The sequence below is a fragment of the Tachypleus tridentatus genome, chromosome 10 (genome assembly GCF_004210375.1).
Source record: "Tachypleus tridentatus isolate NWPU-2018 chromosome 10, ASM421037v1, whole genome shotgun sequence".
Taxonomy (NCBI): Eukaryota; Metazoa; Arthropoda; class Merostomata; order Xiphosura; family Limulidae; genus Tachypleus; species Tachypleus tridentatus.
The window spans coordinates 74,762,695-74,906,873 of record NC_134834.1 but is presented as its reverse complement, the minus strand read 5'-3'; the positions used below and the strand labels follow the sequence as shown (position 1 = coordinate 74,906,873).

The following is a 144,179-nucleotide window of genomic DNA, read 5'->3' as shown; positions in this document are numbered from 1 at the left end:
GTAAAGTGTGATTGTTATAATTATATAAACATTTAGTAAAGTGTGATTGTTATAATTATATAAACATTTAGTAAAGTGTGATTGTTATAATTATATAAACATTTAGTAAAGTGTGATTGTTATAATTATATAAACATTTAGTGTGATTGTTATAATTATATAAACATTTAGTAAAGTGTGATTGTTATAATTATATAAACATTTAGTAAAGTGTGATTGTTATAATTATATAAACATTTAGTAAAGTGTGATTGTTATAATTATATAAACATTTAGTAAAGTGTGATTGTTATAATTATATAAACATTTAGTAAAGTGTGATTGTTATAATTATATAAACATTTAGTAAAGTGTGATTGTTATAATTATATAAACATTTAGTAAAGTGTGATTGTTATAATTATATAAACATTTAGTAAAGTGTGATTGTTATAATTATATAAACATTTAGTAAAGTTGATTGTTATAATTATATAAACATTTAGTAAACTGTGATTGTTATAATTATATAAACATTTAGTAAAGTGTGATTGTTATAATTATATAAACATTTAGTAAACTGTGATTGTTATAATTATATAAACATTTAGTAAAGTGTGATTGTTATAATTATATAAACATTTAGTAAACTGTGATTGTTATAATTATATAAACATTTAGTGTGATTGTTATAATTATATAAACATTTAGTAAAGTGTGATTGTTATAATTATATAAACATTTAGTAAAGTGTGATTGTTATAATTATATAAACATTTAGTAAAGTGTGATTGTTATAATTATATAAACATTTAGTAAAGTGTGATTGTTATAATTATATAAACATTTAGTAAAGTGTGATTGTTATAATTATATAAACATTTAGTAAAGTGTGATTGTTATAATTATATAAACATTTAGTAAAGTGTGATTGTTATAATTATATAAACATTTAGTAAAGTGTGATTGTTATAATTATATAAACATTTAGTAAAGTGTGATTGTTATAATTATATAAACATTTAGTAAAGTGTGATTGTTATAATTATATAAACATTTAGTAAAGTGTGATTGTTATAATTATATAAACATTTAGTAAAGTGTGATTGTTATAATTATATAAACATTTAGTAAAGTGTGATTGTTATAATTATATAAACATTTAGTAAAGTGTGATTGTTATAATTATATAAACATTTAGTAAAGTGTGATTGTTATAATTATATAAACATTTAGTAAAGTGTGATTGTTATAATTATATAAACATTTAGTAAAGTGTGATTGTTATAATTATATAAACATTTAGTAAAGTGTGATTGTTATAATTATATAAACATTTAGTAAAGTGTGATTGTTATAATTATATAAACATTTAGTAAAGTGTGATTGTTATAATTATATAAACATTTAGTAAAGTGTGATTGTTATAATTATATAAACATTTAGTAAAGTGTGATTGTTATAATTATATAAACATTTAGTAAAGTGTGATTGTTATAATTATATAAACATTTAGTAAAGTGTGATTGTTATAATTATATAAACATTTAGTAAAGTGTGATTGTTATAATTATATAAACATTTAGTAAAGTGTGATTGTTATAATTATATAAACATTTAGTAAAGTGTGATTGTTATAATTATATAAACATTTAGTAAAGTGTGATTGTTATAATTATATAAACATTTAGTAAAAAGTGTGATTTTAAAGTTATAATTATATAAACATTTAGTAAAAAAGTGTGATTGTTATAATTATATAAACATTTAGTAAAGTGTGATTGTTATAATTATATAAACATTTAGTAAACTGTGATTGTTATAATTATATAAACATTTAGTAAACTGTGATTGTTATAATTATATAAACATTTAGTAAAGTGTGTGTGATTGTTATAATTATATAAACATTTAGTAAACAGTGTGATTGTTATAATTATATAAACATTTAGTAAAGTGTGATTGTTATAATTATATAAACATTTAGTAAAGTGTGATTGTTATAATTATATAAACATTTAGTAAAGTGTGATTGTTATAATTATATAAACATTTAGTAAAGTGTGATTGTTATAATTATATAAACATTTAGTAAAGTGTGATTGTTATAATTATATAAACATTTAGTAAAAGTGTGATTGTTATAATTATATAAACATTAGTAAACTGTAGTTATAATTATATAAACATTTAGTGTGATTGTTATAATTATATAAACATTTAGTAAAGTGTGATTGTTATAATTATATAAACATTTAGTAAACTGTGATTGTTATAATTATATAAACATTTAGTAAAGTGTGATTGTTATAATTATATAAACATTTAGTAAACTGTGATTGTTATAATTATATAAACATTTAGTAAAGTGTGATTGTTATAATTATATAAACATTTAGTAAACTGTGATTGTTATAATTATATAAACATTTAGTAAAGTGTGATTGTTATAATTATATAAACATTTAGTAAAGTGTGATTGTTATAATTATATAAACATTTAGTAAAGTGTGATTGTTATAATTATATAAACATTTAGTAAAGTGTGATTGTTATAATTATATAAACATTTAGTAAAAGTGTGATTGTTATAATTATATAAACATTTAGTAAAGTGTGATTGTTATAATTATATAAACATTTAGTAAAGTGTGATTGTTATAATTATATAAACATTTAGTAAAGTGTGATTGTTATAATTATATAAACATTTAGTAAAAAGTGTGATTGTTATAATTATATAAACATTTAGTAAAGTGTGATTGTTATAATTATATAAACATTTAGTAAAGTGTGATTGTTATAATTATATAAACATTTAGTAAAGTGTGATTGTTATAATTATATAAACATTTAGTAAAGTGTGATTGTTATAATTATATAAACATTTAGTAAACTGTGATTGTTATAATTATATAAACATTTAGTAAACTGTGATTGTTATAATTATATAAACATTTAGTAAACTGTGATTGTTATAATTATATAAACATTTAGTAAACTGTGATTGTTATAATTATATAAACATTTAGTAAACTGTGATTGTTATAATTATATAAACATTTAGTAAAGTGTGATTGTTATAATTATATAAACATTTAGTAAAGTGTGATTGTTATAATTATATAAACATTTAGTAAAGTGTGATTGTTATAATTATATAAACATTTAGTAAAGTGTGATTGTTATAATTATATAAACATTTAGTAAAGTGTGATTGTTATAATTATATAAACATTTAGTAAAGTGTGATTGTTATAATTATATAAACATTTAGTAAAGTGTGATTGTTATAATTATATAAACATTTAGTAAAGTGTGATTGTTATAATTATATAAACATTTAGTAAAGTGTGATTGTTATAATTATATAAACATTTAGTAAAGTGTGATTGTTATAATTATATAAACATTTAGTAAAGTGTGATTGTTATAATTATATAAACATTTAGTAAACTGTGATTGTTATAATTATATAAACATTTAGTAAAGTGTGATTGTTATAATTATATAAACATTTAGTAAACTGTGATTGTTATAATTATATAAACATTTAGTAAACTGTGATTGTTATAATTATATAAACATTTAGTAAACTGTGATTGTTATAATTATATAAACATTTAGTAAAGTGTGATTGTTATAATTATATAAACATTTAGTAAAGTGTGATTGTTATAATTATATAAACATTTAGTAAAGTGTGATTGTTATAATTATATAAACATTTAGTAAAGTGTGATTGTTATAATTATATAAACATTTAGTAAAGTGTGATTGTTATAATTATATAAACATTTAGTAAAGTGTGATTGTTATAATTATATAAACATTTAGTAAAGTGTGATTGTTATAATTATATAAACATTTAGTAAAGTGTGATTGTTATAATTATATAAACATTTAGTAAACTGTGATTGTTATAATTATATAAACATTTAGTAAAGTGTGATTGTTATAATTATATAAACATTTAGTAAAGTGTGATTGTTATAATTATATAAACATTTAGTAAAGTGTGATTGTTATAATTATATAAACATTTAGTAAAGTGTGATTGTTATAATTATATAAACATTTAGTAAAGTGTGATTGTTATAATTATATAAACATTTAGTAAAGTGTGATTGTTATAATTATATAAACATTTAGTAAAGTGTGATTGTTATAATTATATAAACATTTAGTAAAGTGTGATTGTTATAATTATATAAACATTTAGTAAAGTGTGATTGTTATAATTATATAAACATTTAGTAAACTGTGATTGTTATAATTATATAAACATTTAGTAAACTGTGATTGTTATAATTAATTATATAAACATTTAGTAAAGTGTGATTGTTATAATTATATAAACATTTAGTAAAGTGTGATTGTTATAATTATATAAACATTTAGTAAACTGTGATTGTTATAATTATATAAACATTTAGTAAACTGTGATTGTTATAATTATATAAACATTTAGTAAAGTGTGATTGTTATAATTATATAAACATTTAGTAAAGTGTGATTGTTATAATTATATAAACATTTAGTAAAGTGTGATTGTTATAATTATATAAACATTTAGTAAAGTGTGATTGTTATAATTATATAAACATTTAGTAAAAGTGTGATTGTTATAATTATATAAACATTTAGTAAAGTGTGATTGTTATAATTATATAAACATTTAGTAAAGTGTGATTGTTATAATTATATAAACATTTAGTAAAGTGTGATTGTTATAATTATATAAACATTTAGTAAAAGTGTGATTGTTATAATTATATAAACATTTAGTAAAGTGTGATTGTTATAATTATATAAACATTTAGTAAAGTGTGATTGTTATAATTATATAAACATTTAGTAAAGTGTGATTGTTATAATTATATAAACATTTAGTAAAGTGTGATTGTTATAATTATATAAACATTTAGTAAAGTGTGATTGTTATAATTATATAAACATTTAGTAAAGTGTGATTGTTATAATTATATAAACATTTAGTAAAGTGTGATTGTTATAATTATATAAACATTTAGTAAAGTGTGATTGTTATAATTATATAAACATTTAGTAAAGTGTGATTGTTATAATTATATAAACATTTAGTAAAGTGTGATTGTTAGTAAAATTAATTATATAAACATTTAGTAAAGTGTGATTGTTATAATTATATAAACATTTAGTAAAGTGTGATTGTTATAATTATATAAACATTTAGTAAAGTGTGATTGTTATAATTATATAAACATTTAGTAAAGTGTGATTGTTATAATTATATAAACATTTAGTAAAGTGTGATTGTTATAATTATATAAACATTTAGTAAAGTGTGATTGTTATAATTATATAAACATTTAGTAAACTGTGATTGTTATAATTATATAAACATTTAGTAAAGTGTGATTGTTATAATTATATAAACATTTAGTAAAGTGTGATTGTTATAATTATATAAACATTTAGTAAAGTGTGATTGTTATAATTATATAAACATTTAGTAAAGTGTGATTGTTATAATTATATAAACATTTAGTAAAGTGTGATTGTTATAATTATATAAACATTTAGTAAAGTGTGATTGTTATAATTATATAAACATTTAGTAAAGTGTGATTGTTATAATTATATAAACATTTAGTAAAAGTGTGATTGTTATAATTATATAAACATTTAGTAAAGTGTGATTGTTATAATTATATAAACATTTAGTAAAGTGTGATTGTTATAATTATATAAACATTTAGTAAAGTGTGATTGTTATAATTATATAAACATTTAGTAAACTGTGATTGTTATAATTATATAAACATTTAGTAAACTGTGATTGTTATAATTATATAAACATTTAGTAAAGTGTGATTGTTATAATTATATAAACATTTAGTAAAGTTAGTTATAATTATATAAACATTTAAAGTGTGATTGTTATAATTATATAAACATTTAGTAAAGTGTGATTGTTATAATTATATAAACATTTAGTAAAGTGTGATTGTTATAATTATATAAACATTTAGTAAAGTGTGATTGTTATAATTATATAAACATTTAGTAAAGTGTGATTGTTATAATTATATAAACATTTAGTAAAGTGTGATTGTTATAATTATATAAACATTTAGTAAAGTGTGATTGTTATAATTATATAAACATTTTAGTAAAGTGTGATTGTTATAGTGTGATTGTTATTATATAAACATTTAGTAAAGTGTGATTGTTATAATTATATAAACATTTAGTAAAGTGTGATTGTTATAATTATATAAACATTTAGTAAAGTGTGATTGTTATAATTATATAAACATTTAGTAAAGTGTGATTGTTATAATTATATAAACATTTAGTAAAGTGTGATTGTTATAATTATATAAACATTTAGTAAAGTGTGATTGTTATAATTATATAAACATTTAGTAAACTGTGATTGTTATAATTATATAAACATTTAGTAAACTGTGATTGTTATAATTATATAAACATTTAGTAAAGTGTGATTGTTATAATTATATAAACATTTAGTAAAGTGTGATTGTTATAATTATATAAACATTTAGTAAAGTGTGATTGTTATAATTATATAAACATTTAGTAAAGTGTGATTGTTATAATTATATAAACATTTAGTAAAGTGTGATTGTTATAATTATATAAACATTTAGTAAAGTGTGATTGTTATAATTATATAAACATTTAGTAAAGTGTGATTGTTATAATTATATAAACATTTAGTAAAGTGTGATTGTTATAATTATATAAACATTTAGTAAAGTGTGATTGTTATAATTATATAAACATTTAGTAAACTGTGATTGTTATAATTATATAAACATTTAGTAAAATGTGATTGTTATAATTATATAAACATTTAGTAAACTGTGATTGTTATAATTATATAAACATTTAGTAAATGTGATTGTTATAATTATATAAACATTTAGTAAACTGTGATTGTTATAATTATATAAACATTTAGTAAAGTGTGATTGTTATAATTATATAAACATTTAGTAAAGTGTGATTGTTATAATTATATAAACATTTAGTAAAGTGTGATTGTTATAATTATATAAACATTTAGTAAAGTGTGATTGTTATAATTATATAAACATTTAGTAAAGTGTGATTGTTATAATTATATAAACATTTAGTAAAGTGTGATTGTTATAATTATATAAACATTTAGTAAAGTGTGATTGTTATAATTATATAAACATTTAGTAAAGTGTGATTGTTATAATTATATAAACATTTAGTAAACTGTGATTGTTATAATTATATAAACATTTAGTAAAGTGTGATTGTTATAATTATATAAACATTTAGTAAAGTGTGATTGTTATAATTATATAAACATTTAGTAAAGTGTGTGATTGTTATAATGATTGTTATATATAAACATTTAGTAAAGTGTGATTGTTATAATTATATAAACATTTAGTAAAGTGTGATTGTTATAATTATATAAACATTTAGTAAAGTGTGATTGTTATAATTATATAAACATTTAGTAAAGTGTGATTGTTATAATTATATAAACATTTAGTAAAGTGTGATTGTTATAATTATATAAACATTTAGTAAAGTGTGATTGTTATAATTATATAAACATTTAGTAAACTGTGATTGTTATAATTATATAAACATTTAGTAAAGTGTGATTGTTATAATTATATAAACATTTAGTAAAGTGTGATTGTTATAATTATATAAACATTTAGTAAAGTGTGATTGTTATAATTATATAAACATTTAGTAAAGTGTGATTGTTATAATTATATAAACATTTAGTAAAGTGTGATTGTTATAATTATATAAACATTTTATAATTGTTATAATTATATAAACATTTAGTAAAGTGTGATTGTTATAATTATATAAACATTTAGTAAAGTGTGATTGTTATAATTATATAAACATTTAGTAAAGTGTGATTGTTATAATTATATAAACATTTAGTAAAGTGTGATTGTTATAATTATATAAACATTTAGTAAAGTGTGATTGTTATAATTATATAAACATTTAGTAAAGTGTGATTGTTATAAAATTGTTATAATTATAAACATTTAGTAAAGTGTGATTGTTATAATTATATAAACATTTAGTAAAGTGTGATTGTTATAATTATATAAACATTTAGTAAAGTGTGATTGTTATAATTATATAAACATTTAGTAAAGTGTGATTGTTATAATTATATAAACATTTAGTAAAGTGTGATTGTTATAATTATATAAACATTTAGTAAAGTGTGATTGTTATAATTATATAAACATTTAGTAAAGTGTGATTGTTATAATTATATAAACATTTAGTAAAGTGTGATTGTTATAATTATATAAACATTTAGTAAAGTGTGATTGTTATAATTATATAAACATTTAGTAAAGTGTGATTGTTATAATTATATAAACATTTAGTAAAGTGTGATTGTTATAATTATATAAACATTTAGTAAAGTGTGATTGTTATAATTATATAAACATTTAGTAAAGTGTGATTGTTATAATTATATAAACATTTAGTAAAGTGTGATTGTTATAATTATATAAACATTTAGTAAAGTGTGATTGTTATAATTATATAAACATTTAGTAAAGTGTGATTGTTATAATTATATAAACATTTAGTAAAGTGTGATTGTTATAATTATATAAACATTTAGTAAAGTGTGATTGTTATAATTATATAAACATTTAGTAAAGTGTGATTGTTATAATTATATAAACATTTAGTAAAGTGTGATTGTTATAATTATATAAACATTTAGTAAAGTGTGATTGTTATAATTATATAAACATTTAGTAAAGTGTGATTGTTATAATTATATAAACATTTAGTAAAGTGTGATTGTTATAATTATATAAACATTTAGTAAAGTGTGATTGTTATAATTATATAAACATTTAGTAAACTGTGATTGTTATAATTATATAAACATTTAGTAAACTGTGATTGTTATAATTATATAAACATTTAGTAAAGTGTGATTGTTATAATTATATAAACATTTAGTAAAGTGTGATTGTTATAATTATATAAACATTTAGTAAAGTGTGATTGTTATAATTATATAAACATTTAGTAAAGTGTGATTGTTATAATTATATAAACATTTAGTAAAGTGTGATTGTTATAATTATATAAACATTTAGTAAAGTGTGATTGTTATAATTATATAAACATTATAGTAAAGTGTGATTGTTATAATTATATAAACATTTAGTAAAGTGTGATTGTTATAATTATATAAACATTTAGTAAAGTGTCATTGTTATAATTATATAAACATTTAGTAAACTGTGATTGTTATAATTATATAAACATTTAGTAAAGTGTGATTGTTATAATTATGTAAACATTTAGTAAAGTGTGATTGTTATAATTATATAAACATTTAGTAAAGTGTGATTGTTATAATTATATAAACATTTAGTAAACTGTGATTGTTATAATTATATAAACATTTAGTAAAGTGTGATTGTTATAATTATATAAACATTTAGTAAAGTGTGATTGTTATAATTATATAAACATTTAGTAAAGTGTGATTGTTATAATTATATAAACATTTAGTAAAGTGTGATTGTTATAATTATATAAACATTTAGTAAAGTGTGATTGTTATAATTATATAAACATTTAGTAAAGTGTGATTGTTATAATTATATAAACATTTAGTAAAGTGTGATTGTTATAACTATATAAACATTTAGTAAAGTGTGATTGTTATAATTATATCTTGGACCCGAGAGAAAGATGTGAATCATATTTCACAAGAATACTAATGTGTTTTCCTTATTACGATAACAATGTCGTGAAAATATCTCTATTCAAATTCTCAACTGATTATCCCAATGCAAATTGGTAATTAACTGCACTTTCTTCTTATATTATGGTGTATATTTTGACTCAGATTGAGTTCTTTGATAAACTGTAGTCGTGTAAAGTTTTATGTTTCTCCGAATTTTTGTGATTATAATATTGCTTGTCATCATAAGCGAGTACTATTGAAAATCGCACGACTATTGGTTTATTAGTTTATTCACTTGTTTGTTTGCCTTGAATATCGCGAAAAGTTACATGAAGTGTATCCGCGCTAGTCATCCCTCAATTAGTAGTGTAGGACAAGAGCGAAGGCAGCTAGCTAGTCGTCACCACCCACTGCAGCTCTTTTCATACTTTTTTACCAAAGAATAGAGGAATGGACAGCACATTATAACACAACCAAGGCTGAAAGGGAGAGCATGTTTGACATGAGGAGATTCAAACCTGCGTTCCTGAAATTACCAGTCGAGCGTCATAATTATCTGGCCAACTTTTCTTTGCAATATATAATTTTCGGAATAATAAACTAAATATATTTCATTAAACCTTTGATGATATATTTTGATAAGTCATAAAGAATGGAAGCAAATTATTTGTAAATGATGAATAAATACAATTTGTATTTCGTTCGTTGTGATGAAGCTCTTAAGATGAACTACCAGCATCTCCAATGTTGAACTACTGATTAATGAGACGACCAATCACCAACATCCTATTACTCTTTATTCACAATAAGGTATGTAATGTTGCTATTATAACGCACTTATAGCTTAAAGTGCGGAAAATATATTGTTTTGTTTTTGTAGTTAAGCACACAGTTACACAATGAGTTACCTATACTCTGTCCACCAAGCGTATCGAAACTCGGTGTGGGATGTATAAGTCTTTAGACTTACAGCTGAGCCAATGGGGATATATATTGTGTTATCACTAGTATTCGAGTCTAGCTCTAAATCCACAGCTTTACCAGATAAGTATAAGTTATCATAACTATGTAATCTTGTTTGTTAAACTTAACAGTTGAGTTCTACAATTTAGCTAAAGTAACCTGTATATTGTGAGTATAACTAAAATTGATATACAATAAATAGTTGAGACCAATAAATATAAAAATATACACACAAAAACTTAATTAATTAACATATATCATATGAAAGCTCTGAGATCTTCATGTTTAATAAAATTTCAGATGGAAGATGGGAAAAACTTCCACCTTAAGCAAATATCAATCATTAATATTTTAAAATTTAAAAGATTTTTATCGCACATGTTATGAATTTTTACAAGTATTGAATGAAACCTAAAACAGTGTTGAGGTGGGAAGTGGTTTAGATATGAAAACAAAATCCTTTCTTCTAGTCATTTCGTTGTCACGCAATTATCGGATTTGCTCTATTAGAAACGTTTTCAATGTATAATTTAGTAAAATTTATAGCCTGAAAACTGCTGATTACGTCCGGTCATACATTAGTCATGAAAGATGTCTTTATATAACTCCAGGCAAATTTTAGTATTAGATTCACAAACTAACCCTTTTTTTTATATTTTATATTATTCAACGATTTTAATAAACTCACCCTGAGAGATTCGTTGTTCATTATGATTCACCATACAATTCCAAGCAACAAAGAAGTGTTAATATGCTCTATCCAAAAATATAGTTTAAATTCTATTATTTTTCAGAAATGTTCCCCGCTGGTACAGCGATAGGTCTACGGATTTACAACGTTAAAATCAGCGGTTCAATTCCCCTCGGTGGACTCAGCAGATAGCCCGATGTGGCTTTGCTATAAGAAAACACACACGCTTTACACAAATTACAAAGCGTTGTTTTTTTGTGGGGGGCATATACAGTTATAAGCCAATTAAATGTTGAAAGTACAGTTTTGTCATTATTACTCGTTTACATGTTTTGTACAAAGCTCCACGAATAATTTTCTGCACGTTACCGTTCCTATGGACTTGTTGGAAGAGAACAGCACCGACCGCCAACTCTTGAGTGTGTCTTATCGTATTTTCTTCTGAAGAACGACAAGCTTATACAGACAAGTTAACCTGTTCATCTGTAAACCAGTAGAGAATGTCATTGTATACTCTTATACAATTAATATACAATAATCTTTGTTATTGTTAATACACACAGTCTGACTCCATAGACTTTAAAGACAAACCTTTGATAAAAATACTGAATTAGTGTGAAAAAGATATGTAATGTTTACTGAAAGCTTGTGATATTTGTGAAGATACATCTTTTACACTAAATTTGTTGGATGTATAGTTTCGTGGTTACATGGTGGTTGCCAAGTCGGTCAGAATGACTAAGCCAGTATGGAGAATACCATAAATTTACGTTGATATACATAATAAATATGTACTGTTCTTTTCAAACTTTTAGTATATTTATACGAGATACCACAGGCTCTTGAACTTCGTTTAGGCTGAATTAAAGTAAATTAATCGAAGATACTTTTCCCCCTTTGTAGTAGTTAAATTTTTATGCATCAACAATACCAAACGTGGAGCGCACGTTTACCTCATTCGATTTCATTTCTCATCAGGATCTCCAGCAGCCTTCCTTTAAACTATAATGGGCTCGGCATGGCCAAGTGGGCTAAGGCGTTCGACTTCGAAGGTCGTGGGTTTGAATCCCTGTTGCAACAAACATGCTCGCCCTTTCAGCCGTGGGGGTGTTATAATGTCATGGTCAATCCCACTATTCGTTGGTAAAATAGCAGCCCAAGAGTTGGCGGTGGGTGGTGATGACTAGCTGTCTTCCCTCTAGTTTTACACTGTAAAATTATGGACGGCTAGCGCAGATAGCCCTCGTGTAGCTTTGCACGAAATTCAAAACTAACAAACAATAAACTGAAATTATTTTACGCATAATTAGAATAAATTAACCTATAAAATCTGGGGATGGTCAAATACATCAATGAAAAGGTCTGACCTTCTGAGTTTATAACTGTAATTAGATATCAAATCGGTCAAGAAATGACGAAGCTATGAGGTAAAGGTTTGTACTTGAAAGTAAAAACAAATGAACTCACAGCCATTTTATGAACCGCGTACATGGAAAAGGTGTGGGCGAATAAACTGAGAAGCTCAGTTGTAAAGTGTACAGGGTGTTTGTTATTGAATTTGTCTTAAAGCTACACGAGGGCTATCTGCGCTAGCCGTCCCTAATTTAGCAGTGTAAGACTAAAGGGAAGACAGTTAGTCATTAACCACCCACCGCCAACTCTTGGGCTACTCTTTTACCAAAGAATAGTGGGATTGACCGTCACATTATAACGCCCCCACGGCTGGGAGGGCGAGCATGTTTGGTGTGACGGGGATTTGAATATGTGACCTTCAGATTACGAGTCGAGTGCCTAAACCACCTGGCCATACCGGGCCTCAGTATACAGGCCTAAGAGAACACGCTTTATGATTTGCTAGTAAAAATCTAGACAAAGAGCATAATAATAATTATAGTGAATAAATAACTGTTGAACACTAATTATAATGAAAAAATATGAAACTGTCTTGAAAGTTTCAGATGGAAAATTACTTTACTCTAACAAAAAAAGTAAACTTAAAGTCGATTGCTAACACTTCAAAACAATTACTGTTTTATATGTAACTGTGTTTAATATGCTAAGAAACAGGAACAAATCTATGTGTGTCTGTACAACTTCGGGGCACATCTCAACTCCTTCGCTAGTTACCAAAACTAATCCAGTAACAGTTAGGCTTGCCATCAGATTTGACTGTCAAAAAATAGCAAGAACGCTAAGTAAACCATTAAATGAACGTGATAATGATTTCTTAATAAAATTAAGTTTCTTGAACTACACATTAGGGTTACTTTTCAAAGGAAGATATTATAATTAAACATAATAAGCAATACACTGTTTTGTTTGTTACATATAGCTCGAATTTTCAGTAGTTAATTTAATAAAAGAATATTGTTTATTTGATTAACTTAACATCAAGTCATGTTGGAAGCAGCTAGGGACATTATTTTCAAAGCTTGGATAAGGTAAATAATGAAAACTACTAAGTTGTATGTCAGAGTTTGTTTGCTTTTTGTTTTTTGGAATTTCACACAAAGCTACTCGTGGGCTATCTGCGCTAGCCGTCCCTAATTTAGCAGTGTAAGACTAGACGGAAGGCAGCTAGTCATCACCATCCACCGCCAACTCTTGGGCTACTCTTTTACCAACGAATAGTGGGATTGACCGTCACATTATAACGCCCCCACGGCTGGGAGGGCAAGCATGTTTGGCGCGACTCTCAGATTACGAGTCGAGCGCCTTAACCCATCTGGCCATGACAAGCCTTGTAAATTGTTTTAGTTATTCTTTTCCTTCCTCCAAAGGGTTGTATAGATAGTTGTATAAATAATAATATCGGGAAATGTCTTTATCTAGAATATTAACAGAATTTTGACAGAATGTTTTACTGATACTCATGAGTTCTAAGGAGATGATTTTAAGAATCTGTTGTGAGTTCTAAGGAGGTGTTTTCAAGGATGTGTTGTGAGTTCTAAGGAGGTGTTTTCAGGGATCGGTTGTGAGTTCTAAGGAGACATTTTCAAGGATCTGTTTGTTTCTGAAGAAAAGTCCACCTTTTAAAAGAGCTCAGGTTATAGAGTTTCTAATTTATTTTTAAACAAGAAGACTATATATGATTTATTGAATTTCTACTATATTCTACTTACTGTTCACTCAAGTATTTGTATAATGTCAAGAGATCCAGAAATAAGACTGTTGTTAAATTTATTGAATTTCAAAGTTGGACGCTTACAATTTTTTTCAAATTATTCACTTTTGAGTTACCAGGATAACAATAATTTTTTGACAATTAAACAAATATTATCTCGCGTTTCAGAATGTTGTACAATAAAACCCAGGGGCGGATTTAGGGGTGGTGGTGGTTAGCCATCCCTTTTTGTATTGTTTATAAAATTTATATCTCGTTTTTGAAGATGTGTTATTTAATATGACACAATAGTTACGTATTAAATGTGACACAATTTCTTTAAACAATATAAAAAGGGGGTGGCTAGCAGCCATAACCACCACCACCCCTGAATCCAATCCTGAATACAGTTTGTACAGGAAGATCATAAATCAACAGATTAAAACATATAAAATATCTGTATTTTGGGAATTCAATTTGGGTAGGGGCACACTGAGAATTCAACATTTTATTCATAAAGGCTTAGATATAGTACATTGTGTTTTATAAATTATCACAGAAGCAAGATCCGTTGTAGTCTGTGTTTATTGATCCTTGCTCAATCCTGTCCATTGACTCACGTTCTGTTTACGTCACAAATCTCATGTTGTTGATTCAGAAAGAAATAAAAGCTGTATTAGTTAACGACTGAAGCATCTCCCTCGTGCATAGCAATGTGATTTTGAAAAACCCTGTAACATATCCAAACTTCCATAAATATAACCTGTTATTTTCTGCGTGTTTTTAGTGAAATCTAGTTCCCTTAGTACGTATGGATTTTAAAACATTACAATTTTGAAGAAAAGCTTTATTTCACATTTCGAGTTTTCGTTCGAGTGTTTACGTAAAATAGCGTTAAGGTTTTTAAATACGGGTAAAACATTCTAAAATTTGCCTACAATAAATGTTTGAACGTTTATTTATGCCTAAATTGGAAAAAAGAAACTTACACGCATTCTTTCTATGGATTTAAATAAACTTTATTCAGATAAATATATTTGCAAATCATATTTTAAATAACGTTATTACATGAATTCTAATATATATACATATATATTTAAATAAAGTAGTTACCAAAACAAAGAAATGTCATTTTAAATATACAGTTGAATACAATACATTATTCAGAATATTTACGACGTGATTAATATTCCGCAAACTATTTCAGAGGAACGTTGCTTAATGATATTTCAAAGGAAAAAGGCCAGGTGGTTAAGGAATTCGACTCGTAATATGAGGGTCGCGGGTTCGAATCTTCGTCACACCAAACTTGCTCGCTCTTTCAGCCGTGAGGGCTTTAATGTGACGCTCAATCCCAATATTCGTTGGTAAAAGAGTAACTAGCCCAAGAGTTGGCGGTGGGTGGTGATGTCTAGCTGCCTTCCCTCGCCCTCTATCTAGTCTTACACTGCTAAATTAGGGACCGCTAGCACAGATAGCCCTTGAGTAGCTTTGCGCGACATTCAAAGCAAACCAAATCGAAAGGAAAGTATGTAGTTTAAGCTGTATAATTAGTTCAATTTCGGACTAAACAATGGTTGAAAACCTATATGCTGTGGAAAACGTTAATGCTTACGTATTAGAAAAATCTAAGCTAATAATTTGATATATTACAGTATGTTTACCGATTCTCACATTTTCTTTTTTTCTCCAGTGAATAAGTCTTTAAATGTTTAAAATACAATTTGTTGTGTTTGTAAAATCAAACTTAAAAGACTAATGTTTATTTTTGGGTTTGTTCTGAGCTTTAAGCGCCAAACTACATTTTAGGGTACAGTACCCAGAAATATTTTCGAGCTACGTCAAAGTGCTTCCTAAAAAAGATCAAAATGCTAAGATAACAGTGAAAGAGGTCATGCTAAAAGAGAAAAAAAAGTATTGTAACCACAACACAATGAAAGTGTTCTCGGAGTGAAAGACAATAGTGAAATATGGCATCATAAAGAACAAAACTATATTATAACAACGTCACAGTAAAGTTGTTATTGATAAATAGCTACATATAGTAAAAGACAACAATGAAGTTTAATTGCCCGTTTATCAATTATGTGACAAACTGTTTATAACTAGCGTACCGCTGGACTGATTGTCACCAAACCTGTCATATATTCTTAATGCCTCCCGAAGAGTGACAGTAAGGTGGCCGAAATCATATACTATACTGCATTTAAGAATGTTATATATATTCGCGCTTGCGTTACAGTTAAGGTGTCATTTACAAATGCTACACGTTTTGGTGACATCTGCGGATTTACGTGTTCACCAGAAGCAGGAAAGGAAAAACTGCATTGTTTCTAAGCGTTTTACTAGTTCTTTTTTTAACGTAGTAATAGATTTTGTTGTAAGGCTCTCTGAAAGAGTAAGACGCTTCGAGGCTTACGTTAACTATAACAGTCCACCTGCACAGCTCCATCCGTCACTTCAGCAGGGAATACTTAGGTATTATCCTTTCGACATCAAGTATAAGGTGGGGGACGACAACGAACATAACAAATCGACTTTTGAAGATAGTCTCTACACGTTTAAACCTTCTGGATTTGGAAGAAAAAATATCCTGAGGGAAATTTCCGAGCATACCCTATCAGATACCTGATTGCCTTTTAATTTCACAGTACTTGACTTGTCTCTAGTTACATGACCATTTAAATATCTGTGGAGAAATCCGTGGTTATTTTTCCACAATCACTGCGAAATGTCTGAAGTAGTGAGTACTGTTAAGACCTTTTGCAATAAGCCTACACGATATGTGTATTCTTTAAACACGAACATCTGCAGGATTATTTCTCCTTGATGGAGAATTAATTCTTAAGATTTTTTTCCCTATGATAATGAATTATAATATGCGATGTTAAGTATAGATCGGAACATAATATCTTATATAGAATGTTTAATGAATAATTATTAAACCTTTTAACTGCAGAATGTTTTTCAGAAACATTGCAAAGGTGGCTTGTTTAATTATTTTTTCAGTGTGAAAGTTTGTAAATTAGATAAAATAACTAGTAGTAACGTCATATACTATCTTCAGAAGTCTCGCCGTTATAACTATTTTAAGACGTAATTGTAGTGGAGTTGAAGAATGTTATTGGTAACCTATGCTGTTAGCGTTATTTTTAACTGTAGTAATGAGGTTGAGCTATTTTAAATTCAGCCTTATGTGTTCTAAACGCTGAATGATTGGACCAATAATTTGTAGCTAGAGCATTTCGAAAAAATTAATTATCGTCTGTTGTGTTACAATTATTTGAAAAAAAATCTTGAGTGTGTCCGTTTTTGTTTGTGTGTTTGTTTGTTGGTTTTTTGAATTTTGCACAAAGCTATTCGAGGGCTATCTGTGCTAGCCGTCTCTAATTTAGTAGTGTAAGACTAGACTCACTAGATGGAAGGCAGCTAGTCATCACTACCCACCGCCAACTCTTGGGCTACTCTTTTACCAATGAATAGTGCGATTGACCGTCACATTATAACGCCCCCACGGCTGAAAGGGCGAGCATGTTTGGCGCGACGGAGTCCGTTTATGATAAATATAATTGCAATAGAATAATAGTGGTATAATAAGTAGAAAACCACTCTAACTTTCAGAAAGGATATTTATTAATCCAGTAAATCATGCTGTAAAAATATTTGTTATTTAATAACGAATTAGTTAAAAAAAATCATGAATAAGATAAACACAAAATGTCATAAGAGAAAAACAACTTGGCCTGGCATGGCCAAGCGCGTAAGGCGTGTGACTGGTAATCCAGGGGTCGCGGGTTCGCGCCCGCGTCGCGTCAAACAACCTCACCCTCCCAGCCGTGGGGGCGTTATAACGTGACGGTCAATCCCACTATTCGTTGGTAAAAGAGTAGCCCAAGAGTTGGCGGTGGGTGGTGATGACTAGCTACCTTCCCTCTAGTCTTACACTGCTAAATTAGGGTCGGCTAGCACAGATAGCCCTCGAGTAGCTTTGTGTGAAATTCCAAAAACAACAACAAAATCTTGCCAATTGATTTTTAAATTTGAGCGAGAATTAAATATTTGGTTTGTAGAAAAAGAGCAAATACTGTTTTATGTAAGATTTAAATGTTTATAAAATAATTTATTAAGTAACACTCTGTTAATTCTAGTTGATATTTTATTATAAAATTGTTGTTAGTGTGGTTGTAAGCTAGGTTATTAACCCGATCACAGTTCACCTAGTTACCAACCTTGTTTTTATATTACTTCTTGCTATTAACCTGATAAGAGATCACCTAGTTACCAACCTTGTTTTGATGTTACTTCTTGCTATTAACCTGATAAGAGATCACCTAGTTACCAACCTTGTTTTTATGTTACTTCTTGGTATTAACCTGATCAAGTTGTTTGTTTGGAATTAATCACAAAGCTACACAGTGGGCTATCTATGCTCTGCCCACCACGGATTTCTAGCGGTAAACCTGATCATAAATCACCTAATTACCTTATTTTTATGTTACTTGTTGAAACACAACCACCATCATAAAATTCTGCTGTATTTTTATGTAATATTTCGCTGACTTTTGTTATTAATTCATTTCTCTATCATTTGAGATACTAACAAAGAAAACACCACCTTTCAAAAAAGTTAAACTCTTCAAACTTAAGTACAAGCGAAAAATATTCAAAATATATTTTTATCTCCCTAGTTCTTCCTGGGGTTTTGTTCTTATATTAAATTATTTAAGCAAAAAGTTTGAAATGAAATAATACATTATTATGTGTGTTTTTAAATTTCTTCATGTGGTCATCACATGCACGATGTTATTATTGTTATTAAACTCCTATAGCCCCCCGCTAGTACAGCGGTATGTCTCCGGATTTACAACGCTAAAATCAGGGGTTCGATTCCCTTCGGTGGGCTGAGCAGATAGCCCTTTGTGGTTTTGCTATACGAAAAACACACACAAGCTCCTATATATTTTTTCATATAAATCATTTCATGTGTAACTTCTAAGAAAAAGTGTAATGTAACAAAGTATAATCTAAATGATAATTCAAAAATGATACACATAAATTTATGAACAAATATACACTAAAATCATTCAGAATTAAAAAAATCTAAGTTTTTTATCTCTTAAAATGAATCTTAAAGCATAAATAAATTCAATATACTAATGCACTGAGTAATAGATTTTGTTTTGATGACTTATGTCGCTAAGTGAAAAGTAGAGAACAAAATTACCTTAATTCAGAGAAATGCTTGCACGTGATAAATTCTTAGGCCTCTGCTTCAATATAACTTAAGCCTTTTTGACAATAAACGTTCGCCACCTACCTTAAATTCTCTGTACTAAAAGTGATTTTCTTTAAAAAATGTTTTAATTAGTAAATCTAAAGGTATATGCACGAGATTTGCTTTGTGATTTTGATTCATTGATATATTACTAGCATTATAACTCACTGGTGCTAAAAGAAATGGCATAACAATGAACGCACGCAAAATAGGGTTAAAACTTTATGGCTTTTAGTAAATCGATCAGACGTTCTTTCATTTCGTTTAGATGGCTAGATATGATTAAAATCTTAGCGAAGCTTCATTAAAACTTGTGCGGAAACATACTGAAGTAGTATAATGAAAAATATAATCGTTCTATTTAGATTAAATGAATTAAAATATTGAACAATGGTAGTGACAGATAATAAACGAGCCTTGTGGGTAAAAAAAATTCATTCTCTAAAGGAGATATTAGTGATGAAGTATTACACACAATATTGCATGTCATTTTAAAGGAAAAATCTTTTATAATTTCAGAGATCATGAATCAACCCCTTTTCGTTTTATACTGCTTCTCATCAGACGATACTTTACTAGTAATTTCTTCATCTTTATTCTTTAAATCAATCTTGTCATCAATTATTAATTGTGAGAGAGTTAAACTAGTATTATTCCCCCTTCCCTAGTTAATCTGTCAATAATATTAACTTTATTTTTTTAATTTGAAGTTGTATTTGTATATATATAGTCACCCTCTGGCACAGCGGTAAGTCTACGGATTTACAATACTAAAATTATGGGTTCGATTCCCCTCGGTAGACTCTACAGTTAGCTCGATGTGGCTTTTCTATAAGAAAACACTCACTATATATATTTTGAAGTTGTATTTCTATCTATATATTTTTTTTTATTTTTGCATTTTATTTATATAGTATTGCGACAAATGCGTTGAATGTTTAGTAAACTTCAATTTACCATCCTTTGGTCCAGTATACTAAGCAAGCAATGAATGATAAGTAACGCAGTACCTTGTTCATATGCTTTACTAAAATTAGCTTTGACGATATGTTTTTCACCATTTACTGAATAAATATAAGTGTTTATAAGGAATCAGTACAGCATTTAAGACTAACTGTTGTGAAGTAGCTAACCTATTTACCATTTACTTATTGTTGTTTGAAGGTAAGCGCAAAGCCAAGCAACGGGTTATCGAAACACGGATTCTAGCGTTGTAAGTTCGCAAACATATCGCTGTGCCACTAGGAGGTTATCATTTACTGAATAAGAATAAGCGCTTAGCACAAAACCTAAGCCTAATCGTTGAGTGTTTAAGTATATCTATAAATAGCAAAGCTACATCGAACTATATGCTGTATCCATCAAGGGGAATCGAATTCTCGATTTTATCATTGTACATCCGAAGACTTATCGCTATCCCCAAGGAGGGCAACCGTTGAGTAGTACTTATTAAAATTACAATTAAAACTTAAAATTTTGTATCTTTCTTTCAATTAAGGTCCTGCATGGCCAGGCGGTCAAGGCACTCGACTTGTAATAAGAGGGTCGCAGGTTTGAATACCCGTCACACCAAACATACTAGCTCTTTCAACCCTAGGGGTGTTAAAATGCGCGGTAAATCCCATTATTCGTTGGTAAAAGAGTAGCCCAAGAGTTGGCCTTCTCTCTAGCCTTACAGTGCTAAATTAGGGACGGCTAGCGCAGATAGCCCTAGTGTAGCTTTACGCGTAGTTTTATCCAAACCTTTCTATTAAAAAAAGTAATTTTTCTTCCAGATTATTTTGGACTATTTTACTTCGAAGTTAATTATCCACGTCTGTTGGTTTATTGCTGACACATAAAGTATTCATAAATACTTGGCTAGTTTGTTGGAGGATCAGTGTTAATTTGCGGACTCACAGCGCTAAAATCTATTCCATTCGCCTCCGAGGACAAATAGCCCATTGTGTAGCTTTGGGAATAAAACAATATTTTGCTTAAACTTAATAATACATGCCCTATTTATCAAGACGTTTTGCAATGGCATTTTTGCGAGTGCAATATATTGATTTATGTGTTAGTGACAGGATACAGAGATATTTTCTTATGTAGCTTTACAAACATCTAAAGCATTAGTAACTTTGTATGTCTGCGAACTTCTATGCTCAACCAAAACCCGTGTAAAAAAAAAAAGATATTTATATATTTAGACACAAAATGTTGCATTTAGTTAAATCGCTGTTTAGATTATTGGTGCAAGAAACTCGTGATGCCGAGAAATTCACTTGAAATAAAAATGTATCTCAGGACGTCTGGTATGGGTATTAACACATTTACTAATAAAGCAGAGAAGAACGTTTCGACTTTCTTAGATCATTTTCAGGTTAAAAAAAAGAAAGTTTATAACTGACCGTTGCCGAGCACATGTTTTAGGGACAAGAGTGTAAACGGGAACAGGATTATAGGGGGCGTTGCAGCTAGATGTTAAGTTACTAATTAATATAGGTATAAAGGTGTTCCTTTATATTGGTTTAATATTTGTCTTTGTTGTTGTACAAGTAGGGCTTTTTTGATTTTGCATCTGTTTATATTTGTTTCCCTACCTAGTATTTGCTGCTTTACTTAAAGTTACAATGATAATATAGACTTAAATCCCTTTGCTCGCACACAAAATCCAGGTAATAAATGTAAGCCGGTGAGTGCAACAAATCAATACTCAGCCATTTTTCTCGAAACTGAGAAACAGCGTAGAAAAGGAAAGTAGCGTAGTAGGTTGTTCAAACTCGAGGGAAATGTTCCTGAAAACATTCCAAAATCAATCGTGAGTTGGCACTGGAGATGAAATCAAATTCAAGGGAAAACTCAGTAGGTTTATCGCTCTCGTAAAGGACCTTAAAAGAGCCTTACTGAAGAAAGACGATTCTTAGAAATCTCATAAAATGTTGCTTTTTTCCTCGTGTGTTTACCAATAAACTGCTTAAAACAGAATATATAAAAAGGTAAATAAAGACGTTTTTGTCTGTTTATAAGGACAAATCTTGATATTTTATGTACAGTTATTAAAAATTTCCAAATAATGCGTTTTAAATAACTGTTTAATGAAGAAAGTTGAGAATAAATTTAATATTTACTAAAAAATGCCTAAAAATTGAATAAACAAATTTAATAATAAATGCTTTCGTATTATTTGTTCTGGTATTTAATAATTGTTATAAAAGTGTTACGTGCTGTATTTTGGTTATGAGTGGCCTAAATTTTAAGTTTGAATTCAAATTCACAGTTTATTTGAATTTTAAATAATCTCGGAAGTTTAGGCTTGACCACCTCATTGCACTTAGTTATTTAACCTTTAAACTTTGCTCTCTGGACACCAAAATGTGCTAGTAATATGAAGTTTTAACGTGCTAAACTTCCAAAATTTTACTTCATTTACTATGTTGTTGCACACTGTGCATAAGATTGAACTAATTAAAAGTTTTAGGTCGATTATTATTATATTAGCATAGTAGTACCTGAAATCATTCTTAAAATTCTTTCAAAATGAGACAACACGTGACTTAAATGTATAATCAATAATTACGCTAGAATTTGATATAATACAGCTTAAAGCATCATTGTATATTGTTCTTCTACACAATTCAATAATAAATACCACAAGCACATTAATTACCCACACAATTGTCTTTCAACGTCAAAATAATGGTTCTCTGCAATTTTTAATTTAAATATTCTGTTTACACCAGGTCAAAATTTCTTGCCATTGTTTTGGAATTTATGTAAAATACACATTGATTCTGTAGAAAGTGTATAATTTAACGAATGTATACGTGCAACAGAATTCACAAAGAATGGTAACAGGCATTTAAATATGCTGGCTTTCAAGATATTTTCCGATTTCTAAATGTATGGATGAGATAATAATTAAGGTAACAACTCACAGGGAGGAAGTTCTGATTTACACTTATATGAAAAGTGTGTTCATGAATAATGTCTAGAATCATGGTCGAGTCAGTATACGTTTCAGTACTTGGTTGCTTACATTCGCTACATAAGTTAAACATTATCTGATTTGAAATAGGTGACATCTGATGGTTACTAAATTAAAAATAAAGAATATTGCAATTAAACATGAGGTTTAGTCAGCTGATTACGTAGAAAACTTCCCCTTTTGGAAAAAATAAAAATGAATGTGATGTTACTATATTTATCGTTTATAGCAGGGTTAAGCACCTAATAAACAACTGATTCACGCTTTACGTTATGAAAATTATGTGTTGGGTTTAAACACCTGATTAGAACCTTTCCATAGTTTGATATAATTAAAGACTGGCTAGGGAACATATAAACATCGGTGAACATGGTGGTTACGAAGTAAGTGTAAGTAGCTGATTAAGAATTTCATGCTGACAACTAATGTATTTAGAGTCCTTGCTCTGATTCAGCTAACAACTAATGTATGTAGGGTCTTTGTTCTGATCCAACTAACAACTAATGTATGTAGGATCCTTGCTCTGATCCAACTAACAACTAGTGTATGTACAGTTTTGTTGGGCCCGGCATGGCCAAGCGCGTAAGGCGTGCGACTCGTGATCCGAGGGTCGCGGCTTCGCGCCCGCGTCGCGCTAAACATGCTCGCCCGCCCAATCGTGGGGGCGTTATAACGTTACAGTCAATCTCACTATTCGTTGGTAAAAGAGAAGCCCAAGAGTTGGCGGTGGGTGGTGATCACTAGCTGCCTTCCCTCTAGTCTTACACTGCTAAATTAGGGACGGCTAGCACAGTTAGCCCTCGAGTAGCTTTGTGCGAAATTCCACAAAACAAACAAAGAGTTCTTGTTCTCATTCAAATAAAATATGATGTACGTAAAATCAGTTATTAGTGCAATAATATTTATATTAATGTAGAGCCTTATTAACATTAAATATGCATAATTATTGTTACAATATTTCGTTGTCAAGAAGTAACCAACCGTTCCGTCAGACCTCCAAGAATTTGGTGATTTTAAAGAATATCCTTAAGATAATGTTTTAATAAATATTCTAAGATTTTCATTACTTACAAGAATATAATAGAAAGAGATAATCTGGTCGAATATTTTCTCCCTTTCAGTGTGTTACACCCACATCTTTCTTTTTTGAGATGTTAACATCACATTCACGCCATATCGATAAACTTACGAAAAAACTTCAGGAAAAAATAGAAAATATCCTAGTTTGATAAAGTTAGTTTAGAAATATTAACTATTAATAATAAAAACGTCATAGAGGCATAAACAAGATAAAGCTTGCACTACACAAAAAAGAAATACTTTAAGTTGATACTTCAGAAACATTTAAGTTGTACGCAAACTTTACGTTATACATAGATCGTTTTCCTTTACAATAATCTTTATATTTTAACATTAACATAAGTGCTTGTGATCACAGAAGTGCTTTAAAACGCTACAAGATGTAAATAAATTAGGGTTTATATTAAAGAAATTGGCTTCCTTAACAATTGTAAAATTCGTATGAACCCAAACACAAAGAAAAACGATTAAAGTTGAATTCAATAGTAATAAATTTGAGGGAACACGAGTTATTTGAAAATGACAAGTGTCACAATTACTGAATTGGTACACTGTAGCACTATCTCTGGTCTAAATAGTTGCTGTTAGTTTGTAAGACAAGCTTTCAGGTAACAAGACGGTCTGATGCAGTTTGTGTTCTTTATTGTTTACAAAGATTCGTAAGATAATGAATACCAGAGGGCCATGATTTAACCTTTCGAATTAATTTTTCCATATGTTCTCTGATAGGTTCCTATACAATTAATTCTTGACGAGCTATTTCAAAGCTCTGATGTTTTCCCCCTGATAACATCAGTGAGTGTTTCACACTTTGTCTCAGGGATCATTATCCTGCACGAAAACAAATATTGACCTATCGCAATGGCCTGAAAAACATGTTTATTATAATCTTCTGATATCCCTGATCATTTAGACATGCAAAAACTTTATACTTACTGCTATAATGATACATTTCTTATTGATGAAAGAGGATTCATAGTGGTGTATCATATGCGTTTCCTGGTCTACAAAATATTATTATTTAGTAATCTAATAAAAGAATACACAGTGACAACGGTTGTCAATTGTGTGGAAGCATTTAATAAGAAAGTCATGCCTCACTATGGCATGACTTTAGTTTTCACAAGCTGTTTCATAAACATCAGTTGATTTTAAGGCTTATGAGAAACTTTCATTTAATCAGAATTTGAGTTTGGACAAGAATGTATTATTAATACCTAGACTTCCAGTACAGAGGTTTGTTTTAGATTTACACACATGGAATAGTGTGCGTGACTTCTGACAGAGGAAGCATCATCAATCACACAGACCTGGTCTGTTTTCTGGTGTCACACGAAATCCAGCTGAGGGATCTCTAGCTGACTCGTTGAGCGTATATATTTGTGACGTCAGCTTTTGTAGTAGAGAAAGATAGCATTTTACGACATTCCATGAGCGGCTGCTTATCTTTGCTTCAGGTTTTGTTATTTGAGCTATGAATTACTGAACGATACCAGTATAATAACTTAAGCCCTATAGTTACAAATTTTGTATTTTAATGAAACTTTAAAGTCTAATAACTGTACTGAACATCTTGTTTTGTAGCAGGTGTGCTAATAATCATTATTATTAGGAACATATATCTTAGCTATACGTTTTACTTTATTAAATTAAAACTTCCATTCCAAAGAAAGTCTATCAAAATATAAATTCCTCTTTTATGAAATTTCCGTGAATTATATTATAATCATCCATTATTTACTTTATGTTATTAATTAGATCATTAGTAAGATAGTTATATACTATATAGATGTCACAGATGTACTATATATCTTATTTGTGTTGTATTAGTTGTATTTCAAGAAAGGGACTTATTTGTTCTTATTTGTTTTTGACACGATGTTAACTTTGATTCTTAATATGTGTTTGTTTTTGTTCTTAACAACAAAGCTTTTTAATGGACTATGTGTGCTATGTCCACTGTCAGTATCAAAACCTGGTATTTTGGTGTTATAAACTCTCAAACTTGTCGCTGAACCACTGGAAGGCAACCCTATGCATTTCCTTTCTGTAATTCGAGGTCTATATGTGATTGTTTTGACTCAAGATGATATTGATGGTAAATTTGCTATCAAAGGGAATTTTGTTCCACTATTCTTTATTAACTTTTCAAAGTGTGCATTCACTTATACAACAACAAAGTGCTCTATATAAATAAAGGTGAGATTAACAACACAATATCAAAGTGAAGTATATCAACAAATGTGTTCTTAGAAATAAGACAAAATGCTGTTTATAAACAAGCATCGGATTAAAATTTCAACGATAAAGAAAAGTATATCAACAAACGTGATTGGAAATACAATAACAAAGTGGAATACATCAACAAACATGCGATTAGAAATAAAACAGCAGATGGAGTATATCAACAAAAGTGTAATTCCAAATACAACAACAAAGTGGAGTATATCAACAAATATGATTAAAAATAAAACACCAGATGGAGTATGTCAACAAACGTGTTATTAAAAACACAACAATGTAGAGTATACTGTAACGGATTTACTGTTATACATTTATTCTAATAACTACGTTTGTTTCAGTTTAATGCATGTAACGTATATTGATAAATGTGCATTGCGCAAGTCCCGCCTATTCTCTAAATTTGTTGACGATTATCGAGTGTAAAAATCAAATATATATATATTTTATGAAAGCACTAGCATATCTTCGGATATTGTTGCCAAGTGAATGCTCGAAAATTTATAAATTTTTAAATCGATTATAAATCGATGCATCAAGAGACAGTAACAGTATATTATTGGTTAGTTATAGTCAGTATGCTATAAGCCTTTAAAGCTATAATTGTGATTAATGCTTATTAATTGGAAAACTACATAATTTTGGCAGGAATGTTTACAGTTTTCAAACATTACAAAATTCAGTGAATTAGGTTTGGATGTTAGTATCTGACGAGGACATTAGATATTGTCGTAGGGAACAAAGAAACTCGTGTGTAAGTAATAAAGCTAGCTAGCATTCCTGTCAAGAAAAGTGTATCTGTGTATCAATATAAAATTAATTCGCTCCTCGTGGACCAACACCGTCGATAAAATATTTAGTTCTAGACCAAGTAAAACACCCAGTATAGTTTGTAAGACTTTTGTCTATAAATCATTATTTGTAATAATCGTTATTATGAATCGTATTGTTGTTTGTATATTAAAATATATTTGTGTTAAGAAAGAAAACAGTATGTATCAATCTCGTTGGCAAATATTATAAATTCGATACACATCAACATTTAATTAATTTCTAAATCCAAAGTAATATTTCCGGCTATTTGAAATCGTAATACGTAACGTGCGTAACATAATAAATCTGAGATTCGAACTGGAAAAATCACAAGACATAACATAATAAATTAGGATCCAAGATCTGAATCACAGATAAAATTCGAAATAAACTAAAATTCAAATCATAACTGAATTTATAAATATATCAGTGCCAACAAGATTGGTTCATGTCTGATTATCAAGGTTTTCTTGGACTACCCTACCTTGTTTGTTTGTTTCTTTTTTGAATTTCGCACATAGCTACTGGAGGGCTATCTGTGCTAGCCGTCCCTAATTCAGCAGTGTAAGACTAGAGGAAAGGCAGTTAGTCATTGCCACCCACCGCCGTCAACTCTTGGGCTACTCTTTTACCAACGAATAGTGGGACGACCGTCACATTATAACGCCCTCACAGCTGAAAGGGCGAGCATGTTTGGCGCGATGGGGATGCGAACTCGCATCCTCAGATTACGAGTCGTACGCCTCAACACGCTTGGCCATGCCGGGTCCACCCTACCTCAAAGGACTAGAAGGTTATAACAAAAATGAATTGCTTGAAATTGCCAGAATTTGCAAAATGTGCAAACACATATTAAGCCAAAAAAGAAATTAGGCTGAAGGAAATGGAAAGTAGACAAAACTCCAATCAACTAATGCAAAATTATAACTTTGAACTCAATCAATTTATTAAAGTTTCACCATTTGATGAAAATGAAGTTGATAAATATTTTAACATTTTAAGGAAGTTGCCCAAACCATGGAATAGTCCACTAAAAATGGTTGTTATTATTACAAAGTGTGTTAACTGTAAAGCATAAGAAACTTATGCTACTCTAGAAGATTGTATGGATTATGATAAGGTTAAAGTCGCTATTCTCAGAAAATACAGATTGGTTGATTACCACAAAAATTTTCGAGTTTACTGTAAACAAAGTAATCAAACTTATGTGGAATTTGCCCACAAATAAGAGGTTTATTTTGATCAATGGTGTTATCCTATGCACATTGACAACAGTTTCGACAAATTAAGACAATATGTATAATTGAGAAATTTAAACGCTATAGAAAGACGACCTCAAAACGTACTTGAATGAAAACAAAATTGAAACAATGAAGCAGCTGCTATTTCCGCTGATTACATAAAACCACTGTTGATAAAAAGAAATCCCTGCCATTTCGATAAAAACTTGTATCAGTTTATTACAATAAAGTTCAGGATTCCTTTGAAAACCAACTTCTCTAGTTCGAAATCATATTACAGACGAAATAAAACTTCATCAAAGCGATCAAGGCCTGTCTGCTGATTTTGTAGAAAACCTCGTCATGTTATTTCCAGTTTTTGGTGTTTAGAAAAAGGAAAAGAGGCAACACTCAGTGCGCTTGTGCCAACATAAGAACTTAGTTGCACCAAATCACCCGATGTTATTGATTTGGTTACTGATAAAAAAGCTGATGCTCTTAGGGATGGATGTAGACCTTTTGTGTCTGTTGGATCTTTGTTTTCGACAAATGGCACTGCTAATCCCAAACTCATACGTATTTTACGTGATACTGGAGTGACTAAATCATTGTTTAGAGGGTGTGTTATTGATGAGTCTGTTATTGCTCGGGGTATTGATGATGGCTTTGTTAATGTTCCTCTTCATAACATTTACTTAACATCAAACCTAGTTTCAGGACCAGTTATGGTTGGAGTAAAACCTACTCTGCAATTAAGGGAGTATCATCATTGTTTGGAAACGATTTGGCTGAAGAAAAAAGTTGTTATCAAACCTACGATGTTTAGCGAACCAATCATTGTTTCTTCTAAGAACGATTTTGTTGTCGAGGGGAGTCCAGACGTGATTCCATCTTGTGCTGTGACTAAAGCTCAGGAGAAAATATTAAGCAAAAAACAAACGATAGACATGTGTTCAGAGAACAACATTACAGATTTGTTTCAAACAATATTTGAATCTGACAGGAATCTTGTGAATAATTGTCCTACTGACAATTCATTTGTGGATGACAATGATGAACGTGACAGATCTGGTCCACCTGGTAAAGTTCCGTTTGCAAGAAGTAAACTGACCAATGAGCGAGAGAATGATCCAAATATCCCACCACTATTTAAATATGCACTTTCAGAGAATGAAGTGAAGAAAATTTCAAATGGTTACTTTTTCAAAAATTGTGTGCTCATGAGAAAACAGAGGCCACCAAATATACCAGGTCTAGAGGACTGAGCTGTAGTTTACCAGATCGTTGTTGAAAAACCATATCATTCTGAAATATTGAGAGCTAGCCATGATATTCCCATGGAAGGTCATTTAAGTGTCAACAAGACATATGACAAAATTATGAGGCAATTCGTTTGGCCAAAAATTAGACAAGTAGGTTTGTAAATCTTGTCATACTTGTTAACTGGTTGGAAAACCTAACCAGAAAATTCTCATTGCTCCTTTGAAACCTATACCAGCTTTCGAACAACAGCTTTCATATATAAATCATTATTTGTAATGATCTTTATTGTAAATTGTATTGTTGTTTGTATATTAAAATAGAGAAAGAAAATTACGTGTATCGACCTTGTTGGCAAATATAATAAATTTGACAAATATCGACGTTCATTTAGCTTTTACATTCAAAGTAAAATTGCGTGCTATTCGAAATCGTAATATGTAATGTACGTAACATAATAAATTGGAGACTCGTCCAGGATAAATTGTAATAGGTAGCTGTATCAACAAACATCTCATTAGAATAAAGTAAAAACGTTGAGTATATTAAGAAACGTGTAATTAGAAATACCACAACAAACTAATATCAAACCTTTGCATTTAACACTAAGTACATCAACAAACTTGTCATATAACAACTTTGTGTATCTGTATAAAATACTGCTACATATATATCAACAAACATGGCATGCTTTAAAATAATGAACATTACTTAGGTACTCCTATTGTCATACTTTCTTAGAACTTCCATCAATGAGCATATTATATTTAACAACTCAGTATATCAAAGAATTACTGACATATAAGTACATCATTAAACATAAACTATTTTACTGTAATGAGTATCCACAAACATTCCATATTTTATTGCTATGTACGTCACACATGTGTGATATTGTCATACGATACTGGAACTAACATCTAATTTCCCCAAAAGGGGGCCATAGACCTCTTGGAAGTGTCACCTGTTTTAACCACTCAAATTACTATACTGTAGTATGTTATCAACTTCTCAATAGACATTGAAAATGATATCACATAAGTGACGTTTAAAGTTCCAGTTTTACAGTTGTGACATCAGTAAAACATGTGCATGCCGTGAATCACGAACAGAATTATGCCCTGCGTCGGCTGCAGTGAAACATGAGATATGAGATTTAACATGTTTGTTTCATATTTTACTGGGATGTATATAAACAAATACTTTTTACACAAGTACATCTAGTATTTGACTGGGATTTATCATATTTGTTTCATATTTTACTGGAATGTATATAAACAAATAATTTTTACGCAAGTAAATCTAGTATTTGACTGGGATTTAACATGTTTGTTTCATATTTTGCTGGGATGTATATAAACAAATACTTTTTACACAAGTACATCTAGTATTTGACTGGGATTTATCATATTTGTTTCATATTTTGCTGGGATGTATATAAACAAATACTTTTTACACAAGTACATCTAGTATTTGACTGGGATTTAACATATTTGTTTCATATTTTACTGGAATGTATATAAACAAATAATTTTTACGCAAGTAAATCTAGTATTTGACTGGGATTTAACATGTTTGTTTCATATTTTGCTGGGATGTATATAAACAAATACTTTTTACACAAGTACATCTAGTATTTGACTGGGATTTAACATGTTTGTTTCATATTTTACTGGAATGTATATAAACAAATAATTTTTACGCAAGTACATCTGGTATTTTACTGGGATTTATCATGTTTGTTTCATATTTTACTGGAGTGTATATAAATAAATACTTTGCGTGATATTTACTAAAATATATGTGTCACGAAACACTGTCCACCATCTTTTCCTATGATGTGAATTTCCAAACACAATACAATGTCTCAGACTGAACGTCATGTATGGACACATACACGACTTAATAAACATGGTAGGCTACTATCAGACTGTTGCATATAAAATGTCGGAGTTTTATATGCAAATTTGAAACTCGATGTTCAGTAGCTGAAAAAAAAGTGTTATCGTAAATATGTCAGAATGATATAGTGTATTATTTCAAACTAACTTTATTTTTCTTGTTTCAGAAACTAAATCATATTTGTATCGATTTTTGTCACCATGGATAAAATTGATATTCGTGTAATTTTCTTGTACGAGCTCAAGCTTGGTCACATTGTGACGACAGTAGCTCGTAATATAAATCATGCATTTGATGATAGTACAGTTAATGAGAACACAGCACAGCACAGCGTTGGTTCAGGAGGTTTCGCTCTGGTGACAAAAGCCTTGAAAATGAGCCTCAGACAGCCATTAATGAGGACAAATTGAAAGCCTTAGTTGACAAACTTAATATTCATTATTCAACAGTTTTCTGACATCTTGAAGCAATTGGCAAGGTGGAAAAGCTCGATAAATGGGTGCCTCATGAATTGACTGAAAAGCTGCCAAACAAGACGAGTTGAAATTTGTTTTTCATTCCTCACTAGCAACAAAAACGACATGTTTCTCCACATAATTGTCATTTGTACTAAAAATAAATTCTTTACGACAATCAACGACAATCCGGACAGCGGCTTGATTGTGAAGAATCACCAGAACACTCGTATTCCAAAAACAGCTCTTCAACCTTAGAAGCTAATGATCAGTGTTTAGTGGTCGCCAACAGGTGTGATCCATTATTCATTCTTCAATCCAGGAAAAAAAAATCACAGCAGAGAAGTATTATTGTGAGCCTGAAATTACGCATCAAAAGTTGTCACAAAAACATCCAGCAATAGTCAGTAGCAGTGGATCCATACTGCTTCTGACACTGATCGACCTCATGTCTCACGCGTTATTTCAAAAAAAAAAAAATGAATTTCAGTAGGAAACTTGACCTCACTCACCACATTTGTCAGATCTTTCCTCTACAGATTTTCACTCTTTTAAACATTTGGGCACATTTTAAAAGGAAAAAAACCGCTTGCAAACCAAAGATCAATTGAAACTCCTTCGAAGACTTTATTGCGTAGATGGACATCCAATTCTTTAGAGATAGGATTTATAAACTTATAACTCGTTGACAGACGTTATTGAGTCTAAAGCAGCTTATTTTGATTAAATAAATTAAACAACAGAAATATGTTTCACGTTTTTCTTTAACAATCTAGCATTTTATATGCAACTAATTTATCGCTAATAGAAAGTATGGAATATAAGCACTCGCAATATCAAAATGGTCAGATTTATTATCTAAATGAATTAGCTTATTTGAAAGAATCATATTTGATAAGGAAAGAGTAATCAAGAAATAACTATGTTTTGTCCTCGCATTCATACAATCTCTGTATCTTCTGCAAATTTTTCAGATGGATCGAAAACTTCTATGAGTGCAAGATCAAGCTTTCTAGTGTCTTGTGACGTGTGTCCAAAGAAGTTCTGAAGAAAGTCTAGTACATTAGTATCACTTAATACACCAAGTCAATTATATCTATGTTCACATTTATTCACAAAGGAATCTCCCTACATCATGGCTGAATCATCAACAACATTGTAGAATGTTGTACAGATAGTGGTAGCAGTCATCACCTGACACTGACGACCTTCCATGCCCTTCTATGCTCTTTGGCTGTTCTTTTACCAACTAACAGTGAGATTGCCCGTCACATTATAAAGTTACCACGGCTGAAAGGGCGAGCATGTTTAATGTGACGGGGATTCGAACCCACGACCCTCAGCTTATGAGTCGAGCGCCGTAACCATCTGGCTAAAGCAATATCCAAAATAGCAAAAAGTATACAATCAGAAATGAGAAAAAGAGAATGTTCTCTTTTTTTATGCGTAGGTAACGAAGGAAGTTTGCGTCGAAACAACCATGTATTCTAACAACAAGAAACGGGATACGTGCACATGAATAGATTTTTGGAATTACACTAACAAGTAATTTTTCCTGACTGTTTGTGCATTTTATGTTTTACAGAGTTTATATAAACCTATATGTGAAATAACAATTATGAAAATGGTACAATATACCACAAGTGATTGGGAAACACTACTTGTTTGCTTTTTGTCATTAAAAATGTATGTGTTCTTTGAAGACAACTAATGGCTAGCAATACGACATCTCCAACCAATTTTCAAATAATTTGAATGTAGTGATTGCCTTGGAAACCAATGAATAATAATCTTTAGCAACCTACTGTCAAGAATTATTGAAATAGTTCATATTATTTTAGTTCATTAAATTGAAAACTATAAGATATGCTTGATTTTTATTGATTCACTAAAAGCAATCACATTATTATTTGTATAAACCTAAGGAAAATGTGTGTTAGTTTATACGCTTTATGCAGTTCGTAGCACTCCATTGCCGCTTAAACAAGGTTTTTCGTGCAAGTTTTACTATATGTTTATAATATATTCCGCTCAGAATCGTATTTAGAAAGCATTTACGAGGAAAGGGTTTCATAATACACTGAATGTTCGAAATGTCTTGAACCACGGGTGATTTGTAACGTTTCTTATAAGTAATTGGTTGTAAAAGCATGAGAAGTAGAGTTAATTCTAGTGTGTGGTAAATTGTTTTCAGGGTTAGGTTGCTGCTGAATTTAATGCACGCAATCCAGAGAGAGAGAGAAAAAAAACATACACACAGTGCTCTTTGAAAGTTGCTAGCTTGTTATAAGGAGCCGAGAGTTTGGACCATTCGTAACGGCTCCGATATGCTTTGCTTTGTTTAAAATTAATGGCGAGATCGTCTCTAAACTTGTTTCGAATTAGATTGTGTAAAATTCGTCGAAGTGCCTGTGGTTCCAGACTTTTCGGATACCCTGTATATGTACATTATATTTTTTAGCGAGGCTATTTGTGTCCTTCCTAATGCAAAGAATAAAACGTTGGATCTTAACGTTGTAAGTCGGTAAGTTTACGTCTAACCAATCTGAGGGTCCTTTTTTTTTTAAAAAAAAAGAAACCCTCACCAAATAATAATTTAATACCTAGCTCGATAATTTTATAATGCATATTTTGATTCAAAAACAATATAGGGTTTTGAAATAGCATAGTGATGTATAATATGTTTTTAAAAATACAAGTAATACAACTTGTTTAGTACCGAAAACTAAACTAAAGATATTCTGATAATCAGTATGAAGGTAAAGGATAAGGTAACAAAAAAAAACTAACACTATTGCTTTATATACCCAAAACAAGTACTTTTATAAAAGTTCATGTCAAGGTTAACATATACTGCGTCAGCTCTACTATACCTAAACAGTTTTTCTGTATAAGCATTAAGATGTATCACTATTTTTCTGAACTTTTTATTCTGTAAAGTAGTAAATAAAAAACTGTTGAAGTACTTAAAAAATACTCCATTTTCTATTTATTCATTTGAAATACAAAGGAGTAACTAACACACCTTCTTTATTAAAATACAAAGGAGTAACTAACACACCTTCTTTATTAAAATACAAAGGAGTAACTAACACACCTTCTTTATTAAAATACAAAGGAGTAACTAACACACCTTCTTTATTAAAATACAAAGGAGTAAATAACACACCTTCTTTATTAAAGCACAGATGCTAAAAACAACTCAAATACTACAAAACTAATACTATTTCTAGACAAGGTATGTCAGATAACCAGGTTGAAATTCAAAATGCCCCATGTTCCCACTCTATTTATGGATAATATTCTCCTAACGATTAAGATTGGGTGTAGAGGGAAATACAAATTTTTCTTTAATTCACATAACCAGAAAATGGAAACTCAGAGACCAGAAATATAACATCTATAGGCTTGATCTCATCTGTTACTACTGAAATCGAATTAATAAAGAAAAAACTACTTAACTGAAAGTTATGACAACAAATGCGGAAAGAAATTATAGAAGAAGCAGGCATTCTTTCAGAACTACTTACTGCATATTCATGTATAATTAGAGGAAACTATATTATATGACTGATCTCTTTTCTCAAATTTAAATAACTCAATCATATGTTGAAGCCATATACTCAAACAGCTCAATCAGGAACAGAGTTTTCAATTTTCAACAAGTTATTTTTGCAGATGATTAATTAGTGCTAGAGATGTCTGGTTCTGTATTATTGTTTCTGTCATACTATAATAGCTGTTTTGAAGTTTATTCAAATAACCTATTTCACTACTTATATTACTAACACGCGGTAGATCAGCGACAAGTTTACGCACTTGAAACGCTAGAATTCAGGGCTGGATTTTATGTGTTGGGGAAAGCATAAATACTCCATTGTATAACTTTATGCTAAATAAAGCAGCGTTTTACATTATGTAATTTTATGTATTTATTATTTACATCATCTAGCTTTATGAAATCATTATTTACTTGATCTAATTTTATCTAATCATTATTTGCATGATCTAATTTTATCTAATCATTATTTACATGCTCTTATTTTATCTAACCATTATTTACATGATCCAATTTTATCTAATCATTATTTGCATGATCTAATTTTATCTAATCATTATTTACATGATCTAATTTTATCTAATCATTATTTGCATGATCTAATTTTATCTAATCATTATTTGCATGATCCAATTTTATCTAATCATTATTTACTTGATCTAATTTTATCTAACCATTATTTACATGATCCAATTTTATCTAATCATTATTTACTTGATCTAATTTTATCTAATCATTACTTGCATGATCTAATTTTATCTAATCATTATTTACATGATCTTATTTTATCTAATCATTATTTACATGATCTTATTTTATCTAACCATTATTTACATGATCCAATTTTATCTAATCATTATTTACTTGATCTAATTTTATCTAATCATTATTTGCATGATCTAATTTTATCTAATCATTATTTACCTGATTTAATTTTATCTAATCATTATTTACGTGCCCCCCGCTAGTACAGCGGTATGTCTACGGATTTACAGTGCTAAGATTAGGGGTTCGATTACCCTCGGTGGGCTCAACAGATAGCCCAATGTAGCTTTGCTGTAAGAAAATACAAACATTATTTACGTGAGCTACTTTTATGTAATCATTATTTACATGATCTAATTTTATGTATTCATTATTTCACACTTGTAACTTGTATAATAAAAGGTAACAATATATATATATATACATATGAACCAATGACGTCTGGGTAACTTAAAAGTTAGAATAAATATTATGAAGAAAGTTAAACACTTAATGTTTATTATGTTAGTGCATAACAGAGAAGTTAAAAGTGATAATTGGTAGTATGGGGCCTAATGCTAGTCTTCATTAGAATATATTCCCTTACTGTTTCATCACTCAAACAGATCTTAGATCAAATTCTTTAAAATCTTGACACGAAAGCTTAGAAGTTGTTAATTTTAAAATGAAAACAGTAATTAGTAAAACAACATTTTAATTCACTCCTGAGCTAACATTCAGTCTTCATATTTAACATGTAGATATTGAAAAAACTCAATATTAAACATTTTCATTGTTCTTTAGATTTACTTTCAACTTTTAGAACATGTTTTTGAAGTATTTTTGCTATCGAAAATATAATACAATAAATAAGTCACGGTTTCTAGCGGTGTGAGTCCTGAGACGTGTAGCTGTGACACTGGAGAGTTTGAGGTTTGATATCCGTAGTGATAACATTGCAGAAAGCCTGTTGTATAGTTTTACGCTTAGAAGTAATAAAATAAACAAATTAATCTGAAATATTTTAGCATACATAATCCGTTTTTATGAAGATTATTTAAAGACGTCATATTTAACTGTTCGGGTAGATGTTCGTTACATCTTTGTTAAATAAAAACTTTCATCTTTGGAGGTAATTTATAAAAGCAGCTTCTAGCTTGGAAGATAAAATGGATTTTTTTTTTTAGAATGTGGACAGAGATGAATCTAAGGAATTACAACACTAAAATATGAGGTTCGATTTCCCAGAGTGGACAAGTAAATAGCCCGAGGTGCATTTACTGTAAAGCATTCTTACGAGCAGGAAAAGAAAGTGTAATATAGCTACTTTATTACATTATACAACAATGCATACGGAAATAATTTGTACCGACTGTTTTTAAGTGTTTGAAAAGATGTCTTCATATAGCCAGTTAAGTTTAAAAAGAAATAATGTATCATCTAGAATGTTCAAAATAAGTAGCATTACATAGGGGTATATGAAACTTAATGGAATTTATTTTTATTTATTGTCTACGTAGAGTAATATTTTGGAAACAGAGCATTCTTGAGAAATAATAAAAACCAAAAGAGCCGTTTGATCAATTATTCGAATAAAAAGTCTGTAGTTTCCCATGGGGCTGCAACACCTGTCAGAGCCAGCTGAGTACCCGAATCTGAAGACAAGTTTAGGCTCATTTGCTTGTTTTTTCTGTTTTCTAGCATTCTGTTATGGACCTTGGATCTGTTCTGTGCAAAGACAGAACATAAATACAATAAAACTGAAAGTGACACAGTTAATTTGGTCACTCAGAAAGCAGAATGAAACGATAAATATCCAGTGAAATTCAGTCTTCTATATTCTGCACACAGACACTGTTAGAAGATTTATTAATTTACCTACGTATTATACAAAGTTCACTCAGATACACACTTGCCTGTAACTACTATGTATAATATATAATTCACTTACTCATAAATCCCAAAATGCTCCTATACTAGAATGTGAATAAAAAAAAGACAGCAAGCTGGGAGTTCATTCTTTCACTTGTTTTGTGAACGCTTGGTTTTAGAGGAAAAAAAAAAAAGAATTTTAAAGAGCGTTTGTTTGTTTGTTGACTTTCGTACAAAGTTTGAAATGGTAAGTAAAAGGTAACACAGATAGTCTGTAGCATCCACTGACAACTCTTGGGCTGCTCCAGCTAGACCGAATAGTGACATTTGACTGTCGCTCTTGTAACACTTCTACGTCCACAAAATGCGAAACATGTTGATATTTTTACTTGATTCTTTTGGCTGGGGGGGGAAATAACGAATTGCGAAGACTGCAACCACAGATACACAATTTGGCAAGCTAGCCGATGGGCAGCGTGTAGCACTTATAGGAATGTCTTGTTTTAAATAACTGATAATAGAGATTGTAAGTTCACGATGAAGAATATTTTTGACTTACACTATTTTCCTGTATTTTTAATTAAATTAATGGTGTTAAATGTTGGTCTCAGGTTAGGTCTTGCCTAACTAGAAAATAAATGTGGTACCAATGTGTCAAAATCAGATTCTCAAACAACATGAGAGTTTAAACATGCTGTAAAACCGATAACTCCTACATTATTACTTCTTCCATTATTGAAATATGTTCTTTGCGGATATTTATTTACAAACAGTATTGATATAAGCTGTTTTCTTTCAGGTTTAGATGGGTATGGAAAGGAAGAAAAATATTTTTAAAGCGTTTTATTTTATGGACCACTTTTAAAATAATTTATCCGTTGACAATTGCCATTTAAAATTTGTTCCGAAATCTACGAAAATTTTTTTTACTAAACTCCAATACAGTTTTGACATGCCTAATCATGTTGTGATATAACTACAGCTTGATATTTAAAACGCTTTTTATACACTTTCATAAGCATTCTATGTTCTGTAGAATAATTGACCTTTGACTCTGATGGACTGCTCCTGTCAGTTTTTAGAGTTATAAAACATGAAGGCCTGAAGGAGATATCAATATAAAAGCCAAAATATAATCACGCTTTCAAAATAAGCTGAAGGAATTCATCAAAACCAAAACCCTACATTCTGTGTAGGCTTATATCAGTTATCTGGATCTTGGTAACTTTGGCATTGTAATAGCATCATCGATTGTAATGGCATAACATACAAATTTGAGAGACAGTCACCAGGTGGCAGGAGTTTCTTTGGAAGATAAACATTCTGGTTGAGAGAAAGTATATTTAGGCCAATATTTATGTAGATGTAAAGGTACAGGATGAAAATAATTCTATAAGATAGTTCCTTTCTAGATCTAAATAGTTTAATCTTAAAAACGATTCATAAAGCATTACTAATAGTTTTTTTCTACAATGTTATTTCATTCCAGTTCATCATTACAATAGATTAACGGACCATCAAAGACTTATCTATGCCTTCTGTTCGCCCAAGAGATCGAAATATTTATAGAAGGAGGATATTTATATATTATGTTGGTTAAAATATGAATTGCAGAAATTGGACAATGATGGACAGAAAATACCTCAGGAAAAAATATATATATAATATAATATCCGTGTAACAACATAGTCAGTTCAAATGTAGTGAGGAATCATAGTTTGGTTACACAGTAAGATAAATCAGTCATTGAGACATCAAGTACATATTTAAAAGGTGAGTAAGTAGTGGAAGAACATTTCTTGAAGTATAATTCTTTTTGGTGAACAAGACATCAATAATAACATTTTGTTTTCAAATCGCGAATGATATATCGCGTACGAAAGCGTTCTCGACTAGATGTGGGAAGGTGTCACGATCAGACAGTTCACTAAGAAGGCTAGTTAACTTTATATGAATGCTAGACGAAGGGGAGACTGACATCCAAGAAATGTAGCCATAGGAAATACAGAGGTGAATTAAAATCTTGAACGTATAAAGTATAATGGAGGAATATTTAATTAAATGCTTAGTTAGATGGAATTAAGAACAAAGCTACGTGATGAACTATCAGTGCTCTGCTCACCACAGATATCGAAACCTGGTTTCTGGCATTGTGATTCCGCAGATATACCGCTATGCCACTGGGACGCAATTACTATAGCGATTGAGACGCTTTTAATATTATCAAACTACATAAACTGTTAAGATGTGAACTACATTGAACTGATAATACTTTATCAATTTTTTTTACTTTATCTATTTTTATCAGAGTTTTATTTATTCCGTGGAGTTGAACAATGAAATAATGCCAATTTCAGCGGTGCGTGTTTGTAAACTAACAGCTTTGATTGTTTACAGTTGATTGTTATATCTTCATGTAGACAAACTGCTTTGATTGTTATATCCTCATGTAAAGTAACTGCTTTGATTTTATATCCTCAACAGAATTTCTAAATATTGTTATTACACGTAACCAAGAAGAAAGCCTAGTAAAATTGCCCAAAGCAAATACTGTTTTCACTTCACAAATTATAGATAGTTTCAAGAAGCGTGTTTGTTTGTTGGTTGAGTTTCACGCAAAGCTACCCAAAGGATATCTGGTCTAGCTGTCTCTAAGTGATGGAATAGAGAGACGTTAGATAGTTAATACCACCCATCGCCAATTCTTGGACTACTCTAATCGAATTGTGAATTAACCATAATGCTATAACGATTTTAAAGTTTAAAGTGCGAGTATGTTCGGTGATAGGATTCGAGCCCGCAATCATTCTAATAACTAGACCATACGATATCTGTTAAAACTGCATAAAATCCAACAAAGCGCTTTGTACCTCATAAAATCTGTTATTGCACTGAAATAAGTAAATAAAAATATAATTGGTGAATTAATGATGATGATGTGAATATTGTCTAATGATATACACTTGTATATTTACTTTCAGCTTTTATAATTACTATTTGGAGGTTAGAGGTTACTGCTGACGTAGATAAGAGTAAGGGTATAGATTTCGTGTATCTAGGTTTTTAGAAACCAATTGAAAAGGTGCCACGATTGTAAAAAGAAAAAGGTTATTTCTATAAGTGTGGTGGATAAATTAGCTAACTGGAGAGAAGAATGACTGGATAGAAGAAAGCAAAGGTCACAAGTGGAGCACCTTATAACTCAGAGTTAGGATCTTTATGATTTATATCAATAATATATATGAACAATGATATAAATTACTGCAGATTATATTAAGGTGTTGGTAGTTGTGAAGAGGATGCTGCTGATTTACAAAAGGATTTAAATCATTTAGTGAGTTGCGCTAATAAACGACAGATGGGTTTTAATTATAATAAATGCAAGATAATGCATATGGGTTATTGTTATTTAAATTATAAGAATAATTTGAATTATAGGTTATGTCTACATGAATGTTGAATACAAGTCTAAAATTGCTATAATTTCATTGTACAGGTCACTGGTTAGGCCACGTCTGGAGTTCTGTGTTCATTATTAGGCTCATTATCTTAGAAAAGACATTGAATTCTTGAAAGAAACTTCAAGAAAGGGATACCAGAATAGTGTCTGAAACGGTGAGGTTGTCATATCTGGTGAGATTAAGATCTCCGAAATTATTTTCTCTTGAAATCAAGAACAGTTAATGGAGATTCGACTGAGGTGTTTAAGATTGTCAAAGAAACTTATAGTAACAATGTACCATCTTTTTTTCATATTTAACGGCGAGAATAGTTGGACTAAGGTACATGAATATAAATTTTGGCAAGTTAGGAGTCATCTTCAGCTAAGACTGTTTTATTTTTATAGCAGGGTGGTTGGCCTCTGTAACAGGTTGTCTTCGGATGTTGCGAAGATGGTATGCAGAAGTGAGTTTAAGAGAAGTTTGATAACTATAGCTTTCACAGATAGAGTTTGATAGCTATATGAATAATAAGAGCCGGCTTTAGTTTTTAAATTTATTTATTTAATAGTTTTTACTTTAATTTAGAGGATGAGAGAACCGAGATGGAGCAGTAGGTCTCATTTTGTCCATAAACATTATGTTATGTTCTATATTGTTTGGACCCCATTTCAAGTTTTCTTTCCTAATATTAGTACAACTGCTGGTCTCTATAGTTGACATTTCATATGGTTCGAGACTACAATTTTTACTTTTACTTATGCCTTTTTCTTATTTATGAAAACTGTCTCACTTTATCATTTCCTAGTGATATCAAGTATAAATGAAGTGAGCTAAAGAAATATGTAATTTTAAATACAAAACAAACGTGTTCGCTTTATATGAAGAAATGAACGACTTACAAAATTTATAACCAACATAAGCTTAATGTCACGTCACATTAAGAATATTTATATTTAAACCACATCATTCTTCACTGACATAATGTAAGTTCTCAGCAAGAATAATGTATAATATGATTTCAACTATTACTTGGTTATTGTATAAGGATCGGTGTGATCGAATTATTATGAGTCTTAAAGACACATTGTGACGTACACAGTAGAACTACATATGAGATGTTTAATAAACATTATTGGTCATCTTCCACTAATAGTTTATTTTTTTGCGTATTTATTCTGAAATAACATAATACTTGCTTTTAAGACGTGCCTTTAAACGAATTTCTAGATTTTTGCATATTCAGACAAAGCAGACATGAAAAATGTGTGACATAATTAGGATACGCATTCTTTTAAAGTGTTAAACATATCTTATTTACTCTAAAAAGATAACAATGAAACGGAAGTTTAGAAAAAATGTAAGTCAAAAAACGTTTTTAAAAACTCTTAAAGATATAAAGAAAATAAAGTTACTGAACTACATTTTCTTCACTAGCAATTACTCGTTATTGTTATGGTCCTGATTTTTATGATTCACAAAAGGTGATTTATCACTTTAACATCATTAGTGAAGGGCGACACTGATGATGCAGACCTTACATCAGCTTGATGAGTACATAATTAAGAAGTCAGGGGGCCACTGAGTCTACTTATGTCTTGAGAGCGCCTGAAGAGATAATAAGTTATTTGTTTTTTCTTTAGACAGCTTGCTTTCCAAGACGTTTTGTGTAATAAGTGTGTAAATAATTTAATAAGGAAGGTGGCTGTTTCTAACACATTTTACCTCTTTTATTTTTAGATAAAAACAAAAAACAATCAAGTGATGTGAAACGAGCTAAATGAATATTTCAACATCAAAAAATAGGTTTGGATTTACTCCAAACTTGTAAACGTAGTTTTTGGTATATCTTATATATACATGTTTTGAAGGCTGTTCTATCATAGGCCTGCGGTCTCTTGTAGTTTAAACAGATAATATTAATTTCCAAGACAGTAGTTTCCCTGAAATTATCTTTCTTATTATCAAACAAATACGCACGTAAATGTGGCTTTAACTTCAGTAATATTTAACCAATATTTACTAATAAAGTATTTAGCTCTGATAGTTATTTTATCGGTTCCGTAGACGTTATGGATTTTCATGATTAGTTGAATTTTATAATAGCAACAGTGATTTCTGCTCAATAATTTGTTTAGATATTTTATCGAACAATACTGAAAGTCTAAACTTCTAAGATGTTCTTATACCTGGAGAGTCAAAGGGGATTTGACAGCGCAGGTCTGTTGTCAAAAATAGTATGATTTTTTTAATATGGATATTTAAAACAACTTTCAGTATGACTGTCCCTTATAGATTTACACAGAAAAGTTTGAGCAGGGCCATTTCCATGGTAACCGTGGTGAAAAAAAAAAGAGGTAATTTTTCAAAAATATTTTTTCTGTTATAACTCCATTCATATTTATCATAAAAGTGAGTAATTTATTAAATAAAAGAAGAAAATAACACTTAAACGATAACACTATCAACATTTAAGTTAGCTCATTTGCATATTCATGGAAGACCTGACATGGTCAGGTGGGTTAAGGTGTTCGACTCGTAATCGAGGATTGCGGGTTCGAATCCCGATCGCACCAAACATGTTCTTCCTTTCAGCCGTGGGGGCGTTATAATGTGACGGTCAATCCCACTATTAGTTGGTAAAAGAGTAGCTCAAGAGTTGGCTGTTGGTGGTGATGACTAGCTGCCTTCCCTCTAGTCTCACACTGCTAAATTAGGGACGGCTAGCGCAGATAGCCCTCGTGTAGATTTACACGAAATTCAAAACAAGCCAAATCTTTAAAGTTCGTCGCAAGTCTACAAGTAATATATCAAATGAAAGAGAAAAATTATTCTTTAAAATGTAATAATATTAATGTTTAAATTAATTAATGTTCATGAGATCTCATTTATATGGAAATTATCATAAAAAGTTTAAATTCTGGTCGAAATACTTCACTACTGTTTCATGTTTTGAGATTATCTAAAGCAACGAACACAATAAACAAGTCGAATTAAATAGTATGAATTAAATTGGTTAACTCTAGTGTCTAATTAAAGAAAAATAACTTTAACAGATAATGTCATAATGTTGTAATTGAAAAACATGCGAACAGCGATACTTCCAAGCACTGATAGTACAAGATGTATTGAAAATGCATTGTCATAAAATAAATCTCATAAAATAAATATATATATATATATACATACAGATTTCTTTATGAATAAGGCAAATAATATCGAGTGTCAGGCGTGAGAATAGATAACGGAAAAGCTCATGATGCAATATTTAAGTTTTTTATATTAAGACAATTAAACGACGAATTACATTTGCAGTTTTCATCAAAGCTGTCCTGCGAAAAATACTCGACCTTACAGCATTTATGTGGAAGACCCTGACAAAAGTATCCACAGTAGCAAAGAACATTGATTTTGCTACGTGCACAATTCCGAGGACACCTATTTCAACATCAGTTCCTCGATAGTAGCTCAACTAACTAGAAACAATCTGCTATTGGTCATAACAGGTTTGAATGTGTTGCCATCTTCAACCTCCCATCCAATAGGTGCGAATGCAGGTAAGCATGATTTGAGGATGTGCGACAATGAACGTTGCCAAAGTAACACGATTGACGTGTTCTTCCAGCGCATCAGCTGCGTGGGAGGGGAGGGGTGTAAAGAGGGAAACAGACCTGAGTTACCTGTTCTCAATTATCAGAGTATGTCGTTTGATGTCTTCTAGATAATCATCACTTGGTTTGATGCAATAGCGATGCTAGATTCTACATCCTATTTTCTTCTACAGGATTTATGGATTAGATCGTACAGAAGACATTATCTGCATATTATTGGCTTACCGTGTTCATAAATGAAGCTCGTATTATTTTTTCCAGAAAATGAAAGTACAAATATAGCAGTGCAAGACGTTTTACATTCGCTAAACAAACTTGTACTTGGTGAGTGCTATACGCACTCCATTTATGTAGCGTAATTGTCCTGTAAATGTCGTTTCTACACATTTTAATATCTTGGGAAGTGCGTGTAGTAAAGAGATGCTACGCACGAAAGAAGGTTGGCGAATTGAAAGAAAAACGTTAGCATCTGTAAGTGTCCAAAGGTCCTTCATGGACTAGTTCTTCGCACAGTTAGAAATGCACAACACGATAACATCTGTGTCGTTAGCCTAGTTCGAACTTCAAAACTTCAGCTCAACAGATTACATGTAGAATGATAGGAGTGTAAGCTTCTTCCGTAGTAGAACCAAAATGTGGTACTTCGTTCACTTGGCTTGATGTTATTCATGTAGTTCGAGCTTACTAAATGTACTAACCGGAAGCAAAGAAACCAAGTTTTTTTTTATTCTTTCTCAGTATCGTTTTGTTTGGCCTTTGGTGCAGTTCTAGTATATACATTGTACAGCTTTCCAACTGCTTCTGACTTATGCTATACTTTATACAATCTGTAGTTCAGAGCCTTAGTAAGCCATCTATACGCAAAGTTTTCATACATATTGTACAATGTATTAATAAACACTATATTTGTTGTGATTTGCTAAAAGTAATTTCATGTTAACTGACAACAAAAATAAAAAGTTCGAAACGAGTTCCTGAATCTATGAAATGATATTAGCGTATTATACACAGCCATGAATGTGAATATCATGAGGCTTGGCATGGCCTAGCGCGTTAAAGCGTGCGCTTCGTAATCTGAGGGTCGCGAGTTCACGCCCGAGTCGCGCCAAACATGCTCGCCCTCCCAGCCGTGGGGGCGTTATAATGTGACGTTCAATCCCACTATTCGTTGGTAAAAGAGTAGCCCAAGATTTGGCGGTGGGTGGTAATGACTAGCTGCCTTCCCTCTAGTCTTACACTGTTAAATTAGGGACGGCTAGCACAGATAGGCCTCGAGTAGCTTTGTGCGAAATTCCAAAAACCAAACCAAACCGAATATCATGATATATATCATTGAGGGAGTAAATTGAGCAAGTTTTGTGAGGAGATTACTTTTTTGTCAGACATCCCCCGCTGTAACAACATTAATTCCACTGATTTACCACGCTAAATTTAGGAGTTCGATTCCCCTCGGTAAATGCGGTAGATAGCCTGATGTGGCTTTGTTATAACACACACTTTTATCACATTTTATAATTCAAAGGTAATTTCGTGTTTGAAAAACGACAAAACAAATTTCAGTTTTTGAGATGAAATTGAAGAAGATACTATGTTTAAATAGACAAAGCTTCACGACAAAGTTTATCATAGAATAAACGACAAAAAATGTTGTGATTTCGATGACATAAAACCAAGACACCTTCTAGACAAACCGTAGCATTGTATTATTCATTATTAATTTTGAATTAGTAGTAGCATTCGATTATGAAAGCTAATGAAATGGAAACAGAAGTAAAATGTCAGATTAGAAACATACTTAAAGTTTGACTTAATCAGGATTCAATATGAAAAAAGTTAATTTTTATAAGTTGCGGTATCTCCAGCCAAAGTCATAAACCTACATTGACGATCATAAGTGTAGGTATTTTTATGAGCTCTGATATCCTCAATCAACAATTTTAAAGTTACATTATGAATTATAAACAAAGTTAATTTTATAAAAGGCCCTGCACGGTCAGATGGATAGAGAGCTCGAGTCTTAATTTGAAGGGCGCGGGTTTGAATCCCCGTCGCACCAAACATTCTCACCCATTCAGCCATTGGGGTGTTGTAAAGTTAAAGTTAATCCCACTACTCGTTGGCTGTTAGTAGTGATGACGAGCTGTATTCCTTCTAGTCTTACAGTGCTAAAATAGGGACGGCTATCACAGATAGACCTCGTGTAGCTTTGCACGAAATTCAAAAGCAAACAATTTTATAGGTTGTAATACCTCCAAAGAACAAACCGAAAGTAGTTTTATCAGTTATAAGTAAATGTAACTTGTTAAGTTCTAATATTGCCAATCTACAATCTTATAGCTGCTAAACAAGTGGTATTTTGTATTTACAATTCTGTAAAGCATTTCCGCGAAAAAGTAAAACCTGAAAATTGTACATTTAACTGATGTTTGCTTGCTATGAAATATGAGTAGTGTTAATTAGTACAAGTTGAAATAGCTTAACACTGAGATAAATTGTAATTTAGATTTGAAAGTTAATTAAATGTCAATAAATATCCAATTTATGACATTTGCCAACAAGATTGATACACACAGTTTCTTTGTTTTTGATCAAATATATTTTAATATTAACAATAACACAAGTTACAATAACAGTTATTACAAATAATGATCTACACACAAAACTTTTACAAACTTACAAACAATATTGAGTCTTCAATCTGGTATGAAACTGAATATCTTATGCGGGATTCAGTATGAGCGAATGAATTTTGAGTTGATAAAGGTACAATTCCTTTTATAGGGAGCTAGCTAGCTCTGTATTCTTCTTTTCTCCTCCCTTGATGCATGTCGAATTTTCCACCGAAGAAGATACATAACGTTTTCGTGAAAATATTAATGTTAGATGAAAATCCATTAAAGTTAAATGGTTTGTATTGTTCGAAATTTATTAACGTTCCTTGTCAAATATCTGAAGTTTTCGGTTAATAAGCGTTAAACACAGACATAGCTTCCGATGCTTATAGTATACCAACTATAGCAAACCAATACTGTATACTGGCTCTTGGCTCGTCGCATTGGTTACATTTATAGGCGTGAAAGGAGAGCATCTAGAAATTTCAACCTGCACAACAATACTGAGGTTATCAGTGTTTACGCACACACATATAATAATGTTGATTCTTACATTCGACAATCTTCTACAATTTGACTAAATAGGAGGGAATTTCGCAATACATATTTAACGGTACAAGTTAGGTACGTTTCTAGATACAAATGTAATTCAAACAAACATAAATATTAGAAAGAAAAATATGATAGTAGCTCCGTCACAACAGGTATTCTACTTGCACACTGAGAAAAGCACAATAGAATAATTATTTCAACAAGCGTAGTATTGAAGAAATAAAGAAATATGAAGACCGAGTAAATAGCGAAGTATCATCACGTAGTAGATATATTATATGTGAAAATGTAAATAACGTACTTATATCTGCTGTGAAGATATCAATATCCAGCACATACACATTTGCTATGAAAGTACTCATACTTAGTATATATATGTATATATCTTCCGTGAAAGTACCAACACACAGTATCTGGAAAATTTAAATTTTCACAATAAAACTTTTCTATAAGATAAATGTTACTTTACTTATATCGCACAACATTAGGCCTATCAAATAGCTCATATTGTGTATGTCTATAAATTATAAAGCATATTTTTCTTTACTTAAAAGATTATTACTCAAATACCAATCCAAGTAATTAATAATCACACACAAACGTTGTTGATAATGATGCAGAGTGTTCTCTGTAAATTACGTTAGTGAAAACATAACATAATACGGTTTGATGCTGATTTTTAACTCGGTCGAATATTATTTTGATCATGCCTGTTCTCATGTAAGATATTTATATATACAAATCCTTAGTAGTTTTGCTTGTTTTCTAATTTCGCGCAAAGCTACACGAGGACTATCAGCGCTAGCCGTCCCTAATTTAGCAGCGTAAGACTAGATTACAGAAGTCATCACCACCCATCGTCAACTTTTAGGCTACTCTTTTACCAGCGAGTAGCGGGATCGACCGTCCCTTTATAACGCCCCCATGGCTAAAATGGCGAGCATGTTTGGTGTGACGGGGATTCAAACCCGCGACCCTCTGATTGCGAATCGAGTGCCTTAACTATCTGGCCATGCCGCGCTCCTTAGGTGTGATACCCATATTATTAATATAATTTGTATATACAAGTTATGAAAATTATGATAAATTTACAATAATATAAATAATCTAAGTTATAGATCCGTCTGTTTTCGTTAATATTACGTGAGTGAGATATTTTATTCCTTTTTTTAGTTTTGAATGCTTAGTGCTTAGAAATAAGGATTATTTTTTTATTCAGAGAATTTTGTTCTCTCTTACTGCGTTGTGATTGAGCTACGGTGGTTCAGCGATAACTCTGAGGTTTTTATAATACTAAAAGTTAGGTTTCAACATCCGCGGGGGCCAAAGCACACATGACCCATTGTCAACTTTTTATTTAACATCAAGCAAAGTCGTCATGTTTCAAATACGATAATTATCAGTTTCAGAAGTAATATTAAACGTAAGTAAAAGAGTTTTACTTACTTATACCCTCACACATAAGTGTGGTCATCAGTTTCAGAGGTAATTTTAAACATAAGTAAAAGAGCTTTACTTGCTTATACCCTCACACATAAGTGTGGTCATCAGTTTCAGAGGTAATTTTAAACATAAGTAAAAGAGCTTTACTTGCTTATACCCTCACACATAAGTGTGGTCATCAGTTTCAGAGGTAATTTTAAACATAAGTAAAAGAGCTTTACTTGCTTATATCCCCCACTGTACATAATATACTTTGTAAATACAGCTTGTATACACTATGCAGTACTCAGTACAACACTTGCTACACATGCTACAACAACAACTTTATAGTTATATGTTGCCACTAATGTGCTTACTATTACAATCACGTTCTTTTTCAGTTCTTTTATTTTTTAATCTTCGATGCAACTTTTAAGTTTATGAAGATTCATTAGACCGATTACATTTTCTGCGGCTTTTGAGGCAACCATGTTTTTTCGCAACATAAATTAATAATTTCTTATTAAAATGCAACATTAATAACTCAGTATTTTGACGGTGTAGATCTATTTAAAATATCGCTGTCTTACATGTTATGATAAGTCTATTAATAAATTAATATACTTGGTGAAGTAATTCTTGATGACGAGAAACCCACTTGAAATAAAAATGTATCTCAGAACGGCTGGTATGGGTATCAACACTTTTATTGATAAGGAGAGAACAACGTTTCGATCTTCCTAGGTCATCTTCATGTTAACAAAGAGAGAGTTTGCAAGTGACCGTTGCCGGACACATGTCTTAGAGACGAGAGTATAAATGCATACGATATTTTAGGTGGCGTTACAGTTGAATGTTAGGTTAGTAATTAGTATAGGTATAAAGGTGTTCCTTTATATTTGTTTAATTTTGGTTTTAATTGCTGTATAAGTAAAGCTTCTTTAATTTTGCGTTTGTTTATATTTGTTTCCCTACTTAGTACCTGGGAGTTTTCTATGGTTATGCTATGTTTATTTGATTTGCAGTGTTCAAAAACGTGTGAAGGTGTTTTTATTTTGTTCTTTAAATCAAGTTTCTATTTTTCCACTTGTTTCTTCAATATAGAAGACTTGGCAGTTGTTGCATTGCAGTTTATAAATAATGTTGATGTTGTGTTTGCCAGCATAGTTTTTACATAATATGAACTTCAGTTTTGCATGCATCTGATTTCTGAATAAATTTGTTGTTTAATAAAATGTTTTGTTATACGTTTTCTCCAAATGTTGGTTATTTTTTGTGCTGGTTATTTCTGTTATCCATAAATCCATTGAAGAAGTGATTGAGCAGGAAAAAGAATTCTAGTTTTTTTCATGCACAAATACGTGTTGTTGTCTCCAAATTTACACGTTTTTAATCACCAACAATTAAATTTTCTTCTTCCAGTTCATGTTCTTCTTTTGTAGAGCTTTCGTTGAAATAATCTGTTAAAAATTGTTTACCTATTATTTTTGTCATATTACAGTTTGTTTAATGTTTAAAATGTCATTAGTATTGGATTCAAAGAAAATCGTTCTAGTTTTTGAATTTGAATATTCTTCCTGCCCGTTAGGTTTTTAGGACACTGTTAAAAAAAATTGCATCTGCTGTAAATGTTTGCCCCCACTAGTACAACGGCAAGTCTACGAATTTACAACGTTAAAATTAGGGGTTTGATTTCCCTCAGTGGGCTCAGCAGATAGCCCGATGTGTCTTCATATATATTAATGTTACATCGTATTACAAGTATTTCGTAAATAATGTTAAACTTTGAAATAAAATATATAGCTCGAAAATTCAATAACGTCCTCTAAAAAACAACCTTAACCAAGAATTGAAGTCCTAACATTCTTATTATGTTGGAAACTCTCAAGCTGTATCCCAGAAATTTTTAGTTTTTAGTTTGTGGTCATCCAATGAACTAGATTGTTTTTTTTTTACCAAGCTTATAACTCTCCAATGATCCTTCCTTTAGAAAAATATTTATAGATAATTCAGTTTTTCTTCGACGAGATAGAGATTTACTGGAACAGACCTGTGTTTGTAATCTAGTAAGACAACTGGTGCTGCCTCTAACCTATTCTCAACCCAGCAGAATGTGAGCCTCCCTCGTGGCTACGAGGTTTTCTTTCTCTCTCTGTCTTTTTTGTTTTTCTACTGACAGCAGGAAATGTGTTTCCAACTTTCCGTTTCTCTTCTGCATGCAACAATTCATCCACATACAAGAAACTGTTCACGCTCGACTGATGATAACGGTTGATATAGACAGTGGGGCTTTGGTGTGTTGTATATTATAGGAAGTTGAATATGACCATTGCTTTTCAACACTACATCAAAGAGTTCCTGTTCGCCATCGCTGTACTTTGCAGTGCTCATAAACACAGTAGGATGCTCTTGCACATTTCTTCTCAAGAAACAATAGAGAAATAAATAAAATGTGATCAGGAACTGTCTGTTGTTTTTAGTATCTAATAATTAAACATTACTGATATTCTTGTTGATGTCAGAGACAAGAAAAATCCGGATTTCTCCCTTCAGTCTTTGCTATTCATATTAATATAAGCAAACAAACTACAGATGCAAAGGCACCAACCAGTCTCCAGAACCTTAAAAAATCTAAGATATATTTAAGAAACTTACATTTACTTAGACTAGTTTATATTTGTAACTTGAATCAGTACAAGATTTCTTGTATTAGTTGATATCTTTCTCGGTTTTCAATGATTAATTCTGTGCATTTATTTTGCAACAAAATCAAATTGAGTTATCTACTGCAGGAATCGACCCCTGGACTTTAATGTTGAAAGTTCATACATTAACTATTGTCCCACGGGAAGAAACAAGAATTGAGTTTATTATATTATCACACTTTAAGCAACAAGACAATTATATATCTTTGCCATCAAGTAAAAGTACAACATTATAAATTAAAAAGTTATTTGGAGGAGAAAAAAATGAGTAAAATAATAACCATTTTGGAAGCTTTTTAATACGTACAAATTTTCCTTCCTAATCCAACCAGTGATGAAAAAGAATCCACTGATTACAACGATAAGGTTTATGTTTACTAGGAAACATTCTGGCTTTATATACAAAACAGTTAGGCCTATAATTAATCGGTTTGCAAATTGTAAGGAAAAAAAATTAGAATTTTTGGCTTTGATGACATATGTATGAGAAAAATATTATCTTTCTAACAATATTTTATTCAATGGTGTAGCTGTTTTATTAATACCAGAGTATTTGTAAATGGATATTTTTAATCTCTATTACACAGATAAAGGAGACAGGCTCAAATTATTTCAGCACAAATAAACTTAATAAAAAAAGCGTATTGTTGAAAAAAAAATCAGGATTTTTAATTTATAGAGTTAAGCTATGTTAAAATTAACTTTCAAACACAAATCTTCACACGTTTTTGGAGCAACACATTGAAGAATGCGTGAAAATAGCGCTATAAACGATAAATTTAATTACATGACTTAGCGCTGTGAAAGTGATTTTTATTTTAGGAATCGTTATGGTAAAATGAAGAAACTTGTCATATGTTTCTATATCCGTTGCTGCACGACTACTGATTACTTTTAAATTGGAAACATCAAAGTCATGTATATTTTTCTGTCAATCTTATTTATTTCGATATATTAATTAGAGGTGAGCAATTTACCGAAATTACGGTTACTTGAAACCATGAATAATAAAATGATTGACATATCATTTAAAACTACTTACATCTAATCTTTTATATATATGTTTCCTTTCGTGAAACTCAGATGACCAAAACCATTCGTTTTCTAAGAAAGAGATCGAAGCTTATCTGACCCTTTCAAATTTGTTTATTTTTTGCTATAAAATGAAGTAACGTTATTTGCGCCGCTTATGTTCTTAAAAGCTGCGGAACGGCTCATAGAATGGACCTGAATTTTTGGTGTTTCTTTTTTATTAAAATTAAAATTCTTAGCTCATATCTTCAACCCTTGGCAGATTTGAGAAGTAATTACAGCCGTGGCTATTGTGGATTCCTTCTTGTTTAGTTAAGTACAAACTTTTAGTTCATAGCTTCATATCTTGACCAATTTGAGATTCAATAATCGTCTTGAGTGTTGAGGAGCCATCTTGTTTTATCACAAAGGTCGAGTATTCTACTGACACACAAAATAACCCCTTACAGAATCGTAAACATTTTTAAAAATAACCTTAATAAAGCTGGTCCGGCATGGCCAGCTGATTTAGGAGATCAATTCGTAATCTAAGGGTCATGAGTTCGAATCCTTGTCACACCAAATATGCTCGCTCTTTCAGTTTTGGGGGCGTTATAATGTTACGATCAATCCCACTATTTGTTGGTAAAAGAGTAGCTAAAGAGTTGGCGGTGGGTAGTGATGATTAGCTACCTTTCATTTAGTCTTACACTACTAAATTGGGGACGACTAGCGCAGATGGCCCTAGTGCAGCTTTGCGCGATATCCAAAAACAAAAACAATAACCTCAATGAAGCTTGATTACTGTAAAACGTACAGTGAACTTTCCTATAGTTTTAATGAAGTCAGTAAAATCCATTTTCACAATATAAATCTTCATTTATACATTGTTCACATAGCGCATGAAGCTAAGCTTTTGCTTTTTAGAGAACCAGAGCGAACATCAAAAGAGTAATGAAACTGCGAAATTTGTCCTTGCACAAAGTTGCCATGGCAACTGCTTCATAAATTTAATGAAGGTCGTCATGTGTTAAGCATACGGATATTTTGTTCAAAAATTCTAACCGAAATCTTTTGAGGATGATTGCTTTCCTACGCATGATTATAACGAAATCATTTCTTAAAAAAAAAAAAAACAACAACACGAAATTAACCATTGTCGGTAATTTGTGAGATATTTTAAACAATTGAATAGATAATAATATGAAACTTATTAGAGTAAGTTACGTTGAAATTATAGTAACTACGAATTATTTTCCTTTTATTGTTCAAGTACTATGATAGTACTTTAATACAATGGCTGAGGTATATTAAAGCACCGAAAGAAAGAGGGAAACATGAGAAAACCCTATTCCTTTTCATATTTCCTGCCAAAGTAAACACTCTAGAATAACTAAACCGTTTCAGAACATTTATATTTTGTTAAAAATAGCTTTTTGTAAGTTGTAGAAAACGTGAAAAGTCAATATAAAAAAAGTTATTTCAATATCTGTGTAATAAGACAAGTTAAGATAACTTCGCTGAATGACCTGTCTCATATTTGTAAACGGAAACTAACAATATATTTCAGAACATCTGAATTAAAAGGTAATACGGTAATGACATGTTTAGATTATTTGCTTAAAGTTAAAAAGAGCAATCATGTTAACAAACCCCAATTTTTGAGCTGATAGACTAGAGAGAAACCAATTAGAACATTGCCAATTCCTGAGTTTTTTAATCGAATAATTCGTTTTGACCATAATTTCTATACTATGCATACGGTTCCCAATTTTGAAGGGAAGCGTTATTTTATAGTCTTTGAATACGAACCTTCGGATCTACAGTCCGACACTAACCTATGGGCTACACCCGCTCCGGCTTGGCATGGCCAGGTGGTTAAGGCACTCGACTCGTAATCCGAGGGTCGCGGAATCTCTATCGCACCGAACTTGCTCGCCCTTTCAAACTTGGGGGCGTTATAATTTGACGGTCAATCCCACTATTTGTTGGTAAAAGAGTAGCGCAAGAGTTGGCGGTGGGTGGTAATAACTAGCCGCCTTTCTTCTAGTCTTGCACTGCTAAATTAGGGACAATTAGAGCAAATTCAAATACCAACAAACAAAGAAACTAAGAAATACATCTGGATACTTATATGTTATCTGAAACATAACCGAATGTTACATTAATATTTTTTTTGAATAAATGGGGTCTTTGCTCATAGAACTTAATTATAACGACTTGAGCCACTAACATCTATTGAAAATAACCGATATTTATTAAATTATGTAACACAATTTAGTTTGATAAAATAAAAATAAAATCGAACAAAATCCTGAACATTTATCTATGTAAATTAAAGTAATACGTACGAACCAGGCCAATAGCCCATATTTTATCAAAATACAACCAAATTAACTTTTTAAAATTACAATCTGAAATACCCATCAACTGACAAAGATGTTTGAATATAATTCAAACAATGTAAGTTTAACACCAATCATACATATTTCGAAGTAAGTAACTGAGCATAAACTTTATCTTAAAATTTTAAAATTATAACAAAGCTTCCTCATAAGCAACATTTACAGCTTGCTGTCCATCTACTAACAAATAAAGATTTTAAGGTGATCCTACACTTAAACATCCTAGCACTTGCCATCAATAAAACACGGATGTTTGAGAAACAATCCAGCAACTCTCATACTTTGTTCTTGAATTCCTTTAGGGTATTCAACATTGCATAAAGCGTCAACCTGACAACATTCTTTGAAATTGATTCAACAGGCTTGGAGTAATTAACCAACACGCATTACGACAAATAAATGGGTTAAGCTCAGTTTCGATACCTTAGGGCATTTTCGTAGTTCGTAATGTTTACTTAGAAATTTTGGTTGAGAATGGCCCAACAGGTTCATAAGAGCTAGAGTGTAAACAACCACACATTTCGTCTTTATGTATTTGTATATGGAAATATTGATTTCCAATGTATATTTCAATGACTATCGATTGAAGGAACAGCCACAAGAATGCTTGTTTGTTGTGTATTTTATAATTATCTTATCAATTATTTCTTAATATATATGTTTGGTTTCAAGACGTTCGGATAAGTGACGTAATAAAATAGTTTTAGCAATGTTCCACACTCATGGTTTTTCTTTAAGAAACTACGTGTCCATAACTTTTGTTCAACAAATGAAATGATCAAATACTGTTATTTTTTTTATCTTTGGAATATCGCTGTATCACAAGTATATATATATATATAATGGTGTGTTTATAAGACGGCCACAACAACATTGTCGGATCATTTATTAGTTTAGTTTCAAAACAGTTATACTTTTAAGACTACCACGCTCGATCTTGAGAACTATTAATTCATACATAGAAAAGTTTTATTTCTATCCTATTGATTCAAATGCTGAATAAAATGTTTTAAAAGCTCATGTTATATAATTGCTGTTATTTGAAAAAATAGTATAGCCGCAGCTTATCTAAACTGCCTCAAAAACAAAACTTACATAATCATATGTCGTTTGTATTTACGTATTATATTTTTGTCGAAAGAGTAGAAAGCTTTTTTACACATCAGTTACGATTGGTTTCAAATAAATATCTTTCTTATTATTTAGAAATATAGAACGACAATGCTAACATATATCTTATTAAAAATAATACTCGGCCACTTCGAAGCTCGTTTTTGTCTTTTAACCAAATTTATATCCATTTGAAACTTCAGATGACACAGATCGTTTCAGAGAGTGGCATGTTTTGTGTCTTAATAAATTTTACTGAGATGGTAAAGTACTCAATTTATGAAAGAAAGCCTTAAGTCGAATTCACAATAGATTCAAACCTGCATATTAACTGGTTACTTTGATTTGTTGGTTTAGGAACCTACCTGATGGTGATAGGGGATTGTACGGATTCAGTTTTAATCTGTTTCGATAACTGTTCACAATCTCAACTTACAACTGTTTAAAAAGATATAACTTGTCAACTAAAGAAGTATTCTGTTCCGGCTATAATTCAAAAAGATTGTTTTAATATTTTTTTATGAAAGAGTGTGTGTGTTTTCTTATAGCAAAGCCACATTGGGCTATCTGGCGAGCTCACCGAGGGGAATCTAAACCCTGATTTTTGCGTTGTAAATCCGTAGACATACCGCTGTACTACGGGGAGGGGTACTTTATGAAAGAAGAGGTTTAAACGTCACAGTTCTTTAACTGATATCAAAGTCGAATTTCATGAAAGATCGATTTTGCTAGCTAATTAAGCGACTGCAAGACGATTACGAACGAAACGCAAATCATTCTTATCTAAACTTGATACAACCGAAAAATAGTGTCTTACGTCATCTTGTAAATTTTAAAAGTTATAAACATTTAAAGTCTGAAAGATATTTGAATATAATCAGATATACAAGTGTTAAAGATAGACTGATATATAGCACTGATGAAATATGTGGGGATAAGCTGGAGTACACGCCCCTGGACGAAAGTTTGGTAAATACGTAATTGCCAAAAGTGCAAGAAACGTCCATAAAAGCTAAAAAGACAAAAACTTAAGCAATAAATTTGTATGTATCTCCCCGTGGACCTAGGAAACCATCGTGCCAAATTTGGTAAAGCTCCATCAATAGAGGACGCAGTAGTGGTAACAATAGCAACAAAACCGAAACATTTCTAAGTGACCCCGCAAGTACCTAATGAGCTTTACTACCAATTTTGGTGAAGATCCATCCAAACCCTGCGAAGTAGCTACATGGACAGACCGAGTATGTTTGTATAGATTAATACTTAGTAGTACAGCAACGTACTTACGTACACTGCTGGCCAAAATCTTAAGATCAATGAACATAAAGAAAAAATATGCATTTTGCGTTGTTAGACTCAACAACTTAATTGAGTAGAACTTCGAAAGATGAAAATAAGAAAAGGAAAATTAAAAAAAAAATAGCATTTAATAGGAAAAATGTAAACACTATGAAATTAACCTTAATACTAGCTGGTCGATAGTTTAAGATCATACTGAAACAAAGCATTAATCGGTAAACACGTGACGAAATTTAGTCATTTATATTTAAGCATTAGCGTTGTCAACATCTCCCACTGACATCTCCTGTGTTACATTTGGTAAAAATATGGCAAAGGCTAAAAAGTTGACTGAGTTTGAATGTGGCAGAATTGTCGAGCTGCAAAAACAAGGTCTCTCTCAACGTGCTATCGCTGGTGAGATTGAGCGCAATAAAACTGCTGTTGCAAATTTCTTAAAAGACCCTGAGGGATACGGAACTAGAATTTCGAGTGGTCGGCCCAAGAGAATTTCGCCGGCGTTGAGGAGGAGGATTCGACGGGTTGTCTGGCAAGACACCAGCCGATCGTCGAACCAGATTAAGGCCCTTACGGATGAAGAATGCAGCTCAAGAACAATAAGGCGGAATCTACGAGAGAAAGGCTTTAAAAACCGTAAACGTCTTAAAAGGCCATTCCTCCTTCCACACCACGAAATAGCTCGGTTAAACTTTGCTGAGAAGCACCAAACATGGAAAATGTTTTGTTCTCTGATAAGAAAAAAAAATTTAACCTGAATGGTCCAGATGGCTTACTGGCACAATAAGGATATTCCACCGGAGACATTTTCTACACGACCAATGGAGGAGGTTCCATCATGATCTGGGGTGCTTTCTCCTTCCGTGGAGCATTGGAGCTTCAGGTTATACAGGGGCGTCAAACATTAGCTGGCTACATTGGCATGTTGGAGAGAGTATCCTTATTAACTGAAAGCCCTCACTTGTGTGGAAATTATTGGATCTTTCAGCAGGACTACACTGCAATTCACAATGCCCGCAGGACAAAGCACTTTTTCATGACGAATAACGTGATTCTTTTGGACCATTCAGCGTGTTTGTCCAAACTGAACGCCATTTAAGGTGTTTGGGGGTGAAAAGCAAGGGAAGTCTATATAAATGAACGTCACTTTCAAACAGTGCATGATCTTCGTGAAGCCATCTTCACCACTTGGAATGATATTTCAGCCAGTCTTCTGCAAACGCTTATATCGACCAAGTCAAAGCAAATGTTTGAAGTTATTCACAATGAAGACCGTGCAACTCACTACTGAGACCTCTTGTTGGGCATTTTCTATCCTGTTTAGGACTTCTTTTTGGTATGATTTTAAACTTTTGACCAGCTGGTATTTAGGCTAATTTCATAATGTTTACATTTTCCCTATTAAATGCTAAAAACGTTTTTTATTTTAGTCTTCCCTTTTCTTATTTTCATCTTTCGAAGCTCTACTCAAATAAGTGGTTGAATCTAACAACGCAAAATGCACATTTTTTCTTTATGTTCATTGGCCTTAAGATTTTGGCCAGCAGTGTATTATGTTGGCAAGGTTAACAATCTTGTTTGCGGAATACTAGCCCATTTCTGACCACAGAATTTGGTTTAGTTTGGTTTACTGAGATGGTTTTGCAGAGCCCTCACGTGCTCAATGAGGTTCATGTCAGGTGATTGACCAGATCACTATAGAGTTGTGATGTCCTTAATCTCTACCATTTCTTCATCTAAACCAGTATCTATCATCATTTGAAGTCTATCTATATATAAATATTTTATAATAATATTCATTTTAAATGTTTTTCTTTAATTTAGATAAACTTTATGTAATTTATTTTTACACAGAAATAATATTTTTTGTTCTCGATAATATTAACATTATAGAAGTGGCACTACCAGTGCCTCAGCTGAAAGTCTCTGAATTTACGACGCTAAAAATTGGATTTCGATACCTGTGGTGAGCACAGCACAAATAGCCTGCTGTTTAGCTATGGGATTAACAGCAAACAAACCACTCAGGTATGAGCTAAGTAATAAGAAAGGATCATTTTGCTATATATTTTTTCATAAGCTGTTTTAAATGTTTATTCGCTTAAACTTCCTGTATTTTTTATTGTCATTTATTTGTCATTTTATTTTATTAAAATGTGTAATATGTAGAAAACGAACGAGTTTATTTTCTACTTTTTCAATTTGTTCAAAGAAAAAAACTGAAAATTCGGTCTTCAGAAAACAGTTTTTAAGACATTAAATTTATAATTTTGCATTGAATCACTAACGACTGTGTTCTGTATTTAAGTAAAAGTGACAACAATTAATGTTAAGGCGTGATGCCAGAAAATGAATTTTGTCTTTCAGGAACACACTTGTATGATGTCAAGCTTAATCAATATATAATGTACTAGAGCACCAATTGCATGATCTCGTGCTGGTCTCGTAACTCCAGTTAGTCACGCTACGCTCTAGTTAATAACCATATGCGACTACACAGATGAAATGTTGAGGTAAGAATGACGCCATGTGTTACAAAATTGAGTTTAAACTTTAATCGACATTGAAAAACAAACATGATGATAATTCGTGTAACAAACATAATTATGTCAGAATTGTGGAAACCCTTGTAGAGAAAGTGTTGGATCAACGATTAATTTCATACCACAGCGTGGTCTAACGTTATTTATAAAAGCAACATAAGTCATATAATTTATTTCTTAAATCTCATCTTATTAGTAATGCTTTGAAAACAGAAGTATTTAACACATGAAAAAGTATTGTAAATAATGATCCATTCACATCCTGTTTTGTCGCCACTGTGGTCCTCTAGCGGAATTAATTTTTATCACAGTGATTTTTCTGATCTTTTTTCGGTGTAATATATTTTTTCAATTCCGTTAAAATACACATGCCTTTGTGTTCTGCCGCCAGTTATTTAATTTCTCACTATAATACCTTTCTCTCATTAAAGTTTAGCTTTGTAGCGTTTTCTCATCATAACGACTTTGTTTATATCAACATGGTAGAGACTTTTTAGTTCAGGCAAAACATGCAGACATTAAAATCAGAGGAATAAAAAGTTTGCAACAGTAGTTATTCAAATAGTTAATACACGCCAATTTTAACCTGTTACCACAGTTACATTTTTAATTTAACCATATTTGTATGATTATTACGGTGGTTGTATTCTATAAATATATATTAAAATGCTACTGGTTTGTAATATCAAACTATTATAAATGCAATTTATCATTGTTAAGTTCTTTAAATATTTTAATTTCAAACACATCGATAAACTGCTAATTTTTAAGCCTATCATTGCGAAAGACTCTCGATGGGTCATCGTTAAATTTATGAACTCCTTTATAATACAAAAATCCGGGATTCAGTTCCTCGATTAATAGGGCGTAGCTTTGCACTAAGAAAACAACACTAATTATTGCGAACAACAAAGATGTTTGAATATACAATGCAAATATATGTATATTTAACAAATCTGTTCGTCTTTGTTTCCAAATCCAGTTCGATACGTTCGATTTATTTGTATCTTAAATTTTAAAATAACAATTGCTTTTCCATACTTTTTCACTTATTTCTAAGATGAGTTTGGTAATGCAAATTACATTTGCTACTTTTTCATTTAGATTAAACTTAATAAGAAGAGGATGCTTTATTGTTACATTTTCTTTAATTTGCAGGTTAGGTTTGAAAATCGAAAATATATTTAAATATTTATTCATTCACTTCTTGATCAGGTTTGAAAATAAGTAATACTTTTGATACTTCTGATTTATTTATAGAATTTTGAAAACAACAAATGATGTGTAATATTTTTTCATATATTTGAAAATTTGTAATAATAGCCTTAGTTAATTCTATATAGTTGTTAAAAGGTATGTGAAGTTGTTATTTAAATGAACTAATATTTTATGTTTTTATTTGTTTATTAAGTTTAATATTTTCCAACCTAACTATAGGATCCTACTACTTGTATTGTACATATTTATATATGATACTAACGAACATTCAAGTCCAATTGCAGGCCCCCACCTCTTGAATTGTACTTGTTTGTGTGGGACACTCGCGGACTTTCAAAACCTGAAGTACTTTATGCTATAAGAAGTCTGAAATATCCATTAAAGGGTATGTTTTTAATGACAAAAATGTTAAACTATCCTGTTAGTTGTTTGCGCAGATATGTTACAAATAATAAGAAATATCACGGTAAACGTAAAATAACACCACAATAGCTACAACTCATATCATTATAACGTTCTACTGATGTCAGTTGAATACATTGTTTATTCGCTACAATACTTACAAAGTTAGGGTGGCAGTTTTATTTACTGAATATTTTATACAATTTCGTTCACATAGAAAAATAAACTTAAACAAAATTTATTTTCGTTAAATTTCAAAATAATTCCGACAAAATATTTTATTTATATCTATGTTATTTTGAAAGCAAAGTAATTAGAAATAATTGTTCATTAAAAACTAGAAAGATGACCATTTTCTTCTCAGTAATGCTAATGATTAAAAAAAATATTAGACTGAAAATACTTAGGCATGTTAAAATTATGTTTTGTAATTTTTATATGTAACAAACTCTACGTACCGGTTTTTGCATGTTAATACAAAATAATTACGACTGAAACAATATTTACCTGCAACTGTAAACAAACTTAATTAGATTAGTGTACTCTGAAACGAACGTTATAAATAAGGAAAATACAAACTTACTAATTAAGCAAAAGTCATCTACTGTAATATAAAAATGTAGGTTGTCAGCTCACTAAGTACTGTACAGATTACATCATGAACACAAAAGATTCAACACGACATCCAGTAAGCTCATGTTTACTCAAACCGTCTATATTTTCCTCATTAATTAACAAAGCATATAATAAAGAAATACCAGTGATTGTCATGCATGATATATTTAAAACAAAATGTCGCGTTTAAATAATAGACATCAAATAATTCTTATAACTGAGAAATGAGATTGAACAGGATCGAAACACGATGCTCTGATTAACATTTAAATACGTGAAATTCTCAGTAGTTATTTCACAGGTTAATAAGAATGACATTTAAACGGAGCTCTTGAACTATGTCAATGATCTTATAAAGCTCAAAATCATTTTATTTCCACGTTTTGCTACCATATGTTTTTATAAGAAATAATCCTGAATTTTAAAAATCCTCTGGCAAAGCTCATAAGCCAGATGAAATGAAAACAGTACTTTTTATTAGGTATTCATTACTTTCAAGCGGTTTAAGTTTTCACCTGAGAAACAAATTATGTGGTTCCTCCAAGCTCTTTATTTTATTTCTCTGCAATAATTATCACCTGAGAAACAAATTATCTGGCTCCTCTGAGCTTTTTATTTTATTTCTCTACAATAATTATCACCTGAGAAACAAATTATCTGGCTCCTCTAAGCTCTTTATTTTATTTTTCGACAATAATTATCACCTGATAAACAAATTATCTGGCTCCTCTGAGCTTTTTATTTTATTTCTCTACAATAATTATCACCTGAGAAACAAATTATCTGGCTCCTCCAAGCTCTTTATTTTATTTCTCTACAATAATTAACTCTAATTTCGCAGAACGCTCAAATTACCATAGAAATGCTATTGTTTTACAAAATTAGTTTTCACGTGATAAACAAAAATACATGGCTTCTTAAATGAGTGGTTATTTTCTTTTGTTAGGGCTGAGATAGCCTAGTTAGTTTGCGCCATAAAATACCAAGCCAACCAACCAACCTTTTATCTCATAGTCAACTATCCTTTCTAAATATTACCAAAATTATAAACTCTGAAAATGTGAATATTGTAACATATTTCTGGTATGCTCAACAGAATAAATCAGCCGTAATTCTTGTTCTTTATCGGATAATCTTAAATGTTAATAATACTAATTTTCAGATTTTGACTTTTATCAAAATATTGCTTTTCCAGTAATCTATGTACATTTGACCCAAGAGAACAAGTATACTGGGTTATTTATTTGAAGAAAAATGTTTGAAAAGTTATTGCAACACGAAGTTAAAAATGATGCTGCTTTAAATTAGTATATAAATATGTAAATTATTATATAACGTTTGTAAACTGCGTGTTTGTGTTTTTCATATAGCAAAGCCACAAAGGGCTATCTGGTCAGCCACCGAGGGGAATCGAACCCATGATTTTAGCGTTGCAAATCCGGAGACATACCGCTGTACTAGCGGGGGCATTTGGAAACAAGAAACAACATAACTGTAACACATGCAGAATGTATTACAGTACAAAGTCTAATGACGTACATTTCTGAACCCTTCCTTTAATAGAATAGAATTATATATATATTTATATTTACAGCTAAATCTCCTATTATGTTGGAGTAAAACCGTATACTTTGCTTCCTATACACACATTTACATTTATACGTTAATAATAGTAAAATTATGTTATTAGCTTAACAAAATAAATATAGAAAAGAATCGTAAGAAATTATTAATAATCGGTATTTTGTATTAAAACACATATAATTATATGTATGTACATAGAACAAGGTGTTACTCCTGACTATCCTTCTTGCCTATAGTGAGAATGTGTCGTGTTCAGCTTCCTCAGTTAATCTATAATAAAAAAAATTCAGAAATCATATCAACATTTATTTTGATGAAACAAACACACGTACAAATATATTTAAGATGTAGAGAAGAAATTATAAGTAACATATAATTTTGATCTATATTGTACCTACCTACGTTGTTTTATATATTTTTTACTTTTCTCGAACTGAATTTCAAATTAGAATTATTATTCTAAATCGGTGTATTTCTTTGTTTTTAATTGAGCAGAAACCTACAAATGGGCTATCTGTGCTCTGCCCAACATGAGTATCGAAATCCGGATTCTAGCGTGGTAAATCCACAGACAGATCACTGTGCCCCTGGGGACAGGTGTATGAGGAACATTACGAGCGTCAAACATATAATATAATCTGCACTTCAAGTATGTCGCTTGAGGCAGGTTTAGAAGTAAAAGACCTTGAAGATAAGATCATCTGATACGTAATGTATAAAAATTTAATGAGAAAGTACATCATCATTTCTGTCTTTGTAGTAGGACGTGTATAAAAATGTTCAGACAAATAAAAGAAACTAACTCAACTCCACTTTTTCAAATCATTAATCAAATAAACCCTTATGAAGATGGATGTGTCTGAGGAGAACATTTGGTATATAATGCTTTATGAGTTTAAAGAAGGCAACAGTGCAGCAGAAACTACACGAAACATTCAAGGTGTTTACGGTGCGGAGTCTGTCAATGAATGAAAATGTCGAAAGCGGTTTCAGAAGTTCAGAACAGGTGACTACAGCTTAAGTGATGCGCCACGTTCATGTGGTCCTGTTACGTTTAATGATGACTTGCTGCTGGCTGCACTTAATGAAGATTGTGCTACAACAGTTGAAGAACTAGTACAGAAACTTAATTCAACCCATTCAACAGTTCACCTTCATCTGCAACAGTTTGGAAAGGTGTCAAACTTGGAAAATGGGTCCCCTATACGTTGACAGAAGCCAACCTCAGAATAGAAGAGGACATTTGCACTTCTCTGCACTCTCGTGAAAGTAACTTACCTTTGTTGGACAGATTAGTGACTGGAGATGAAAAATGGATATCTTATAAAAATGTTAAGCGCCACAGACAACGGCTTAGTGCAGGTAAACTGGCTAAAGTACAGCCCAAAATGGACCTCCACCCTAGGAAGGTCTTGTTAAGTGTTTGGTGGGATATTGTTGGTGTGATCCACTTTGAGTTGCTGCAACTCAATGTAACGATTACATCAGAATTCTATTGTCAACAGTTAGAGCGCTTGAATGTTGCACTGAAAGAAAAGAGGCCTGCTTTGATCATTCATAAAGGTGTTGTGTCACACTGAGATAATGCACGGCTCCATACAGCAAGGATCACATCTACAAAGACTGAATAGCTAGACTGGGAAAAACTTCCACATCCTTCTTATTCTCCAGACCTTGCCCCATCTGATTATCTTCTATTCCGAAGTTTACAGAACTATCTTGATGGAAAAGAGCTTGAAACACATGAAGATGTCAAAACTATCCTATCTACATTCTTTTTCTCCAAATCCCAATAAATTTATAGACGTGGCATTCAGAAGCTTGTGAATCGTTGGCAGGAAGTAATTAATAATATTGGAACATACATTATTGACTAAATAACATTAATCCTAAAATCGGACATTACTTAAGGTATGATCTGATAGAATTAGAATACTGTTATTGAGCAATGATTTTGTATATAACAACTTATATTGCACATCTTACCAAGAATATTAGCATACCTCTAGAGAACCTATTAGTACTAAATAAATGATTCCCTTACATGAAGTGTCTTATAACAAATAAATAGTTTTAAACAGTTGCATCTCATTGAACTGTTACCCGGTTTCTAGTTGTAATTCTATCATCAAGGTAGCTTTGATTCTCTAATGTTTTTTGTAGTTTTCGCCACCAAGGTAGCCTTCGTTTTCTACCGTTATCTGTAATTTTTCTCACCAAGGTGACCTTGATTCGCTATCGTTATTTGTAGTTTTTGTCACAAAGGTGGCCTTGATTCTTTAGTTATTTGTAGCTTCTACCACCCAAGTGGCCCTCATGCGCCACTGCTATTTCAGGCTTTTGTCACTAAAGTGGCATTTATTCTTCAGTTATATGTAGCTTCTACCACCAAAGTGACCTTGATTCTTCACTGTTATTTGTCCTTTCTACCACCAAAGTGACCTTGATTCTTCACTGTTATTTGTAGTTTCTACCACCAAAGTGACCTTGATTCTTCACTGTTATTTGTAGCTTCTACCACCAATGTGACCTTTATTCCCTACTATCAATGATTTTGTTTTCCTATAACCTCACATGAGACAGTATTCTATCAGAAAGGAAGTCTATCTTATAAAGGTGAATTACGTACTTCGGACCGCTAAATATTGTCAATCAATGACATGAATTTCAAGAAACAAGTACATAATGAATAAAATCTAAAAAAAGTTTGTAAAAAGACACTCAGTCTAAATAAGTCTCGTAGAATCTTTTATTTTCATTCTAAATACGCAACTGAACAGAAAAGAAAGCCCAGCACAAATATTTATAAAGTGGTCTTACCATTAATGTGGTAATCTTCATGATTTCTTCGTTCAAATTTAATTTTTCTCTATCAGCAACGTATATACATATCAGTAATGTATGTACTGAGTTTTTTTTATGAGAATATGTTCGTATTATAAAGCTGTGTGCTGTGCTATACTTGTTTTATGTTGGTTTTGGCACAAAGATAATTCGGAGAAAGTAAGATGAAGCGCTGATCGTTGTCTATACATAGGATAAATCAGAAGTAATTTTTCGGAAACTAACGCCACAACACAAAAGTCCTGTGCAGCAAATATCCTCCTCGTGCCACTCATTATCCTGGCGATGACGTGACGTCATAGTTTCGTTAGTGAGTGCATGAAGTGATTCTTGACACGTGAGATTTGCTGCGGTTGTACGATGTTGAAAAGTGGAAGACTTGGTTTGCTTTTCAGAACCTTTGGAAGAAAAAGTAACCATTATATTTCCGTTACTGTTTTGAATTTGTAAAAAAAATAAAGAATCCTTGAAGCTATACTTTAGATCTTGAAAAAAGACTTTTAACTTCTCACACCAGGATTTGTTTAACACTGGAAATATTTAAGTTAAAGTTTAACCTTTTAACGGTTATATAATAACAATAGGTAATAAAATTAAACACGTTCAACCAAATAGAAACTACTACAGATAACCTACTCTCAAAGTCGAAATGTTTTATACTATGTTGTAAATGTGTGCGAATATTTTTAGGTTCGGTTTCAAAGATAAACTACACTCACTTAAAACAGTTGTTTAATAGTTAATGCCAGTTTGCTAAGCCTAATAACTGAATTTTGTAACGTTATATCTAAAATAAAATATGAAGCGCGATCTAATCCTGTGGCAGATCCGTGAATTTTTGAGCTGGCGAACTGGATTCACAATCCGTGTGAGAGTACAAAATATTTTTCGAAGTTAGAATTTGTTTGTTTTTTTAATTTCGCGCAAAGCTACTTGAGGGATACCTGCGCTAGCCGTCCCTAATTTAGCAGTGTAAGACTAGAAGGAAGTCAGCTAGTCATCACCACCCACTCTTGGGTTAATCTTTTACCAACGAATAATGGAATTGACCGTCACTTTATAACGCCTCCACGGCTGAAAGGGCGAACATGTTTGGCGTGACGAGGATTCAAACCTGCGACCCTCAGATTACGAGTCGAGTGCCTTAACCACCCTGCCATGTCGGGCTCTTAAAGAGAGAGACAGTTAATTCTTTAACGTGGTATTAGTGCTGCTGACTGGCTGTCTACTCTCTGGTCAGTAGTTCATGATTATGGACTGCGTCAAATAGCCGAAAATACAAATTTTATTATACAGAAAATCAGCTAAGTACTCGTACGTATAATATTGAAGTATTTCTTTTCATAACTTGAGTACCCAACTGATGAATCGATAAATTGTAATAATTATAAGCAACAATGAAAAAATGGGAAACAACTATGTTGAATTAATTATTTGTGTTACTGGGTTAATTTCCAGTTGTGACAATGACAACACGATCAGGCTCGGCATGGCCAAGCGTGTTAAGGCGTGCGACTCGTAATCTGAGGGTCGCGGGTTCGCATCCCGGTCGCGCCAAACATGCTCGCCCTCCCAGCCGTGGGGGCGTTATAATGTGACGGTCAATCCCACTATTCGTTGATAAAAGAGTAGCCCAAGAGTTGGCGATGGGTGGTGATGACTAGCTGCTTTCCCTCTAGTCTTACACTGCTAAATTAGGGACGGCTAGCACAGATAGCTCTCGAGTAGCTTTGTGCGAATTTCAAAAACAAACAATCAAACAAACAAACAGACTACACGATCATGCCAGCTTAAGAATACTGTTTCAGGTGTCTTTGGTCTAAGTGTTAGAGAGCCAGTAAACATATAAAACACCAAGTCTGCTTAAACTGCAGGTGGTTTAAATTTTTTTCATTACAAACAAGCTATTTCTCTCTGATACTTTTAGTATTTTAGTTACTAATAAAAGAATACTCAGTGAACAGCTAACAGTTAAGCACATAAGTAAAAAATCCACAAAATAATATTAACAAAACATTGATTTATACCTTAGCCTTCATAACGAAACTGATATTCGCAGATTTATTGGAATGAAACAGAAGTATTTAACGTTAGGTTAAGCTAGAAACCCCAAACTAAGCACAGATTAAATTAAATTTGTAAGTGTACCGGAAGAGTAGCGCGCCTGAATGAAACCACACCTTGGGCATGTTTCTATTTCTCTTTCGAGCAGTACAAATACACATCCGCAATCAAAAAGAAGACAAACATTCACCTAATTCCTTATCCAAGTGTTTGTGTCGTTTCCTTTGTTGTTCGACAGAGTCCCATTCGTTTCCAGATTCCTGACTAGACGACACGGGTGTTTCTTCACTGTCTCGCATCATGCTTTCGTATCCACTACTTGTCCCAGAGAACTGAAGCAACTTACCACAAGCCAGTAGTTTTGACCCATCTCTGGGTTCACCACTAACAACACTACTGTCACTTCCACGACCACTGCTAGACTTCATAGAGCGGGCTTGAGTGATCTTGGCATAAGGAGACATGAACGGAGAGCCAGTTGAATAACTCTGAAGTAAGCTGGTTGAACCACAGTGCACAGACCCTGATAATCTTCGCGTTGAATTATCTTCTCGAAGACACAAAGATATTCCACTTTCACGAGAAAAATAAGAAAGGAAAGGCGATTTGATTCGTTTATTCTGCTTCTGAGATCGCGTGGCGTTGTTAAGTTTTTCTTTATTGTTGAACTGGGATAATTCAGTCGAAGGGTTTTGTAAGTCATCGGAAGAAGAGACAAAGCCTGGCTCTTTGTCTTTAAAGTCATTGACACGCAAGTTAAAAACATCTTGAGGTTTTGCCACTTTTAGGTTATTTTGATGAAAATAATTTTCACAAGATCCAAAGTTTGAAGAAACTAATGGTTTTATCTCTAACTCTTTTTCATTTTTTATCAAACGCGATCGTGAACTGGTCCTAGCTGATAAAGTGATTTTAGTTATATCTTTTGTGATTTCACATGTGGTTGATCTTGTTTCCGCAATTTTCGATTTTTCAAGTATTTCACTAAATGACTGATATTCGTTTCCTTTTGTGTTATGGATATTCGAGAGAGTTTGCTCTTTAAATAAAGGTTTTAGTGTTTCTTCAGGTTTAGAACATAAAGCCGTTTCTTTACTGTCTTGATAAGATAAAATCTTCTTATTCACTTCATGAGATAAGGCACGAAGTGGATATTGAATCTCAGAGTCTTCCAAATCTTGCATTTCTAAATCTTCAATTCCATTCAAAGAAACAGATTTTTGTTTTGTTTTGCGCAAAATTGGTGAAACAACCAAAACTGGTTTCGGTTTATGAGAAGTTTTCCATAAAAGCGTTGCGAGCTTATTGTCATATTGTAATCTCAGGTTTGTAACGTCCCAAGGTTCACTTTGAGTGCTTTTAATTTCAAGATCTTTCGCGGCTATGTCGTTATATGTTAGTTGAAATATTTTACCAGGAAGAGAAATAGTTTCCAAACACTCATCGCCACTGGGTTGTTTTTCATCCAACTTGAGATTCCTTACAGCACACATTTTCCTACAACTTAAACACTTTGTCCCTATAATCGTCTCTTCCATCGAGTACTTTCTACCATTTTCATTAAGAAAATAATCTTTCCTATCTGCGAGTGTTGAGAATTCTTTATCTTTATCAACAAGTTGCGGGTCCGTGAATGTTGAATCTAAAGCCAAGCTATCCTTGCTGAGAACTCTGAGAGGATGGTAACTGTTATTTCCACAACTGGTTTTACTTGCTTGAGATAGCGTAGATGTAGAGTCGTCTTTTAACATCGAAACAATGATATCTTCTTCAGTTGCTTGGATACAAGAATCTCGCATTTCCACAGGTTCATCTTCTTCTTCTACACGTGTCTTCTCATCGCTGTTGCTTGACTCTTCAATGTCATACACATTTTTTAATTTTTCATTAGATCGTACAGCACCAACAAACGAAAACGTGTCATTGCTTTGAATGCAATGATGAGCTTTGTAGTTTAGACTCTGAGACTCAAAGTCTTGATGTTGTCTTCTTTTCATAGAGCTTTCCTCTTTACAAGAATCAAAAGTGTCGTTGCATCGATGAGAACAAATATGTGGAGATTTAACTGTTTCCATAAAATTATTTAGAACTTTTTTATTCTGTTCTGTTGAAAATGTTTGAATTAACTGAAACTCATTTTCCACAGTTTCCATTCCACGGGTGTTTTGGCTGTTCTGTGGGCCCAAGACGTCAAATTGGTTTTGGTTTTCTGAAAAGTGCCCTTCTTTCTGAGACACATTGTCCACATCCAGATCAGCACTGCTTGTCATAGGAAAATCTATCCATACTGCGTCTTCTGATTTTTTTAAATTTTGTTGAACATGTCGTGAGTGTTCCTCAACCCACTTAGTTATAAAATGTTTTTTGTGTTCATCCATATGCCCATTAAACTCTAGTCCTGGTCCATCAACCCACTGCTCTTTATGAAGACTTTGTATCGACCGATTGTCAAATTTTGATTTGGAAAACCGTGGTCCATCAATCCAGAGTTCATCGCTTTGTAAGTTAAGTTCTCGGTTATTATAGCAACATATGTTGGCAAATTTTCTTTCTTGTTTTATGGTCTGTGATTTTTGTTTGAATGTACAATTTCTGTAAGCCTGTGAGTCTGCTGTTGGATAAGATATTCCACCATGTTCTGATAAAGATACTGTATAGTCATTAATGGATGACGAATTAGCTGTCTGTAGTTTTCCATTTAATCGATTTCCTGTTTGAAGAGTTTTTGTTTCTACCGCAATGGCGTTGGATTTACTTAACCTAAATCTTTCAACACTTCGAACGTTTGAGTTTTTTTCACTTGCTTGGTAATTTGTCAGAGGGTTTTTTAAGGTAGCACGAGTCACAGAAGGGAAGGCACTTCTGAAATGTTTTGAATAAGATGGGTGTTGACATTTTTCAGTATTTTCGTTTCCTTCTGATACTGGAACATCATTAGTATCACAGCTCTGTGTGGTTTTCTTAGCTGACCGTCCCAATAAAGAAGAAGTAACCTGATTATTGCTCAAAGCGGATCCTCGTTCTCCAACAAAGATCACTGTATCGCAAGACTGCTCACTGCTGGAAGTGTAATCAGGATCACTGCTGCCAGATCTGCTGATGTCTTCAATGACAGCATGATCTCTCGGGAAAGGACGACACCTTCCTCGTTCTTCACCTGAGTTCTCACCAGAGTTCGTACCTGGAAACTACGAGAATATATATATAAGTATGTTTATTCATTGAAGAGAGAGTAATTCTGCTAAATATCGTTGAAATTTTACTTTTTTATATTAAAAATACAGCGTTATATTTCTTATAATGGAATGAAATATGTAATATAGATTTTTAAAATATGAATTTCATTTATAAAATCGTTAACCTATTAACATTTAATTTATAATTGGTAATAGTTCTGTGTTTCATATTGCAGAAATATAACAAACGATGAAGCTAAATAGAGCTTTAACGCTAGAATATAGATATTTTTTTCATTATTTACGTTTCTTTTTCAGGTCATAATATTTTAGTTTTTCAGCTTCATTCACAATAAATCACTACAATATTCAGGACACAACAGCTTACATTAAATTCATGTCTTATGCCCATGTTTGTTTCAATGCACCACCTATTTAACATGTGTTTCGGCAGTTTAAATTACCACATACAGTTTGCTTACTTTCCATTTCTTTCTTCGCAGGCGATGAATCCTGGATGCTAGTTGAATCGTTGATAACGTTTCAGAATAGAACTCGGGCTCTGAAGAAATGTGAGCTATCATAACTGTTCGGCAAGTTAAACTGCCCAGAACCTCCCGAAGAAGCTGGGTTAGTTTACTTTCTCTGTTTGCAAAAAACAAACAAACAAACTAACTAACTAATTATATTTCAACCATTCCAGTATTAAGTGATTTAAGTTTGTATTTAAACAATGAAAGCAAACTAAATAATATTTGGATTTCATTCTGAGTCAAGTGAAATGAAATACACAACATGAAACGATTCGAAAGTAACTAAAGATGAAAAGAACAAATACAGTACTTTGCAAAAGTATTCACCACAATCAATAATGTCACATTTTGATGGAATATAAGCAATAAAAAATTAACGAACTTGTTTTCATTCAAAACTTTCAGGATAAACTTAATACTGTTATGTGTAAATGAGGTTGAATGTCAACAAAACCTATAAAAATAAATAAATAATACTGATTGCATAGGTATTCGGCTCCTATGACAGCATGATCTCATTGATACTTATATCAATGCACCAGAGGGTTTTTTAAGAGTTTGAGAACTCTTAAACTAAATTAAACTAAACTCTTTAACTAAATTTATTTAAGAAATTCACTAAAGTTGATTTCTCCAAGCCCGTTCCCTTGGCTGTGGTTTCGCTAGATAGTAAATAGGGACAGTGGGAATCTCGTTAATCCGAGATTATATGAACTCATATACTTCAGTACTTGCCTTATGGCAACAGTTAGTGTCATGAGTCTTTTTGTAAAAATCTCTACTAGCTTTGCACAAAGAAATGGTATAATTTTAGCCAATTTTTTCTGGCAAAATTGCTCACATTTTAACCAGTTCGTTGGAGATTGTCGATGGATTGCAAACTCCAAGTTTCACCATCAGTTTTCTTTTGAATTCAACTCAGGATTTTGACTGCGCCACTCCAAAACATTCACTTTTTCTTTTAAAACCACTCCATTGTGACTTTGACTTTGTGATTCGAGTAATTATCCTGTTTAATATGTAAATTTTGACTCAGTTTTAGATTCTTGACTGATTCAAGCAGGTTTTCCTCTAGGATTCACCTGTATTTTGCACCATCCATCTTCTCCTCAACTCTGACAAGCATCCCTGCCCTTGCTGGTGAGAAGCATCTCTAAAACATGATGCTTTCGCCACCATGCTTGATTGCTGGGATGGTGTTGACTGGGGCAAGTGCTTTGTTAATCTTCCGCCAGATGTAACATTTTAATCTATCAAAAAGCTCAATTTACGACTCTTCAAATCACCAAACGTTCTGCCACATTTCTGCAGTATCATTTGCATGCTTTTTCACAAACTCCATATGAGAATTAAATTTTTTTCAGCAATGGCTTATTTCTTGCCACTCACCCATATAGGGCAGCTTTGTGTAGGGACTAGGATATTGTCGACATATAAACTCTGACTCCCATCTCAGAGAAGAAATTTTGCAAATCTTTGAAAATAGTCACTTTTGCAATCACAGAGGCATCCCTAACCAATTTCCTGCTTGCCAAGTTGCTTACTTCGGAAAGATGGCCTGAATTTAGTAGTGATTAGGTGGTATGAAGCGCATTCCACTTCTTAATGAGAGACTTCACTGTACACAAAGAGATATTCAATGACTTTGAAGTTTTCTTGTAATCTTCTCCTGATCTGTACTTCTCTACCACTTTATCTTTGACTTTTATGGGATGCTTCTTGGTCTTCATAGCTGGTTTGTTGTATCACTATGTGAGTTGTGGTTTGAACAGATGTATTTACTTTGAAGTCTAGTTAAATAACTTTGATTATACACAGATAGAGACCATTACACTAACTTTGTGACATTTCAAACTAATCTTTAGCACCTGAACTTATTTAGGGTTGCTGAATAAAAGGGGATAGTTGCATATGCTATTGAGAATATTCTAATATTCTTTAAAAATTTAACTTACATAATATCGACCTTTTTACTTTCTCAGTTTGGAATACATTGTGTAGATTCCAAGTATAAAGTCCTATTTGAACATTTCATGATTGCAAGCGGAGATGGCAACAAAACGTGGAAACTTTGCAGGGAGTGAATACTTTTGTAAGGTACTGTAATCACAGGTGAAAATGAAACATATGTTAATAAACGAAGACTAATAACTGTCAACGCTCTATATACTAGATGTACTTCTACAAGGATCCCGAAAATGTTATGTTTCAAGTCTAACTATTAAGAAAGGCTCGGCATAGCCAGACTGTTAAGGCGCTCGACTCGTAATCCAAGGATCGTGGGTTCGAATCCCTGTAACACCAAACATGCTTGCCCTTTTAGCCGTGGAGAAGTTATAATGTAACGGTCAATTCTACTATTCGTTGGTAAAAGATTAGCCTAAGAGTTGGCGATGGGTGGTGATGACTAGCTGCCTTCCCTCTAGTCTTACACTGCTAAGTTAGTGACAGCTAGCGCAGATAGCCGTCGTATAGCTTTGCGCGAAATTCAAAAAATAAACAAATAACTACAATTTCCATACTTGTAAGGCACGTGTTTTTGTCCATTGAAAAGAGCTATTATGACGTTTCCTAAAGCTGACACCGAGAGACCATGACTCACATCTCCGTCTCGTGGTTTGACTATTTTCTCACAAGAACCAAGATCAATGAGACTCAAACGGCTCCGTCCTCCAGCAACTAGACATGGTAACAGTAATGTAAAACGAAGATTGTCAAGCAGCATGTAAAATCAACAGTATCAAATAATTAAAACTGCTACTTGTTCTTATTGCGAAGGATTTATTATTATATATTTATTTTAATGTCGATGTTTATTTCATTTAAATTTTTATTTAGAAATGCATGTAACTTACACTGTTAAATCTGTTTTGCGAAATTCTCGTTTATTCACTAAATTTGTAGAATGTTCTCAAGTGTAAGAATCAACAATGTATATGCGTAAGTAAATGCCAGTACTGTCGTTTTTGCTGAAATTTCTAGAATCTCGCTTAACACTTATAAACATAGACACAGTATATATTGTTGGTTTGCTACATTTGGTATACTATAGACCTTAGAAGTTATAACTGTGATTAACGCTTATTAACTACAGATATTGACCAGGAACGTTTATAGCTTTCGAGCATTACAAACCGCTTTACTTGAGCGGATTAACATCGAACGTTAGTATTTTTACGAAACATTATATAAGTTTAGCTGTGAAAAACTTAGGTGTAATCACCGAAGAGCTAGCTAGCTCCCCGTTATATGAATTATATCAAAATAGAGTCGATATAAATTCACTCATCTTGAAACAATAGGATACCAAGGAAGTTTCGGATGAGATAAAAGACTCAATACTGTTTGTAAGTTTGTAAAACCTTTATATATAAATCATTTGTAATAACTGTTATTATAAACTGTATCATTGTTTTTATATTAAAATATATTTGTTTTAAGAAAAAAACAGTGTGGGTCAATCTTGTTGGCAAATATAATAACTTTGATACATATTGACATTTAATTAACTTCTAAATTTAAATTATCATTTAACACAGTTTGAGGATATTCAAATTTTAATACGTATGATAATAAACTAGGGGCACGTCTGAGATAAATCATAATACGTAACATTACGAAAATTCAAAATAATATGCTGCCGAAAGCAATACATCTAACTACCTGTAAATATGAAATGCTTATTTTTTTGTTTTTAAAACAAACTCTAAAGACTATATAATTTTCGTTTCCATGATAAGATAAAACGAACAAGTTTATGCTTGTCTTGTATAAGAATTCAAATGCAGAAAGCTCAAAATGTTTAGTTACTAAGTCCTTAAACCACCATGGAAATTATATTTTTGTACAGTATTTCATTGAAATATCCAACCTTTTATCTCTATCAAAGTTTCGTCGGCGAAATAAAAATCTTAGCAGAATAAAATCAATTATTTCTTACCGCCGCTTCGATTTCCTTTTTCAAATCGATACTGATAAACATGAAGCGTAAATAAAAAATGGGAATTGCGTTTCTCGTCTTCGTTTTCTAGGAAAGAAAATTAAATTTGGATAAAACACACAACAACAGTGCATTACCCTTATTCCATATTTGTAATATAGACTAACACTATAAATCACAAAATTACAAACCGAGAACTACGAAAAAATACCTTTACAACCAATGTTAATATAAAAAACATAAACAGTTGGAATGAGCAAAATAGAGAGAGTTGATGACTGAAACTTTGCAATCAATGCCTGCTTGCTTGAAATAATGAAGTTCTTGTGAAACCTTTTGAACACTTTTCATTTTTGGATCGAAAATCGGAAGTGCAATTACTTCTTCTACGATTACTTAAAATGTCGACAATGGACCATCTTCCAAAGGAGCTTAGAATTATTTGATAGAAATTCAACTAAGACTTTTATCCTCTTGGGATATTTCTTTGAACGAAGGCTTAAATTTAATTAGAAGAATAGCGGTAATCAACTTGTTAAAAACTGAAAACGACAGAGATAGAAAAACGTGTTTGAACTTTAAAGTTAATTAGCCATGGCCACTCAGGTTTAAAATTCATTACACTATTGCGTCCTTATCCAGCAGAATCTTGTACTCGTCTATACCGAATGGAAAACAAGCTCGATTATTTACTGCATGACTTGGGGCTCTGACATTCCTTGCTTTGATATGTCACGCTGCCGATGCTGTTGTTCTGGCATTACTTTCCATGATTGAATGACATTACTCACTGTAATTAACTCTCAGGACCTCTCATCTTGTAGAAATGATTCCGATTTTCTTTTATCATTAATTCACTCAATTGGTGTCTTAAAAAACAGAAATCTCGGTCATGATATAATAAACGTATTTTATATCCAGTACATTAATGAAAAAAGCTATGTTCTGTTCAGCTTCAATCAACTGTTTAGTTCTAAAGAATGTTTTTGGTATTTGTATAATATATATGATTTTTTTTTCTGCATTTTACTTTTGTATATAAAGGGCAGTAAGTTCACAAAGGACAACGTGAAGTTGTATAACGAAGGAACTTATATAAGAAAGATAGTGAGCACCGATTCATAAAAGTAGTAGCAAAATGTATTTCAATCTTCTACAACATTTCAGAACATTCAAGTCACTCATTTGAAACGTTCAAGTAGTTTAAGAGATACTTAGGAAAACAGGGTATTACTTTGGTTTGTTTTGAATTTCGCGCAAAGTTACTCGAGGGTAATTTGAGCTAGCCGTCCCTAATTTAGCAGTGCAAGACTAGAGTGAAGGCGGCTAGTCATCACCATCCACCGCCAACTCTTGGGCTACTCTTCTACTAACGAATAGTGGGATTGACCGTTACATTATAACGCCCCCCAGCTGAAAGGGCGAGCATGTTTGGTGTGACGGGGATTCAAACCCGCGACCCTCAAATTACGAGTCGAGTGCCTTATCCACCTGCTCATGCCGGGCCAGGGTATTACTGTATTTCTATCAAATATAAAAAAAAATAAAACACTATTTTAACTTATTAAAAACATACTACTCACGTTTTCTCTTCATAAACTAATCAATATTATTCCTTCTATATATCGATTCGAACATGATGTGAAGGACTGTAAATTTGTTGGTTCAATGTTCGCGTCCCTTGCTTCAAAAACGCATTCCGCACTTTAGAGCCATGAATTATAATAAAAGAAACAATTAAATCCAACAGAGAAAAAAAGTAGCTCAAGCGTTGGTGACGGATGCTGTTGCTTAATTGTCCTTTTTCTAGTCTTTCTGTTCAGAATTAGTGATCACTGCACAGAGAGCCTTATGTGTAGCTTTGAGCGAAATCTAAAACAACCAAACCTACTCTGCTTAATATGTATTAGTGTACAGTCATCTTAATGTTTCTGGTTACTTTCATACGTGCTTGTGTAAATAAAATCACTTTACTTAGCGAATTACAAAAAGAAAAAAAAAAGACCCGGAAAACTCCACTGATTCGATTCTATTTCTACCCACCCTTTTAAAAGTTTTATTTTTCTTTTAGTTTACCATAAAAAGCGTGGAAAAAAACAACAACTCTAACACTTACCGACTTTAGATCTGGCAGCAAGTGCTGCATCAAGAAGAAAGGAAGCTTTTTCCGCTGTGGGGGCGCGGATCTCACTCTGGTTTGACAAGTGTGTTCCGTAGATAGAGTCACTCTGAAGAAGCAGACTAGGTGAATTTGCAGGAACATCGGTCCCTGAGTGACGGGAAGAAAATTTCATCCAAAACTAATCAATGGAAATAAATAACTGATAACAAGAAAAGACGCCTTTAAGAGGAATATATACTCAATTTTAACATTTCGGCAGTAAAGGTGTGGTAGATTTTTATAATTTCTTATTTAAGTCTGCTGTAGAGAATTAGAAATATTAATGTATTATTTCAACCTTATTCGCAACTTCCCTATCGTGAAGTTTTTCTATGAATATTCTGTGTGATTTATTCGCTTCAAGACTTTTCACTGCGAAAATTATAGTGATATATCACCATTTTTAATTAATTTTATGTTAATTGAAGTAATTGTATTTTCAGGCTTTTATACGCTGTAAACGTTTACGTGCAGTTCAGTTCCGCAGCTGATACTGATTATGAGAAACAGTTCTTATTTACAGTTTTACCTGTAGTATTTTCCTGCAACAATAATATCGTTGTCTTAACTTTTTTCTGTGTTGTCACGTGTCAGTTATCACAATAATACCGAACATAATGAATTACGCTCTGTATTTAAATCATGGTTAGCAGTTTAAATCGTTTTATAATGTTTGCATTGTTAATCTTCACTGACATTTGTGTGATGTCTAGAAGACTTTAAATAAAATATTATTTCTGGAATGTTTCTTTAGATAACATAAAAGTTGAAAAACTTTATTGTTGAAAATATATTTCAAACTGAATTCAAAAGCAATATGAGCTTTTATAACTAAAATCACCCAAACGAAACGACTCTTCGAATCATGTAACTCAAAACGGCTGGTATGGGTATTAACACTTTTACTGATAAAGAGAGAACAACGTTTCGACCTTCCGAGGTCATCTTCAGGTTAAGAATCAGTTTAGTCCAATGACCTGTTCTGACATGACGGTACTCAATAATACCAGATGTTTCATTCCTTTTATTCAACCATTTACGAAAGGGTTATATATTTGCATATTTGAAATGCTGCGCTTTTGTAGAGAGAGATCTGAAGATTGTCTGAACACTTTGTAAAAACAAATACCTCTCAAAACACTGTGTACAAGAATTATGATAGTAAAACACCATTAACTGATTAACCGGTAATAGACACAAAGCTACACAATGATGTACAGGGTGGCCCGTAAGTCCTTACCCATCCATATATCTTATGTATCCAGTGTATCTGTGTGATGTCCCTCATTCTAGCTGCATAATATTATGCGACTCCATGTTCGGTGAGACATTTTCCTCAACATAGCAGGTGTTATTGTTCCAAATGCCGCGGTAATAGCTGCCTTCAACTCATCATTAGTATTATAACGTTGTTTAGGCACAATGTAAATGGGTAGGGACTTACGGGCCACCCCGTATCTGTGTTCTGCTCTGCAGAGCTGTCGAAACTCGCATTTTACAGTCGTGTGTGTGTGTTTGTGTTTTTTATTGCAAAGCCACATCTGGCTGTTTGCGGAGTCCACCGAGGAAATTTTACAGTCGTACGCCTGTAAACGTATTTATTGCTGAGTCACCGAGGGCAGTTTTTACATAAAAATAACCAACATAATCAGATTAAAATAATAAATATATGATGATAGAAGTATAATATATAAAAGTATCGCTATATAGTAGTAAATGTTATCAAACAATATCTAACGTTGCTTTAATTTACCAAACGTTTCGTTTTAAAAACATTTTGAAAGGCGAATTTATATTATAATATTTGTAACGGAATTTTGGCAAATTAGGTCGATTTTGCATCGTCTTTGATTAAAAAATGTTATGTCTAATATACTTTAAAAAAAATCAGCCATATTTACCGACAGCAAAATTACAAAGTAAATCCTTTAAATTTTCTTGTCTCCCTGTAAGCTCAATCGCTGAAGCTCTGACAGAAAACCGCGCTCCTGTCTTCTCTTTCTGTTCTGTAATAAGTTTGAAAAGCCAGGAAATAGCACATGGGGTAGCTCCCAGTTCTTGAATCGGCGAGCTTTGTCCAATCATGGTGTAGGTTTTACCTGTTTACAAAATGACTAAATTACCATGGCTAAAGCGTTTGCATGAACAACAAACTTGTATGACGTACATAGGAAATACAAACTAACAACAATTACAACTAATTCATTGTGTATATCAGTGGTGCACAAACATTTTGAGTCAGGGGCCACAAACAGACTTCTCGTAACCGTTGGGGGCCACAAAAAGTGAAGATTAAAATCGTCCCACAGTTGTTTCACACAAGATGGACATCACATATAAGAACACACAAATAACGATTACACTAAAGAGTTTGCACATTATTCTAAGAAATGTTATGATACGTCAACTGTCACAAAGTCAGTGCGATGGATGGTGCTGCATGTCATCTACGAGCTTAGAAATGTCCGGCTTGATGTTTGACGTTAAAAGACGCAAGACTGTTTCCAGATGATCATCATCAGCTGATTGCGTGTGTTGTTTTTGTTCAGTTTGATATGCGAGAAAGCCTGTTCGCAGCAGTACGTGCTGCCAAACATGCTGGTGTGTGAAAAATGCATTCTCTTTCAGATCAGCAACTGTATCAGGCAACGTTTTGTAGAAGTCAAGCAAATTGTTTTCTCGGTAAATAGCACGCAATTCATCAGATGCCTCGAGATCAGTAAGTTCGAGCTGATATTCTGCTGACAAGTCATCCGCTGACACATTGAATGGATCAGCAAAAAGTTTCATCAACAATCTGCATTGGTCACAGTCATGAAACCGTGAGTTGAAGGATTGAATCAAGGTATCTAGCTTCCCAACATAAACTTGTGTGTCAATGTCCTGATTCTTCTGTAGTTGTGACTGAAAAGTGAGAGGTGCACGAAGTTGCCTGATGCTGCTTGCTGCCGGAACAACTGCAACTTTGTCCTGAAAGCTGAGACGTGATTTGCAACCTGACAGACAAGCTGATTTTTGGCTTGCAACTTCAAATTCAGATCATTCAAGTGTTGTGTCATGTCGACCAGAAAGGTCAAATCAGCTTGCCATGCTGGATCAGTCACATAAATCACTTCTGTGTCTTTGTTCTTGCTTCTGAGGAATTCTATCACCTCATCAATCAACTCCGAGAATCTTCTGAACATCTTCCCTCGAAGATCACCATTGTCTGAATCGATTTCTTTAAGAAGACTTTCAAACTGACGGTGATTGAGCCCTCGTGATTTAATGAAATGAATGGTTTTCGTCACTAATGCTATCAGTGCCTGAAAACCAAGTTTTTTACTGCACAGGTTCTATTGGTGAATAATACAGTGCAATTTCACTAACTGTTTGTTCTGCTTTCCTCGATGCTTCATCAACAATGCTACCAGCCCGCTACTTTCTTCGGTCATGGCTGGTGCTCCATCAGTTGTCACACTTACCAGTTTCGTGAAATCCAATGCAACATTACTACACAGTCGTACTGTCTCCTCGAATAGAGCAGACCTAGTTGTCTCACCCTTCATGGAACCCATGCCGATTAGTTCTTCTGTGATATCAAACGATGACGACACACCACGAACAAAATCTAGTTGCTATGCTGTTGAACTGATGTCAGTCGACTCGTCTGCTGCCAAAGAGAAGTAGACAAAGTTGGCTGCTTTATTTGTAAGCTGCCACGTCTGCTGAGAGGTGTGAAATTCTTCGTTCAACTGTAAGACGATTCAAAGCCACCGTCTGTAGCTTGCGAACTGCTTCCGGACACAGCTTTTCCGATGCGGTAACCATATATTGCTTGACAAAATCACCGTCAGTGAACGATCGGCCAGATTTCGCTGTCATCAACGAAATATCGTAACTGATCTCACATGCTGCACTTAAATCTGCTGACTGTTTTGAGAAAACGTTCTGCTGGTGATTCAGTGACCGCCGCAGAGAATCAATTCGAGCTGTTTGTTCATCACCGACGACGTTGTGGAAATTTTTATGCTTCGACTCATAATGATAATTATATTGGATACCTTCGCCACTGCTACTATTGAATGACACAGCAGACAATACACGTTCTTCTGTTGTTGAACAAAACAGAATTGCGCACTCCAATCATCATGAAACTGACGGTTTTCATCGTAAACTTTTCTTTCACGATTAGCTGCCATTTTTGTTACGAAATAATATCAAAATAGGGCTCGTAAGTAAATTTCGAAGAACAATTGGAACGCGTGAGATTTCGTAATTACGGAAATGTTACATCATTGCTCCAATGATTAAATGCCTATGCATTAACGAGATTTGCTTATTAAATTTTCTTTATTGGTCGACACAACTTTGGAACCATCTAGTATCTAATCTAATGCATATTTTTCTATAACTCTTAATCATCGCGCAGGCACGAACTCTCTATGTTTGACTTTCCTGTTGGACATCGCGGGTCACTAGGCGACTCGTTGCGAGCTGGACTTTGTGCACCACTGGTGTAATATACTTAAAAATATAACATTTTAAAACAACATTTGAAGGGAGGTAAACTATGTCAGTTGAATATATATTATACAATGTCAAGGAAATTTGTTGTGTGAAATTATGAATAAGTACTCAAAGGCATTATCGATTTAATATTGTGTAAAATAAGTCATCGGCTTTATTATGTGTAACTTAAATAAAAGTTCGAAAATATATTAAGTTATAAAGAAAACAAACACATGATCTTCAATATCTATGATACCTAGCTTTGTATGTCCGTATACGAAAAGACAACCATCCACTCCATTTACGACAGATTGAATGACTTCGGTCAGAGCCGTTGTTACAACTTCGGTCTTGGGAAAAAGAAAAGTTTAGAGTTTACAGCCTGTTTCACATGTTTAAAGTGACTCATAAGATACTCTACAAGTTTAAAATGAGTCAGTTTATTGGAAATTTTGTACTATTAAAGTTTTAGAGGAAACATTTTGTTAATATTAGTTTTAGTTTAGAAGTTTTGCTAACGTTAAAATTTTGGTACGAAAATTTTGTTAATGTTAAAGTTTCAGTAAAAAAGTTTTGTTAATGTTAAAATTTTATTAGACAAATTTTGTTCATGTTGAATATTTAGATCACAAATTTTGCTAATAAGTTTGTTATTAAAAAATTTCAGATGTTTTATTAGAAAAATTGAAATATAACTTAGTAAAATACATTTTCATATAAAAATTGAAAACTCTATTAATAATATAGTTTCTCTCTTTTCTCTCACATTCTTATTAAACATAAAAAAGAATTACATGTCAAAATACTTCGACAAATCATTATTATTTCCAAACATTTCAGGTAAGTAACAGTTTTTATTAACCTTACTGTTATAAATTGTGAAGTTATCTACAATGTGTTTTGTGAATAATTCAAGGTTATTCTTCACAAGTAGAAATTTAAGCTATTTGAAGTTAGAAATCACAGCCATTCTACAACAAACCTTAGATGACGTACATCACATCTACACTACATCAAGCCCTTGATGACTTGCATCACAGCCTTACTACATCAAGCCCTTGATGACGTACATCACATCTACACTACATCAAGCCCTTGATGACGTACATCACATCTACACTACATCAAGCCCTAGATGACGTACATCACATCTACACTACATCAAGCCCTAGATGACGTACATCACATCTACACTACATCAAGCCCTTGATGACGTACATCACATCTACACTACATCAAGCCCTAGATGACGTACATCACATCTACACTACATCAAGCCCTAGATGACGTACATCACATCTACACTACATCAAGCCCTTGATGACGTACATCACATCTACACTACATCAAGCCCCTGATGAGGTACATCACATCTACACTACATCAAGCCCTAGATGACGTACATCACATCTACACTACATCAAGCCCTTGATGACGTACATCACATCTACACTACATCAAGCCCTGATGACGTACATCACATTTACACTACATCAAGCCCTAGATGACGTACATCACATCTACACTACATCAAGCCCTTGATGACGTAATCACATCTACACTATATCAAGCCCTTGATGACGTACATCACATCTACACTACATCAAGCCCTTGATGACTTGCATCACAGCCTCACTGCATCAATACTTCGATGACTTGTATCACAGCCTCACTACATCAATACCTCGATGACCGAAGTCATAGCCTCACTACATTAAACTCTCGATGACTTGCATCACAGCCTTACTACAGCAAATCCTAGATGACTTGTATCACAGCTTCACTACATCAAGCCCTGGATGACGATCGTTTATTTTTCACTCTGTAATTGAGCTCCAGGTCATCGTGATATACACGTTAATCAAAAATTCCTTTCCAACAGTAGAAAGAAGTTACTGACTTTTCTGGCAAGCGCCAAAAAAACAGCGATAACTGCCAAGGTTTAATTATCACCATCATATGGCAGACTTAAAGATGGGTTACGGAAATTACCCGAAACATTATTATCCATTGTCCAGAGGATTCAGATATTCTAAGGCTATTGGAGTCCATAATGAAAACTTAGTGTGAATCATGTATAAAAGTGTATATAATAATATATTGGATCGGTTAATGATGTCAGTCTATGTTATTAATCATAAAAAATGTGTATAAAGCGTATATCAAAACTCAAATCACATGTTTTGTAAACATAGAAGTAAAGCACCAGTAATTTCAATGTGATTGTTTAAGTTTTGATCCGTGATTGAGAAAGAGTTGGGTTTCTACCTACTATAATCGCTTTTATCCGATATTTGGCTTTTAACAAAAGTACATCAGTCTATCACACGTGTGTTTCTAGAATTATTACACTTTATTCGCTTTCAAAGCTTTATTGTAGTGTAGATATTGACATACTTGTGTAGATTCCTGAGGAAAAACAGCATCAAAAGCAAACATCTTTGGTGCTGCCACTCCTAGGTTGCGGTCTAAATTAGTTGTCGTCTCACTTATAGTAGGATCATAAAGTGACACATGTTTTTTCTTAACGTCTACAGACAAAAAAGATGTCTGATTACTGCTTTTGGCATTCAAGAGAACTGGGCTCACTCGAAGCATGACTTTCACCTGAAAAACAACAACAAAAATCAACAAATAAACACTATCCTTCAGAGATGTTGAACACGTTTCAAGTTTTGATACTTGACTTCAGTATTAGCTATTTCTAAGTTTCATTGCTAAAGAAAGAATTAACTGTTTTGTTTCATTGTTTGATCGAGGTACATAATATTTGTAAAGTTTTAGCGTGCATATCTTTAAATATAAAACTTTAGTTTTAATATATTGATTTTAAACTTTAGTATTTTAAGAAATTCTACGTTCAAGATATTTAATTCGAAGTAATAATTTTCGTTTTTAGTATCTAAGACTAAGACGGTCGTTAAGAAATAAACAGAGTTTTACTTTCTAGGTCAATCACATCACATTCAATAAATTGCAGATATGTTATTACGAACCTTTCTACAGCTGCTTTAATCTAAGATATTCAATGGTAAAGTCAGATACAATAGTCATTTTACATATAATACGTTATCATTGGATAGATATTTGACTTAATGTTAAAACATGATATACTTTTTACAGAATAATAACAGTGAAAACAGTAAATCAGTCTCGACAATACAAGTAATAGTGAGCTGCGACAAATCAACCTAAACAATACAATAACAGTGAATCACAATTAATCAAAGTTGTTAATGCAACAACTAAATGTGCTACAACACACCAATCCTAATAACATGATTTTGACTATCTGCTCATCGAGTATGGCCCGAGCAGTTCAACGACGATATTCTGAAATTCAGTAGTTTTTGTGTCTATCCATCCATTTTGATTTTGAACAATCTGCTTAATGTTCACATCATAGTACATGAAATAAAAACAGCTTCATTGAGAAAAGAGGAACCAAGTATTAGATGAACGGATTTATAGCACAGTTTGTTTGTTTTTCGCAAAAAGTGAAATCTTTTTCATATACTAGCCTTGCGTTAAAGTTATAATATGTAGAATAACTGCTAATTCTACGATACAGATAGCTAGAGAGAGAGGCTTATTAGCTAATATCGTAATAAAAGTAAAAAATAATACCTTCTGTATACCTCACACTTATATAGAAATATTCTTTATCGTAATTTAAGTTTTCACTTGTGTCAATAACACTAAAGAAGGAGATGACAATTGTTTTTAATGCTAATAAACGTCTTTTTTGTTAAGCCTAGTATTATAACCTTTTAAAAAGACAACTAACGTCTCGACCACAAGTTACTAAAGCATATGCCTAAAGGCCAGAGGGCGTTTGGAGCTAACCAACGTGGTACGAAATATAATCACGTTAACCAGTCTATACTAATATATTTAGCTGATAAGTTACACACTCTAAAAACAACATAATACGTTCTTCTAGGAAAAACTTGGCAGAGGTATAATTAATGAAGATTTTTTTTCTACCGTAACAAAATATATGAATCAAATATGGCTGGTAATTTATCACATGAAAGTCTTTAAGTGGAGACAGAGATGCAACAGACTTGACACTGAACTAAGAGATCCTTTACCACAGTCTTTGTTTGTTATGAAAAAACGAGTTTCGACGATGATTCAGTTTTATCTAACTTTTTTCCCCACGAAAACAGCTGGCTAACTCTCAGTTATTCATAACATATCATTATCTATCCAACACGTGCTCATGAAATATGTCGAAAAATGGCTGCGTGACGCTACATTTCTGTAAAAGATATATATATTTTAAGGGACAGCTTTCTCAGTTAATGCACACCTGCACGTTCATTCTATTATACTTAACTCGGTTTTTTATTTTTTTTCAGGCGGGTTCTTTTCTTTTATAACTAGCATTGCCCAATATTTAACAACTAATCTTCACTGGCTGTGGAGACTGCTGTTAGGCTTAACAAGATAACTTCAACAAAAATCTGACGGGCTGTGATTGTCTTAGAATAAACATTATTTGTTGTTTTGATGCGCACGTTAAGAAACTAGAAGTCTAAACATTAACATCATGTTACATCATACAAAATGAAGATAAAGCGTCTGAGCAAAATATAGCTATAAAACTTAAAGATGAATAGTATTTCTCTTAGATAACCTACCCATCTTGAAAGAATTGCAAACAGTAAAATTGAATTATATAATACTAAATGTTTGGTTTAAAGGTTAAGTTGCTGTTTATCAACCGTCTTTGGTTCATTATTCTTTATTCTGTGTTTCCTAACGTACAGCGAGAGAGAGGCAAAAATAAATAAATGGACTGTAACTGATTATCTACCTTTACTTAAACATAATTGTCTAATTCCACATAACAAAACATTGCATTGTATAAAGTGTAAGGATTTATGAAAACCAAAGCCACCTTTCATATATGTGTGTGTTTGTGGGATGGAGACATCTGCAAGAGATATGACCTAATCAAAATCACGTATAACGAATAATATTGTACATAGAAGTGCCTACTGATTTCGCTAAAGACTAGATTTTAGAGACTTTTTGATAGTGTAAAAGTTTAAACAATTTAAATATGACTGATTTTCTTACTGTCACACTGTGATCAATGGATACCAGTTGTTTTTGCTGTCAGTAATCTATATGATCCCCGAAGTTCAATTCACCTTAGTGGATATAGCCAATAAACAGGTCATGAGGTCTGGCAAGATCCAATAGTTGGGGCACTCAACCGAACATACTTACCCTTTCAGCGGTCGGGACGTTATAATGTTACGATTAATCCAAAATTTTGTTGGTGAAAGAATAGCACAAGACTTTGCAATCCGTGATGTTAACCGGATGCCTTCCATTTATTTTATCACATCTAAATTAGACGCGGTTAGCTGAGTTGACCCTAGAGTATCTTAGAGTGTCCGCCGCTGGGACAGCGGTAAATCTTTGGATTTACAACGCTAAAATCAGGGGTTTGATTCCCCTCAGTGGACATATCAGATAGCCCGACGTAGCTTTGCTATAAGAAAAAACACACACACACACATCTTGGTGGAAAATTCAACAAAAGCAAAGAAACACTGTATGATCATTTAAACTGCATTACTAATTAGTTATTTTCAAACAAAGTATGACTGGTATTACAAAATATGTGAAGTATAGTGTTAAAAGAATGTTAAATTTGTGAAATGAAATCATATAATAATATACACAATGTGATGACTGAAAATCGCCAGATATTTATTTCTTTTTCACTTTGGAAAGGAAAGGAATTAGTTGTTTAGATGTTTTACATTTATTACACGAATTGACACATATTTGCATATGGCATACAAATAACTAGTCTTCAACAGAATTGACCTTATTTTTTTATGGGTTGCACATTTTTCAAGGTCCCTTTTTGGTATTTCGTTTCTTCTTTCGTAAGTGATGTTTTTGGATAATTTTTTTCGGCATACCCTAATGGCTTTTATATCGTCATCAAGTATGTGAAAACGTAAAAGCGTCAGAGACTTTCTCTTCCAGGCCCGACATGGCCAGATGGTTAAGGCACTCAATTCGTAATCTGAGGGTCTCGTGCTCGAATCTCCGTCATATCAAACATGCTGTGGGGGCATTATAATGTGATGGTCAATCCCACTATTTGTTGGTAAAAGAGTAGCCCAAGAGTTGGCGGTGTGTGGTGATGACTAGCTGCCTTCCCTTTAGTCTTACACTGCTAAATTAGGGACGGCTAGCGCAGATAACCCTCGAATAGCTTTGTGTGAAATTCAAAAACAAAACAAACATTCTTTCTCTTCCCCCGGTTTTGTTCTTGGGAGTGACTATTGACGTGCATGACAATACACTCTTGTAGAATAAACCAAGTCAGAGCTTTAATGCCATTCTTTTTACATAATTTATTTAGATCAAAATATGACTGTTTTTAGTCATATGAATACGTCAAATAATTTATATTTACATCTTGTTTTGCCACCGAATATTTAATGGATGTTATAAAAAAAACTTGACTTAGTCATGTCAAACTAAACTTCATTTTTGAGATATTTCTTGTCGAACCTTTAATTATTGCGATTTATCTAGTTTACACGTCCAATGCTACAGAGTAAGTTAGCAAGAAACTTTAACGTATCGTGACTACAGTATCTGTTCACATGAAGTTTCTGATCTTCTTTGCAGAAGTATTTTTTTACCACCTGTGGTGTTCTCATTGAACCTAAATTATAACTGTGGAAAAATTAGTAAATGGCACTTTCCAGAAAAAAGGACGTCAATAGGAGGAGATATACAGTGATAGGAGAAGTAGCCTGATAACGGAGCATGATCAAGGAAAAATCCTCTCATGGATACTACTCTTTCCTCACTCATATAGCCATAGGTTAGCAAAATAACTACAACTTGGGACTTCCTAAGCTATTGAACAAATTTTCCAGTTGAAGCTGGCTTTCAGCATGAAGGTCCTGTAATCGAATAAATCGGTCTTTATCGGATTATCAGGTTATCATTGATTAATGGAGTTGTGCCCCATCACTGATAGTTACCGCTTGTGATTAGTTAAAGATTTTAGATGTTTCTAAGAGATGACATCTGCCCACCAGAGATTTTGACAGCATGAGATTCAGTAAGCACATCATGAAGAAGAGGGTGAACCATTGTGTAGTCACTAAAAGTTATTTGGTAGGTAATGACATGCTGTTTGATATTATATTTGTCAAGTTAACACGTTACTTTGATATCCAAAAGAAGGAAACAAACATTCTTAAACATTTCTGATCTTTTAAATGTTGATAGCAATTGGTTTCTGCGATTTCGTGGGTGTCTTGGTCACATGGTGGCCGAAACATCAACAGAAGTCATCTGTTTTTGTTATCACACGTTAAATGCAAAATATTAAACACAAATATTCAAACATATAGCAAAGAAAGATCTTAATCTATTAGTTATGCTACTCTAGGATTGCCAAGCTCAGGAAGAAGTGGTTCATAGCCTAACTCTGAGCCTATATGCAACCAAGCATTTTTGTAAGGAGTAATTGCAATTTTAACTTAGTCTATTACTATTTTGGTCTCGTAGAAAATTAAGCTACATATCAATCTGTATACAAATAATTGAATGTTTCTACATAGACAGACATATTCTGCCACGACAGTTACAATTTGTGGGTATATTATAATTGATAAGATCATCAAGTGTCTACCAAGAAAAGACTAAATAACACCCTAAAGAACTTAAATATATCAACACTTTAACAAAGACCACTTCTGTGGCAACTAAGATTGAGGTAGTCATTTTAAGCATTGCAAAAGGGGAAGAAATATACCACAAGGATCTTCAGAAATGCCTACATCTTGAAAGATTCAAACTCAACTCGGAAACACCTCCTGTTGTTTTGATTTAGTTACAACAATAGTTTTTTTTTCAGCAATATTGCTCTGGATTTGGGGTATGGAGTACTTCTGTTGGTTACAGAATTGTGAGGAATTATAGGAAAATCCAAAAAATTTTTTATCATGCTGAACAATAAAGACGTAAAATTCATTCTAAAATATTCAGTCTTCTATCTGGCCCGCAATTGAATATTTTCTAGATAGTTCACGATGAAGAATTAATTTCAAGTTAATATTGATACAGTTCACTTAACGGGTAGTTAGATAACTCTTCACTGATTACACGTGAGTTTTTTACCGCTGAAGTTATCTTACATTTTCGTAAAAATTACTAACGTCATATGGTAATCCGCTTAAGCTTCAAGGTATCTGTTGTTGAGTTAGAAAGAATTGCACAAGCATTAGCTGTTGGAGCTCCAGTCACATTAACCTAAGGAGATTAATCTTTGTTTTGTCATCAGCTTGGGGGGTTACAGTAATCATCCTACGTCTGAAGAAGTGGTGGTCAGCTCAGTTCATGCAGAATTAAGTGGAGCGTGGTATGTGGCAATAAAGATGCATATATATATTAAGTCAAATTCCTGAACCAGAAAGATCTGGCTTGTCTTTCAATGTATCAGGTATTCAGTAAGAAGCCTTCACTTTTAACAGTTAATCTGACTTCACTATGGCTAAAAGAAATATACTCACAGTAAATGGAAATCTGCTTCTTGATCTCTCATTTGGCATTTTCTCCACAAAATCAATGCCATTGTATCCGATAGTGGATACTAGCAATAGGCCTACTGTAAATGTTCAGACCACATCGTCTGTGGCGCAATAAAATTTGCACATTTTCGAAGGCCCGGCATGGCCAGGTGGGTTAAGTCGTCCGACTCGTAATCTGAGGATTGCAGATTCAAATCCCTGTCGCACCAAATATGCTCGCCCTTTCAGCTGTGGGGGCGTTCTAATGTGATGGCCAATCCCACTATTCGTTGATAAAAGAGTAGCCCAAGAGTTGGCGATGGGTGGTTATGATGACTAGCTGCCTTCCCTATAGCCTTACATTGCTAAATTGGGGACGGCGAGCGCAGATAGCCCTCCTGTAGCTTTGCCCAAAATTCAAAAACAACAAACATTTTCTATAAAACTTTCCAATGGTCATATTTCAGAAGTAAACACAAGAAATACATGTTCAAGAGGAAGTCATAGTCCAGTTGTATACAATCATTTTATAGCATTGTTTGCTATGACAATGGAAGCAGCAGATGAAACATAGAGTTGTCTGATCAGAAATCAAGCTGCGTTTATGTTAAAACATTGGAAGAAATGATAAAAATATTGTATTGTGAGAATTATATGAAGAAAAGTCAGCTGTAGGAAGAGGATTATAGATTTTCCTTTGAAGAGAACAGCCCTAGAAATATTTGTTTTTCTCCTAGAGATTGATAGAGGTATTTGATGTGTATACTGGTAATTAACAACTGGTTCATTAAATGGGCTAAAGTGAATTTATTGGTTGATTCATTAATATATTAATTGAGCAGTAGACAGTATAATTTTGAGCAATTGAAGAACTACATAGATCAAGGAGTTAATTGTTTACAAAGTCGTTCAGGATTTTGGGTGTGGTGAAAGCTCACACACTTCTCTATATCACTAAAATTCCTATAATTTTGAATAATGAGTCATTTATTCTGTAAACACAGGGTTTCAAAGTTTGTAAGTCACAGCTGAACTGATTGGGATAACCATCTGTAGTATGCCATGATGGCATACACAGCACTGATTGACTGGTAACTCACCAAGTGTGTTCATGGCTAGAAATAAAACATAGACTTCAGTGGATGTAATGTATATTTTACTTCCCAGTGCAGACTTGCCTTAGTGTCTAGAGGAATATGTAGTCACGAATTGAGTAAAACCACTAGGTAACAGAATATAACCAGACGACAAAGGAAGTACAGTTAAAACCTGGAAACTGACTATGGATTTATTACAATCATTTATTTGGAAGCAGCTCAGGTCTAGCTAGATTAATTCATATCTCTTTCACAGGTAGTTAAATCCATTCAAATTCAAGCTACAATGAGTATATGTGGAACCAAAGTGTGATGAACAGATAATTTAAAGCTGCATGTTTCTGATGAATCTTTTGTATACTAGTTGGACCAGATATAAAAAAGTTGAAAGGATTAGTGGATCAGAGAATAACAAGGGCAGTATACTGGAGAATGTTGACTCAGCTAACAAGAAAGGATATATGACAGTGTATGTCTTATTCTCTGTGGAGAGTGAAATAATTAAACACCAGTGGAAGAGCAATTTGAATGTTCTGGTATTTTAACTTCCTAGTCGTAATTAGCTAAGGTTAACTGCTTAATCAGAAGTTAAAATAGTTAAGTTAGTTCATTGAACAAATTAAAGGTTAAAGGGAAGCGACAGTTGTTGCTTTCTCTGCTACTGAGAAGTGTTTTACTGTAGGAATTCCATTGTAATAGTTACTCATTTATAACACAGAAGGACAACTGATCTCATTAGATGTAATATCTGGAACATTAATAGTTAAAGTGTTTAGAAACTATAATTATGTACTTTGTATTCCTTGCTTTTTGATCAGTTATGTAAATTTGATTGTAGAAACTGGAAAATTATTGTATGAGAAATTACCTGAAAAAGCTTTTGGGCGTGTACGTTTATGATTCTGTGTTACATTTACACGCAAAGCCATAGTTTTGGGTAAAACGGGCATGTGTACGACATTCACAAACAGTAAAAGGGTTATGCCCTTGAAGAACACAACAGTCCTCCAGTGGCACAGCGTTATGTTTGCAGACTTACTACACTAGAAACCGGGTTTCGATACTCGTGGTGAGCAGAGCACAGGCAGTCCATAGCATCATTTTGTGCTTAACTTCAAACACACAAAAAACACAGCAAATAAATCAGGCTGTGGTTATGGAACAATCCTAATTTTACTAGATTTGTTGGTGCTTGTTTCTCCTGTGATATTTTAAGTTTTTAAAATCATAAAGGTTAATTCAGTAGTGATAACTCAACTGCAGTCCTAGACCTGTTTAAGACAGAAACTGTGTATTATTGTTGATTATTGTACTAGCAAGTTTTGATATATGCTGTAGTAAGCAGAATGAATATTTATGTAGTTTCTTTGAGCACTAGCTGAAGTGTCATAGTATTATTGAATTTTGCTTACAATAACATGTTACATTTAGTGTGAGAGAGAGTTGAACTTATTGCCCCACAGGTAGTTGCTTGTTAGCAAGTAGTTTTGCTATCAGGGCGTTGTCTATGCGAGTGATAACTTACATTACCACGGATGGTTTACATAGATCATTGGACTATTTGTGTACATTCCAGGTGCACAGAATAATTTAATATGTAGCATTAATATATAAGTATATGGAAATCTATGTTAATGAATACGAATATTTGTCGTTACATATATGCATGAATAAAATACACAAAAAATCCAATTATCAATCAATAAAAACAATGCAAGAAAAACCTGAAGATGTCGATATACGAAGTACAACAATGATTATTATTAGCCTGTTCTATATTAAGGGAATATGTGGTGATATTCCCCGTATTTGTATGAGTAATGATGGAATAATATAGTTTTTGGAACTTAAATATTCGTAAGCATATGGAAGTTTCATTAGTTAGATGAAATTAGCTCGTTGGTTTTACCCCACATTAAGGGAAACATGGTGTTGCGAGATATTTTCATTTACATTAGTACTGTCTGTTGTGTTCAGTGTAGTAAAACTGGAATATTCACACGCAAGTAGAGTCATCCAGAGTGTGAAACTCCTGCTATTTGCTTTTATGTTACTTAAGAAAAGAACATAGTTTAGCTAGTGCTTTAATTGACTTTGATGTAATGTGTTCAATTGTCTTAGCCCAAATATTTCATATTTTATAGTTTATAATAAATAGTTTATTAACATCTATTTCTCATGGAAGTTGTAGTTGAAATACACTGACTACAATGAAACTGTATATCTGACTAACATTTATGTGTCACTGCTTTTAGTTCTTTCAAGTTTTACTAAGCTTGTATCACAGGCTCAGTCAAACTGGTACAGCACTAGGATTGTTAGGCCTTCAGGCTAGAAGGAAGCGATCACTGTTGTGAAAATAACAGTCAGATTTCAGCTACTCATGGATGGAAACTGTATCAGCAGTTTAATCTACACCCTTCCATTGAATCTGTTTTTAGTAACAGTCAGACAATGGCGTACTTGAGTGATAGCTATACGAAACAACGCTCTTTTAAGAAACATGATGGTAAAGCGATTGAATTTGGTTTCCTTGTGATATATGTAGAAGCAAGACACTCACAAGCGCTTAGAGACATTTTTCGGCAACTGAGGTCTAAATTCTTTAAAAAAAAAAAGATTTTATTGTCACTTCCAGGCGACCTATCAGAGGCTGACTTATTCATGCATTTCCTATCTTGCGTTTTTCTACATAAAACTAAATTCTTAACTGTCTTGGTACCTTGCAGTATTCTGAAACCTAGACTGCCACATATCTTACTGCCTGTCACCCTTAAAACCACATAGGGACAATTGCTAATTCTGTACCACACAACCATCAGAGGCGATTTTGTGGAGGCAAATCAATTCCCAGTCAGGTTACTTCTATGCATGATCCAATTATTGAACCATCATCCAGCATAATAGCCAATATCGTCTCTGAAGGAACTAGCCAATATCGTCTCTGAAGGAAATAGCCAAGGAAATTGTTCAGCTATCACATTTGCCAAATTTGTAACCATAGATCATTATGGCAGAAGAATCAGGGTAATTCATGAAGTCTTCTGTGAGAGAGATTTCCAAGCACCAGAGAACCTTAATTTACGTAATGGACATATTCAGTAAGACAACAAGGTACCAGAGCATGTCATCTTTGTATTCGTTTATACCAAAGAGGAGTTTGAGTCTATGTAGTTTTCGTATTCAAATATTCAGTCAACAGTGTAATTAGTAATGTTTAACCACTATAGAACTCTATAGTCTCAATTCAAGTAAATTATGTCTGAGTATTAAATAACTTTCAAGTCTAAAATCATGTAAATGGAATGATATATATATTGCACTCTAAAGTAAAACAGTATTTTGTAGCCACACGAGAATATAAAATGATAGCACTTACCTATATTCTTATAAGTTCAGTTTAGGATATTTTTTTACAGATTTAATGATTACAAATTCGCAAGCTTAATCAAGGATTATCCGTGCTAGCTGTTCCGAATTTAGCAGTGATAAGCTAGGGGGAAGGCAGATAGCCAATATCACCCGTTGTCAACTCTTGTACTGCTATTTCATCAACGTCATAATGTTGAAAGGGTGAACGTGTCGATGGTGGGATCCGAGCCTGCAACCTTCAGATTGGAAATCGAGTGCTTTAAATATTATGCTATACCAAACCATTTTATTCAAACACCTTGAAGACCAGTAATACTTGTATTACTCAACTTCAGCTTTCTGTTTTATACTATTTTATTGTTGCATGAACATTTTCTAATATATATGAGTGATTAATTCAGTTGTACAATGATGTACTAATTTCTTTGCTATCCTTTCCAGGTTAAAATCAGCTTTTTTAAATCAGGGTAAGATAAAACACATAAGTGATTATACAAAGGTTGAGTACACTTACTATATTAAAGTGAATTTTAATATGCAAGTCGGTGAGTTACGTGTAAGTCACAACCAATATACAGTTACAGTAGAATAAAATGTTATAAAACTACATTATACCATTACCATTCTGTAGATAGTGTGGGGTTACTGAAATTTGATCGATTTTGGGTATGGTATATTACAGCCCTTTCTCACGCAGAATTGCCATATACATCATAAATATGTAAGATGAAGATATTCCCTGTATTTAATGACATTTGGAAACAAAGGAATGTGGATCAATATGGGACTTCGGACCATCCAAAAATATACATACAACAAGTCATACTGTAGCCATGGTAAGCAAATTTTGGAATCCTGCAATAGGTGAAAATCCACAAACACAAAGTTCAGTGGCAGAAACCACCTACATCCCTTAGGTAACAATACTCAATATAATAAAGAAAGATCTCTTTCTGTAAAATTGACACAAATGATATGTATACAAACTTCCAAAACACATCTGTTCAAACTTCACATAGCCAAAGCAGTTGGAGGATAAAACAGACATTCACGCTATTTCGTGTAAAGATATACTACTAGAGTCACCGAATACAGCACCTATTGATTTCTGTGTGATTAGATGTTAACATGGACCTCTTCAACCATTATCCTCCTAAGCATGTTATGACAGCACTAGAGAGAAAATGTGTGCCTTGGCTGAGATGTCCTTGCAACTGATACTATACTACGCTATAGAGTTACTGTCAAAATTCGCCGTCGTCAGACAGAACATATTTATATGTTGTGGTACGGATTACAACAACGTGGCGAGATTCCAAAGACATTTTGATATAATATACGCAATCTTATGTTTGATTTGATGAAATGGTGGTTTCTTAGTTAGCCCGGCATTGCCAGGTGGGTTAAGGCGTTCGACTTGTAATCTGAGAGTCGCGGGTGCGAATCCCCGTCGCACCAAACATATTCGCCCTTTCAACAGTAGGGGCGTTATAATGTGATAACTATTTTGTTACCAACTATTAGTTGGTAAAAAAGTAGTCCAAGAGTTGGTGGTAGGTGGTAATGACTAGCTGCCTTCACTCTAGTCTCACACTGCTAAATTAGGGACGGCTAGCGCAGATAGCCGTCGTTTAGGTTTGCGTGAAATTCACAAACGTCATACTTTTCCTTGTTAGTCACAAGTAAAATAAGCATTGACTAGGCTTAGTAGAACACCAAACAAGGTACTAATTACCCACAATAACACAAGAGTGTTCCATGTCTGAGACATCGTCAATGCATAATTGACACTTTGTTTAAAAACTGGTACAGGACTTTATCAGAATATACTTAGATGTGTAGCTTTTAAAAGTTTTAATTAAACTTATTTTTTATTTTAAACGCACGATTGGCTGAATTACGTGTTACTTAGAGTAATGTATAATTTAACAGTTGAGGGCTTTTTTCATAAAACTTAATTTCCTGGAACACCACCAATTCAGCGTTTATAATTACGAACACAAAAGTTTTGTCACGATCAGCGACCCCAAGGTACACAAAATTGCATACACTTAGTCCGTAGTCCAAATCATTAAATGTTTAGTCATCGCAGTTTTCCCTTGTTTTTAATCGGCTTGAAGCACACGCAGTAGACACCCACACTTGTGGAATATATTGATTTAATATTTGATGACTTAACACATTCACTAATTTTCTCATAACTGTATGGCTGATCAATAGAATCAGTATGTACATTAATTAATAAATGGGTAAAAATAAAGAAAAACCTTTTAAAATAACTGTGTTATAAAATGTTAAAAGTTTTTGACAGCTACTACTAGTTTCCTGAAGTTTGAGTACCAAAAAATATTTAAAAAACGCCACAAATAACACTAGGCACTAAATTTCTTAAAAATTGATCTTCGATAGAAACACGAGCATACCTTGCCAAGACCAACTCGGTCTCTCAGACTTGTTAGCCGTTGTAGACCAGGAGGCACAGGTGGAGGACATGTTCGAATTACTTCTGTGAAGTTTGTTTGAAACACTGATGTTTCAGATTCGTGATCACCGTAGTATCTCCTTTTCTTCTTAGGTGTTAAATTCAACCGTTGAGTAGCTCTGTTGAAAAATTGTAATGAACATTAAAATCCAACGTTTAGTTTGGTTTGTTTTGAATTTCGCGCAAAGCTACACAAAGGCTATCTGCGCCAGCTGTCCCAAATTTAGCAGGGTAAGAATAGAGGGAAGGCAGCTAGTCATTACTACCCACCGCCAACTCTTGGGCTACTCTTTTACCAACGAATAGGGGGATTGACCTTAACATTATAAAGCCCCCTCCCCGGCTGAAAGGGCAAGCATGTTTAGTGCGATGAAGATTCGAACCCGTGACCCTCGGATCACGAGTCGAACGCCTTAACCAACTTGGCCATACCGGGCCCTAACGTTTGGTATGAATACATTAAATTTCGTGACAATCGAAGTAACTGTTCATTGTACAATTACAGATCATACATAACTAAGAAGGAGGATTGCTCTGATCGGAAGTTAATTAACGTTAGTACTTCAACAGAATCTGATAATAAAATAAGTATACAACTTTATCATTATCCTTAAAAATCAAAGATAATTCTTTGTAAAATAAAGTAACGACTAGATATTTTCACGGGGTCTTAAAATTGCAATATTTGTTTTATTTACTTGTTTGACTGTTGGATTTCACACGAAGCTTCACGAGAGCTACTTGTTTGAGCAGTCCATAATTTTTAAGTGATAGACTAAACTGAAGAAAGCTTGTTAATGGCGTCATCGACAACTCTTGAGCTACTATTTTTTCACTAAATAGTGTATTGGACTCTCACATTATAACGTCTCCCACAGCTTCGAGGGCGAACATGTTCGGAGCTGGATTTCGATCTCGCCAGCCACAGATTGCTAGTCCAGAATCCAAACCACGTTAGTTCCAAACTTGCATTGTATTCCAAATAAGCTAATATTATTTTATGAAATTTTAAATGCATACAGTATTGTTTTAATTCGTAGTATTACACATTTACTTACCTATTGGTTAAACATTTATTTTACATTTTTTACACATTTACTTACCTATTGGTTGAACAATTATTTTTCATAGTTACTAACCTATTGGTTAAATTTTTTTTTGCATATTTACTTGCCTATTGGTTAATTTTTTTTTTTGCATATTTACTTGCCTATTGGTTAATTTTTTTTTTTGCATATTTACTTGCCTATTGGTTGAACATTTATTTTTCATATTTACTTATCTATTAGTTGAATAATTATTTTTCACATTTACTTACCATTGGTTGAACAATTATTTTTCATATTTACTTACCTATTGGTTGAACATTTATTGTTCATGGTTACTTACCTATTGGTTGAACATTTATTTTTTATATTTACTTACCTGTTGGTTGAGCATTTATTTTACACATTTACTTACCTATTGGTTGAACATTTATTTTTCACATTTACTTACCTGTTGGTTGAGCATTTATTTTACACATTTACTTACCTATTGGTTGAACAATTATTTTGCATATTTATTTACTCATTGGTTAAAACCTTTTGTTTTTATATCTGTTTATTTATTGGCTACAATTTATCGTTTTTATTTGTGCTTACGTATTGGATTAAACCTTTAGTTTTTATACTTATTTATTAATTCTAAATGAGTAGGTTATATACATATATACACGCTCGTTATTTTATTTAGATAACTCATTTCCACGTATATATGATTGATCTATGGCTTACGTTATTCGTTTTCACATTATTCATTGACTTTGTAATAATGCTAGAAATGATGCTGCAGAATAACAATAAATTTTGTGAAGTGAATTAATAGCTCACAACAACGTTAGTTTTGACAATAACAATAATGAAACAAGTAAAAAATAACATAAAGACAGAAAATTAATCGCTAAGTAAAAGCTAGAGGGGCACCGTTCTCAATGTTGACCATCCATGAAATAGTAAATAACATCACCAAGGAAGGGTCAGCGTACAAATATAAGGATGTAATCTGCTTAAACAGCATCCGCCATATGTTTGAATACTGTTATTAGCTTAACAGTGTCTCGCCGTATGTACGGCTGTTGTTACCATCTAAACAGCACCTCGATATATGCATGACTATCATCATCACCTTGAAACGTCCCTCCACATGCACAACTGATTTTACTATCTGAACAACATCCAGCCACATGTGTGACTGTCGTACCACCTAAACAACACCTTATCATATACAAGAATATCGTTACTACCTAAACAGCATTCCAGATAGAAGTACTTCTTGATTATATTGGGTACTGTAGCTCCTCTTATGTGATTTCTCACCCATTACAAGACGCTAAATTTTGCTTATTACAAATGGCATACAACTTGTTGCAGGTCTTTTCTGAATGATTCTGGTACCCCAACTTGTCTCATATTCCTATATTTTCCAGTGTCTTTATGTTCAAGGGATATTTCCAACTTAAAAATTATAAATCCCTACATCTGAAGACGTTATTAGAATCCGAGTAATTGAATATTTTGTGTCGAAGAGGACTGTTACATACCCCTCCTAAAATCGATAAATTTTCGGTGGCATCACACGACCTACTGAACAGCAAATGATAACAAAGTTTATTTGTGATACATTCTCTGTATTGCAACTTTATATCGTCTCTGGTTGCCAAGAGATTTGCTAATTTGCATAGTTAAAATCGTTTTAATACAGCGTATCACTTGTACATGTAATTATTCCTTGATAATTTCTTATGTACAGCTTTGTTAATCTTCAGAAATCGTGACTTATGCATTTAAGTAATTTCTAAACGCTCTATTACTTGCATCTTTATGTTACTTTTCAAACGCTCAATCAGCTGTATGCCTATGTCAACCTATTATTTTTAAGTTATTATATTTAAACTCTGTTTCGAAATAGTTATGAAGGCAAAGAAAACACTCCCACGTATATGTAAAGTCACACTGTTAATTCAGAAATTATCTGCTATTAACCACAAAAGGCAAATAGACATGACGTAGTGTGTAGTGAAATACGGCTTGTTAATTTGTAAACATGAGTAATGAAATACAGTTTGTATAGAAAGAATGAAATCATAATCTAGTATATATGAAAAAGCTGTTGTTAATCCAGAAAAAGTATAGTTCTATGAATACTAAAGGAAAGAATACAGATTTATATAAAAAAAGTCGACGCTATTGGTAATGTAAGAATAATAAAAAAAAACACCACACGAATTTGTCTACTCGAAAACGATGATGTTAATTTGGAAAGAAACGGGAAAACACTCTTGTTAGTTTGAAAAACTGTACATGGGAAGGATGATCCATTTGCTCAGAAAGTGAGAAAACATAAACCTTGGAAGGTGCTCCTGCTAATTCAGTCAAAAAGAAAAACTTAAGGTTTTACTAAGATGAGATGTTAATCCAGAACGAAACAAAGCGTAATTTTATATAAAGGAGCCTTAGAACATTGACATGTTAATATAAAAAACATAACCCTGTACGTGTGAAGCTACTTCTATAAAATCAGAACACCGATATATATATATATATATATATTGAAATGGATAACCCTCACCAAGAACGAATACATATATACGCTGATGGCCATTTAGTTAACATCCCTACTTCATACTAATACTAATATTTTAAATTTGAAAGACATCAAATATGACACAAAAATCAAACTGCCAAGTCAGAAACCCTTATATATTCATGGATAGCTGAGCCTTATGTAAAGCTGTTGACGGCGGGGAAGCAAACAGACAGTTATAATGCCCCCCCGCCTGAAAGTAAGGAGCGTGTTCCGTAACATATCGTGACTTCAAATAGGATTTCGATCCACAGCCAGAGAAGATAAACATCAAACCACACCCTGTTTCATTTAATATCGAACTGGTTCACCATTCGTAGCTATAATAACATGTCTGGTAGTATCGTGTTTACTCGTAGCCCGTTGATCGAGGACTGTATGCAATTGCTTCATAGAAGTTACCTGAGGATTACGGGATGAATATGACGTTCAAGTTGACCTCAATTGGATTGAAATCCTGTTTTTAGCTGCCCAAGAAAAATGACTGTCAAGCTCACATCATCGTCACAGAAGAGCCCTTGCTATGAAAATGAGGTTACAGGGCTATATAAAACGTAAAGCAAATAGACAATTTTAAATGTTTAGAAAATACCTTTTACTGCTTTTTAACCCCAGTGTTATACATAATGAATATCTTGTCCTTTGTGTGATCCTTATGATATAACATCGTGCGTGCGTTTGAACGGATATGTGAGTTGGTATTACACATTTCACTTCCGGAATTTTACAGTTAAAAAACAAATGGGCTTAAAAAAGGTCACAGACACACGATAAATGCACTTAAACCAAATATAAGGGTGAAAAGCGCTTTAAAACAAAAGAAAATGCTGTAATGTTTTGTTTTCTCACGCCATAAAGCTCACTGGATCAAATTAATTACAATTTTGTCTTGCCCTACTGGAAACACATACAAATAAAAGGTAATAACAAAGTACTTTGAAAGTTAGAGAACACGATAGACGAATATATACAACTTTTAACAGCTTTTTGTTTTATACAAGTAAAAAATGAAGAACGAGAAAAGTGAAGTGACCGTCACAAAAATTAAAGTGGTGATATAGCTTGAAACACGAACATTACTGATTTAATAAACATTAAGAAACTGTATAGAAAGCATACAAGTGAGTAAGAAATAATGTATGAAAAGGGACAACAAATTAATTACTTAATAGCATGCTGAAATCAATCAGGTTCGGAAAGTCCTTCGACTTAATGTTGAATTAGGAATAATTAAAAGGTGATTTAAAATTTGAAAATACGCCTATTCATCTCAGAAGCAAACAGTAATGAATACCTTCTTTACTTTACTGTGTTTATTTTAATAAAGTTATACTTTCCATTGGACGGCTCTTGAAACACCTACTAAGGTTGCAATATTTAATTATATTTTGAAATTAAGGGAAATATATTATCAGCTATTATAGTGAGATGTAAACTTTATGTGATACTAGTACGTGTTCCACAAACAGCATAAACATTTTGAAAGCCTCTGATAATATGACAAGAATGGTATGAATTCTCCTCATCTCACAGATCTGCTGATATGTAGAAGATATGTGTCAGATTACTTCAATTCTCCTCATCTCACAGATCTGATGATACGTAGAAGATATGTGTCAGATTACTTCAATTCTCCTCATCTCACAGATCTGATGATACGTAGAAGATATGTGTTAGGTTACTTCAGTTCTCCTCATCTCACAGATCTGATGATACGTAGAAGATATGTGTTAGGTTACTTCAGTTCTCCTCATCTCACAGATCTGCTGATACGTAGAAGATATGTGTTAGATTACTTCTTCGAGCTAATGAAGCAACACATTCTAACAATATAACTTTTGCTCTATTCTCGTGCACTTTTTACCTCTTATCTTTCACAGAAAAGAAACGAAGACCGAATGAACGGAGACTGAAAGAAATCTCATTTCCTTTCTCACTAATCACCTCAAAGAAACTCGGCAGTACATGCCTGCCAGATAACCAGGAAAATAAAATAATAGACCGGCTTTCATATATAACAATACTTGCAAAAAAGCAAAGAAAAGGTTGGATTATGTAGTGATTTGATGAAACTTAAGAAGCAACGTAAGCCTACAATACAGAGTACTTCAATGTCGACTGTATATGGGAATGAATGCTTGGACGTTGACTTTCCCCTGTTTTTCAATTCAGGTACACCAGGAAATCCATCAAACCGGAAGCTGGGCTTCAAAGGCCCCCAAGGCACCCTAAAAGGAATGACAGTGTACAAATAAGGGAATGATTCGAATTTTCTGTAATATTAAAGCTCTTTCTCAACATCTTTTCTTTGCTTTTTCTCAAAAGCCTAATTTTTTTTTCTCAACAGGAATATCTGCAGTCAGAGTGTGTGGGTCTAGCCAGAGGCTGACTGAAGATTGAGATATAGCATGTATTTGTTCTTAACAAGGTAAATATGACAGGCTTAAGTCTTCCTTTCAGTGACAAAAAGGCTTTACTGTGGCAAATATGAGATTTTAGTTGAGACTCCAAATACATTGGTACAATTCACTACAAGAACAAAAGACCACTTTTCTTTCTTATCATTAAAACTTGAGGAGAGGTTTTTAAAGAATATGTGAACATCTTGAAATATTCTAAAAATGTCGACATAAAAGAAATGTGGCAAGTTTGGGAAATTAACTTTGTGTTCTTACTTTATGGAATACTAATTTGACTACTATTTTATGTGAATCTAAAATAAAAACTTTACAACACAAAAATAAGTTTTTGTAACTGTCACTAGATATTTATCACTGTTTTATGTGAGCTTCTTGCGTTATGATATATGTAATGTCGTTTGATTTTATTGACTGCTTTCAAATGTAAAAAAACAAGACAAACGCTGGTTGTTATAAAGGCAATTATACTTTTAAAGATAAGACTAAAATAGATAGATTTATCCAGCATTATCTGGACCTTTGAAAAACAGGGATTGGTTTATATTAGTTCACCACTTAATGCCTGGAGTGACAAGGACAACCATCCACAGTTGACCAGCTAATTTTGGTAAAACTGTGGATTCCAAAACAATAAAGTCAAAGTTCCTTGCACATGATGTGTAAACATTACACTCAGCCAACTACAAGGCACACATGCAATCTTATCCATCCAGGTATCACCAAACCTAATTAATTCCTTGGTGGTCCTACTATACTCTGAATATCATTAAAAACAGCAATACCAGGTAGCCTATCCACATCGAGGTCTGGTTTGCTTTTGTCCTGATACAATATTGTCTTTTCTTCAGGCAAAATAACTTCTTTTTATCTCCGTGAAATATGGTTGATATAGATTTATTCAATGAGGATATTCATGTGCATTATATGTTCGAATTTAAAGGTTGCTGAAGGGAACTATTCACGTGGTTTCTGTATGGTTCTGCTTAATATAGACTGGGGAATAAATCGTTTTTGACAAATTTTGTTCTTTATATCAGAAGATTCAGGAAGTCCAGTATTGTCAGAACTTTAGGAGCGCCCAAGTAACAAGTTGTAATATGTAACCTGAACACATGATAGACTAATTTGTGGCCAAAATAGGTCATCTGACACCACCAGATACAAATATTTGTCTTCCTTTTTACACCATAAACTCTCCTATGAAACATAGATCTCTAATTGACTAAATAGAGAAGAAAAATATGAGGATAATACATAACTTTATACATCTTTGCGCTAAATCCAGGCCATAAATATTCATGTGGTATTACAATTAAATGAAAAAAATGAATCCATAGGTAGTTAGAGTGTACAAAATAAAAGGATAAACACATTCAAAGGTACAAGTGATGATGCTTAAAAGATGAAAACATCTTTATGTACTATGAAGAGACGAAAATAAATATTCAGTGTGTAATTCCAATAATGAGTGAACACTCATAAGTCAAGTAAATTGAAGTTCTTTATAAAGAAAGGGATTTCAGTTGAAGAGATAAAGCTTGTAGAATTAAATTTCTCTGGTCGGTTGGCAACAATGAATGTAAAACGTAATATACTTCAGTTCTAAAATTCAAATAACAACTGAACAAAATTCCAGCCAATAAATTTACACCTTTGAATAGATTAACCAATCATATTCACGAAACCTGAAACTTGATCTATTGTTTCAACTAGTTAAAGAGAATTATACAAGAAACTTCATATCACAGGGAGTAAGTTATCCTCTATAAGTAACTCAAATAACGGAAGATGGTCTCAAAAGGTACTAAATTGATACTACCAGATTTCTTAAAATCTTAGTACTGCTTTTCACACCTCTATAAGAGATTTTCTGACCTCCAAGCATAACGGAGAAATTGAAAGTTTTATTCTATATTATTATATAGTTTTATTATATATAAGTAATATCTCAATTTGTATACAATTATAATAAAAGGATGTAACATACCTGTTTAATAACCTCTGATTATGAATATTAGTGATCAAGTATCAAACATAAAGATTGAATTTTACCTTTTATAATATAACGTGATGGTTTTTGTGGACGTTGGTTATAAAAAAAATTCAGCAAAGTTCGATTTTATTCATTATAATATATACATATATACACAATATTTATTTTATCTTACGAACCTAAATTTGAAATTTCACCTAATATTTATCTGTTAATTACGTAAAACATCAACTACTTTCTGAGGTACGTTTAGTGTTGAAACAGCGCGAAAAATAAAAATTAAATTTTATATTCCTGTAAACGCACAGGAATTCATTTTTATATTTTCAAATGAAATATTTCTTATGTTTAATTCGAATCAAAAAATTATTGTGTCAGAAAGAAAATACTCATGAAGAATATTGAAAATTATTCACAGGGATGAAAAAGAAACAGATTAGATTCCTTTAAAACTTTCACTTTACACAAAACTTCAGGTGTTTTCTTCTGGCCGATATAATCGTTTCAAATATTAGAGTGCGAACATATTCGTCATAGTAACCATGTTACGATACATTTGAGATTGTAAGATCAAACTGGCAAGGAAATTACAAAACTTAAGTTTAAAGGAAAAACAAAAATAACATTTTATAAATAAGAAAGCAAATCAACTCAAGTATGCCAGAAAATAAAATGAACGTAAATCAAGCATTACATACGTTTTATAAGGTTTTTAAAAACGTTTATAACAGAAGTAAATGAAACCGATATATCAAAGAAAATAGAATAGGAGGAAATCGACCAAATTACTAACCCATCAGTATCTCTGTTAATTATGAATTTGTACTGAAGAATGAGAAGCACCTATGGTCCAGTAATCGTACTATTCTAGCCCGTAGTCGAACTGAAAAAAAAAAAAAGAAGTCTGCGTAATCTGTTGATTTAACTAAATGCTCTATTGGATCGTCAGAGAACCTGTATGTGATTTAACTAAATGCTCTATTGGATCGTCAGAGAACTTGTATGCGATTTAACTAAATGCTCTATTGGATCGTCAGAGAACTTGTATGCGATTTAACTAAATGTTCTATTGGATCATCAGAGAACCTGTACGTGATTTAACTAAATGCTCTATTGGATTGTCAGAGAACCTATACGTGATTTAAGTAAATGCTCTATTGGATCGTCAGAGAATTAGATCGTCAGAGAACTTGTATGTGATTTAACTAAATGCTTTATTGGATCGTCAGAGGAACCTGTATGTGATTTAACTAAATGCTCTATTGGATTGTCAGAGAACCTGTACGTGATTTAACTAAATGCTTTATTAGATCGTCAGAGAACCTGTATGTGATTTAACTAAATGCTCTATTGGATTGTCAGAGAAACCTGTATGTTATTTAACTAAATGCTCTATTAGATCGTCAGAGAACCTCTTGTAATTTAACTAAATGCTCTATTAGATCGTCAGAGGGAACCTAGTATGTTATGGTGGTTAGGGCGGTTGTGAATTTGAAATCACCTTTTTCAAACATGCTTGTTCTTTTTATTGTGAGAGTGTTATAACATGTCAGTTAATCTCACCATCTGTTGTTAAAAACAGTTAATGAGTTGGCCTTCCCTCTAGTTTATCACTGATAAATGAGAATTGACTTTGCTCGGATTATGAACCAAGCAAACCAAACATAGATTGCTGAAGTGAAAAACGTAAGGGTCTAACGATCTATCCTCAGGATCCCCGTGCCCTTTGTTTAAACAATATGTTTACTGTTTCTCTCACTTGGCAACCGTTCATCTACGAATAACCAATGATGTCATGGAGTTAACGTCACGATCATGTTGTCTAACAAAGATAATTAGGTAATATTGAAGTTTATGTTTAGCTTTTAACAGGCTTAAATGTAATATAAAAAATTCTGACTTAATACAACTTATGTGCTTAATTCTAGGTTGTTGTTTTCATTTAATCTCCACCTCAGGTCAAAGCACGATTTGCCAGTGAGCACGAGATTTATTCTGTGTAAGCAGTAAAGCTTTTTGTTGTAAACCTGATTATTAAACAGACTGAAAGAAGTGCTTTTCATCTGAATTCGCCGTAAGAGAGAGTGAAAAGACAAGAGAATTGAGACTTCATAAGTAGATGGTGTTTTTCGAGCTCGTTCTTACAGAATAATCGAAACCAATACTTGGTTTCCAGCATACAATAGAAAAGATCGTTTGAAAACTTTAGTGTGCTTTCTGTTTAGAAGATAATATACAGAATAGATTAAATCGCTGATTGCGTGCACCCGTGATTTCCATTATTTAAAAACATCAAGATTGTGTAACATGCACATACAGTGTTAAACTTTTACATCACTGAGTTAATTTCTTAACTTTTTCAAGTACTGAGAAAAACCACAAAGATATATTAAACCGTTTTGTAACTGTAGCGAAGCACATGTAAAAGTTAAGAAATTAACTCAGTGATGTAAAAGTTTAACACTCTCAAGTATCTAGGGCTTTATTTACATTAATGCCAGCGTCCAAACAAGTAGACCCACTCTGAAAATATAATAAAATGTTATTTACATCAACAATTACTTCAAGGCATGATTCATGGCGTAAACTGTATTAACTTATTCATACAGCAGCAAATAGGCTTAATGTTCTAAATATCAAATACATATTTATTTATACTAAAGGGATATTGAATCCCTTACAGGTCTAGGTTTCTTTTCTAGTGGGCGAAGTGTAGCCTAGTGGTAAGCGTGAATTCAAAGGTTACTGGCTTCCATCTTGTTTCTCCAAAAACGAGATTCGTACTTTAAAGTTCTGATTGTCTTTGACGAGTGGGGATAAGAATTCGTTATTCTCTCTATCTCGAGATCTGGGTGATCTTATGTACTCTGGAGGGTCAGGTATGCTTTAACCTCTTCCTCCTTCCTTCACTTTCATGATCATGCAGTATGAGTTGGTATGGCTACTGCTTTAGGGTCAGAGTAGTCTGAGTTTACTCCGACCCTTTTCAGGGCAATGTCCATGTACTATTTTAGTACATGTATCGATATGACTTGACCTATCAGTAGGAAATCTAGTTTCATGGTGGCATTTTTTTAACTTCGAACAAAGCTACACGAGGGTTACCGAGAGCCATCCTTAATTTAGCAGTGTAAGACTAAAGAAAAGGCAACTAATCATCACCACCCACCGCCAACTCTTTGGCTACTCTTTTGCCAACGAATAGTGGAATTGACCGTAACATTATAGCACCCCCACGGCTGAAAGTCGAGCATGTTTGGTGCAACGGGGATTGGAACCCAGGACCCTCGAATTACCAGCCGAGTGTCTTAACCACCTGGCCATGCCGGGTGACTGTCAAGCACGAGCAGCCTAAGAGTTCATGGTGGATGCTGTTTATTAGTTGCACTCTTCCTACTCCAATAATTCTAAATTAGGGCGAGATTAATCTGGGATTACGTCAAAGTAAGAACAAGAACTTAAAAATACCCACTTTTAAACGAGCATCAGTTGACAAAACATCCTTGACTGAATATGAATTAAAATATTTGTCAGTAACTGTTTAAAAAGAACCACACTAACCTGGGGTGACGTTACAAAGTTAAGGATTAGTTACGTTTTTTTAAAGTATGAAACATTATCTTTTTTAAAACGTTTAGAAAGTACAACATAAACCTCTCTGTTTATAAAACATAAAAATAAAGTCTATAATTTAATGAAATAAAAGTATCTTACTTGTCTTTTGTGCCAGATACTTAAGGCAGGTTATTAAATATAAATTTATTTTCTTCCCACGTGACAGCTATATCTGAAGTAGTAATTAATAAGATTCACCGGTACCTGAGTCTGGGCTATAATTCATACCCGAATTTCCCAGAATACAATGGGTGAATCGATATCGGCATAACAATGATTTCAAAGAACTGTATTTATTTGCGAGCAACCTATGAAAGAATCACGCACTGTATTTTGCTTTGGTAAACACGGCATACTATTTATCAATCTCTCAAGAAACGCGTTTATTTTATAATATATTTATTTAACTTAATAAAATATTGTATATTGGCTGGAAATCGTATAAAGAAAATTTTCAATTTTGTACTAATTCTGATTTTTGTTCATGTGTTTCAAAAAAATTCCTTTAACAGCAGGAATTCTCGAGAAGGCTAAAACTCTTGTATAAAAGAAATTTTCAAGAATTGTTACAGGATTGAAACTGTTACCACAAATTAACATTTATTTTCCAGCTTAAATACAAATAATGTTATCAATCAGATGCACTGAATATCCTTCAATACTGATTAACTTTTATCTCCTACATGAATTGCGTCCGCCTTGTAATCGCATTTAAAGGTTTCAATTAAAGCAACTTTCTGTGGAACAAATACAAAATGTAAAGGAAGATATGAAAGGATGTATAATTAAGAACTAGATATCGAAGTTTTTGGTACATAATTCTCGTGCTAATTTCCGACGTAAATCTATAGATATTCGATAAGCAACTTACGTACATATACTGAATAAAACTTTAAGGCTTACCTAATATCTCTAAGTTAGTTTGTTCATAGAAGAAAAGAGAATTTTAGTTATTCAAAGTGAAGTATGAATTCTACCTACTAAAATGTGCATTTATCAATAAATAAAGGTTCCATTTAATCAATTAATTGGAAACTTTGATAACAGATAGGTTTCTTTATACGTTACGATTAATCAACTTTCCTGGTCTGCTGAGCTTAATATCTACAATACCTTGATAGGTATGAAAATCTTTTAATCAGTTGAACGGTATTTGATTAGATACACAGATCGAACTTATGCAATGGTATTTATTTAAAATTTGATTATTTAGTTGTTGATAAGAAAAAGGATACACAATAGGTACCAAAACTGGGACTTTTAACGCTTTAAGTCATCAGATTTATCACTGATACCCGTTTAATTTAGTTTATAAGTCGAAATTTTGTGGTTAATATTCCATTAGACCTTAATGATCTCATCCTTGTCCATTGTGTTTCATTTTGTAATACTATAAATGGAAAGTTACCTGCAACGTTTTCTGAGTGTAAAAATATTTTAAAAGTTCAGTGCATATCAAAATCATAAAGACTTCCTTTTCATTCTGCTGTTTTATATCATGTCGGGATATGACATGGATAAAATATTTAGCACTTATATCTTTGATTGATGATTAATGTATAGCCATTGAACTATGCAACGCCAACATTGTTGGATTTGCGATTATAGAAGTATATTTATATTAAAGAATTATACTCGTTTACATTGATAGCTCTTTAAATAAAGGTAAACAAAAAAATACTTCGAACTTGAAGAAACAAACTTTCAATAATCACTTTGAAAGCTAAGAACTTTTGCACGTTTAGAATAGCAAACGGCTTCAAAACTACACTTGAAATCACTTGAAAACAAAGTTCTCATCTGAAATGGTAGGATATGATTACGAAAGAACTCTTCAATTGAAACAGTCACTGCAATGAAGCTTGACCTACCTTATGTAAATCATAACGAGATAACAAAGAAATAATTTATTTTTTCCAAACCTCACGTGAGGGAAGTTGCCAGTCTTTCAGCAACATGTGTTTTAATCAGAAACTAAGGATTCCACGGCTTCTTTCTCCTACATATCTATCATGTCCACCGTTGTTTTTCTTCGATTTGCCTAAAATTGGTCTTAGAAGTCTTAACATTCACAAATTATTTCAAAATATGTGGTCTGAAATTGACCTCATTCTGTTTCGTAAAGGTAGTTACGATGGAAATAATGGGTAAACATGGCTAAAAGAACATAATTACCGAATGAAGAAGAACTCGAACATTCAATTTATAAATAAGATTAACTGTGCGTACAAAATGAAAGAACTCTGTATTACCCTCGCCCTCCGAGTCCTTGGGTGTGTGTCTGAGTTTGTGCGCGCGTATCTCTAAAACTAACTGACTAATATAAATAAGCCTTTTAAATAAGTTGGGATATCAGTATGAAATAATCATTCCGAAATTTTGTCTGTATCCAAATATGGATAGGGATTTTAAAACACTTTGAAAATTTTTTGATTTGTATAATGGGAAGATAGGACATTTTAACGGTTTTTGGTTAATTACCTTGTAAACTGTAACCGGATTTGCACTAAATTTCATGGCACTTTAACAAGACAAAATAAGATCCGGATTGTTTATCATCCTGGATTTCCGAATTTTCGAAGCTGAAATTTTACGCTATCTAATATAAACGCACGCAATTTCAAAAAGGAGCGGCGAGGCTTAAACGAATTAACCAAATAATTAAAAATGAAATATTGATACATTAAAAAACAAAATATCACAACCAACTTTCTAGTGATAAACAGTTTTACGTCACTTTGATCACGTAAAAATTATTCCTTTTACAGTTATTTTAACTTTGAAGAGACAAGGGAAGCACAGAGCATTTTCTTCTTTTTTAGGTGCTCAAATTATTGCGCAAATGTCGTTTAGGACCGTGAGGAAAAATTATAACTCAGTATGTGTACCTACAAGTTAAAATCATGTCTGTGTTTTTGTATAACAGAAAGTCAGCGTTCATAAAATTGTGATTACGTCATGTTGTTCCATTATCTTATTTAATGACATAGAAATAGAATATAAATGCAGTAAACAACAGTTAACTGACGGACAAAATAATACTAAATACCTTTTAACTGACGGACAAAATAATACTAAATACTTTTTAACTGACGGACAAAATAATACTAAATACTTTTTATTAACCACAACCTCTTCGTGCAACAAAATTTTGATTTTTCTTAAGTTTTTTAAATATTTTTTTACTTCTTTAGGGAAAGTTGATTTCAGGCCAAATAGGAAAAACAAAATGTTTAGTTGGACATAATCAAAATGTATAAATTGTGGTTTCAGAACACGAGAACAATCAGAAAATAATGAGGAACTTGGAATATATTATTGCTTTGCGTACGATGTATTTATTAAATTTACTTGTTTATGTTAAAAGTTTTGTAGTTTTGTAATCGTATAGAAAAATGAATGCACTTTAACCATCGTTTACTTCTACAACACGACCAGATGGTTAGGGTGCTCGACTGGCGACCTGCGGATAGTGGGTTGGAATCCCAGTTTCACCAAATATGCTCATCTTTTCAATCATGGCGTCGTTATAAAGCGCGATCGATTCCATTATTTGCTAGTAAAAGCGTGCCAAGGAATTGATGATGGATAGTGATGACTAGTTAAGTTCCATCTAGTCTTTCATTGCTAAATTAGTAATAGCTAGCACGAAATTAAAACATATATTCATATAAACGTAAATGTACCACTGTACAAATAGTTAATAGAAATATTGGGTTTCCATGTAAGCTACCATGAATATACTCACGAACCAACTGACATGCATTGTTCTCTTAATTACACAGATTTATTTTAATAACTAAACGATGAAGTTTGGACGTATATGTGTGTGTTTGTGTGTTTTCTTATAGCAAAGCCACATTGGGCTATCCGTTGAGCCCACAGAGGGGAATCGAACCCCTGATTTTAGCGTTGTAAATCCGTAGACATACCGTTGTACTGGCGGTGGGCTGGATGCATATGAAATATAAAGTTAAAATAATAAAATTCGATATTTCAATATACAGTTAGTTAAAAATGGAGAAGGAAAATTCAACACTTTAATACGTAACAAACTTATCTATCTGAGATCCTGGACTGAGCGTCTCCAACATAACATCAACACTTTTCAAATATAGTGAAGTTGTAAAGGTGTTGCAACTAACTTACGGAGAAAACTTACTTACCTGGCAAAGAAAGAAGCCGCTACTGATGGTCGAGAAAGTTCCATGACTGGACCACATGGAGAGCTGTATGATGTTTCCTGCAGGAAAGATGACTGTGAGCAACCACTGTAGGAGAGTGAGTGTGGCAACGAGTAGGTCTGTGCACTGAAAACTTCTGGTACTTTTCCAAAGTCTTCACATTGTCCTCTTCGGCTCATAACAAACTCATTATGACCTACTAAAGTACCATGAAAATGTCCACTAAAAGGGGAATTGCTTCCGTCTGATGGATGAATATCACTGGTGGTCATTGGCCGATGATCATACAAGTGACTTGGTGTATGCCTCAACATCGTGAAACTGGTATTGGGCAACTCAGAGAAACGAAACGGATCTCCACCACTACAGGTATCTGTCAACAAAGTATATTGTCTCTGAAAAAGAACAACAGATAAATATTGTTATGTTCTGTGCGTTTATTTACAAATTCATCGATCTACGCACATGTCTTTCCACCTGTTCTCGTTTCTGTTGTACATAAACAATTAACTCTATACTCTAGGGTATGCTTATAATTTGCCTTAGAATAACTAAGCAAACAAAACTCGTGTTTGTAACGACCACACTCTCCAAATGACTAAACAGTGTATTCAAATTATATTACTCAGGTTCAACTTTTGATTTATCGTTTTTGCTAATTTTCGGCCAAGTGGTTAGCGTGCCTAGACTATGAAAGTAGGGTTCACGGTGCACGACCCCTCGCAGTACAAACGCCCTCCATACTTTGATGCCATTGGTGCTTTATAAGAATGCTGTCAGAAAAGAATAGCTCAAGATTTAGCTTTTGGTGATGTTAACTAGCAGACTTCTATAAGTTCAAAATTAGGTACAGCTATGTTAAAATATAAATTAGTCATAAATACATAACAAGATAGAATTACGTTCTCCTGGAACACAATGGTTTGTTTGTTTGTTTTTTGGAATTTCGCACAAAGCTACTCGAGGGCTATCTGTGCTAGCCGTCCCTAATTCAGCAGTGTAAGACTAGAGGGAAGGCAGCTAGTCATCACCACCCACCGCCAACTCTTGGGCTACTCTTTTACCAACGAATAGTGGGATTGACCGTCACATTATACACCCCCACGGCTGGGAGGGCGAGCATGTTTAGCGCGACGGGGGCGCGAACCCGCGACCCTCGGATTACGAGTCGCACGCCTTACGCGCTAGACCATGCCGGGCCGGAACACAATGGAAAAGATACTAAGTGATAAAAACACGTTATTCTATAAAACAATAGAAAACGCACTGAGGAAAACATAATTAAGTACAACATAACACTTGTCGTAATAAACATCATAAAAAGCACACTAAAATTTAAAACTTGTTACAAAATAGCATCATTAGAAGCACAATAAAACATGAAAGCATGTAATAATAGCTTTCTAAACAAGTTAGAGAACCTATCGTCTGCTGAAAGAGCGTTTCATCTATTAGAACAGAGGAAGCAAAGTCAACAACTCCATATTTTAACTCCTTCCTCCATAGAAAAAAAAAGCAAACGTAACCCCTCAGTTATTTACATTTTCGGTTATTTACACATTGCAGTAAACAAGCACTTCCAAAGTCTTGCCTTCTCGCTGCACGTGACATAAGTGGTTTTCGGACTATTTTCCGTGTGCCATACGATATATTTTCTTAAGTTCTTCACATAACATACGGTTAGAAATAGCCGAATTCTGGCCTCTTTAAAAGAATCCGTGCATATGGGCTCAGTGTGTTGTGAATATGGGTCCAGTGTGTTGTGAATATGGGCCCACCGTGTTGTAAATATGGGCCCAGTGTGTTGTGAATATGAGTCCAGTGTATTGTGAATATGGGTCCAGTGTATTGTGAATATAGGCCCAGTGTGTGGTACATGTGGGCCCAGTGTGTTGTGAATATGGGCCCAGTGTGTTGTGAATATGGGTCCAGTGTATTGTGAATATGGGCCCAGTGTGTTGTGAATGTGAGCCCAGTGTGTTGTCCGTTACACTCTTCAATTCTGTCCACTCGTCTTCCCCCTCCTTTCGCCCTTAGTGATTCTGAATACTTTTTAAGTAATGACATAAATATTCCCTATCAATTGCTACTATTTTTACAGACTATTGTATTGATAGATGACTTTCAATGGCCAGTAAAAATTCAGTTGTTGTTAGGAATGTACCCATCAGAATGGAATCAACAATCTACTCATTGTTCAGGTTTATTAGACTTTTATTATTCCTTGTAATTTTTTTTCTTAAAATAACTGTCATGAGTAAATCACTGCATTTATAGAGCTCAAACAATAGTTAGAAACATCATACGTCGTTCGTTTGTGGGCCCAGCATAGCCAGGTGGTTAAGGTGCTAGACGTAATCTGAAAGTCACGAGTTTGAATCCCCGTCCTACCAAACATGTTCGCCCTTTCAGCCGGGTGGATGTTATAAAGTTTCGGTCAATCCTACTATTCGGTGATAAAAGAGTAGTCCAAGAGTTGGCGGTGGGTAGTGATGACTAGTTGCTTTCCCTCTAGTCTTACACTCCTAAATTAGTAACGGCTATCGTATGTAGCCCACGTGTAGCTTTGAGCGAAATTCCAAACAAAAACAAACTTTTGTTCGTGTGTGTTTGAGTGGGGGACCTAATAAATGGAATAGTCTGTGTAATAGTCATTACTCTTTACGCAATGTAAATATTATTAATAATCAACATTAAATTACGTTTGACGTACTTCTGTTATAATTAATCTAACAACGTCGATTTTAGAGAATAAAACAGTTATACATTACATTTAACCTTACTTGTTGTGAAGGTTAATCTGCACTCGTACTCGTTACCGTATAACTGATGGTATCAACCGTGAAAGTTTACTGTTGGAATATTCTGTGTCAGATGTCTATCTTCTGTTCAGATATTAACAAGCACGTTAACCTCCCGCTATAGATAGAAATGATAGCGAACGCGTTATGAGATATATTTTTGGAACTTTCTCTGAAAACAGGTCTTTTATTGGATAGTACGTTGTCATGGAAACCAAATAATGCTAGCAATGCATCTGCTATGTTAAGGCTTTTCCCAAGAAAGAAATATAATGAGACAGTAATAAACAAAATTAGACAAACTAAATAAATTATGCCTTCCAATCAGAAGACGACTTGACGCTCTTCTCTGGATTGCTCTAGAGATATACATGTGTTCCACGTAAGTAAAGCTCTTGATAAATTAAGACAGAATGGTAATAATAAATTAAAACATAAGAGATATATCCACGTCAATCCTTCACAAAATTTGAGCTTCTCTTTTGAAAGTGTAGTTATAAAGGGTATATTTAAACCCAGTAAGTTTAAACAAGTTCAGAATTGAGCCAACTAAGATGGATATTGTTTGATAAATCAAACGACTATAGACAGAAACGTTGATGAGTAAATTAACTCTTTACGATAAGTTCGTATTACAGACTATCAGAGGTTTGACCAATAACTCTTCTCGATGTATATTGTACTATAAACTACCTTATTCACCCAGATAAAGTGAGGTGACCAGTAACACTTCACGATGGATATAGTACAATAAACCAAAGACAACTATACGCACTATAACCTAGAAAACTATCTGTAAAGATAAATAATTATTGCAATTCTTTCTAAATGCATCTAGTAAACTTCGTATATGGGTAATTACCGTGTCTTTTCTTAAACTGGTCTAAAGTGACATGTGTAGAAAAACTTACAATAAATATTTAACGTATGACCAATAAAGGCCACTTCCGAATCTCTTTTAATAGAAGCAGTGATATACTTACATAAATAAACTACTGCAATTCCTCCAATAATAACAATAATGAAGCATTTATAGAGCTAACATGCTGTAACTAATTTAAAATAGAAATTAGGTAATCTATATAACTATATTATAACAAATAAATGTTACAACAATTGTGAAATAAACTCGTACACCATTCGGATAACTATATTGTAAAAAACAAATGTTACAACAATTGTGAAATAAACTCGTACACTATTCGGATAACTATATTGTAAAAAAACGAATGTTACAACAATTTTGAAATAAATTCGTACATCATTCGGATAACTATATTATTAAAAACAAATGTTACAACAATTTTGAAATAAACCCGTACACCATTCGGATAACTATATTATTAAAAACAAATGTTACAACAATTTTGAAATAAACCCGTACACCATTCGGATAACTATATTATTAAAAACAAATGTTACAACAATTTTGAAATAAACCCGTACACCATTCGGACAGATAAAGAGCAGCAGTAAAACCTATTTTGTTATGTATGTGTTTCTCTTAAATCAAAGTCATATCGGGTTGTGTTCACCGAAGGGAATCGAATCCTTGAATTAGCCTTATAAAATCCGTTGACTTACTGCTGTCCCAGCTGGGGACTATTATGTTTTCTGAAGTATTTAATCATTCAGTATGTTTATTTTACTTTCTGCGTTTATTAATTCATTTTACAATAACGCAATAAGAGTAAAACCTTGTGAGTTACAAATTCATCAATGTTTTATAGAAACCACGGGAGAACTAACAATTAAAAAACAATACATTCACCGCCATTTGATGAAAAAGGAAACAGAAAAAATAGTACTTTATTGTTTCTCACTAGGTTGAGTGAAGTTTTGGATCCTTTAAGAAGCTGAAATAATCTGTTCATATTCCTAAGCTTGAAACAAATTTCAAGTTAATCTTCTAATAAGACTGAGAATGTTTTTGTACATCTATAACAAGAAGTTGCAGTCAAGCAGACTCTGAGAATAAATCAGATGATAAACAGCAAAAAATAATGTACGTAGTTAATTTGTGAACTTTTTAAAGCAATAAAAAACTTTCACACAAATTTATGTCTTAAATTATTTTCAAGCATTGTGACTAGTATCAATTACTTTCAAAGTACATTAAACACATAAACGATAATGCTTTTAGAAAAAAGTGCCTTTCCAGATAAAGCCTTTAACGGTAATTGACTTTTCTTTGGACAACGAAAAGCAATCCGACTCTGAAGAAAAAAATATTCCCATCCAGCTTTTCTTAATTTCCTAACTAGAATTTCGCTCCTTTTCATTATTCGTCTTCCTCGCGTCTGCTTGTGTAATTTTGTTTCTACAATACCTTAAAAGCTTCAACTTTGTAGAAGAGGATCCGCGTATTTAATGTCATTCTTTAGGCTTTAACTGGCAGCATATAATGCCCGATGAAGACTTTTAATAATATGAAAACTTGAATAAAGGACATTACATAATATATGATTATGAAAACCTTATAAGTAATACATATAATCTACTTTATTTAAAAATTATCAAGTAAATCACTATGACATAAACTGAGCTTAGATATTAGATGTTATCAATATTAAAGACAAAAATATAATGATAAATTTCGAAAGTGATATGTCTAAAAAACATATATAACACACAAGTGTAAAATAAAAAAGAAAGTTAATACAGTAAGTTCACTCCAGCTCTCTTCCCACTGAAAATGAATGACATTTTAAAGTTCTTGAATTTCCTATAGGAAGATTATGGCAGTTTCTACACGAATCTTCTAAAACTTATTTTAGGTAATTTTTGTGCTCTATAGAAAATGAGACATCTTGATTATCAAAAATTATTATTTGTATAAAGAAAATCAATTTCCTTTCATCATCAGAAAGTAAAAGATTTATCTATTCACAGAGGCCCCAGCATGGCTAGGTGGTTAAGGCAATCCGAGGGTCACGGGTTCGAATTACCGTCACACCAGACATGCTTGCTCTTTCAACCGTGAGGGCGTTATAATATGACGGTCAATTCACTCTTCGTTGGTAAATGGGAAGCCCAAGAGTTGGCGGTGGGTGGTGATGACTAGCTGCATTTCCTCAAGTCTTACACCACTAAATTAGGGATGGCTAGTGTAGATAGCCCTCGTGTAGCTTTGCGCAAAATTCAAAAAACAAACAAACAAAGTATTCACAGGGCCTTTTTTTGGAGGTTTTGTTTATGGAACACAAGTTAACAATAGTTCCATAAAATCTGTATCAGTAAATACAGTACAGATAACGAACCTTAAACATGTTTTTCACACAACGCCGGATTGAAATTAGATTTAAAAAGCAAAGGAAACTATGATATTGAACAGAACACTGTGAGCCTTAGGTTTTAATACAACTAACTAAATGAGTGCAGCCGTTAAAGAAACCAAAACCATACACAGGACAATGCTCCCTACGTTCTTTCTTTTGTTATCAAATTCCTAATAACTTAATTAAATGCTAATTGCATATTTGTTTTGTGGAAGATAATAAATAATTGACCCATTTAGCTTATTATATAATTATTTCTTTAAACTTAATGCAAAACTCTATAGAAAATGGTAACTTCTCCTATTTCATGGTGTTTTGTAATCTCCATTCTCGGGCACAAATCTCAAAACAAATGAACTATGTACATCATAGAAAAGTTATCTATCATAAAAAAAAAATTTGTAGTAACCAAGCCAACTAATTGTGGGTGATGGATGCCAAAAGTAATTTAAAAAACTGGAAATATGCTCTATTTCAGGGTATGTATATCTTCCTACTTTCTATTGGGAAAAATTCCGAAACAAAGTAACCTAAGTACATTGTCGGATAATTTTACTTTACCTTATCAAAAATTATGATAATCGAGCCAGCCAATTTTGGGCGATGGATGTATTGTTTCTTTGTTTTTGAATTTCACTCAAAGCTACTCGAAGGCTATCTGCGATGGCCGTCCCTAATTTAGCAGTGTAAGACAAGAGGGAAGTTATTTAGTCATCACCACCCCTCGCCAACTCTTGGGTTACTATTTTACCAACAAATAGTAGGATTGACCGTCACGTTTTAACGTCCCCACGGCTGAAAGGACGAGCATATTTGGTGTGACGGGGATTCGAATCCGCGACCCTCATATTACGAGTCAAGTACTTTAACCACATGGCCTGATGGATTTATAGTAAGATATTTAAAGATGCTGTTCAGAATAGAATATTTTATTTTTTTAAATTTGGAAGTGTAATATACTAAACACTAAAACACACTAGGAATTTTGGCATCAGTAATAGACTTAAGGATAGCAGACATTTTATTAGACTTGTCTATGAAACATTGGTTCTCAACCATGGTTCGAGTTTTGTTTCCCCCGTATTTATAACCAAAAAGAAACAAAAAGTTTTGGAAAATGTTAGTCCTTACCTTTTCATAATCCGGTTTCATCCAGGTTTTAACGTTTTCTTCTAAGTATTGTTGAGCTTGTTCGGCAACAGAAGACGTTACATTTTCCGTAAACTTCCTAGGAAATGTTGTAGTTTGATTCTGAACACTTGGATTTCGTGTGCGACGTGACATTCTGCCAAAAAATAAATCAACACAAAACAGTTATTTTACTAGAAAATACAGGACTCTAGCCGGCACATCAGCCCAAGTAAGAGTATTTTCTTTACAGATGATTAATAAAACAGAAAGAACTTCGAATTCTTTATCACGAAACAGGAAAAACAGATGGGTTCTATTATGTATAATAACATTCCAACCACTTGTTAGTCCGAAGTCAGTTAAGTACCAGGTAAATTATGATAACATTCCAACCACTTGCTAGTCCGAAGTCAGTTAAGTACCTGGTAAATTATGATAACATTCCAACCACTTGTTAGTCCGAAGTCAGTTAAGTACCTGGTAAATTATGATAACATTCCAACCACTTGTTAGTCCGAAGTCAGTTAAGTACCTGGTAAATTATGATAACATTCCAACCACTTGCTAGTCCGAAGTCAGTTAAGTACCTGGTAAATTATGATAACATTCCAACCACTTGCTAGTCCGAAGTCAGTTAAGTACCTGGTAAATTATGATAACATTCCAACCACTTGTTAGTCCGAAGTCAGTTAAGTACCTGGTAAATTATGATAACATTATATTACTAATAAAGAAAGATATGTGCTTTCATGACGTGTCTTCACAGAAATTGTGCTTGTTTTGGCAATGCTATAGTAATTGGCACATCAGAAACTAATAACGTTTAGACAATTAGGATGGATGAGCATTTCGTCAGCTAACTCTAATGGTATTTCAATATTAGCGAAAGTGAACTCTTCTATTGATCGATAATGATTTGAAAGGAACCAATGGTCAGCATTTAGTGTTAAAATCTCAAACATCTAAAAACAGACAAATGAAGAAAGACAGTTTGTTCTCATTGCTGGAAGCACACCAGTCAGCTGCATTAACAACAAACTAATTAACATTAAACTGTAACTTGTATGATTTTGCCTATTACAAAGAATAAACTCATATCCACCAGGTAATCCAAGAGGTAATGCTATACAATAACATATATTATAGATTTATTATTGTGAAATTAATCATATCTGTATAAAAAATAAAAAACTAAGATATTTGTTCACATGGTATTTAGGAATATGACATATTATGAATTTGGCTGTAGAAAATAATGATCGCTTTGAAAGAGGTGAGAAAGTGACCTACTTTTGTTAAATCCCCAAGGAATCTGGAAATTACAGTACACTCAGTCGTTAAAAAGTAATCGGAGTGGGCGACTGCCTTTCTAAGTTCAACATTATAGAGATTAAAACTGTGGTTGCGAAATGTTATAATCCATTGTGCATAAGAAAGATGGAAGGTTAAAAAAGTAGCTAGTTTGTCGAAGTTTTGAGAAAAAAATATCAGAGACAGAAGCTCAACAAGAACAACAATGGTGGATGTGAGAGTGTGTTTGTATGCATGTGTTCTTATAGCAAATCCACATCCGGCTATCTGCTGTGTTCGCCGAGGGGGAATCGAACTCTTGATTTCAGCGTTGTAAATCCGTAGATAGACTTACTGCTGTACCAGTGGAGGACTAGATGTGAGACAGAACGAGTAAAGCGAGAGAGGCGAATGAATTAAAAAACATAAACTAAATCTACATCTTACTGATTATTGTAATAATGAATTAAGGAGTAAGAAACAAAAACTACATCTACATCTTACTGATTATTGTAATAAACGACAATTTGTTGTGTTATGAGCCAGTTCCTGATAGGAATAAATAGAATCTAAATACAGTTGATGAACACAAGAAAGGAAACCTAAGAGAAATCGTAACAAAATGGTGTCAAAGCGAGAGAAGCAGAATATGATAAACAATGTTATATACAGCTTTTTTGTTGTTTATAGCGAAGAAAAGTCATTAAAAAATAAAACATACAAAACGAGCTTAATTTAGTAATGTTTTTCGTTTAACCCATTTTAGTGGCTAAACAAAGAAGTAAAACAAAATTATTTATCTGCAAATGTTATATATATATATGTGTGTGCGCGCGCATGCAGTTCTTATTCGTTAGCGAATTTGAATCTAACGTTTCTAAGTGGAATTTCTTTTTCAGTGACTCTGGCGAAATGTGAGATATTTTTGTATTAAGAGTTATCACCCAAATAAACATTTCGCAGCCCTATTTTCAAATAACTCGTTACTTTTATTTAGTGTTTCCAGTGATGACATAGTTGATAACTAACTAACTAACTATCAATGTATTCAAATAACGTTTATTAATTGAAAGGTAAACTCAAAAATACCAACGTATGCTTGAATATAATGTGTCTTGATTATTCTTAAAATGCGTAATGAATTATTAATTAATAATCAAATACTTACGTTTGATTGAAAATAGTAGTTTAATAATTAAGAAGCAATTATAAAAGTTTTTTATCCTTTTATTGATATATCAAATAGCTGAAGAGAATAGTGACTGGCTAAGTGCCTGAAGTGTCCATTTACGTTTCAGTGTTCTTTCTCATCAGCTTTCGCTTTCTTTAAGGTTGATATTTTCTCATATGTTATAATAATAATAACAAGGAATTATAGCAATCAACTGAAGCGAGAATGTTACTTCACAGATTATATTTGTACGGTTCGTATAAAGTCAAATAAGTATTAAATTTTATGTTTCAGCACTTTTATTTTAAAGCTTTTCCTTCCAATACAACTCATAATCATGTGAAATGATCAGATGCAACCTTTGTTAGATTACAGGATCTTTGAGTTGAAATAATAGTAATAGGTATATCTTATCGTAAGTATGACTGTAGGTGAGAAAAATAAAATCATATTTGATAACGACGTTAAAGTTTTTATTTTTTTTACTTAAATAGTGTAAACAAGTGTTTTTTAGGATTATTCATATATCCAGAAAACGTTCAATTCTTCAAAATAAATTTATTTAAAACTACTTAGTATATAAACTGTAAATTTCTGTCATGTATACTTTAATTTTAAATAAAATATTGCAATACGAAATATTTCTCGAACGTTCAGCCTTGTGATGTCTCAAAAGAATTATTTCAGATTAAACTAGTATTTTAGTTTCAACTTACATAATGCTATTTAACTGTGAAGTCTGTGTTCTGTATATATTTATCTATAACTTGTAAGTGTTTTTAGATTGAAACTGCTTTCCGTACTTTTGATGTACATATTAAAACCCTCGAAAAACAGAGACAATTAGAAAAAAAAATTGATACATTATTTACGCATTGGTTTTCATGTAGAGTACATCAAACACAACCACTGAGAGAAATACACCATCCTATAGTGCACTCGTCATAAAGCTTATAAAGATGAAATATAACATTTTAAAGAAAATTATAGTTCTTAAAATGAAACAGTTCTGTGGATGTTAAGATATTTGTACTTACAAATATTCACCATTATTATACACTATCAGGTCCTCATTCTCTGAAGGTAAAAGATACTTTATCATTTTACTATAAATTCTGCAGTCCACAAAACTGAAAGATTCCCTAATGTTTTGTTGCCTATTTCACATCCCAAGACATTAATAAATTCCGGATGTTTCGCTACTAGTTTCTAGAGATAAAATATTGACAGACTTTCGGATATTTCGCTACCTATACATCAATCCGAATGATTGACAAATCCCTGGAATTTTGTTATCTGTGTCTCTCCTTTAAAGTTTCGTAATTTTTACACATTGTGTTACCTGTGCTCTTGTTTAAAAACTTGTTAATAATATTTTCTTTTAAATATTACGCCACCACGGATGAAAGGGCAAGAATATTTAGTTACACGAGGATTCGAAGTCGCGACCCTCGGACAGCGAGTCGAGGACTCTAACCATCTAGTAATGCTGGGCCCTTAATAATAGGAAAGCTCTGTTGTGATTTCTTTTTGTTGCGTTTTATTTTCAGTTCGACTTAGAATCATGTAACCCCTGTCGTCTTTTTGTACCGTCAGTCATTACCCTGCTACAATAGCAAGATAATTACCCTAAGTTTGCAGCAATATTTTGTCTCATAAAAACATAATCAATGCTCCACCCCTTTCCTATTTCATTGCTATTTCCAAGCTTTGTTTATTATAATTCCTCTCATGAGTTTGGTATCTGCTACAAAAATCCGTACGTGCGTGAGTAACAGTTTGCTCTAAAGGCGCAATGAAAAAATATTTAGGCATCTAAAACCGTACCAAAATTATTTATGAGAGAAATTAGCTATAAAATACACAAAGGGAAAAGATAAATGATATATATTTTTATAAAAGATAAAGCTCTTACTTATATAAAGCTTGTATGAAAATGTTTATTAATTTTAATAAATTAAACATAAGCAAAGATAAAAGAAGCTTAGAAATCATCGTATGAAGCTAGTCATAAAGATAGGCGTTACATGTTAGGTAGGCAGGGAGAACCAAACACAATACCGACATTAAAGTGTATATTTTGTTTTGTTTTGTTTTTGAATTTCGCACAAAGCTACTCGAGGGCTATCTGCGCTAGCTATCCATAATTTAGCAGTGTAAGACCAGAGGGAAGGCAGTTAGTCATCACCACCCAACTCTTGGGCTACTCTTTAACCAACAAATAGTGAAATTGATCGTACCTTTATGACGCTCCCACGGCTGAATGGGCGAGCATGTTTGGTATGACGGGGATTCGAACCCGTGACCCTCAAGTAACGAGTCGAGTGCCTTAATCACCTGGCCATGCCGGGTCATTTCAACTAGGAACTTAGACGAATCACCATTCCCGCTTTGCATAGATGTTATGAAAAAAAATTACACGTGAACGTGCTTTATACTCGCTATGATAAAAAACCGATACACTAGATAGGTGAAGTGAAGAAAAAGTATCTTTGGTCAATATTCATTTCTTCACACTATATAGCCGCACAATAGCAGATATAACAAATAAACTTATTATTCCGAATATTGTTTAATCTCAAAGTCTAAGTTCAAGGGAAGACTAGTTCAATGTACACTTTGATCAGCGTGTGTTATTAGTTTTGGAGAATACCACTCATCATCATTAACAATGAATATAGGTTAACCAAAGAGAAATTAACTTCACCTTTATGATAGTAATAAATATCAAACATACTGCTGATGTAAATACTATCTTTGATATTTTTCACTATGTTGGTGTAAACAATATGTTAACATACACGTTTAATACACTTCATTTATATCCTATAATCCTTCTTTACTTCATCTACATCATTCATATGTAAGATCATACTCAATAAAATAGGGACATGGGCCAAGGTCAAAGAACAAGAACTTTACTTGACCTATTTGAGTGATTAAAATATTATGGATAACAAGGAATAATTAACTTTACAGGAACTTGTATAAGTATATACAACAAATTATAGAATGGACACTATCTCTGCTTTGTCCATCATGGTTATCAAAACCTGATCCATAGTGTAGTTTGCAACTGATCACTGCGCCACTGGTAGTGGTGGAGGGCTAAAAATGTGTATTTAAAACTACAGTATGTTAAAAACCCGTTACATCTTAAGAATTTGATATACATCGGTATGCTGTGAGAAAGTCTTATTAACTGTAATGTTAAAGCAAGGCTTGTCTTCCAGAATACCGTAAACAATGTTTAATTTATAAAATCACAGACAAAATTACTTAAAGAAATAAAAGTGAAAGTGATTTCCATGAAATTAAAAAATATATTAACATGAACACACTCAAAGACACAACCTCTGCCCCCAAGAAGTACAGCGATAAATGTTAACAATGCAATCCGTGTAATTTGGGCCCGGCATGGCCAGGTGGTTAAGGCACTCGACTCGTAATCCAAGGGTCGCGGGTTCGAATCCCTGTCACTTCAAACCATGCTCGCCCATTCAGCAGTGGGGGACGTTATAATGTGACGGTCAAGCCCACTGTTCGTTGGTAAAAGAGTAGCTCAAGAGTTGGCGGTGGGTGGTGATGAATAGCTGCCTTCCACTTAGTCTTACACTGCTAAATTAGGGATGGCTAGAGCAGATAGCCCTCGTGTACCTTTGCGCGAAATTCAAAAACAAACAAACCTAGTAAGTTGTATTTAATTAGATTTACCTTTTAAACCCCTGTGTGTTAATATTCCTTACAAAATCACTGAACTTAGTGCAATAAAGAACGAATTTAATATATAATAAGTTCTATAAGACTGCTTAACTATTCGCAGCAATAAAAATATAGAAATGTTCTAGAAGTAATGTATTTTCATATCACGAATTTCACGCAGTATTTACGAAAATCCTTTCCTTCATTATATTTAAGATCAATATACTGGTTGCTTCGTAACGAGAGTCTGCTATAGAGAAAATGTTGACTAGAAAAGGTTTGAAACAAGAAATAGGAACATAAAATAACATTTGGTTTGAAGTCTATGTTGTTATCGCTATTTTGTTAAACTTTGTTTTGCAAATGACGATTATGAAACGAGAGTAAAATACCCAATCATAACGTTTAGTAATCTTGTACTATAATTACAAAGATAGTTAAAATTAATTGATTTGCTTTTATTACCAGTGTGATGATTCTTTGTTGAACAAAGTCAATAAACCTGATACCGGTTTGCCCTAAAAAAAACAAACAAGGTAGTCTTATTAACGCATTCTCAATGAAATAGATATACACTAAATTCATATCTCTCAGCGCCCTCCATGCCCATGTAATTAAAACGCTTAATTTCTAGTCTGAAGGTCGCGGATTCGAATCCCCGTCACACCAACTTTACTCGCCTTTTAGCGGTAGGGGGCATAATAATATTACGATCAAATTTTACGTTGTTAGAAGAATAATGGGTAGTAATGACCAGCTACTTTCCCTCTAGTCTTACACCGCTAAATTAAGGACGGCTATCGCAGGTAGCCGTCGTGAAACTTTGCGCGAAATTCAAACAATTAGTGCTCGTATACAAATGTAAATACTTAAACCAAATAAGGAAACAACAAACGATCAGCTTTTAATGTTCCCCAACTTACTAGTATTAAAGTTAACCTTAAAGTGAGCATCATATCCAATATAAAAATATGAGTTTTCATGTATTATATTTTTAATTTTCTTTGCTTTTTCTCTATCAAAAGCTCACATAAAAATATAATTTAGCAATAAGAAACCATTTTTGTCACCAGTGTCCATGAATATCGATTATATATTGGTTTATTACTAGAGTATAGAGCCCAGTTGAATAAACAATATAGAATCATATCGGTTTTGTATTTGTTTATTATTAGAGTGTAGAGCACAGTTGAATACACAATATACAATTATATTGGTTTTTTATTGTAGTGTAGAGCACAACTGAATACATAATATACAATTATATAGGTTGTATATTGGTTTATTATAGTTACATATCTGTTGTTTTACATATATAACTATTGGTTTTAGTAATACACAAATATGATATAATCAAGTTTTTAAATATAAAGATTAAATACACGGTATCTGTGAAACAAGTGTAACTTTCATTATCCGCATGCGTGAAAACGTACAAGTTTCATTGCACAGTGTCTGTGAAAAGAGTGTAAGTTTCATTACATAATGCCTGTAAAATAACTTTCATTTCAGGGTATCCGTAAAATAAGTGTAAGTTCCATTACACAGGGTCTGTAAAGAATGTAAATATTATTAGGCTATATCTGCTCAAAGAGTAAAATGCTCATTAAGAATTGCCTTTATCATATGAATGCCAGTCTCACAACGTTATCCATTGAGGAATTACAATTATCCTTAAAAAACCTTTGTGAAAAGCGTATTCACCATTAACGGGTGTCAATGTGAATCGTAAAGATTCTTAACCAATGAACAACATGTTCCTTACTAAAAGGTTTCTGTTGAAAATACTAGTAATGCTGGTTGTACTTAACATGACTTATCTTCCAACATAGCATCTGCTAAAAGAAATTACTCTTATTAAAAGTCTTCTGGGAAAACGAGTATGTCTTTTTACACTTTATCTGTAAAGGCAGTTTTAGAAATCAATGTAGTAATGCTTCGTTATGAACAAATTACTAATTATTAAAAAACTCTTATTGAAAAGATGTGTAAATTTAAATACACACTGCCAGAAAGTGGAGGAAAGTCCAGTTACACACAGTGTGTGACGAGTATAAATAATCAATAAACGTTGTGTAGGAAAAGAATGTACGCTCTATTACAAGCTTATTGTGAGAATGTTTATAAATACTGAATTTGTTTTCTGTGAAAAGCATATTCATCATAATATTTGCTTTGAGAAAATATTGCAACTTTCATCATGCATAATGTCTGAAAGGAGTTACGAATTATGGTGCACTGTCAGAGAAATAACCTGTATCTCTACGTTCGGTAGGTTAGTAGTTTGTTCTCACGAAATACTAAAGCAGACAAGTGTGTTTTTTTTTGTAAGGTTAAATCTGGGTATGCACTTCTAGACTCAGTAAAATATTATTGTCGTTTTGTTTGTTGGTAAGCACAAAGCTACACAATAGGCAACCTGTGTTCTTCTCATCAAAGGTATCGAAATCCAGTTTCTAGCGCTGTAAGTCGCAAACATACCGCTGTGCCAATGAGGGACACTTCTTTTTCCTAAACACACAGCATATAGATTGGAATGTTTAGCTGTAAACGTTTACAGAATGTGTAAGTTATAGGGGAAACACCTTTAAACAATAGTAACCCACTGTAAATAATGTTATTCCATGATGTTCCAGTAATTTATGACAACCAAGTAAAATTTTGCTCATAATTGAGCAACTGTATTACAAAGCACAATAACTTATTTTTCATCGATCATGTAACAAGCACCACATGACAAGAAGCGAACCTCTTTTGTAGCGCAGATTCGTTACAATCACGTTCATCCTGATGTATTTCCTGTAACGCTACCGGAAGGGTGTGTTCAGTAATGGACAATTAATGTGAATTATCACTCTGAGCCTCACTCAAAGTAACATGATAAATGAGTTCAGCTGACACGTACCTGCTGTAAGTCTATTACGGCCAAACTCTCCAGTAAAGAAATCTATTCACTCTCACGTAATATCATTTTAGTGTTTCTCGCAACAGTTACAAAAGTGATAGAGACCCAACAGGGAGAAAAGCGCTTTGCTCTTGCCACAGCCAGCTGAAGAACTAACATATTCTGTAAGATAATAAGACACTAGTGTCCTACACGATTAGTTTTAAAGCACTGTTGTGCGCCTATTTATGGACTACCATTCAATGTGGACACATATTTTCTGCACTATATTTCCACTCTATTTACTCTTTCAAGAAGTATAAGGAAAAACACAATTGAATTAAATAAAACACTAATGATATAAACATCATTGGAAAGCTGTGTTTAGGCCATTATAGAGACAAAAACATATTATAAAACAAATTAAATGTTAGTATGAAGATGTAATATTTACATCTTAAATGAATTATTTATATTTACCTCTCCTATCTGAACGAAACTATTACAATCCCAAAATTCAATTATAGTTTTTCTTTTATAGAAAAATAACTTAGACCAAAACGTCTGTAAACCACATTGCAGTTATATATACAAAAATACTACTGAAATAACACTGCACAATAACATACATATATATAATAACGAAGCAAGTACCGATAATATTCAGCCTAATTGGCTGAAATAAAAGCACGCTTGTAAGAATGTAGAGACCAGCGCATGCTCAGATACGAGTTGGAAGTTATAGCTGATAAGTAGTTTATAAACGTTGACGACTCTCTAGTCTGTTTTTATCTATTATTTCATTGAACATTGTCATCCTTATTTTCAGCCAAAATCGACCTGATTTTCTTTCGAATTTAACTTATTTCCGGCATTGCTATTAAACTGAATTTTCTTAGTCTCTCCGTTACATTAGACAAACTTGTATATCATTTTCTCGTCTAAACAGGACTGTTGGTCGTTATTCTTTAATTAACTTGGAGTTAAAATACATGTAACAATCAACATTAATCAATAATCTCATTTTGTTGCATGAGTTCATTTTGTGAAGAATAAAATAACCTATGGATTATTTAGTTCTATTTTGTTGTGTGAAACTGTTACATCAGATTTTATTGCTTTGTGATTTCAAATAAAAATAGATATTAATAAGTCTTAAACAGGCCTAACAATCACTGTGATTCCTGATATAATCTATAAAGCTTAAACAATAAGTTGTTGTACGCATTTCAGTCTCGGTGGACTCAGAAAACAGCACAATGTGGCTTTGTTTTAAGAAAACACACATACACATTTCAGTTTTGGTTGACTTAGTAAACAGCCCAATGTGGTTTTGTTATAAGAAAACACACACACAAACATTTCAGTTTCGGCGGTCTCATCAAACAGCCCAATGTGGCTTTGTTATAAGAAAACACACATACACACATTTCAGTTTCGGCGGACTCATCAAACAGCTCAATGTGGCTTTGTTATAAGAAAACACACATACACATTTAAGTTTCGGTGGACTCAGCAAACAGCCCAATGTGGCTTTGCTATAAGAAAAAACACACACACATTTCAGTTTCGGTGGACTCATCAAACAGCCCAATGTGGCTTTGTTATAAGAAAACACACACACACATTTAAGTTTTGGTGGACTCAGCAAACAGCCCAATGTGGTTTTGTTATAAGAAAATACACACACACACATATTTCAGTTTCGGCGGACTCATCAAACAGCCCAATGTGGCTTTGTTATAAGAAAACACACATACACATTTCAGTTTCGGTGGACTCATCAAACAGCCCAATGTGGCTTTGTTATAAGAAAACACACATACACATTTCAGTTTCGGTGGACTCAGCAAACAGCCCAATGTGGCTTTGCTATAAGAAAAAAAAACACACACACATTTCAGTTTCGGTGGACTCATCAAACAGCCCAATGTGGCTTTGTTATAAGAAAACACACATGCACATTTAAGTTTCGGTGGACTCACCAAACAGCCCAATGTGGCTTTGTTATAAGAAAACACACATACACATTTCAGTCTCGGTGGACTCAGAAAACAGCACAATGTGGCTTTGTTTTAAGAAAACACACATACACATTTCAGTTTTGGTTGACTTAGTAAACAGCCCAATGTGGTTTTGTTATAAGAAAACACACACACAAACATTTCAGTTTCGGCGGTCTCATCAAACAGCCCAATGTGGCTTTGTTATAAGAAAACACACATACACACATTTCAGTTTCGGCGGACTCATCAAACAGCCCAATGTGGCTTTGTTATAAGAAAACACACATACACATTTAAGTTTCGGTGGACTCACCAAACAGCCCAATGTGGCTTTGTTATAAGAAAACACACATACACATTTCAGTTTTGGTGGACTCATCAAACAGCTCAATGTGGCTTTGTTATAAGAAAACACACATACACATTTAAGTTTCGGTGGACTCAGCAAACAGCCCAATGTGGCTTTGCTATAAGAAAAAAAACACACACACATTTCAGTTTCGGTGGACTCATCAAACAGCCCAATGTGGCTTTGTTATAAGAAAACACACACACACATTTAAGTTTTGGTGGACTCAGCAAACAGCCAATGTGGTTTTGTTATAAGAAAATACACACACACACATATTTCAGTTTCGGCGGACTCATCAAACAGCCCAATGTGGCTTTGTTATAAGAAAACACACATACACATTTCAGTTTCGGTGGACTCATCAAACAGCCCAATGTGGCTTTGTTATAAGAAAACACACATACACATTTCAGTTTCGGTGGACTCAGCAAACAGCCCAATGTGGCTTTGCTATAAGAAAAAAAACACACACACATTTCAGTTTCGGTGGACTCATCAAACAGCCCAATGTGGCTTTGTTATAAGAAAACACACATGCACATTTAAGTTTCGGTGGACTCACCAAACAGCCCAATGTGGCTTTGTTATAAGAAAACACACATACACATTTCAGTTTCGGTGGACTCAGCAAACAGCCCAATGTGGCTTTGCTATAAGAAAACATACACACACATTTCAGTTTTGGTGGACTCAGCAAACAGCCCAATGTGGCTTTGTTATAGAAAACACACACATTTCGGTTACCGTCTTATGTGTTTATATTTTGCCACCGACCACTGGTAAAAACTACTTAGTGTTAAGGATTGTGTATATACTTCTAAATTAAAGGATTCTCAAAAAGATTAATTGCAGTTTTCACCTATTTAAACTTTCAATGTTATATGATAAAATATTGTTGTCGCAGAATAAAACATGTGAGAGTGAATAAGCCACAAGTTAAACAAAGACAGACAAGATGTCGCTTCTGTTTATATACCTAAAATAGATGATTCAAAGGTGAACAAAAATTGTTGAATTAAATGTATGAGTAAACTACCTTCTTCAAAAATTATTACGTGTGCTTGTTTTCTTAAAAAATACATACAATTATCATATAAAGATTGTAAAGAATTGCATAAGCAGATTTGGAATGACGTTAACAAACACACGAACTCTAGAAATAGAAACAATGAATCACTTAAAGTTTGAAACTTTTCTTAAAGTAAGTATGCTTATGTGTTAACAACATACTCACCAATGTGTGTGTGTATAGTGAAGCTTTTCAATTAATAGAAAACGTAAGAGAGTATTACGTTTCATTATTATATGGTTAAGCGCTATAAACTTAATATTTGATATTAGTACATCCTTTGTAAAAAATACAATAAATCACATTATGATTATCATAGGTAGTAAACATGCAAATATGAAATCCATAACCATATCTACAATGAATACTACAGTTTTAGAAATAGCATTTTGCTTAGCGTTTCTTTGTGCGGTTGTATATTTTGATAATATGCAAGAAATATATTTAAACTTCTTATCAATGAATTACCATCTTCTCAGTCCTAAGGATTTTGAAGACATTGTTATTTTTAAGCGAAAATAAATAATTTAATAGAGAGAAAAAATGAATAACAAAAATGTCAGTTATCAATAAATAAATTCGTTAGCTGAAGTCACCTGATTAACTTCTCGAAGCGGATACTTCAGCAACGTCTTTTCCTCAGAACTCCAATCTTCAGATTCAGATGGATCCTACAACGTTATTCCAAAAAGATGACACAAATTTTGGTTGACCAAGTTTCGAAGGATCCAGTCCAGTGGATTATACTGCAGGTGGTTCGCTCAAAACAACTAGTTTTTCAAATGACACATAACACAACCATGAACTTCGCGGCTTGCCTACATAAATAATCAGACAGGCTGGAAAGAAATATTTCACGTGTAAAGTTTTAGGATACATCAGGTTGTGCGTTTTCCTGGTTTATCATTCTCATGTTTATATTAGTGTCTTACAATAAAACTTTAATGCTAAGATACAACAATATCTTATGTGCTAAACTTTTATCTCTTTAATGTCAAAGCGTCAAGATTTGTATGTGTTTTCTTAATGACGAACTGTTTTTTTTTTCATCTTCCGTGCTTTCGTAAGAGGTGTCCAAATTATGCACCAACACACACGAGTTTTATATATGATAGACGAAAGTCCTTTGCTTCGACGTAATGCTATATTTCATCCTAACCGTCGCATACAACCGCACCCAGCAACAGTCCCTCAACACTGGCAGCAAGCGAGGGCGAGAAAGTACTGTAGATCGAGCTTGTCTTTTCACGCTAGTTGGTTGTTTTACTGCGCATGATCAATGAAAAAACGTTCTAGTTCTATAAAATGATACCTTCCTTTACACTCAACAGTTAGGAATTCTTGTTTTTGAAATGTAAAGATTTCCTATATGGCTACATTATTTCTTTTTACAAACATATATTAAAAACAACAACAAACAGAAACAGCTCCATCATCAAATTTGTTCATGTTTAACATTTCAAATGGAGTTGTGTATTGATTACACGTTACCTTAACATTTCAGTGACTCATGTGAAGGATTATTATGAATACATGAGCTTTTCAAGGGAATTTTGAAACAACACAACACCATTTTGTCACATGACGAAAAATACCACAATTTATTAACGCGCTATTATAGGATAAATAAAAATAACAAATTACGAGACAAGTTAACTGTGCTTATTGACCAGAAACTACATATGTATTTTTTCACAAATGAACATATGATTACTTGACTATAAATTCACATTACTGATGTTCTTAATAATAGGTGAAATTACAAATGGGTTTCTGGTTGTGTGTGTTTTTCTTATAGCAAATCCACATTGGGACATTTGCCGTGTTCATTGAGAGGAATCGAACCCCTGATTTTAGCGTTGTAAGACCGTAGACTTACCGCTATCCCAGTGGGGGACAATTACAGAGGAATAACACATTGAAAGTATTGCGTATTTTCTTTGCTGATTCTTTGTTTAGCTTCATAAAATTGTTATTATAGATTTAACAAACCTACGTAGGTAAGGTTTCAAATGAAAAAGTGTGAAAGTATCAGAAAGAATGAGTATTTTAATGTCACTTCACTACCGTCTATTTGACGGTTATTAATGTCACTTCACTACCGTCTACTTGACGGTTATTAATGTCACTTCACTACCGTCTACTTGACGGTTATCAATGTCACTTCACTACCGTCTACTTGACGGTTATTAATGTCACTTCACTATTGTATATTTGACAGTTATTAATGTCACTTCACTACCGTCTACTTGACGGTTATTAATGTCACTTCACTACCTTCTACTTGAAGGTTATTAATGTCTCTTCACTACCGTATATTTGACGGTTATTAATGTCACTTCACTACCGTATATTTGACGGTTATTCATGTTACTACACTACCGTATATTTGACGGTTATTCATGTCACTACACTACCGTCTACTTAACGGTTATTAATGACACTACACTACCGTTTATTTGACGGTTATTAATGTAGCTTCACTACATTTATTTGACGGTTATTAATGTTATTAGACTGAGAATAGACAGTAGTAAAGAAGAATTTAGAACCCACATCTATTCAATAATATATTAAATGTCTTTGAAATATTATATCAAAGCAGTTTTCCTCCAAGTTTTAAGCTGATTGTTACATCACACAAAACACACAAGTGGCTTAGCGGTAAGACTTATGTCTTGCGTTGTTAAAAAAAAACTGAGGTTCGATACTCGCAATGGGCACAGATAGCTCATTGTATAGGTTTGTGATTAACAGCAAACACGCAGAATGATTTTAATTTTGCGATGCCAATGAAAGTATAATACGCTTTTTTTTCTATTAACTGAAACGACGTATAACCTTAAAAAGGCTGTCTAAGCGCATTGGTTTTAAGCCTTCTCAGGTGCTCCAATCATAATACAAGACACTGAAGGAAATAGTGTTACCCGTTGTGAGTGGAATTTCTAATAAAGGCTTAAAATCCAAACGTCGAGTCAAAGAATAATTTCAAATTTATCTGGAATTAGAGCCATTTTGTTTTTACGTGAAAAGCGTATAAGTGAAGAAACGTCCATTTACCATGCTTGGATTAACATAAATCCGGCAGCTTATAGAAATTAAAATATTAACTGAAGTGTTCGAAATCACTATTACGGGTGTTGGTAGTTGGATAAAATCCTTTAAACAATTATTTGTAACTGAATATATGTACGGCTCCTTCTACCTACTTTGAACATAAAGTGTACAAAATGTGTGTGTGTGTGCTATGAAAACACAAAACACATATTAGGATACGTCTGCTCATCAGTCGTTCAAATATAGTAAGTAAACATCTTCTTCCAAATGTAGATATTTTTAATTTGTGGAAGTTGGATAACTAGCTAATATCTAATGTCAACACATGAACGTCGATTTGAACCCGCTATAGAATCATTTATTTACTGCATTAAAAGTTAGGAAATTTCACCAATAACAGTTAAAATCATAAAACAAGTCGATTACAGGAGCTGTATCCTTTGTATATATATATGTGTGTGTGAATAGTTTACGAAAGCCATTAAAAATTTAAGTGAGTATAAAATATTTGTATCAGCCCCTTTTGTAACAGGATCCTCATTTGAATAAGTCTGACGACTGTGTGATAAAGCGCACTAGGGATGCAGTCTGATCGTGAAAGAAACTCAGAATACACTATGACCTTGTTACTTATATTAATATTTTCGCGATCAACAGAGCACAGCAAACATTACATTTTATTAGCATACATATCAGTTTCTAAGACTGATATAAATTTTTGTTCAAACAGAAGATTTGATTTATCAACACCTTATAACTCATATACTGTAAAAGGATCTTTCTCTTCACTCTTTATAGATATATTACTTTTCTGTTGTCTTTCTTGCTTCACAAAATCTATAGAGTAAACATGTTCGAGAAAGAAAATATTCGAACATAATCCAGCGTATAATGTCAAGAAATTGTCTATTCTATTTAGTTTAAGAAACACATAGGAAATATTTGTATCTGCATGAGATTTTTCAATGACCTATAAAACAATAGTTCTTGTTAATAGGTTCTTGTTGAGTGTAGCCCTACTGTTAATCTTAAAAGTCTCAGCATTACGTCCTATTAACAACATATGAACCAACACACAAAAACAACTAACTTAGATCAATTGTTTTATTAGGAATCCAAATAATTAGCATTTGTATGAAATATCTTTTCTGAAGTAATTTGACTATAAAGTTTGAGGAGCAAGTTTTTTTTTCTTTATTTTGAGGCCTGGCTTGGCCTAGCGAGTTAAAACGTGCGCTTCGTAATCTGAGGGTCGCGGGTTCGCGCCCGAGTCGCGCCAAACATGCTCGTCCTCCCACCCGTGGGGGCGTTAAAAAGTTACGGTCAATCCCACTTTTCGTTGGTAAAAGAGTAGCCCAAGGGTTGGCGATGGGTGGTGATGACTAGCTGCCTTCCCTCTAGTCTTACACTGCTAAATTAGGGACGGCTAGCACAGATAGCCCTCGAGTAGCTTTGTGCGAAATTCCAAAACAAACAAACAAACAAATCTTTATTTTGAAATTACGATTTTTTAAAGAAATCATTACCATCACACTAAGAAACAATGTAGTTATTTTTACATGCATTAGGTTTGTTTATATTCACACTAGTTGAAGAGATGGTAGGTGAATTGATAAGTAGGTAGAGAGATAGAAAAATAATAGTTCATGGTTCATATCATTGTAATGTTACGTAAACAATGCGTTACCGAAATTAAAAATAACACGTTATGTACACGTGTAAGTGAATTTGATCAAACTATTGGCAGGAACATTTAGTTTAATGATTAAGGAAGAAACAGTTTTGATATTAGAAAATTTTGGCAGTTGTTTCGATTAATAAAATAATATATATCGATATGAACAGGTATGCTAATCTTTAAAACACTGTATTTGTCCTATACAATGGGTTGAATACTTTATATTGGAACGATTTTGAGCACAGAAATCAGGAAGTCACGTGACAACCACAACTTATAGAAAGTCGCGGTGGAAAGAAAACGTATCAGAACTACACTTCGAGCTTGTTTGACGTGGCGTAGGTGGTGTGACGCCACTGAAAATATATCGCGTCTGGGAACGAATGTAACAGAACATTCCGACGTAAAATAGTCATGCACTCAGATCATGAATATGTGTTCAGACAAAGAATTTAAACTTTCTTTTTGCTTACTTACAAAGGAAAATAATGGAATATGAATGCACGGATACCATAATCTATCAGAAAAAGACCTGTCACAAGTCTAGCCGAAGTAAGCAAAGTACGACGTTTTGCAACAGTTGACAATCCCTGAGCTCAAAGGTTAGCAGCAAAAGCTATACACTTATCTCAGTTAGCAATATACAATATAATAACAATGATTTACACCTGGAAAAGAGGCGATTAGAAAGATGGTTCAATGGGATAAAGCTTCCTGTCGTACTTTCTGTGTATCCGTCGCACATCTGAAGAAGCTGAAGAATGAAAGGTGTATTCATACTATTGGATACGAAGACGTACCGGAAAGTCGTGAAAGCAGCGCCAAGATATTTCTGTGCGATCATACTGTTTAAACGTAGTCAACGTACACTAGATGGATTATGGAAAGTGTACAATGAAGTGTGACGTGCTTGAAACATGACATTCTTAAACCCAAATAATTCATAATGGAAACTAATCTATAAGGTTATTGGAAAAATGTTTGGCCCTCAGCTACAGCATAACCAGCGACATGATTGTAAGACATGACGAGGCTGCAAAGTTGTTGTAATAAAACTTACTTGACACACTTTATAATCAATTGATTTACTATTATCGATTTAATATGTGTGTGTGTGTGATAATTAAGAAAGCGTATAATTGAGCTTCATATTTTTTTGTGAACACTTTGTACATTTTAAATCTTGAAGCTCAATCATGTTTACCAAATAGTATGAAATTGTTTTCTTATAAATTGTTTTGCAACATTAAAACTTTTGTCATTTAATTTAAACGATTAATATAAGTTATAATAATTTAATTTTTTCTCCGTAGAGTTAGATTTCAACATTTAACTTGGTTTTAAACAAAAGCCATACAACGTTTGAAATCAACAAGTTTGAGGCTAAAATATTTACTTCTAAATGTTTATCTTTTCTTCGCGTAAACTAAGACGAATAAATGTGGTTAAGAAAACTATGCTTTATCAGTCCTGTTAATTTTCAACTTATGACCTATTCTTTGGACTTGTTTAATATAACCAAAGACTTTAGACAATATTTTTGGAAAAAATTATTAATGCACTGCTTTAGATACGACAACGATAACTCAGTTAAATCTATTCGATCTCAGAGATGTCCACATATGTAGCACCAAATTAAAACTTTTCCGCTCTGATGTGTGTTTAAATTCAAGTATGGTCAAAAGGTTAGTTAGCCAATCGACTGGGCATCCGAAGATTTCGGGTTGGAGGTGTGGGGTGGCTGTTTAACCAGTTGAGAACATAAGGTGTCATTTACGTCAACTTATCATGTGACATATCCAATGTTCTTTTATCGAGTTTAAAGCATATAAAGTCACAAAAGTTGACTAAACATACAGCAGTTCTTTGAAATATATACTGCTGTTGTGAATTTATAGTACGGCACCACAGAGCACCGATGAACGCAACAGTGAACAATACGTAGATATTTACCAAGAGTTTAAACAAGATATATTATATGTTAATTTCATTCTCTGTATCCCTCTATAATATGTTCAATGTTAGTTTCATTCTACTCTTGAATATTATTCTCAGTAATATTTTAAATCTGTTGTATTTCTCCGAATTTTGAATTGTACTTACCCAGTTGGTGAATTCAAATCGTTAAACCATCAACCGTATTTCACTCGAAAAACACTCTTTCTCGTATTTATGTTTTATGTCTTCCTGGTTTATAAATTGACATAATAATCTCACAGTTATTTCTAATGTTATAACCTGCATCAAGCTCTTGTGACTTTGCTGTCTCAAAGTTTAACTCTTATTATTAATGTTTCAATGTCATTCTTTTATTTATCTTCTTCAAAAGATTCAGCTGTTTCACAACAGAGGGCCCGACATTGCCATGTAGGTTAAGGCGTTCGACTCGTAATCTGAGGGTCGCGGGTTCGAATCCCGGTCGCACCAAACATGCGCGCCCATTCAGCTGTGGGGACTTTATAATGTGACGGTCAATCCCACTATTCGTTGGTAAATAGCAGCCCAAGAGTTGGCGGTGGATAGTGCTGACTAGCTGCCTTCCCTCTAGTCTTACACTGCTAAATTAGGGACGGCTAGCACAGATAGCTTTTGCGAAATTCAAAAAACAAAACAAACAAGCATCACAACAGATACTTGATGATAGGATGTTACTAGAAACGTTGTTGTCGTATTCACAATTAAAATTATTTTAATATGACAACTTCTTCGTCATTATTATATATTTTTCGTAAAGAATTTCAAGATTGAAGATAAATATCATTTGAAGGAAGTTTGATATCTGATAACTGTTTTGTTAAAACTAATGTAATATGTGTCTGTATTATAATATTATATTACGGGCCACCTTCATGACTTAATATAATTTCTAAGTAAAGTAGAATTAAGTCTAGACATTATTCTGTTACCGATTTAAGGCATGTCAGACGTGTTGTTTCGATACATATACACGGAAGGATTTTAACACTTTTCTTACATGTAAAGAACTCGTTCTGTATTGTGATGGTAAAGAGTTCTGTATTTAAATGTTTAAACCACTACGTGGAATCACGCATTGATACACAGAAACAAATAAACTTAAGAGCAAACACTCGAACTGCTTGGCAGGGCCAAGTGTGTTAAGGGGTTCGACTCGTAATCTAAGGGTCGTGGGTTCGAATCCCGGTCGCACCAAACATGCTCGCCCTTTCAGCCGTGGGGGCTTTATAATGTCACAATCAATCTCACTATACGTTGGTAAAAGAGTAGCCCAAGAGTTGGAGGTGGGTGGTGATGACTAGTTGCCTTCCCTCTAGTCTTACACTGCTAAATTAGGGACGGCTAGCAAAGATAGCCCTCGAGTAGCTTTGTGCGAAATTTCAAAACAAACAAACAAAGCTAACACTTGAATAACACAACATGTGCTAGCTATTTGTGGTATAAACATTGAGATTTATTCATCTATAATAAGCCTAAGATAGTATTTCGTTTTAGCCTGATCTGTTTTCTGAATGTTTACTCAAGTGCATGGTCCAGTCATCGTACAGCCATTTATATACACTGAAACCCCTCTAAGCAGCCACCCCTCAGATTCGGTCACGCCTTGAAAACGGTCATTTAATCACAGTCCCTTTTTTTGTTTACATAATCCCTAATAACGTACAGTGTAAGCCCTCTAATCAGGCCAGTTTGTCTCAGTCGCGAAAGTGGCTATTTTAGAGGGGTTCCACTGTTATCCCAGTTACTTCTGTTTAAACAAATTATATATGTTAATTTTCGCGAGAAGCAATTATTTGTAATGCAAATATACACATACACTTTG

The 144,179-nt window shown here is 32.6% G+C and overlaps 1 protein-coding gene across 1 annotated transcript; it reads right to left on the bottom strand.

Moving 5' to 3' along the window:
- Positions 1–63,548: 63,548 nt before the first annotated feature.
- On the bottom strand, positions 63,549–136,830 carry LOC143229595 (uncharacterized). The gene is made up of 14 exons (XM_076462155.1): positions 136,242–136,830; positions 123,172–123,325; positions 115,944–116,356; positions 100,067–100,244; positions 87,008–87,217; positions 84,867–84,960; positions 82,021–82,218; positions 80,075–80,227; positions 77,959–78,045; positions 76,541–76,697; positions 73,968–74,130; positions 70,500–73,497; positions 68,222–68,643; positions 63,549–65,671 (listed from the first exon to the last, which is right to left on the bottom strand). Exons 2-13 carry the CDS (start codon positions 123,322–123,324, stop codon positions 68,429–68,431), a joined length of 5,019 nt encoding a protein of 1,672 aa, XP_076318270.1. The 5' UTR covers position 123,325; positions 136,242–136,830; the 3' UTR covers positions 63,549–65,671; positions 68,222–68,428.
- Positions 136,831–144,179: the final 7,349 nt, after the last annotated feature.

Excerpts from the sequence above, each read along its gene's own strand:
- LOC143229595 (XM_076462155.1), bottom strand. The coding sequence starts at position 123,324 with ATGTCACGTCGCACACGAAATCCAAGTGTTCAGAATCAAACTACAACA. Across the intron at positions 82,219-84,866 it reads ATACGGACATACAAAGCTAG|GTAAAACCTACACCATGATT; the intron begins GTATCATAGATA and ends TTTTGTAAACAG. Across the intron at positions 76,698-77,958 it reads AAAAGGAAATCGAAGCGGCG|TTGCTGGAGGACGGAGCCGT; the intron begins GTAAGAAATAAT and ends TACCATGTCTAG.